The sequence below is a fragment of the Ammodytes marinus genome, assembly GCF_949987685.1.
Source record: "Ammodytes marinus genome assembly, chromosome: 14".
Classification (NCBI taxonomy): domain Eukaryota; kingdom Metazoa; phylum Chordata; class Actinopteri; order Uranoscopiformes; family Ammodytidae; genus Ammodytes; species Ammodytes marinus.
In genome coordinates, this window is record NC_137218.1 from 19,480,681 (window position 1) to 19,604,164 (window position 123,484).

At 40.0% G+C, this 123,484-nt stretch overlaps 6 protein-coding genes across 7 annotated transcripts; 2 read left to right on the plus strand and 4 right to left on the minus strand.

Moving 5' to 3' along the window:
* The first annotated feature begins 2,342 nt into the window (after window positions 1–2,342).
* tbc1d8b (TBC1 domain family member 8B) lies at window positions 2,343–20,510 on the plus strand. Of its 2 annotated transcripts, XM_080040364.1 has the most exons (21): window positions 2,343–2,550; window positions 4,689–4,799; window positions 4,964–5,082; window positions 5,569–5,794; window positions 6,036–6,276; window positions 7,383–7,590; window positions 7,721–7,888; window positions 8,012–8,173; window positions 8,380–8,530; window positions 8,746–8,960; window positions 9,454–9,571; window positions 12,535–12,820; window positions 12,921–13,050; window positions 13,137–13,235; window positions 13,318–13,386; window positions 13,468–13,708; window positions 13,800–13,865; window positions 16,295–16,387; window positions 16,539–16,586; window positions 16,674–16,771; window positions 17,136–20,510. In XM_080040364.1, the coding sequence occupies exons 1-21, from the start codon at window positions 2,424–2,426 to the stop codon at window positions 17,616–17,618; spliced, it is 3,459 nt and encodes a 1,152-aa protein (XP_079896490.1). In that variant the 5' UTR covers window positions 2,343–2,423; the 3' UTR covers window positions 17,619–20,510. The 2 variants fall into 2 exon arrangements, with proteins under 2 accessions (XP_079896490.1, XP_079896491.1); XM_080040365.1 differs by lacking the exon at window positions 16,295–16,387.
* A 7,864-nt stretch (window positions 20,511–28,374) lies between these two features.
* On the minus strand, window positions 28,375–29,352 carry LOC307260337 (gap junction alpha-3 protein-like; the record flags this gene model as incomplete). Its single annotated transcript, XM_080040550.1, has 1 exon — window positions 28,375–29,352. One exon carries the CDS (start codon window positions 29,350–29,352, stop codon window positions 28,375–28,377), a length of 978 nt encoding a protein of 325 aa, XP_079896676.1.
* A 5,479-nt stretch (window positions 29,353–34,831) lies between these two features.
* LOC307260862 (gap junction alpha-3 protein-like) lies at window positions 34,832–35,884 on the minus strand (the record flags this gene model as incomplete). Its single annotated transcript, XM_080041216.1, has 1 exon — window positions 34,832–35,884. The coding sequence occupies one exon, from the start codon at window positions 35,882–35,884 to the stop codon at window positions 34,832–34,834; it is 1,053 nt and encodes a 350-aa protein (XP_079897342.1).
* Window positions 35,885–40,368: 4,484 nt separating this feature from the next.
* On the minus strand, window positions 40,369–43,090 carry LOC307261031 (gap junction beta-1 protein-like; the record flags this gene model as incomplete). Its single annotated transcript, XM_080041468.1, has 2 exons — window positions 43,060–43,090; window positions 40,369–41,096 (listed from the first exon to the last, which is right to left on the minus strand). The coding sequence occupies exons 1-2, from the start codon at window positions 43,085–43,087 to the stop codon at window positions 40,369–40,371; spliced, it is 756 nt and encodes a 251-aa protein (XP_079897594.1). The 5' UTR covers window positions 43,088–43,090.
* Window positions 43,091–48,362: 5,272 nt separating this feature from the next.
* Window positions 48,363–69,045, plus strand: ophn1 (oligophrenin 1). The gene is made up of 24 exons (XM_080041032.1): window positions 48,363–49,012; window positions 50,171–50,266; window positions 50,820–50,881; window positions 51,654–51,725; window positions 52,542–52,643; window positions 52,749–52,859; window positions 53,379–53,483; window positions 53,593–53,722; window positions 53,839–53,939; window positions 54,702–54,793; window positions 56,000–56,078; window positions 58,064–58,097; window positions 58,285–58,347; window positions 58,835–58,909; window positions 59,558–59,642; window positions 59,898–59,956; window positions 60,805–60,910; window positions 61,027–61,186; window positions 63,096–63,243; window positions 64,596–64,904; window positions 65,542–65,686; window positions 66,244–66,294; window positions 67,755–67,803; window positions 67,943–69,045. Exons 1-24 carry the CDS (start codon window positions 48,859–48,861, stop codon window positions 67,946–67,948), a joined length of 2,394 nt encoding a protein of 797 aa, XP_079897158.1. The 5' UTR covers window positions 48,363–48,858; the 3' UTR covers window positions 67,949–69,045.
* Window positions 69,046–79,378: 10,333 nt separating this feature from the next.
* On the minus strand, window positions 79,379–103,496 carry ar (androgen receptor; the record flags this gene model as incomplete). The annotated part of the gene is made up of 8 exons (XM_080041469.1): window positions 79,379–79,552; window positions 80,018–80,169; window positions 80,300–80,430; window positions 83,555–83,699; window positions 86,972–87,250; window positions 96,207–96,323; window positions 96,533–96,684; window positions 102,421–103,496. The coding sequence occupies 8 exons, from the start codon at window positions 103,494–103,496 to the stop codon at window positions 79,379–79,381; spliced, it is 2,226 nt and encodes a 741-aa protein (XP_079897595.1).
* Between the last annotated feature and the right edge of the window lie 19,988 nt (window positions 103,497–123,484).

The window sequence follows — 123,484 nt, forward strand, 5'->3', positions numbered from 1 at the left end:
ATTGCTTGCCAGACCCGAGATGGAAACCTAGAGGAGTTCTTTCGACACGAGAACCAACCATGTCCACCAGCGCTTTCTGATGGGGGAGGTCTCCGACTGGGAGTGAAGAGTGATCTGCTTCCATGCCTGGAACAAGTTCACAGTGCATACTCTGACAGTCCAAAGGTTACCTGCACCATTGTAGATGGGGCAGCCATCATCCAGATGCTGAAACCAAGTTCAGTAAAAACCTTCAATGACTATGCCCATGTGATCTTCATTCCATATCTGACCAGAAAGTTTGAAACTGTGTCCAGGCTTGATCTGGTGTGGGACCGCTACTTGTCTGACTCTCTGAAAGCTGCTACGAGAGCAAAGCGTGGCACTGAAATTCAGAGACGTGTGGTAGGTGATGCAGCCATTCCCAGGAACTGGCAAAACTTTCTTAGAGTTGACAGCAACAAGACTGAGTTGTTTGCCTTTCTCTCGGAGGCTCTGCTCAGATGGTTTGTGCAGGAGGATAAACAGCTTGTCATCACAAGTGACATGGAAGTCCTTAGCAAGCCACCTCTCCCAGATAGGACATCGATTGCTCCTTGCACGCATGAGGAAGTGGATAGTCGCATGTTATTGCACGTAGCCCATGCAGCAAGAAACGGCCACCACAAAATTATGATTCAAACAGTTGATACTGATGTTGTGGTGCTGGCTGTGGCAGTGGCTCAGACTCTACAACCAGAGGATGAGCTTTGGTTGGCTTTTGGTACTGGTAAGAATTTTCAATATTTGGCAGCCCATGAAATTGCAGCAGGGCTCGGGCCCGAGAAAGCATGTGCACTACCAGTGTTCCATGCATTGACGGGTTGTGACACTGTGTCAAGCTTTGTTGGCCATGGGAAAAAGACTGCATGGGCTGTATGGTCTGTGCTTCCAGAACTTACACATGCCCTGTTGAAAGTGTCTTCAGCCCCAGATGACATACCACAGGAGGTAATGGCCACAATTGAGAGGTTTGTTATCTTAGTCTATGACCGAACCAGCACATGTACAGAAATCAATACGGCAAGGAGGAAGTTATTTGCAAAGAGGCACAATGTGCAAACAATCCCCCCTACCAAGGCTGCCCTAGAAGAGCATGTTAAGAGAGCTGTATACCAAGGAGGGCACGTGTGGGGTACAGTCCTGGTGTCAACACCAGAACTACCTTCACCGTGCGAATGGGGCTGGTCAAAGTCACCTGAGGGGGACTATGAACCCTTCTGGACATGCCTACCAGAAGCAGGCCAATCAAGTTATGAACTTGTCTCATGCAAATGCAAGAAGGGTTGTGTTGGGCAGTGTAAGTGCAAAAAATCCCACTTACAGTGCACAGCCCTTTGTGTCTGTGAAGGCGAGTGTGACTAGTCTTCCCTGTGATAGACCCTAGGTTTCCCTTGCTCAACATGAGTATTTTGAGATAGAAAGAAGATTCTTAGAAATTCCAAAGTTCCCAATTCAAATTCTGCATCAAGATAAATGTATAATTAAACATAGAGATCATCCATATCTAACTAGTTGGCGGCCATTTTGAATTTTCAATGAAAATGTTCCACTATCCAAAAGACATTTACCAAGTAGTATGAATGGTAAATAAGTCTGAAATATCATATTAAATCCATCATTCATAAGAAAACAGTTGTTGCTGGCGGACATTTTGAAAAATGGCTGCCATGGGCGCCATGTTGAAAATTCATGATGGCTCCACATCCAAATCTTTTGAGAATGCCTTTGGCTATAAGTGTACCAAATTTCATGCTTTTATCACAAAATGCACAATTCCTTTATATTTTGGAACTAACCTCTTGTACTATATATCTTTCAGGTTATTTAATTCAACAGCAGCAATAAAGACACTCTACCATTCAAACAATGATAGGAAGGCAAGATAATTAGGCTACAAAACCAAGAATGCAGGCACAAAAGTAAATATAGAATAAATACTGTCACAAGTTCACTGAAATAATAGGCTACATTAGATTAATTTTTTGATTAAATGAAACCACCACACTAACATTTAAATGTGAAGAGGAATTAAATGAATAAAATGACAATAAAGTTAGGTATCTGCATCTCTAAGTATACCAATAAAAATCTTATTAAAAAATAAAACGCTCCTTTATTAAAAATGAGCAAATATAGTATAAATAAAACTGAATAATATACATTTATTTTTTCTATTTCATTCATGAAATATCTGGTCGCAGAGGATAAATCTCCTGGGACCGCCTTCTTGTCAGAAACTACAATCCCAGAATGCCTTGCAACGTTGGCAGCATTTCTTGTCGACGTGGGAAGGGAGGGATTCGGACACAAACAAATGTCCACGGGTTTGATGTCGGGCTACGTTACTGATAACCGTGACATGTCAGGCGGGTTATGATAGATAAGTCCGTGACATTTGAAACATGTGGCTCAAACCCGACGAGATTCTGCTGAAAAACGCGTTTAAATTATGGGTCACCGAGAAGGATAATGAGTATTTCGTACTGCAAAGGAGACGAGGGTACGGAGAAGGTGGAGGCGGTTTGACAGGTAACGCTAGCGGATTTTATTATTGCCTCCTTGCATGTGTTGGAGAGCTGCTGCTGCTGCTGTGGCGGCCAAACCTCATTTAAACAAACAGGTTAATAACGGGTTAATTCGCTATACATTTGCATAGCTAACGTGCTGTCTGCCAAGTAGGGCGGGTACTGCTGTACAGCATACCCGTCCACAGGAAAATATCCTCATAGCAACAGGTATGAGTGTCAAAGGGCCATGAGACAGTTTAGCTACAAACAGCTGGTTTTCTGTTGACACGCCTGTCCCAGAAGGGAAGTCTTTTTGAGTGAAGCCTAGGCTACTGTTTGTTTTAGTGATTGTTACATAAAACAAGTGACAAGGAGGATAGGGGCAATACTGTGCAGTACACCTAACCACAGTAGACAAGGCTTATTTTGTCTACTGTGGTTAGGTTTCAGGATGTAGCCTACATCAGCTTGACAACTTTAAACTCCAGTCACATCTGACAAAAGCACACATTATTATTCATATATTTTGGGCTAGTTGCCCCAGGGCAGGGCAGGCAGTGCGGTCAGTTTGGTAACGTTTGCAGCACTTTCTCCCTGAAGCCAGCAACATAAGAGAAAAAACCCTTGAATTTATTATGGCACTGCAATGTTAGGGACTGCTGCCTGCTCGTGGACATGGACAACAAATGTGTCAGCTACTTTGTGGTGACATTGATGATCAGTTGATTTGTCACACTGTAATTTAAGTGATATGTCACAGCTTGGCTAAAAATTAAATGTACATTTTTAGCATAGAGAGAAATCCCTTGACAGTTGGTTTTACAGACTAAAAGTTGCAGTGATTGATTGTATGCATTTTTATAAGTCTGCCATTGCAAAGTTTACCAATTTGCAAAGATTTAAAGCTGAGAATTTTGCACTTTTCCTTTTTTTGCGTTAAAATTACTTAGGATTGATAGGTTGAAGGAACCTCAATTTTGAATTGATCCAAATTTTTTATTATTATTGAATTGTTTTCATTAGTTGTATTACCTCTTTTTTGTTACTCAAATAATGCCTTGGGGACAATAACTTCCAGTTTAAGAAATGATGACTGCATGTATTTAGCTGAACTGTTAGGTCTTTTTTTCTTTTTTAGCTCTTCTTTCTATAAATGAACAATGTGTGAACTCTAAAAAATAGCAGCTTTAAATCATGCAACACCAAGTGCACCCTCAGGTCGTCCATTCCAACTGAACCCCTGGGGAGATTCTGATCTGGGCACAACTTGTTGTATTAACCAATGTCAGAGAGATCGCAGTATTAAAGCAATGTCCGTAATCTGCCAATTATTGCGGCCTACAGTTTCGAACCCCCAAGCCACGGCGTGACATCTGTATGGTAATTAATGGATAATTTATGATTATCAGTGGTGTTCTTGCTGAAGACAAAAGGGCTGATGTCCTAATTGGATGCTTTAATGATAGTGGAGTACTGGAGGTTAAATTGTACCTGCTTGTGCCTATAGCATGCTGCACTTGAAGCCCTCTCCAGCAACTGAGCCTCTTGTGTCTAGTCTCTTTTTATTGAGTCCATCCTCTATTGAGCGATGTTGCTCTCCACTGATGAGAACATAAATTATGTCAACTGTGCTTGATCCTTTTGAATCCTTTTATTATTTGGCAGCTCCAAGCCTCCTACATATGGAGAGCTGATCCAGGTTCAGCAGGCAGGCCAGTATAATGCTGATGCATTGCTTGAGTGTGGTTTCACAGCCACCTTGTTAATTATTCATGGAGGGCATGTCAGAGAGAAGTTGTAAAGGTAACCGATTTCTGCTAAATTTAGTTGTGCGGCTCTGACACAGTCCATAGGGATCTTTCCATTTTCTACAATGTCAGGATGAGTATACTGTGAAGGCACAGTGTGCAATCGAGGTGTGGATAAAAAAGAAACAGTACTGATATACTGTTTAATACGTTTTTGTTGTTGTTATATAATCTGATGCTGTTAAACACAGATAAACATAGTGTTCAGGCATTTTAAGGAAATGTTTTTATTTTTATCCTTGTGTATAGGTATTATATTTGTTTTCCCGATTTGAAAGACATCACATCGCTGAAGGTCATGTGTGATAGTATTGTTCAAATAATCAGTATATGCCAATATTGTATGTTACAGGTCTCCTTGTGGGAACTCTGGATACCGTGTTAGACTCCACATCCAAAGTTGCTCCCTTTCGAATTCTGCACCACACACCAGACTCACAAGTGTATTGGTCAATAGCATGTGGTATGTTACATTTCAATTGTGCTGTTGAACGATTTCATTTTAAACACAGATCACAAGCAACATGTCTTTTATTCATTGTGATTGATTGCATGTGCGCTGTTAATGTGCTAAAGTCCAGAAAAACTATATTTTGTAATGTGCTTTCACTGTTGATGTTGGGTCAGGTGTCACCAAGGAGGAGATTGTCCAGCACTGGGAATGGCTGCAGCAGAACATCATGAGGACGCTCTCTGTGTTTGACTCCAGTGAAGACATCACCAGCTTTGTACAGGGCAAGATCAGAGTAAGAAATGACGGGAACATCCCACACAGCTGCTGTGTACACATGATAATCTCTCAGCAGCCGGGCTGTAATTGTAATGCTATCAAATACTGAATGTTATAACGGCCTCATTATCATTGTTGTTAAACGTTACACTCTTGACGATCAGTAAATGCAACCTGATTACATGTAGTCATTTTTTTAGGCGACCTAACAAATTAGTAAATGTGGCTTTGTGACCAAGGGCAACACCTTTCAGATCACACACACACACACACACACACACACACACACACACACACACACACACACACACACACACACACACACACACACACACACACACACACACACACACACACACACACACACACACACACACACACACACACACACACACACACACACACACACACACACACACACACAGTCATTTTGTGCAGCTTTAAGGAATATGATTGTTGTCTCACTGTATCCTGCAGTAACCTTCTATGTGTAATGTGTTAGGGTCTTATCGCAGAGGAAGGGAAGACGTCCATGGTGCTGGAGGAAGATCCTGAGAAGTTCCGAGAAGCACATTTGAGGTTTGAGAAGTGGTTTGAGCTCCCGCCGCAGGAAAAGCTGGTCACATATTACTCATGCAGCTATTGGAGGGGCAAAGTGCCCTGCCAGGGCTGGCTCTACCTCAGCACAAACTTCCTGTGCTTCTATTCATACCTGCTGGGATCTGAGGGTAAGCCAACCCTGTGGTGCCATGTATTAACATGAGCTGCCATTTGCCTTGTGTTGATTGGCAGTAACGACCGCTGTGGCAGCTCCTAACAGCCTTTGTAAAGGGCTTTTATGACCGAAAGGAACATGCTTTGAACAATTCAGTAGGAAATAGTTCTTGATATTGAAAGCCATTTAAAATAATAATAATTGTACAATAATGATTACCCCATTCATTTTAATCTCTTGTGATGACTCTGCAGTCAAACTGGTCATCTCCTGGGATGAGATCTGGAGGCTGGAGAAAACCTCCAACGTGATTCTGACAGAGAGCATCCACGTCTTGGCTCACGGGGAAGATCACTACTTCTCAATGCTGATGCACCTCAACGAAACATTTGTTATCATGGAACAGCTGGCCGACTACTCCATCAAGCGCCTTTTCGATAAAGAGGCCTTTCAAAGAGAGCCAGCGCTCTCAGACCCCCTGCAAATTACCAAAAGGTACTACTGTCTGTCTGCCACACTACAGAGCTTTACATGATCCTGTCAGTGTCTATTTTGCATGACGAAACCAGTCCCGGGTATTTTAAATCACCCGATAATCCAGTGCTGGCCAAGTGAGTCTACAGCTGCTATAAATAATTATTTATTTTGTTGCTTGGAATTTTTCCTCATTCTAGCTTTGGGTCTAATGGCAGAATGTAAGATATTGTGTATGGACTGTGAAGCCCACTGAGGCAAGATGGCTTTTTTGTGATATTGGGCTATAGGAGAGAACGGGGTAATCTGAGCCACTTTTTACATTTGCTCCCCTCTAAGCGAGCTAAAATGATTTATCACTCAAATTGACAAATTTCCCATTAATTCAGGATGTTTCCTAGAAATGGGCATTAGCAGAATTTTTTAACTCTGAACAAAATCAAATACAACATATTATAATTCAAAAGGTTTTAATAAGATTCAAATGAAAGATAGAACCAGTTAGATTAGAACACAGTCTGGGGGTCAGAACACAGGACCCTTAGAGCCAGCTAGTGTCTGGGGGTCAAAGCATAGGAAAATCAGAACCAGCGAGAACAGCCTGGGACTCAGAACACAGGAGAAGACCCAACTGGATTATAACATCAGCCTGTCATACTCGTCTTCCTGGTGTATTTCCTTGGCATGATGGCTTTTCTACAATGTGTATGACATTAAAATAAAACATATGTCATGTAATATTACATTAAAATATGTTTAAGACTAAACTTAACTTGTGCCTCATGGTGGGGGAAAGTGAGACAGTGGCTCACTTTCCCCCACAGCATTTGGCTCACTTTCCCCCACCACCACAATTTGAGAAAAAACTACCTCTCTTAGCATTTCAGGCACCATGAGGTCCTCTCTTTCAGGGCCATGGGGAAATGAGAGGGGCTTGAAAACATATATCTCACATGACCACAAATGTTTTCCGTTGCCTAGATACAGGGGGTGGCTCACATTACCCGATGCCTCAGATTCCCCCGTTCTCCCCTATATAAAAAAAACTGATTTGAATTGATTTTCAGAAAACTTCAATGTGATGTTCTGCTTATGACATTACTTGCTGCTTTACTTTCCCCCCACAGAGGCCTCGAAGCTCATGCAAAGAGCGATCAGTTCCGGTCGTTTTTTAGACTTCCGACAGAGGAAAACCTGTTAGAGGTGCACGAGTGCTTCCTCTGGGTGCCCTTCAGCCATTTTAATACACTTGGCAAGATCTGCCTGTCTGAGAACTACCTGTGTTTTGCCAGCCAGGATGGAACCCAGTGCCATGTCATCATTCCAATGCGAGAGGTAAAGTGAGACAAAGGCCGTGTGAAAGCGCTGCCAAATACACGCTGTCTGAAATGGCATCCTGCACACTGATGAATAGCAGAATACTTCAAAAGCCACTCTCTTGTCTGCCAACGTTGTCTTCCTCCAGGTTGTTAATGTCGAGAAGCCAGACTCCAGCAACAGGGCTTTGATTGTGTGCGTGCGAGGCAAGACGGCGCTGCGTTTTTCCGAGGTGCGGGACTACCAGCGGCTTGCCAACACAATCCGTAGCAGGTGCGGGATTAGTGCCAGTCCTCAGCACTCTGCTTCAACAGAGGTAAGGCATTTTATTTTTATTTTTAAAATTTGCGGTGTTGTTCTCTTTATTTTGCAGTTGGCTTGGATTGTGTTGCTTGCAATGGTTTTACGTGAGTGAAAAATAATCTGATTTATCACTAAGGTCATACGAGGCGAGTGCCAGTCGCTCATCAATCACTTCGAGGACAACCCAGAGGACGTGACGCTGATGGTGGGACAGAGAGACAGCAGCAAGGCCGTGAGCACAGAGGCTCTCATGACAGTTTTCCACCCCCAAGATGTTGAGAACCTTGACCCCAAAATGGTAATTATTTAGTTAAAATGAATCCTAACCACATTCACTTACACAATCTGACTGAAGAATGCTGATTTCACCTTTGGGGTGTGGGGCAAATGTCTACTTAATCCAAGGGTGGTCATATATAAAAAAAAATAAACACATACAGTATATCGCACACAACCATTTTTATGCTATAACATTTCAGTTTGTGCTATCTGTGTGTTTGACAGCTTAAGGAAAAGATGAAGGAACAGTCTTGGAACATCCATTTCTCTGAATACGGACGTGGCACCAGCATGTTCTTCAACAGGAAGACGCGGGACTTGATTGTCCGTGGTGTTCCCGAGGCCTTGAGAGGGGAGCTGTGGATGCTTTTTTCGGGTGTGTCATATACAGCAAACATTACCCTCACCATATTTTTGGTTTAGTAGGTGGTTTGTAGTGTCAGTGATTTATCAACTAATCCTTTCACGATTTGAAAGTGTTAATAACGCGAGTGCGCACTCAATGTAAATAATTGAGTGAAGCCTGATTGGTATGAGATCTTTGCTGCATCTGTTTTTGACTTAACAGACTCTGGTTTTCTGCTTGTGTAGGAGCTGTGAACGATATGGCCACTCACCCCGGCTATTACACAGAGCTGGTTGAGCAGTCCCTGGGCACGAGCACTTTGGCTACGGATGAGATCGAGAGAGACTTGCACCGCTCACTGCCAGAGCACCCGGCCTTTCAGAGTGACACAGGAATCTCAGCCCTGCGCAGAGTCCTCACTGCCTATGCGTACAGGAACCCCAAGATTGGCTACTGTCAGGTACTTTGATTACGTTTTAGATTTGATTATAAAAGGGCAGCAAAGCCCCTATTGACACTGATAACAGACACTCAAAAGCTTTCAGAGGAGTTAAGTGAAATGCATTAGCCAAGTACGGTTTGTTATCACAGGAAAAGATAGGATGAATATAAGAAACAGGGACACAAAATTAGAACAATCAGCCAATCTGCCGTCTTCACTTCTGGTGAGAATTTATGTGAGAATGTGTTTGTTTTTGCTGTTTTAGAAACGTCAAACCCTTCACCTTTTTTAAACAATCTTTTCCTCTACTGTGTGTGTTCATTTCATGACACTGTGGAGTGCAGAATCTCTGAAAAGCTGAGGGGAGTTTTTAGAAAGAGGCTCTTGAAAAAACCCACCTCGTTGACTCAAAGACCTTCATACGGGCCTCCCCCTTTTGCAGTTGACCTTATTCTTCCAACTGAAATAGTCTGTTTTGTTCAAGTGTGTACCCTTTGTATCTCCTCTTCAGGCCATGAACATTCTCACGTCAGTCCTCTTGCTCTATGCCAAAGAAGAGGAGGCTTTCTGGCTCTTAGTGGCCGTCTGTGAGAGGATGTTGCCCGATTACTTTAACCGCCGGATAATTGGTGAGAAAGGGGGTGGGGCAAAATGGTACCATTATCACACTGACTACATTTACATGCACTACATATTCCGATTAAGGTCTATACTCCGGTTAAGACATTATTCCAAATAAGGTGATGACATGTTCAGCAGCTACAGGGATATTCCTGTTTACATGTCAATCAGCATATTCTGAATACTCTGTCTATAGAATTCTGTGGTACAAGCGTCATGATGTCTGATGGAAAATGAACATTCTTTGTGTCATTGTCGTTATCTTGAATAGTTTTGTCAGCCAAAAATGACACCGCTTCTTTTAAGTGGCCTTGTTGCTTGTTTACACACTGTAGTTTAACAGCCATAAACAAGTGCATGGGTCGCAAACTGCGGCAAATGCTGAAAAATGCAGCAAAAACTCTGGTCGGAATATGTACTGTACTCCGATTAAGGTGTATACATGCCACAATAATGTGATTACGATAGGAATACTCCACATGTCTTAATCTTATTATGGCTTACTCTGAATATGACCTTATTCTGATTAAGGTTAGCAGAAACTGCTGTGTACATGGCTGTGTCTTAGTCGGTATATGATTGATTTAATTTTATTCCAGACACAGAGAAAAACGGTCCATAATACAATACAAAAACAGTAAAAAGACAAACAACAATAAAAAAGACTAAAAAAGACTCCAGCTGTCAGTTCCACACTACACAAAGAGTGTTCAGATATTAGCATATAGGCTAAAGCGCCAATGGTTCCATAATGTGGAAGTGAACCTAACCGCACTCATTGTAGGGTTCACTAGAGTTGTGATTATGCCGTTACATGACCCCGATAGTCTACACATACATCTGTACATATGATTCCTGAGCACAGCAGGACAGGTGGGCACATTAACACTGACAAACATTTGGCTTGCACTGCTCCAACGTGGCATATGAAGCAGCAGCCTCATGCCATCATTATATGCTACATTGAGTTTCTGCATACTGCTTTTCTTATAGCGTCGCCACAAGTGGGCAGTATACATTGGGGTGCAAAAAGCTTTAAAAAGAGTGGTCTTCACAGACGATGAACACATACTAAACTTGCGCTTCAACATATTAGCTTGTGCATACATCATACAGTACTGTCTGCGGATGTCCCTGTCGTCAGACAGGTCAGCAGTTATAAAGTGCCCTAAGTATTTGACCTCCTCACATACTTTAAGGACAGCACCGGACAGAAGAAAATCAGGAACCAACAGTTTATTGTCCTCCCTGCTTCTAGCGATCATGATATTGCTCTTTTTGGAGTTGTACTTAATATCAAAGTCTGCACCATATTGGGAGCAGACCCTTAGCAGCTGTTGGAGGCCAGCACTGTATGGACAAAGAATCACCAGATCATCTGCGTACATCAGGTGGTTGATAATGGTGTCCCCGATCAAACAGCCTGTTCCACAGTTATTTAGCAGCTTTGAAAGATCATCCAAATAAATATTAAAAAGAAAGGGAGATAAAATGCTTCCCTGCCTAACTCCGTTACTTACATTGAATGGGGCAGACATAGAGTTACCCCATTTCACATACATAGACTGATGAGCATACCAAAAAGCCAAGATTCTAACTAAATATTTGGGAACCCCTCGGTTGTGCAGTTTGAGGAATAGCTTCTCATGATTCACACGATCAAAGGCTTTTGAAGCATCAATAAAACACATAAAAATTGTGGAATTTTGCCTGTTATACACATCAAGTACCCCATTTAAGGCAAAAATACACATATCTGTGCCATGTTTAGGTTTAAAGCCGAACTGGTTGTCAGAGGTCAATAGAAAATGTTCCAACCTATTCAGTATAATCCTCTCCAAGACCTTGGATAAAACACTGGCCAGAGCTATAGGCCGGTAGTTATCCGAGCTGTTAATTTTTCCAGCTTTGTCTTTAATGATGGGCACTAATGTGACAGATAAAATAGAATCAGGTAGAATACCATGGGTTAAGAACCCAGTGAAACAAATAGCAATTAGGGGGCATAGTTTTCTACTTGCATGTTTTAAGTGCTCCGCAGATATCTTATCCATACCACAAGCCTTATTATCTTTTAGCATCATAATAGCATCATATATCTCTTGAGGGAAAACCATCACGTCTTCATTGCTATCAATGCTACTCGCTGTGAAAGAGTTACTTTTAACACAGTTGAGGAGATCATAAAAATGTTTCTGCCACAACTGAGTAATTTTCTCTGAGCCGCTGACACCATCAATATTGGTTGGTAACGATGTTTTACAATTATTACTTCTTTTGATTTCTTTCCAGAAATCAACAGGACTATTGTATTGCAGTTTATTTGCAAGAGAGTCAGACCTCATTGTATTTTCATTCCTCTTAATGAAACGTAGTGCATATTTAAATTTTGCATTTGCATGCTTCTTATATTCAAATAAGGGACCATGTTTATGTCTGCCTGACTCAACCCATGCTTTGAAGGCCCTTCTTGCCTCAGCATGAATCTCTTCCACATAGTCATTCCAGCCTGGCTTGACTTTGTACAGTCTGTGGGTCTTATACAGGGGCCTGCTTGACGCAAGGAGAGCCTTCACAATATTATCATACATGGAGCACAGCTCAATACCATGTTGAGGGTTCTTACAATTAATATCATGGCATGCAATGGAATATTTTGGTAATTCAATGTTGCTCAGCAAGATGTCAGTCCGAAAATAGTACTCCTTAAGATCATCCTCAGACAGGTTAGACCAATCTATTTTACCCTCACATACATTGTTATCTACAGACACAAGAGTAGGTATATTGCCTAGATTTACAGATAGAGAAATATATGAATATATGAACGTAACCGGGTTAACATAAGAGTATAGCTGTGCATGCAAATGTAGTCATTGTTTCTGCTGGTAATTTGGGGGAATCAAAATCTGGACGATTTTAGCAATGATGTTGCTTTCTGAGTCTGACATCTTATGGCTCTTTTCTTCAGGCGCTTTGGTAGACCAGGCGGTGTTCGAGGACCTGATCCGAGAGAACCTCCCCCAGCTGGTGGAGCACATGACGGACCTGAGTTTCTTCTCGTCCGTGTCCCTGTCCTGGTTCCTCACTCTCTTCATCAGCGTCCTGCCCATAGAGAGCGCTGTCAACGTGGTGGATTGTTTTTTCTACGACGGCATAAAGGCAATTCTGCAGCTGGGCCTGTCGGTGCTGGATTACAACATGGAGGCTCTGATCAGTTGCCACGACGATGCCGAGGCCGTGACCATCCTCAACAAGTCTGTGTGAACACAAACAAAGCAGCACTGGTGTATTTTGAAACATTACTACTGGAAATAATAAATTGATGTCTGCCTTTCTCTGATGGTGTTATTTCAGATTCTTTGACAGTGTAACAAACAAAGACAGTCCGTTGCCTTCGACAGTGCAGCAAGCGTCCGTGGGCAGTATCGATAGAGCGTCCCACTTGAATGTGGATATCAGCGAACTGATCAAAGAGGCCTACGAGGTACTGGGAGTTTTCTCCCTCTGTCAGTTTTATTCAGTGATGTTGTTGTGTTGTGGTTGATTTTAACGAATCGCGCTTCCTTTTAGAAATACGGACATATCCGTTCAGAGGAAGTGACAAGTTCACGGAAAAGGAACAAACTGTATGTGATCCAGACGCTGGAAGATACAACCAAACAAAATGTTGTAAGTGGCTATTGAGTTCACAGTAGTTGGTGTTATTCTTCTTACTGTGGTATTAACGATGCGGTTTCAAATCTATTTTCAGATTCGGGTGGTTTCCCAAGAAGTCCGATTCAGCGGCCCACAGCTTGATGAACTTTACAACTTGTTCAAAGTGAGTCAAATACATTATCCAGCGTCTTCATTGTCCTCCTACGAAAATAAAATTAAAGTATATTTGTTTCCTGTTTTTCAGAGGCAGCATTTCCTCAGCTGCTACTGGCTGATGAAGAGTCCCGCTCTGCTCCATCACGACCCCAGCCTGGCCTATCTGGAGCAGTACCAGCTGGGCTTCCAACAGTTCAGCGTGCTCTTCTCCCTGCTGGAGCCCTGGGCTTTCTGCACCAACAAGGGCACCCTCTCCCTCTGGATATTCCGCCTGATAGACGAGAACCAGGACGGCCTCATCAACTTTAAAGAGTTCTGCTCTGCCCTCGGTAGGTTCAACTCCTGCTCTATTCCAATACAATGGAGATGTTAACCTTGGCGTCAACTGCTGCTGTAATTTTAAAATGGCTTCTCCCGCAGATACTCTGTACAGTGGATCTTTCACAAATAAGCTGAAATTCCTCTTCAAGCTGCACCTGCCACCAGGTGAGTGATGAACACTGGATTTAGCCGAAATCAGAAAAAAGTCTACATTTCTTTTAAATGATTAACAACTCTCACTCTAACCCCTAACCCATTGTGTTGTCGCCGTCACATCTGTCTGTCTCTCTTAAACTACAAAATAGATTATTGTAAGTGTTTCCTCAAGCTCAACCTCTGACCCATTTCTCTCACAACTTATCTACAGTGATGATAAATTCCAGGTTTAAAGTTCAAGTGAAGCCAATGTTTGCAATGCAAATGTCTTCAGACGGGATTGTTTATGCTTTCCAAGTTCTACCTACTGCCTTCAAGTGATAGCAATAACTCTCCGGCAACAGACATACTGAAGCAGTCTAATGATAAACATAAGGTCAGAAGGATTTATATCAGTCTTTTGGTTACACAGCTCTGAAATGTATGAGTTATCATTTCAATAATCCAGTCCATAACTCTGCATTTGTTAAGGGAGCACATTGCCTGGGGGAAGAAACTGTCCATGACTATGTGGCTGTTTTCTGCCTGATGTGGCAGCGGGAGCTTGAAAGCAGGGTTAAGAATAGTCCATGTTGGGTGAAAGGACTTTGCCATGGCAACGACGGGTGTGAGGAGCTATAAGGGCATTTTTCAGTGGGCTAAGATGAGATGAAAACCTGCTCAAATAACAACTGACAGCTAAGCAGCAGCAGGGTACTGACTCACTGTTTGTGATGCGCCAGGCCAGTGATCACCAAGAAGCAAAGCTCCTTTTTATGTCTCGTATGGAGAGGGCATATTGCTTCAGCACCAAGGACAGGTCGCATTCTGAAAGGCACAGCTCATTTCCATTGCTATAATTACTGAACCATCACAGACCTCACCTGTTACATCACTCTACATGTCTGAGTGCAGGAGGGCGTGAGAGGTCCAGACACTGTCTGATAAGTGGGATATGTCATGTGTGTCAGCAATTCTGGAGAATGCTTGTTCTCAAGGAGATATGCACTGATTTTGACAAACTGATTTTGAAGTGGACATTTTTTGGTTGCCTCATGTGTATGAGACACATAGGTCTTTTGGACCAAATCAACCCATTTGATGTCATAAGACGAACAACTACACATACAGTGTTTTGTATATTCTCATTTTGACATCTTAATGCAATGTGGGTCTTTGCCCTTCAGCAAAGTCTGCAGAGGTGTGGACTAGCAGAAAGTGTGCTGAGAGGGCAATAAAACCTTATTGATGTCAACTCAAGCACTTGGTGATTTCTCAGTGGGACGGCCCAGAGCACTCGTAGACTGGGCAGGAGACCACATCAAAGTCTGACATTGGATATGGGCCAAACGCTCCATTGATCAGGCAAATTAAATCATGTGCTATATGGAGGCAAGAGTCGTCAGGTTTTTCATTCCTAAACACACAGCTGCATTCACTTATCTGCTTCACTTGGAGACCAGGGAGTACACGGTGACATCATCTGTGTCGTGATTGGTTGTAGGGCACAACAAAATAACTTGTTGTACCATTAATTAACTTACAGCTTCCCTAAAAGCTGCAATATTCCGCATAACCCAAAGTATGAATATGACATTTTGGATGCTTTCACAGCAGATCATTAGTAGAAGGAGACATGGTTGGCAAAAGGGAAAGGTCAGAGCTTGACAGAGATCCTCTGGAATGTGTCTAATGTTCAATAAATCTGCCAAGTAGATTTGAGATAATTGGGGAAAGGGCACCATAGTCATTAAGGTTCATTCTGTTTGATATCCTAAATTTAGGCGACAGATGTAATTGCAAAGACACAACGAACAGCCAGCCGACATGGCAATCCTATGGCTGAGCCTCTAATGCAGCACAACGCTATTAGGCAAATATAATGGCACTGCTGGCTCGTGAGGGTAATTGTTTATTCCAGCAGTGCAAACTGACATGCATGCATGCACACATACACAAAGTCATTGGTGGGGGTTGTGGCGTCAAAGTATAGCACGCCTCATATATACACTGTAAAGTATAAAATAGTACACACAGAGGTATTTTACATGTATTTATTTTCAAAACAATCGATGGCACAGAAGGATGCTGGAGTTGATTTAGCTTTTTTTGTTAAATGTTTCCTTATTCATATTTAATAATACCAATGAGTTACCAGTTTATTAAGTCCCTAATGCAAACAAATGACTAGAAACACATTTAAATATAATCCTGTCCAATACCACCACCACTAACTACTGTAATCTTCAACTTCACATTGTAAACTTCACAAAGATACAATCTACTGCAGGATTGTGAGATGGGATTGCATTGGCCGCAATTTTTAATAAACTGATGATAACTCTGTGTAAATGGACATCTGTGTTTCCTTTTTAATCAAATTTCATCTACATTGCTTATGTGGATCCTGTGTCTCTTCATCTTTTCCACTCCGTGCACTCATAGTCCGTATCTTTTAGCTTTCACAGGTAGTCCTTTGCACTTAAAGGAACAAAGAATCCAGCACTTTATTCCAGTGACTGAAGACTCTTCTCACTTGAGTAGACTCACTGGTTAGCCTCTTTACTCTTTCCTTTTCCTTAAGAACTCAGATGACACTTTTATCCTTTCTGTCATAATTCTGTCCTGATTTTCTTGAATGCATTGATTGTTCTCGAGGCACCTCTCCATACAGTTGGTTCACCTCCTGCTTTTATATTTCAGCGTTTGATCTCCCTGAAGATGGTGTGATAAGGAAAAGTCCTGAAAGAGGTAGTATTTCACCCGAATGTATCAAACAGAAAACCTCTGTTGTAATGGCAAAACATTGGTTAATGTCTTTTTGTGTGTAATTGACAGGTAGAGGAAAAGTGGACCTGCAGGCCTACCTGAAACAATGGCAAAATGAAATACTTAAGAAAGAGGAAACCATCAAGGACCTACCCAGAATTAATCAGGTAATTCAATCTATGTTGCCTTATTAAAGATGGTGTCAGCGATACTGGAGAATGCTAGTTATCAAAATCAGTGAATATTTCCTCACGATCCGCTACCTGTCCGTACTTTGTGTGCAGAGAAAAAAAAACTGTGTTAATACACAGCCTAGGCTCTGAAAGCTGGTATGTAAACAAAGAGCATGTAAACAAAGGGGGCCCACCGTAGCTCGCAACATACTAGTTTACAGAGCCTAGGCTGTGTATCGACACTTGATTTTCTATAAACACACACACACACACACACAGTACGGATTTTCTTCCTGGAATGTAAAAAATAAATGTCTAATGTGAAATATAACAAAGTGCTTTTTATGTTCTATTGCAGAGTCAATTCATCCAGTTCTCCAAGACCCTGTACAACATATTTCACGGCGATCCAGAGGAGGAGTCTCTGTACCAAGCGGTGGCCCACGTGACCAGCCTTCTCCTGAGGATGGAAGAGGTCGGTCGGAGGCTGCAGGAGCCTAGCAGCCCGCCCGAGTCCTCAAAGCTCGCAAACAACAACACTGTTGCTGCTGCTTCTGCTGTTGCTGCTGTTGTTAGTGTTGTTGTTTCTGCTGAGGATGAGGAGTCTCCCACCACTGAAGAAGCCTCCACCACCCCGGAGAGCACCGACACATCAGGCTCCCACAGCAGCCAGGAGGCGGGGCCCGACCTCTCCGAGATAGACTGGTCCTTTTCCTTCGAGCAGGTCCTGGCTTCCCTGCTAAACGAGCCGCTCATAGTCAGATTCTTTGAAAGGCCTGTCGATGTCCAGGCTAAACTGCGACACTGTAAAGTGGCCCAGCTGAAGCTCAAAGGAAAATAAGTGAAAAGGATGCATAAGTGAATTGAATACTTTGATTCTGATTCAAACCCAGAAGTCACCATGAATTTCCTTCTTCGCCACCTGGATAGGGAAGTGGTTTTTATTTTTTGGAAAGATCATAAGATATTCTGTTCAAATGGAGGAGACATCAGATTTTAAAACGTGGGGAGCTATTTGAGTTCGTGTATGTTTTGGGCTCAGAAGTTTAGGCAGATGATGATCAGTGACCATGGCACAACATCTTTAAGACACCATAAGCACTGTTGTAACTAACAGTCAAGCAACCAATACCTTGAGTGCATTTTCATGTTAAGCCTCGTCGTTGGCCTACTTGCAGGCTGTCAATCCTCAAATCCCGATTATGCATTTTCAATTTCAGTAATGAAGTTAATTCTGTCATGTAGCCTCAGATTATTTGCATTTTTAAGTTTAGTTAAAAAATATTTTGTATTGTATTGTAGGAGGAACATTCACTACCGTTTCCTGTATTCAGAGTTTGTCCTTCTCTCTGTGAATTCACACTGAGTCTATGATGTCATAGCTCCATAACAAAACGACTTGGACAGGGTGAGTCTGCAGGAACATTATCCTTCTGGATATTTTGATATATTCTTCTCTGTCAGATTACTATAGCCTGTGCTTTCGTGAAACAAAGTGTAAATGCTGATGTGTCCCGTGACTTCAGTGTCTCCTGTTATTGGGCAACATTAGTGTGATTCTGTAAACGTCAGCTTATTGTGACCTTTTTAGTTGATACAGACACATAATCAACTTTAGTGTAGCGATTAAGGACAAGTTGTCCCTCAAAGTCATATGTTGATTTCAGAGATAATTCGACTGAGGTAATTGTGGTATTATACATTTTGCACTAATAAACAAGAGAGGATGCCGCACTGGCAAAGCACACATCTAGTATAGTTCCTCCAACAGCAGCACACGCAGAATATATTATAGCATGACTTCAAGAACGTCCTACTAGAAGGTATGGTCTTTAAAGTTAAATTAGTTCGAAATCCACAGTGCTGCTGTAAGTAAATCTCATGTGTCCGCTTCTGAAAATAACCTGTGTGTGATCTTAACAGTCCGATTTGGTTGATGTGCTTTCTCTCGTCCGTCCCACTGTATATGTAGGATGTTGTGCTCTCGTGTTAAGTGCAGCATTTTTTTTTTACATAGAGGTGTGTTCAATAGTCATTTATGATTATTGTATTTATGAGGCTTGTATTGAAAATGTAAGATATGAGCTAGTGGACTGTTGTGGACACAACTAAACCTTTTGAAGGACATTTTTGTTTTATCAAATCTCAGGGTGCAATTTGTGTACAATAAAAGGAAGAAAAGGGATATTTTTTCGACCCTGGACATACACTATATAGTATAAGAGTGAAGTACATAGCTTACAAAATGTCTGTAACATTAGAATATAGAGCATGCGTAGCATAGTTACAGGATTTGCCATATTATGCTAGCCTTCATGAACAGCCACTATTACTGCTCGCTACAGAAAGCCAGGTTTGACTGGCACTTGTTCATGCCTTTTCTTTTGCATCCATGCATTTATTTTCTCTTCTCATCTTTGCTTTTGCTTCTATCTGAAGTGGATCATTTGCACAGTTTTTTGAGATTCACAAGTTGTAGATGTGCCTGTATCTCGGCCAGATCTCAGCGGTTTCAGATTTTAAAAGGTCTTAACCGCTTCAGCTGTGGCCTGTCATCTATAGGGGCCAAATATACACATTTATAGAGCTTTATCTCAGCGTGTGCAGGGAAACTGTCTTTTGTCTTTTAAAAGCTCCTAATGTGCAAGTGAAATTCTGTTTTTATTTTTTATTTTTATTATTTTGCTAGGAATGTTTTGTTGTTATTATCCTAATTAAGTACTTTTTTTCACTTTTAGGACCAAACTGAAATGTATTTCAACGTGTAATTTATTGGGTTAGATTGTTGAAAGGAATTGTACATTCCCATTGGAAGTAAGCATTATGCAAAAATCTTTACTAATTGAAACTGAAAAGACAAATCTATCACTGTTAACATGACTAATGTAAAAAGAAAACTGAAATACATTCATCTTTGATATTGTAAATCCAAAGGTAGATGGGCGACTTCAGTTCAGTAACTAAAGCCGCAATGAATGTGCTGAGTATCAAGCTGATCATATTTCATCCTTTCATAACGGCAACATCTGAGGTCTGACTATTTCAATATGACTGGCTCATGTTGCATTTGTAACCTCTCCCAACTTTAAACATTATTACAAAATGCAAATTACAACTTCTCATTAAAGCATATTATGGTATTTTTTTATTTATGAGAGGTCCTGGGTCAGTTAACTGAATTTTGTTTACAATACCTTGAAAAATTATAGAAAAATTACAAATTTGCTTTAAAGAATTAATTTGTTGGTATTTTTTCAAAGAAATATAGAGCATTGGTAAAGACTAAAAAAACTATTGCTTTAGGCATAGCTTTTGGAAAATGACATCTAAGATAATATAAGATATTACGATTTTTTTAAGTTGTTGCACAAAATAGCTTGTGGTTTCCTCGTGGTGAGGAAATATATTTCAAAGAGAGGACTCTGTAGGAACAGAAGAAGGAAAAATCAGACGGTTGGAACGCTATCCATGCTGGCACCTGCTTGTCAGTTTTGCCATTAAGCATCAGAGAGTATTTACAGCAGGAATGGGTAATGCTCCTGCATAAGTATATGGTTAAGTCATAATGTGTACAAATGTATTCTAGAGCTTTTATGGTCTTTTAAGCACAGCATTTCTGTTTACCTGCTTGATTATAATTCATTTTTTATGTCCATGCAAAGGTATCAGAATAAAGAGTGAGCATTCTGACGAATAAGGTTCGAGTCATTCTGAGTTTCACCTGAAGCACCTTAAAGCAACACACACCAAGAGTACCTGTATGGGTTATCTGTCAGTAAGTCATGTTGATATGTCTTAATCGATTGGAACAGCTTATCAAATAGGGACATTTCTGAAGGATTGTTTTGTACAATAAATATAGTCTGAATGGATAGACAAACTGTCATTGTAACATTTCTTGGTTGACAAAGTCAAAAATTAATTCAAAAATATGTCACAACTAAGAAGAAAGATGGGTCTTTCTACAAGGAGGGGACTACTAGCCATTTCCTACTTTGTCCATAGTTGAAGTGTGTAGAATATATTTGTTTGTGTATGGATACAAATATAATTTAAGCATTAAATATGTTGAACAGTTTCTATCCATTTACAGAAATTTACCTTTAATACGAAATCAGACACTTCCATATTCATGCTGTAATATTATGTTCAGCACTACGTAATCCGAGAATGGCTGTGCTTGATCTCAAGATAAAATGTAATATTTTAAGTAATAAGAGGAATCAATCTTTTAGTTTTTTTCATTATCATATCAGAAAAATTGTTTTGTTTTCTCCAGACCCCAAAATAATTAACCAATTATGATGGAATTAAAAACTAACTGCAAGCAGGGCCTTTCTCATGAATGTTAAAACTGCAATTACTGATTTAATTTGGTGGTGCGACAGAAAAAAGTTTAACACACCGTTGCTGAATCCTTCCCTTATAAACTGATGACAGATTGGTCTAAACGAAACTGGAAAAGTTGGCCAGTCAGCTTAAAATCACTACAAAGAGCATAGGGAGAGCTGCAGATTCAAGGGATGATTAGCTGTTGGCTCATCATAATAATTGTAGTAATCCTCACATTGTCAATTGATACAGTTGTGTTTTTTAAAGGTGAACAAAGTAGCTATGACTCAAATAAATGTTTATTATATCTGTCATAGTTGTTGTAAGAGAGGCTCCAGACTTCACCAACAGGTCTGGAAATTCCTGTGTCCCCTCTCAACAGCTGACAATACAGATCTAAGCTGCATCCCAATCCAGAGACTGCGTCCTTCCTACGCGGTCTATGAAGGCTATAGCCTGTGAAGGCCGATTCGATGGCCGATCGAGCGTTATTAAACGAGACGGTCTCCGCAGGTCTCCGTTTACGAGCATTTCCGGTGTTGTGCCGAATTCCCACTCCCCCGCAGGATCCCACTCCCCTCCGAGGCGATTCTTAGGCTTTGAGGAAACTGTTAGTAGGCTATTTAATTCATGGTTCATCAAAATACAAGTTATGTTGTGCTGCACTTGAGAGCCTATACGATTTGTATGTCGTGCTACTCGTAAAGTCCGAATGATTGTCTCACGAAAATAGACGTACTTTGGAGCTGCACTTGAAAAACGATGTTGATGTCGATGTTGTGCTACACTGTCCTATTATCGAAATGAGGGTAATATGTGAATTGGCTCCTCATGCCCTGTAGAGTGTGCCATAAAAAGCTTTTGATACTAGTTGCATGAATGTAAAAGTTAGAAGGGGAGTAGGATTTTGGCAACACTGTTTTTCATACCTGCCGAAATCCCCCCCCCCCCAAACTACATGTAGCAATACGTAGGGGAGTGGGATCCTGCGGGGGAGTGGGAATTCGGCACAACACCTGTTTGCGTGAAGACTCGCCGCTCCTGTGCTGCCTAGCAACCATGATTGCTGCCAACGGAAACAGCCTTGTCAACGGAGGAAAAAAGAAAAAGAAGTTGCCTACCAGACGAAAAGAAAAAAAAGTACAAGAAAAAAAGAAAGGAAGATAAAAGTTAAGAAGATGGAGCAACACGTTGCTGTTTTGTTATTTTTTATTTAATTTTATGCCATCTCTGAAAAAAACGCAATGAATCTTGGGATATGTTGGGCCACGAAGGATCCATCTGTTGCAGCCTTCAAAACCGTAAAACGAAGGCTGCATTTCTTGGCCGCATATGAAGGAGCCTTGCTAATGGAACAAGCCTTTGCGCGCCGCTATGACGCAATCGGTCTTCAAATGCAGCCTTAGGCTGCAACCCCTGGATTGAGATTCAGTGCTAGAGTCCTTGGCATGTGTAGGGGAGACTGGGGTAAGTAGGCACACTTTTTACTCTAGTGAGAATTGCTCATCACCTAAACATATTTCAATAGTCATTCCTACATTAAACTGAAGCTTAAGGTGTTGGCTTGAAATGTGAACCCCTCACCTTTTCTAACTTATTGTAATAAAGAAGAAATTTACCATCAAAGACACTCTAACTGTGTGTCTTTGACTGTGTGTCTAATTGTGACAATCAACCCCATAAAGGGGTTGGTTGTCACACACTAAGGAGTTGTTTGTCACAATAAAAAGAAGGCAAGAAAGCAGAACTAAATTTGAAAGTTTAATTTCATTGTCAAGTTGAAAAATAGGCCTACATAACTTTATGCATCTTAACACAAAATGAGCAAGGAATAAACAAAAAGGAAATCCATATTAAAACCAACCTACTGTATGTAACACCATAAAGAACAAAACAAATAGGTCTAACAATAATAGCCTACTCAACTGGGATACACACATTCACTATCTGAGTTACAGTGATGATGGCAAATGTAGGGTCTGCTCACTAACTAAGCAGAGATTGTGTGCCCACTGGTTGCACATACAACACTTCTCCCATACCTCCCCTGAATGGGTGCTGGAGAACGTTTCCATACAAACCAAACACAAACTACCCTCTTCATCTGATGAAGATTCCTCCTCCTGTCTCTTTCTCTTCTGTTTCTTCTTCCCCAGCTGGGGTGGAGTGCACTGGGGTGCAGTAGCCTTGGCAACTGGTCTAGTTTGGGATGCACTGGGACGTTTTGATTTTGTTGCCGTTTTTCTCTTTTGCATGCTAGCGGCCTTTCCTGCTCTATTCTCTCCTTCTCTGGGGTGTCAGTGAGGATACAGCTTGACATTTTCATTTGTTATTGGGTTCCTTTCCTGGCTGCACCCTTTGGATAAATAATGTGACAACCAACCCCCCAAAACATGTGACGACCAACCCCAACTGGAATTTCTTGCTAGCATCAAGGCCAACAACCATCTGACAACTAATTAGCTTGCTAAAAACAATCTAAACTATAGCTTACCCTTCACACTTTTTTAGGGTAACAAGTGTTTTGTTATAAACCCATTGTGTAAAAGCCTAGAAGAAAAATACTGAGGCGCTAAATATTTTCAATTTGACATGAAAAACACTAACAGTCCTCTCACCTCAAATTCAGCAGTCTGACTCCAAGGAAGACTATGTAGGTGACCTCTGATCCCAGTTGTGGATATTTACATACCAAAATTTAACAGACAGCACCTTCTGGTTCCGAGATATAACGATTGTGACAACCTACCTGTGTGACATATTACCCCGTTCTCCCCTACTGTCCAGATCTTAGCCTACAATAACCTTAAAGTTGCATACCTCGCACAGTACCCAAAATCTACAGTAGAGTACTCTGCATGGGGATAAAAAGACTAAACTGAACTTCCTCACTCTCTGGTGTTTTACACCACATGTGGGAGCAAGAAGAAATCAACTTTTCAACTAACAGAAATGCATGGTCAAAAGGGAAGAGCCTTTATATGGAACAAAGAGGATTATGGTGCTAAGCACAAGTCTGGTTTGTTATTGTATAGAGGTCCCTCCTCTCCATTAGTGGGTCATATTTTGACCTAAAAACCGGGTTTCATGTTGGGCACTTTACAGTCTTACCATTCACTGACTGGTGTCAAAAGCAACATCAAAAATAGTCTCTTTAAAGGAATGACAAAAACGTGGTCCCATAGGTGTGGGCCCACAATATATCATCACTTACGATGAAACGTGTCTGTCTGATTTACGAGCATGCAGCAAGACTCGGCGACGGATGGTCTTCGCGTATCACTCACACTATTCTGGCTCTGGAGATTTAGTTGCATATGGTTGTAACCCAAAGTTCATAACCTTCACCCCTGTCACCTGTTCAGTTTTCAGCCTTGTCCCGTCATCAGAGATATGGCTGCTGTGAAAATGTAAAGTTTAAAAAAAAATCTTGGTTCATAATATTAATGGAAGCCAATGGAGACATACTATATCATTTCACAGATAAACTGTTCTACCTGACCAGACTACCACTATTTTGCACCAGTGTTGTCCAACTTACATGTGACTACCCTCGGTTAACTCTATATGGAATCAAAAAGGTGTGTAACTTCAAAATGATGCTGGCGATTTTAAATGTAGAACTAGCTTCATAACTCACAGCCAACATGTGTTTGCAGTATTTGACTGAATGGATCTATTGTGGTTGTTAATCCTTCCTGCGGGACAGAGAACAGACAGACAAATATGTCGCATTGTTTAAGGCATGTCTGAACCCCTTCAGGCGGTGTTTGCCTATTTTAAGACAACATAATTCCAGATCTTGGTGCTGCTTTATGATTTGATTCAAAGCAGGCTCAGTCTCCATTTGGGTTAAAAATTTTCGCAGCACCTTGTCATTGTTGCAACTTACAGGGGAGAAGAAAAGTTTTGGTCCCCTACCCCCCATTTCACCCACATTTCTTTCAAGTGTGCATGAAGGCTATTTATAGCAGAAGCTAGGAAGTCCTTGAAGCATGGCACACACCAGTGTATGATGGTATGTGCTTTGGAAGTGGGTCCATCAACAGCCCTCTCAGTCTGTGTGTGTTTGCTACAGCTGGTGGAAACCAAACTGTTAAGATGACCCTCTGGGCGAAATAATTAAAAAATATATTTAAATATAAACTACTACTAAGAAAAACAGTAGTGCACTGTGCATTCATACCGAAGGGAACTTATCCCTTTATAAATACTTATATATAAAACTTAAAGCTATAATGCATAACTTTATCAAATAAATGAATGCCGATTATATTCAAGCCATTGCCAAAAGAGTTTACACATCGTTGATTTAGGCTATCCGCTCCACAAGACTCTCTGTCAGTTAAGAATCCATTCAAACGTTTTGATGGTGTTGTAATTTTTTAGATCACGTGATTAGTCCAGCGGATAGTAACATTTGTGCACTTTGTGATAAAAGCATGACACTTTGCATGTAGCTAGAATATGGCAATACCAATAATTTTAGCTATAGTGCCAAGCTGGATTCAACTCCTATGGTCTGTGATGGTCATTTTCCAAAATGCGAATGCAAACCAAATTTCATACTTTCACCTAAAAACCTTCATATCTCTGGGTCTGTTGATCATAGAAACTTATTTTTGGTGTCTAGTTGTGGGTTGTCCAGGTTATAGATTCAAATAAATACTGTTTAGAGACCCTTTCAATCATATTTACATTGTTTCATGAAGACGACTTTGGCTTAAGGTGGCGTGAATATGCAAATGTATTTTGATCATGATATTGAAATTTCTCATATGATTCTTGATAAACATATAGTGTTATCACACATATTGAGATAACAAGTAATTATAAGTAATAATAAATAATAAATTAAGTGATTTATAAGAACAAAGATGCACACTTTTACCTAAAAACCTACACATATCCAGATATGTTGGTCATACATACCTATTTTTGGTGTCTAGTTGTAGGTTTTCAAAGTTATAGTTAAAATAATAATAATTAATACTATTAAGTGATTTATAAGAACAAAGATTAAGGATGACTAACATTATTGAAATATGGCTACAATCTACTTTCTTGTACCATTCTTCCAAGTTTGGTACAGTAACCTGGAGAATCATTTTTGCCATCGAAAAATTCCAGCTGTCTTCCATCACTATCTATTAAAGGGAACTAAATCTGATATAGACCACTGACACTGAGATTTAGTAAAAGACGAGTATGAGGTTGAACAATGTTGATGCCATGTTCTAATATGGATAGCAATTGTTGATATATAATAAAGCTTTATTGCAGACACCATGCAGGTCCAAATAATACATAATACAGTATACATAGTAAATGTGATGTGCTAAAGCCAGGGTCTGCTAAGATATTTCATGATTATGCCCAAGACATATGCATTCCATAGAGATGCAGTTGGCCAAAGCACAGAGGGTGGGGTATGGGACACAAAGACCCAATTTTCTAAAACAAAAAACCAAGGATAAGTTGTGCATCGTAGAGTAGAACCACAAATTACAGTGACAAAAAACGGTGAGTTGATGACAACAAAACTTAAATGTTTGGTTTCTCTTATCCAACAGAAAACATAGAATTGCATGTTTAAAACATGAATATTGGCAGAATAGGGGAGAACGGGGTAATTTGTCACATGGGTTGGATGTCACAATCGTTATATCTCGGAACCAGAAGGTGCTGTCTGTGAAATTTTGGTATGTAAATATCCAGAATTGGGATCAGAGGTCACTTACATAGTCTTCCTTGGAGTTAGACCGCTGAATTTGAGGTGAGACGACTGTTTGTGTTTTTCATGTCAAATTCAAAATATTTAGCTCCCCAGTATTTTTCTTCCAGGCTTTTACACAATGGGTTTATAACAAAACACTTGTTACCCATACAAAGTGTGAAGGGTAAACTATAGTTTAGATTGTGGTTAGCAAGCTAATTAGTTGTCAGATGGTTGTTGGCCTTGATGCTAGCAAGAAATTCAAGTTGGGGTTGGTCGTCACATTTTTTGGGGGGTTGGTTGTCACATGTTATCTCAAGGCTGGAGCCAGAAAAGGAACTCAATAATGAAAGAAATTGTCAAGCTGCATCCTCACTGACACCCCAGAGAAGGAAAGAATAGAGCAGGAAAAGGCAGCTAACATGCAAAGGAAAAAAGGGCAACAAAATCAAAACAACCCAGTGCATCCCAAACTGGACCAGCTGCCAAGGCTACAGTAAGTTATGTAGGCCTATTTGTCAACTTGACAATGCAATTAAACTTTCAAATTTAGTTCTACTTGCTTGCCTTCTTTTTAAGATTATTCCCATTAAGATAACATTGTGACAAACAACCCCATAGTGTTTGACAACCGACCCCTTGATGGGGTTGGTTGTCACAATGTGTAAGGGTGTCTTTGATGATTAATTTCTTCTTTATTACAATAAGATAGAAAAAGTGAGGGGTACACATTTCAAGCCAACACCTTAAGCTTCAATTTAATGTAGGAATGACTATTGAAAGATGTTTAGGTGATAAGCAATTCTCACTAGAGTAAAAAGTGTGCCTACTTACCCCGTTCTCCCCTACTCCCTTTCCGCGCATCAGTTAAAGCAAATACAGTCACAAATATGTTAGTAAAATAACTCCAATACCTAAATAATCATGTTGACATTTATTGTTCATTTTGATTGATGAAATCAAATGTTCAGCAAGTCTCCTGAAAATATCACAGCATTTAACAACTCAAAAACAGTTAAGATATGCATTGTGCGTACCACATATTTACAACAAACAGTAACATGGCGATAAAACAACACATTTATTGCATTTTAGTTGACATCTCTTTCACACATTTCACAGCTTCAGTTTAAGTAAATTGCTTGTAAACAAAATAATTCTCAAGTTATCTGCGTCCCTATCACTGACCGATTATGGGAGTACATTCATGTCAAAACTATCAAGTGAGTGCAGAACAAATTTAAGACTCAAGTCTTTATTTCAGATGTGTGGACACAGACAATCTTTTGAGTAGAAACAAGGAACTATGAGTGCTTTTAAAGATTTAATGCCACAAGAACAGTTAACTGACTTGCAAACTGATCACAGCTATGTTTTGAGTTCACTTCATAGTTTTTTCTCTAATAATCTTCCAAATTTATATTTGCGGGCTGATGTATGTTGTACCTGATACTTGGTTAAAAGCACAGATGGTCCCTAGATCTTCAGGTCATCCATCCTGCTCTTGTTATTGCTGTGCTTGCTGGACTGACTGTTTCGGCGCAGATTTTCAACAAGCTACCCAGACGGCACTGGAGATTTTCCTTTCCTCCGCCTCATATCCCTCTTCTTGACCTTTTCTCTCCACAGCCAAATTATCTCTGTTCTGCTTGTAAACAGCTTTGTTGTTGTAAGGGCTGTAAGCAGAGTTCGACTCTTCCATCTTGTACTTTGAGTCAGCAGTGAAAGGTTCCGGCGATGTGGGATGACCGGCAAAGTAGCTATAGTTGGGGACGTAGGGCATTGCCGCCTCAGGCAGGGCCATGGCAGCCTTTGATCGTCTGTAACGCAGACCCTGATGGCACTTTTTGAAGCCCAGATGGTATATTTCCACCAGGTTGAGCAGCAGGGAGAAGCAAGCCACAGCCAGCATGAAGATGATGAAGATGGTCTTCTCAGTGGGACGGGAGATGTAGCAGTTCACCACGTTAGGGCAAGGCCAGCGGTCGCAGGTGTACATCGCCTTGAGCTCAAAGCCATACAGGAAGTACTGCGCCACGATAAAGCCAACTTCAAACAGGGTTTTGAAAATTATGTTGAAGACATAGGTCCGCAGCAGGGCTCCTTTCAGACGAACGTGGCCCTGGCTGTCTTTGACTGGGTCCTTCTTGCCATTTTTGCCATGTGAATGCTTCTCATCATGGATGGCATGGTCCTTCTCTTTCTGCGTCTCCTTCTCCTCCATGCGGACCAGATGGAGGATGTGGCCCAGATAGATGAGGGTTGGCGTGGAGACAAAGATGATCTGCATCACCCAGAAGCGCATGTGAGAGATGGGGAAGGTCTTGTCATAACAGACGTTCTGACAACCGGGCTGCTTGGTGTCACAAGTGAAGCTGGACAGCTCGTCGCCCCACACCTTTTCGGTGGCGGTTCCCAGCACCAGGATGCGGAAGATCAACAGCACTGTCAGCCAGACCTTGCCCGCAACGGTGGAGTGTTCCTGGGTGCTCTCCAGCAGCTTCCCCAACAAATCCCAGTCCCCCATGATGGCTCACAGACGTGCACTCAGTTTCATTGACAAAGAAAAACAGGAAAGATGCCTGTAAGGAGAGAGGAAAATGTGTGTAAAGTTACAAGCTTCATTAGAGACAGGTGGTTTTTTTCAGCCATTGATGAAATAAACAGTAATGCAAAAGGCAGTCCTATAACATTATTCAGTGGTATTACTATTAACTGTCCTTTTCTTGTATTGTAATATGTTGAGTAATCATTGTTTTCATTCATCTTTATCAAAATTAAATCAAAATTTATGTTGTGCAATTTACTCATTACATTCCTTCCATGCACATCATTAAAGAAATATTAAAACATGTTTTTTCGTTTTTTCCCCCAATGTGAAGACACAACACCATCAAATACTACAGTACTTCAGAAAACCCAGGATGAGACTTACCAGTAGAACATGGATCGATCATGAATTTACTGTTTGAATTCTAAGTGACTGTGTTCTATCCAGTGCAAAGGGGACAGGACACTGATGACTGTAAGAGAAACCCCCTGAAGCAGGCTGGGGAGACGCTTACGTGCGTACAGATCTTGTGACACACTACCCAACATTGCTCCCAGAGTCCAAAATTAGGTTTCTAGGTTAGATTTCAGGGCGTATAAGTCACAACATAGCAAAAATGAATTTTTTAAAATAGTTGGAGCCTAATTGATGCATTTTAGGCATATATTTGAAATACATGAAGATTGCCATGCAGGAATAAAAAGCGTAAGCCATTCAAATAATTGTCTTAGGTTCTTCTTTATTAAGAAAGACATACCTGATCATGTTCACCTCCTACAGTATAGTCCCTCGGTGACTGAGCCTCTTCAGTTCACAGAGAGGCCATGTTCTTGTGAACTTCCAAGGAGACTGCAGAGCCAAGATACACTTATCTTGACTGGAGGCTCTATGATCCCGCCTGCTGCCAACCCACTCCAACCTGATCAATGCCCACTGTTCGATTGGCCTTCACGACTGTCTGGTCTCCTTGAAAACCATCCAGGTTGAAGAAAAATTACAGAACCTCTCTTTTAAGAGGGGTTTCTGTTCAGCTGAATGGCAGCTCAAGGGTCCAGTGAGAATGCAGGTTAGCCTTACACGTGAGCAGGCTCTAAATATAAGTCACAGTGAAGGGAGTGCCTTTGTTGTCACTCTCATGGTGATCTGACCCCAGGAGCACCAGACAGTGTGCAGCCTTCTCTCGGTGCCGCAGAGAGAATTTCTGCTTGTTAAGTGATTGATAAACTTTGTGCACAATATTTAAAGTTGCAGAGGAAGATATATAGATGGGATCTTATGTCCTTGGAAAGTTCTTTATACAATGTGTCAACTCAAAGCTTTACTCAGTTGGTGATGTTGTAAATGGAGCTGCTGCGATGCAAAACAAAATTCAGACTTTCTCTGAAAATAAAGTTGTATCATATCGTATCATATTGTATCATGATACACTATTGTATAATATTGTGTTTCCACCTTCTGCTACTTTATACTTTGACACCACTTCATTTCAGAGAAAAATATTATATTCATTTGAAAGCTGTTATTTTTCTGAAGACATGATGAGTTGTAAAATATAATTACAGATAACACTAGTGTAAACATTAAAACGATGTACACTTTGAAATTAGAAGAGGTTTGGCTCCTTGCTTAAGGAGACCTCAGTAGTGCCAGGCAGCTACCTATCCACCCTCCAAGTGACTGGGCCCTTGCTGGACCTTAACTGGCCACCCTCCAGTCACCAAGACGAACCTTCCACACTGCTCTCAGTCTGTGCATGTGTGCATGTTTGCTGCAGCTGGGGGAAACCAAACTGCTAAGATGACCCTCTGTGCAAAATAAATAAATAATAAATAATATATTTATATTTAAACTACTTACGAAAAGCAGGTGTGCATGTATACAAAAGGGAACTGATCCCTTTATAAATACTTATACAGTATATAAAACTTTAAGCTATACCCAAGTGAAAAAAGAACACTTAAAGGCCTACTTCACCAGTGGGAATATGAAGGTGAATTGAACTCTGACTTTTTTCCTTTTTCTTTTTTTGGAGGTTAAAATGTATGAATAATTAGGGGCGCGGTCTCTTGAGTGACAGCTACCCGCCCGTTGGCCCTCAGTTCGCCTTGGAGGTATACGTCACCTAGATGGGCATATCTCTCTGCCCCCGATGTCACATCAATGCCCTTTTTCGGTAAGAGGAAATGAGGCGGAGTGAAAATCTGACAAGATGGCAACGCGCATAAGACAGGAAGATTGGATGCAGTTGGAATAACTGAGGTCAGCCCGGATGCTACATCCATTTTATATACTATCTATGACTTAAGTTTTGTTAAATTGAAACAACTTAAGTTGCACTTAAGTTATACTTAAGCAGTGCTTCGACATAATTTAATAAAATAAATAAATCCTAAAAGAGCAATTGTGTAGCTGAAATGCATAATATAAAATTATAAAACAAATTGTTTAATATGCTCTATCTGATTGCAAAGAGAGGGTTTGTATCAGGAGATGTGAATCATGTAGAAAAATATGTACTTTTCTTAATTTAAAAAAGTGAATCTTCAGTGGGTAAAACATTCATTGGTGAGTTACCCTTATAAAATGGTTACATTTAGGAATTTATATGATAAATGCACTCTTATGAAACTAGCTATAAATGCTTTTTATCAATTTAAATCTTTAACTTCTTGAGATACTTTGTGATAAAATCCTAATACTTAAAGATCTCCTATTATACTACTTTTCTGGTCTTAATTTCTTGTGAAAAACTGCCAAAGAGCAACCTGACACGAATCACATCACAAAAAACCATGTAGATTTTCGGGATACTCTTCCTCTCACCCTAGTGCGCACTGCAGTCTCTCTCAACACTCAGCTTTGTGCTTCTCCGCTCCGTCCCCCCCCCCTCCTGCAAACCCCACTCCGTTGTGATTGGTTACCTTCCTTCCGGAACACTTTCAGTGGCGCGAGGCAGGCTTGAGCAGGAAGATGGCAGCATTACCGTAAATGGAAACATCCGCCTGTGTGACGAAAATAATGTCCGTGTGACGAAAAGAATGTCCGGAAATTCTGAACCGCTTTGAACACGTGATTTCTCGACCGGCTGCCCTAGTGTTTAGTGCTCTGCACAGACACCCCAGACGGTCAGCAGGGAATACGTCTTAATGCATGTACGTAATTATTCGATACGCTAGTATGGTTAAACATGACTATAAATCATTATAACAACGTTTATAGGTCATAAAAGTCAAAAAGAATAATAGGTCCACTTTAAGGTAACTTTAACACAAAATACACTCAAACATAACACACTTTTTAGAACTATTCTTGAGCACATTAAGAAATACTCTCAAACATAGCACACTTTTTAGAACTATACTTAAAGCTGGGGTATATGATTTAGGAGAAAATAGCAGTGGGGATAGAGATTCGAATCCAAATACCTCAACCGCTCCACTTGTGTTCTCTCTGGTCCCTCCCTGACACGCTCTACACCAACAACGTCGGTGCCAAAGTGAATGGACAGTCCCAACAGCCAATAAGAACGGAGAATCGGAGCCTTGCTCTGATTGGTCAAAGTGTACATGAGCGGTACACTTTGACCAATCAGAGCGAGGCTCCGATTGGGTTGGGACTGTCCATTCACTTTGGCACCTCAGCGATCAGAGTTCAGAATGTTTATTGCAGTTGGAATGAAACTGTTTTTGAACCGGGTTGTTCTGGAGGAACAGTAAATACACTAATAAAAATCATACTTTATCTGTACTTTAGAGTAGTGCATTGAAGCACATATGAAGCACAACATAATATACTTAAAGTAAACTTTAAGAAAAGTACATAAGGGTATTGATATACTTGGACAAACTTTTAACGTACTTCGTAAATATACTTTTAACATAAAAAATACACAATTTTTTCACATGGGTAATACATAACTATTTCATAAAAATGAATGTCTGTTACATTCAAGCCATTGCCAAACGAGTTTACACATCGTTGATTTAGCCTATCAGCTCCACAAGACTCTCTGTATTGCTAAGTATGGCAGCGTTTAGCAGGAGCTCCAAAAACAAAAACAAAGAAGCACCCAAGAAATGTTTCAGTTGTTGGTTCTCCTGCAAAGAAAACACCTGGATGTACAGCAGATGGAATAAAATCTATGGGCCATCACCGAAGGCTTTGCTCAAGTACAGTATATGTGCCAACAGTGTGGTTGTAATTCCTCTGAATTCCTCATGGGGGCAACAAGAGTTACACAATATAGCTTTAAGACCATTATTCTAGGGAATAATATTCCTTGATATTGGGTATCTTCCAATACTGAATCACATCTCATACTTACTTAACTATTTATTTACTTCAGCTTGAAAGTTTAACTTGGAGAATGAAACGATCTAAAAGAGAGAAGATGTGTCCCTTTGTTGGAGATATTGGAACCACAGTAACACTTGCATCCCTACGCGTTTGTGTAGATGTATCACAGAGGGGAGGTTTTTGCCACACAGATGACCTTTGGCTGTGAACATGCACTGGCTTTTGAAAAGTAACCATCAACAGACTAACTTAACTTAACTTAAACATAAAAAACATGCAACCTGAATGTGTTGTACACTGAAATCAAGGTGTCACACATGTTAAATTTAGTTTTGGTGACTGAATGCTGTGATAAACATCAGCCATCTTAAATGAGGTTTATGTGAATAGTAACATAGTCTCGGGCTGGCAAATTAATAATATTTTTTTCTATGGCTGCAGCTTTTATTTACATCACACTATCATACATTTATCTCCAGCATTGTGTATGCTGTAATAAAATTGCATAGCTCTCTGCTTTAAAACATGAATATTGACAAAATACTCCCTTTCTGAAAATCTGTCAAAGCAAATACAGTCACACATATGTAAGTATAATATCTCCAATAACCAAATAATCATGTTGAAATGTATTGTTCATTTTGATTGATAAAATCAAATGTTCAGCAAGTTTCCTGAAAATAGCACAGCATTTAACAACTCAAAAACAGTGTAGATATGCATTGTGCGTAGTCACATATTTACAATAAACAGTAATATGGCGATAAAACAACACATTTATTGCATTAGAGTTGACCTTTTTCACACATTTCACAGCTTCAGTTTAAGTAAATTGCTTGTAAACAAAATATTTTTCAAATTATCTGCATCCTATCACTGACTGATTATGGAAGTTCATTCATGTCAAAACTATGAAGTCAGTGCAGAACAAATTTGAGCCGCATGTCTATATTTCAGGTGTGTAGACACAGATCTTTTGAGTACAATCAAGGAATTGTGAGTGCTTTTAAAGATTTTATACCACAAGAGGAGTTGACTGACTTGCAAACTCATCACAGCTAGAATCTGTTTTGTGTTCACTCCATAGTTTTTTCTCTAATAGTCTTCTGTATTCATATTTGCGTTGTTCCTGATACTTGGTTAAAAGCACAGATGGTCCCTAGATCTTCAGGTCATCCATCCTGCTCTTGTTATTGCTGTGCTTGCTGGACTGACTGTTTCGGCGCAGATTTTCAACAGGCAACTCAGAGGCGGCGCTGGAGATTTTCCTTTCCTCCGCCTCTTCTCCCTCTGCTTGACCTTTTCTCTCCACAGCCAAATTATCTCTGTTCTGCTTGTAAACAGCTTTGCTGTTGCAAGGGCTGTAAGCAGAGGTCGACTCTTCCATATTGTACTTTGAGTCAGCAGTGAAAGGTTCGGGCGATGTGGGATGACCGGCAAAGTAGCAATAGTTGGGGACGTAGGGCATTGCCGCCTCAGGCAGGGCCATGGCAGCCTTTGATCGTCTGTAACGCAGACCCTGTTGGCACTTTCTGAAGCCCAGATGGTATATTTCCACCAGGTTGAGCAGCAGGGAGAAGCAAGCCACAGCCAGCATGAAGATGATGAAGATGGTCTTCTCAGTGGGACGGGAGATGTAGCAGTTCACCACGTTAGGGCAAGGCCAGCGGTCGCAGGTGTACATCGCCTTGAGCTCAAAGCCATACAGGAAGTACTGCGCCACGATAAAGCCAACTTCAAACATGGTTTTGAAAATGATGTTGAAGACATAGGTCCGCAGCAGGGCTCCCTTCAGACGAACGTGGCCCTGGTTGTCTTTGACTGGGCCCTTTTTGCCCTTTTTGCCATGTGAATGCTTCTCATTCTGGATGGCATGGTCCTTCTCTTTCTGCGTCTCCTTCTCCTCCATGCGGACCAGATGGAGGATGTGGCCCAGATAGATGAGGGTTGGCGTGGAGACAAAGATGATCTGCATCACCCAGAAGCGGATGTGAGAGATGGGGAAGGTCTTGTCATAACAGACGTTCTGACAACCGGGCTGCTTGGTGTCACACGTGAAGCCGGACAGCTCGTCGCCCCACACCTTCTCTGCGGCGGTTCCCAGCACCAGGATGCGGAAGATGAACAGCACTGTCAGCCAGACCTTGCCCACAACGGTGGAGTGTTCCTGGGCGCTCTCCAGAAGCTTCCCCAACAAATTCCAGTCCCCCATGATGGCTCACAGACGTGCACTCAGTTTCATTGACAAAAAAAAAAGAAATTTGCCTGTAAGGACAGAGAAAATGTGTAAAGGAACAATCTTCATTAGAGAGTGCCATAGATAAAATAAACAGTAATGTGACAGGCAGTCAGGCTTTTCCTATAACTTTGTCGAGTGGTTAAAATTGTGGTTGTGAAAAGGTTTTCTTTCCTTTTATTGTATCGTAAAACGTTGTGGAATCGTTTGTGTCATTCATCTTAATCAAAATTAAATCAAAAGTAATGTCCTGCAATTTACTCAGTACATTCCTTGCATGCACATGATTAAAACAAATTAAAACGGTATTTATTTTTGTAAAGGGACATAGTGTGAAGACACGGCACCATCAAATACTACAGTACTTCAGAAAACCCAGGATGAAACGTACCAGTAGAACATAGATTGATCATACATTTACTGTGTCTGTGACTGTGTCCTATCCAGTGCAAAGGGGACAGGACACTGATGACTGTGTGAGAGAAAGCCCTGAAGCTGGCTAGGGAGACTCTTACGTGCTCACAGATCTTGTGACACACTACCCAACAGTGCTGCAAGAGTCCAAAATTTGTTTTCTAGGTTAGACTTTAGGGCGTACATGTCACAACATAGCCAAAATGAACTTTAAATATAGTGGGAGCCTACTTGATTCATACATAAAGATTGCCATGCAGGAATCAAAGGAGCCCATGAATACTTTTCACACAACAGCGGCAGTTGAAATACTTAACAAAAGACACTGTAGATCGCCAAACAAATAATTATCTTGGGGTTTTCTTCATTAAGAATGACATACCTGATAATGTTCATCTCCTACAGTAGATCCACTCTCCCTCGGTGACTGAGCCTCTTCAGTTCATAGAGAGGCCATGTTCTCGTGAACCACCGAGGAGACTGCAGAGCCAAGATAAACTTCTCTCAGATAGTTTTCACAAGAGGCTCTATGATCCCGCCTGCTGCCAACCCACTCCAACCTGATCAATGCCCACTGGTCTCTTTGTAAAACAATCCGGTTTGAAGAAAATGACAAACCTCTATTCTAAGAGGGGTTTATGTTCAGCTGAATGGCAGCTCAAGGGTCCAGTGAGAATGCAAGATAGCCTTACACGTGAGCAGGCTCTAAATATAAGTCACAGTGAAGGGAGTGCCTTTGTTGTCACTCTAATGGTGATCTGACCCGAGGAGCACCAGACAGTGTGCAGCCTTCTCTCGGTGCCGCAGAGAGAATTTCAAAATTCAGACTTTCGCTGAAAATAAAGTTGTATCATATCGTATCATATTGTATCATGATACAATATTGTATCGTGTTGTATCATCAGTGGTGTATTCTACGTGATACGCAGGTATACGCAGTATGCCCACTAAGAAAGCTCCAGCATTACCGTATGCCCAGTAAGAAATGCGAAATGCCACGTAACAATTTCGATAGTGACAGAACTCAACTGTCATACTTTCATTCGTAAATTCAACCTGTGTGTTGTGTCCCTGTGGAAGTCGTAACGGACTTATAATAGATAAGCGGGACCAGGCATTACCCCACGGCCCGTTTCATTGCGGACTGTTGAGCAAAAGAAAGGGCGATGTCCAACCCGAAAATACTGGCAGCGCGACGCAACATTCAGCTCAGTAGTCCCCTCGGGAGACGCGCACGGTGCTGTCGGAGCACACCAAAAGCGCGCAGGGACTTATTTTCTCCCAGTGAGGAAAAACTAATATTCTCAGTTTGCATAACCCGTTTGAAATTCATATTAACTTTTGTGAGCACTTAAAGATCGGATCATAAGTGCAGTTTATGTCATGGAAGAGATACGGTCGGGAGAGGGTCGGGATCTAGAACAGACTTACTGATTTTTGTGTTTTTCTATTGTATAGTCACCAGAAGGCGGGAAACAATGTATTATAATATAACAAAAATCTGGGGGAGACCCCCATACCCCCCAATTTAATTCGGGAATAGAAATCCTAAATTCTGTGTTTCTAAAGGCAGGCTAAGGTGTAAAATGTGTTTGCCTTTGCTGCACCTAAAAATTGTAAACTAACCACGGTATAAGCCATATGTTAAATGTGTAAATGCTATGCTGCATATTCAAGAAGAGGCTAGGAGGGAATCATCACAGTGTACCCACTACAAAAAACTAGACTACACCACTGTGTATCATATATTGTATCGTATTGTATCATGATGCAATATTGTAGCGCATCCTGTTTCGACTTACACTTTAAAATAAGAAGAAGTTTGGCTTCTTGCTTATGGACACCTCAGCAGTGGCAGCTACCACTCCACTCTCCAAGTGACTGGTCCCTTGCTAGACCTGAACTGGCCACCCTCCAGTCACCAAGCCGAATCCTGTCAAACTATCAAATTAAAAATAATTTGAGAACGTGCACTGCTCTACTTATTATTTTAGCTGAGACTTTAGATATTTGACGTCCGTAAGAATATTTAGAGATATCACACAGTGATCACTGTGTGACTGAACCACATGTATTTCTCAGGAGTGGCAATTGATCAGAAAGAGACAATGTACAAAATCTCTTGTGTGCATTTTTTGCATAGGAGATGAAAATGTGATAGGAGATCATATCTTGAATTTTACTTATCTCTGGGCTGTAATTTATTGTATGGTTTAACATAATAAAACACTCTGAAAAGAACAATTGTATATAATGAGTACTTTAACTTGTGTAATTGTAATTATAGTATGTATTTTACCAAACGTATGCTTCTGCACTTAAACTTTAAGTACATATTTCCATGCAGGTCTTATGTAGATAATATATTTCCACTGTTGCCACACAATCTGGTAGCAGTTGACAACTTTTGATTTCAAAGGTTAATCTCCGCCACATGTCATTATAAAAACATGAATACTGATTAATGTCAAAGCGCAGCGGTGTTGAAGCTTACTTTTCTAACAGTTGAGTAACTGACACATTGGAAAAGATCATTATGAGCCTCTTACTGGTGAAACTTTTCCAATCCCTTAAACAAAACGTGTGGTCAGAACTAAAATGCCCCACAAATAATATGAACTTTGCTCGCACACCGTCACCGCTAACACTGATCACAGATTGAGGGAATTGGCTTTTGGTACAGTAGCTTACTGCCTTTATGCTTCTTGCCTACTCTCTATAGATGGTGTGTCTGTGTCTACAAGTTCCATAAAAAGAGAAGTGCCCTCATGCACGGCCAAGGCCTGTCCAGCTGTCTGTGGGGTCAACCATTGTCACCTACACACTGACCCCTTACAAGGCCAGGCTATTGATAAACCAAAACCTGTGCACTCTGGCCTTCAGAAGGACAACTTAATCAGCACGAGACGATTCCTCACAGGTGGTATCACGGCTCTGGGGATTTGACGTCTAAAGTTGGTGACGCCGCAATTAAAGGTTGGGATGTGATGTTTCATTCACATTTCTTTGTGTTTTGCTCTGTCGACGACTAGCAGGAGGGGCACCAAGTGACTACATTTCCATTTCCTTTTGTGGGTAACTGCTGCTCTCTGGTGATTTAAGGTATTACATGAACTTTAAGTCACAAAAACTGGTCATATATACAAATAATAAGCTCAAGGGTCCACTGTGTGCCACTGCCAACATAACATTGGAGTGATTTTGGACCACTTGAGAAGAATCAGACATTCCTTTCTCTTTGAATTTCTAAATGTAAAATGTGCGCGTGGTAAAAAAAAAAGAATAATTGACACAATTACACAAACTCTGGTTGATTTTATTCTGCTGCGCACTGACAATATATAAACATCCAGCTTCAAAATGAATGAATTTACAACACACCAGTAGTGAAAGTTCAGGAAAAAAAGGTTGCTATTCAAGTTTTTTTTGTTGCTGTTGCAAGTTATTGTCTGAAGACGACATTTTAACAACAAAGTCAAGACAAACACTGTATCATTTAACATTTATGAAACGCAACATGACATTAGTTTCACCAACCTCTCCCTAATAACAGCTGAAGACGAGCCATAAATACCTTGTTTCATTAGATTCAGTTCATGCTGATTTAGGCAAAGCATGTCGTTTATGATCATATTTGACCTTACTAATAGAATATTACCAAATTAAATTCCCCAAATAATACTACTACATCAGTAACAGTGACATTTCATAATTTCATTTCAAGATAAGATATTTGACTAAACATTTAGCTATTATATTATGTCAGTACATATATACAGTCTTTTGGTTCATGGCAGAAAGTGTTAATACAGTAGAGTTGTATGCGGTTGGAGAACGTTGTCTATTGTATTGTGGTGTGAAACCACACAGGCACCAAAATGTTTTGTCACTGAGATTATAACCCACTGTGTCAATCCTCACCATGTCACACTGTGATGTACAGTATATTATATTTGCACCTTACTCAAAAGTTAGATTAATGGCTGTTACCTGGATCTTTCCATTCCATTTTTGCAGATGTGAAATCTATGTGTTTCTTGTAAGTACTAGTAGAGCTTTCGGATCCAAGCCCCCATAGCCGAGTTTCCAGCATTGTTCAATTTGTTACCACAGGCCTTACCCACCAGGAAGAACACCTCTGCAATGTTGAGCAGGATGCAAACCCCGGACACCGCGAGCATGAACACAGTAAAGACCGTCTTCTCTGTGGGCCTCGACACAAAGCAGTCCACCGTGTTGGGACAGGGGTACGAGTCACACTTGACCAGCCGGATCATCTTGTAGCCAGGGTAGATCATATAAAACAGGAACATGAAGGTGACCTCGAAGATGAGACGGAACACCAGGCTGATGACGTACGTCCACCAGAGAGCCCCTGTGATTTTCATCTTCTGGGTCTTGATCTGCTCCAGGTCTTTGGGGTTGCTCCGCCCTGAGAGTTTGTAGAGCCTCTTGTCGACATGGCGACGGTGGGCCACGTGCATGGCTACCAGCAGGGCAGGAGTGGAGACCAGGATGAGCTGCAGGGCCCATAGGCGGATGTGGGATATGGGGAAGAAGTGGTCGTAGCAGACACTGTTGCAACCCGGCTGCTGCGTGTTGCAGGTGAAGCCGGACTTCTCGTCGCCCCACACGCTCTCCGCTGCCACCACCAGAACCAGGATACGGAAAATGAACAGGACAGAGAGCCAGATGCGGCCGATGCCCGTGGAGTGTCTGTTCACGCCGCTGATGACAGCATAAAAGGATGCCCAGTTCATCTTTGATTCTGGGTCTGATGGAGCAAAAAATAAAAAAAAACACATCAGAGGTATTGTGCTGAAAATTCTCTTTTCTTTTTACTTTTTTGTGTAAAGGTCAGCTATCATCCAAAATGCACTTTTCATGGTTTTTCAACATTAGTATGGTTCCACGATATGCCTAGACTCCCAAAGTATGAGAAAAAACAACCCTTTTTTTTCTTCACTTTTAACTTTCTGAAAATCTGCGTTCAAACACCCCTTTTAGAATTCTTCCCCATATGATGTCACAAGGGGAGAAGCCACCCCCTTTATTACTAACCTAAGCACTACTTCCACCAGTGATAAGCCACAACCCCAGATAACCGGCAGTTAGATTCAGGGCCAATCAGAGAAGAATGGGCTTTTTGGAAGGCGGGGTTTAACGAGACTGAAACAGACCGTTTCAGAGAGGGGCCATAAAGAGGAGATTCGGCAATGGCACTTTGAGATATATAAATTGTAGGCACTACTTTCACCTACCTACTTTTATTCTTACTTTAATTGATATTCTAGGTATGCTTTAAGGGATAGTTCAGTATCTTTGAAGTGGGGTTATATGGGGTAATTAGGCCTAAGCAGGTGTGTTACCTTATGGAGATGGCGATCAGTGCAGTCACTATAAGGAGATTGGGGAGATGTCGCTGTATCAGAAGTCAGCATTGTACTGTTGCAGAGGGGGCCAGACGAAAAAAAAAATTCTCCACATATATAAATGTTTACTTCAAACCTAAATATCCGTTCAATTGTACACAAAACTGAGATTTTTTTCCACATCTTTAGTTTGCTCCAAGAGAGCCGTTTATTTTTGTGTCATGCCAATCAGCTTCTCGACTCAGATCTACTGCGGATTAGGCAGCAGATTAGATGAGACACAAGAACAAACAAAAATAAACAGCTGCCTGCCGGCAAATTAAAGCTCTGGAACAAATCTCAGTTTATTATACAATTGAACGGATATTCAGGTTATAAGTTTGCATTTATATATGTGGAGAATTTTTATTTTCCTCTGGCCCCCTGTGTTACAGTACAATGCTGAATTCTGCTACAGCGACATCTCCCTTAAACTCCTTAAAATGACTTTGCTGACCCCCAGCTCCATAAGGTAATTAACGTACTATGCCTAAGGACCCCATACAACCACACTTCATAAATACTGAACTATCCCTTTAAAGCCGGGCTTTTAGTCAGTGCAGTTTTTAAATTGTTAAGAAAGAATGCATTGGACAGAGAGAAAAAATTATCAGCTATTATTCTCTCAATAAAATAGTCTTAGTTGAAAAAGGAGGTTGCGCTTCAACAATGGAGAGTGTCAGTTGAGTGCTAAACCTCAAATCCAATCCAATATGCATGTTGCAAAAAGTCAAGAAAAGGTAGCACATCTCAAGTTCAGGTTAAGGGGGCAACATACTTTCATTTTACTTGTTTAATTAGACTCACATCATAATAAATCAACACTGACACATTTCAGCATAAAGCCTCCTTCAGAGCGTTAAAATTAAATTAAAATAAAATTATCTTTTAAGGCAGTCTTAGAGGAAACATATGGGAATGGGAATTCCAGCTCCTCAAATTTTGAGGATTTGCTGCTTTGGTCACTACAGCCTCACACTAGAGGTGGTTGTAGGTTTAATTCCCGACCCCCTGCTGTCTATTTAGCCCAGTAATAACCAGAGGCTGAAGGATAAAAAAAAAATTAAATATTGATTAAATGTTACAAATGTCCCATTTATAGGTGTCCCTGCAGCTAAGAAGTTAGAATACTCAAAGGTGAACCATGGATACTTCAACAAAAGATTTATCGCACCTTCAATTTACGATTTCACACCAAAATACTAACTAATAGGTTTGTCCAAAATGCTTGATCTCCTCTCTTCTGATCATTATTATTGGTTTTCCAGTGTCCACCGACATGCTTGAGGTTCCAGTCTAGCATATTGTAATTATCAGAGTTGTTACCAGGCTCAGCAGGAGGTGTAAGAGGCATAGGAGGCAGTGTAGAGGACAAAGTTGACCCGCTGGTGTGGCATGGATGTGAATCCAGAGACGAAAGAAGCCTCTCTGCCTCCCTCTGCAGTTGGCAGGCCACTTAAAAGTGCAACACTGAAGTCTGGCACCAATGTGTCATGTGACATGCATTCACCACGTAGTCGTGGTGTAGCATGCAAAGTGGGAATCTGCGCCCAAGGGGTCTCTAATGCTCTCTAAGAAAATAATCTGTCCAAAAGTGTAATTTCAGAAACTAAATTTATGATGGTTAGAAATTCTGAATTTGTCAGCCTACTAAGACTCTAATACTTTGTGACAAGCATGGTAACTATAGATGCACAAGACGGTGTATGCAAGATGTCTGCCATTCTGTTTGATTATCGTCACAAGAAAGTCCAATTTTTTGGAATGAAGTATATAGAACACATTTTTTTTAAACTCTTGAGTTTTATCTGTAACTGTAGCTGTTCATTAAAGTCTTCATTATGATTGTCCAACTCTAAAGACTCAAGATAAGACAAGTAACAGTGAATACTAAACCACCGTTAAGCACACAGTGAACAGGCTGTCCATTTTTCTTAGTAAAATGATAATGATCTGCTAACAGAATTACAAATGAAGCAGACTTACCTTCAGCTGTATTTTGGATTAAAGCACATCCAGCAACATTTACGTTAACATTAGCAGCTTTTTTTGTTATCCCGTTCAATCTGTGACTGTGAACAAGAGTATCAGAGCACCATGACTTTGCATTGCTAATGATTTCTCACACTAGCCACTGCCCTGCACTGGAGAGGTCATATGCTTCTCGGCGCCATATTTGCATACAATAGCCCCATTTACAGAGGCCAAACAAACAGCTTCAGAATTCAGATCAAAGGTTTTCATTTCTGCCCAGCTGAGGAATCTGTGTGGGGACAGCGGTCTGTCCTTTTTTGCCCTTATTGTGCTGTGTTCTGCAGAGGAAGTGGAGGGTGTTTTTGACGCAATACAGCGTAAAACTTGAAGGTCTACAACAAAGAATGACCCATAACATCTGAAGATAAGAAGACAAGAGTTTATTATCATAATAATCGGTCTATCATCTGGTTTTCCTTCTCAGCCTTTATGTCCACATTGTTGCTGCCCGCCTAACATACAAACACTGATTCACTGATCTGTTCACTCTAAGGAACCAAGTACAGTTTGACGTATTTCTTTGGGATTAAAGGCCTGTATTTTCCCTAATAATTGTTCCGTTCCCTTGCATCATTTTTTTTTTGCATTTACAGTCGGTCCAGTTTTTATACACAGTAACTTGTAGGGAAACACTATATTGTGACACTCTACATGATGCATTTATTGCTCCCTTCAAAAAGCAATGTTCTGACAGTTTGAAGCCACTGAGTGCAGGAGCTCTACCCAGCTGTGGTGGTTGAACCTGTGTATATGGTTTTTGCCTATGTTTTTAAAACATAGGCTATGACCGATGTGTTACCAACACACCACAGGATGCAGTAGATTAAATATATAATGCTACAAGAACCATGTTAATTTGTTTCACAAACAACCCCTGCATGTAGTAAGTGTTACACCCATTATCTGGCACATACATAATCAATAACTGAGGCATATTAATGATCACAGTTACAACAACAGCCAAAGCTATGTCATCTCATGGCTATAGTCATAATCACAGCTACAGCAATTTAGTTACTCCACCTTTTTTCTTTCTTTATTTTATCAGAAAGTGTCTTTGTGATCAAGATCTCTATTACCAGAAGGACCTCGGGATTTGTTTAAACATCACAACAATAGTATAGCAGGATTAGCATACATCTCCATAATTCAGTGTTCAAAACTTGACAAATATGTTTTGTTAATATTAAAGACAAAACAAGCTAAGGTATCTTAAACGCATAAAATATATTTTTTTAAACCCTTAGTTTATAATGTTCCAATGTATCTATTGGATATCCATTATGATTATGGGTCTGAGTAGGAAATTCAAAGCTTCATGCTGTTGTTACATGTTGTCTTTTTGGAGGCGAGAACAAGCTTTACATTAATGAAGTGGGTCTGGTGGTGATCACAGCCAACTGTAACATGAAGTAGGCTGCAGCATAAAGGATGGTATTGTGAGCATTACAAAATGTAAAATTAAATGTTGATTTTGAAACTAACTATTATTTATGTATACATTAAATAGAAGGGGGCCCAATATTAATTTTTGTGGGAAACCTATATCATCCATTTTTTAAGATATTGCCAACAACAGTCTGTACTTACCAGAACGAATATGAATTGATCAACAGTATGAAATGACTAGGAGAGATTCACAAAGATTGCAGCATAAATATACATGTGTGATTCAAATGAACACATATGAGGGAGGGAAGTTGGAATGCTTTGAACTTGAATACAGATCAGGGACTAATAAGGTAAATATGTTGTTTAGTATGGGAGGTGTTGTCATGCTTTGCTTTCCTACATGCGCTGCCTGATCACACTTCCATGATTTCATACTCGTGGATGTGAATAATGTCTTGGTCATGCCATACCGTCATTGTCTAAAATAGTATTCCAGCCTCCTGTTTTATCACAATATTGAAAATATGAGCATGAATATCACGGTTTGACTCTTAACTCCCTTCTCTCAATTCACCCTGTGCGATAGACAGGGCCGCCTTTATGCACGGGCTTACCCATGCCCCAGGGCCTACGAAGATCAGGGGCCTCTCAATATAGGCCCCTGATCTAAGAAGGCCCCGAACATTGTCATTTAAAACAATAAATTATTGACTGGCTCATGATAGGCCCCTAATCTTCGTAGGGGGGGCTAACGGAGATCAGGGGCCCATCATGAACCAGCAAAGAAAAAGGGAAAAAAAAATCACATTATTTTTGGCCTATGAAGATCAAGGGGCCTATCATTCACCAGTACATTTTTGTTATTTTTGTTTAATTAACATTGTTCGGGGCAACGCAGATCAAGAGCCTGTATTGAGTTGAGCCAATAAAAACAAAACAAAGAGTTCAAAGAGAGAAGTAGCTTTAGGATAAGGGATTTTTTTTTTAATGGAATGCTGACTGACTGACTGGACTGGATTTTTTTAAACCTGACTGACTGGACTGGATTTTTTTAAACCTGTATATTTTTGTTTCTGCTTTTTGGTATTTCTGTGTCTCCAAATGATTCCAGAAAATAGCTCACATAGGACACAGTTGATTTAGCCTTAGTTTTCTTCTCAAAGTGCACCAGATTGATGCATTTTACTTTAAAAGGTTCACATTTTTCTGTAACCAACCATGTGTGTCTGGTTATTAAAAGTCATTAGACCAGGAAGGGGTTATGTTACCTTAAGTGATTTTGTATTTCATCAATAGAGATATTGTGGTGTAGACAAACATGGCTTTAACGCATCTGTATTGTAAGACCGCCGCCCGGGGGGGCCTACGAAACCTCTCAGCCCCGGGGCCTAGTGGCAGGTAAAGGCAGCCCTGGCGATAGAAATATGTTAATATTCCAGGGACTCATCTACATCGGATCCGCATAATGTAAAATGTTGTTAGAGTCATGTCAAGGTTGGGATTTCTTGAATAAAATGAATGGAAATCAATGCAATGTTCTCCAAAGTGTTCGTATGTGTGTATGAATATAATGTTTTCATCTATGGTACCCTGGAAACCAGCATGTGCATTGTTTGATGCTTTCTGACTCTGATCAACACTTCAGTCAGATGCAGTTGCACACATTGTGAAGGCAGAGGCGCTAATAAGGTGCTCTATACTACACGGCCTGTATTGTTGATTTTGTTTGCTACTGCTGGCTGTCAGAAAGGGCTTACTAAGACATGTAATGATGTAAAGAAATATTCCCATGGGATGCCAAGATGATTTATTATCTTTCATATCCTGTTCCGTAACATTTAGAAAATTCCTGACATTGCTTTTATAAAGGTAGGCCCGAAAGATATGTTTTAACCATATAGGCTGTGTTTGCAGTTGAAGATTTTGATCCTCACACCCTGTGCAAATTTTAGCGAGCTAAGATATAAATGTAAATATTATGTGTGAATACCGTAGGAATGTACACTAACTACCCAAATTGGTGGATTCAAACAAAATATTGAAAACGGGTGTGAGTGTGTGTGTGTGTGTGTGTGTGTGTGTGTGTGTGTGTGTGTGTGTGTGTGTGTGTGTGTGTGTGTGTGTGTGTGTGTGTGTGTGAGAAGGCTAACCCCTGCTTCGGTTGAGCCTAAAGGACGACATCTGGAGGTGATCAACAGTTATTGCAACATCTTGATAATGCTTCCCCCACTGTGAATCACTCTGCAGCTATATTCAGTACTGTGAAAGACATTAGACAACAACAGCAATTTGTTCAGTGATCCAACTCTACATTCCTAAATTGCCACACCTCAAAAGAGGCCTCTAAGGAGAGAAACACCGCAGATGTCTAGTGATTACAAGTGGTTCATGACATACAGTATGTCATCAGGCAATAATGTAATATGTAATCAAGTATATTTTAAGATGGACATATTAAGATATTCCTAAAGTGGTCCTCAACTGAGTCAAGTGACATATATTTACATTGATGTTTCAATACTCTATAGTTTAAATATCTTACATCATTACTGTATTTGTGTGGTGTTGGGGAAACTTCTGTGTTTGTGTTAGCTGCTGACTCCGCCTATTCAACTATTCAATGTATCATGGCATTTAATCTGTAATGAAGGAACACACCTTGTCACATGCAGGTGTTACCTGTCTTGACTCACTTTTGAATGATCACATTGCATTCATGGTTTGTTCAAGAGGCCACACGTAATGTGTCTACATAGGTGTGTCTGTGAATTAAGTCAGTAATCTATCTATCTATCTATCTATCTATCTATCTATCTATCTATCTATCTATCTATCTATCTATCTATCTATCTATCTATCTATCTATCTATCTATCTATCTATCTATCTATCTATCTATCTATCTATCTATCTATCTATCTATCTATCTATCTATCTATCTATCTATCTATCTATCTATCTATCTATCTATCTATCTATCTATCTATCTATCTATCTATCTATCTATCTATCTATCTATCTATCTAGGCCCATTGTTGTGTGCAGAATCCAGACTGCTCAGATTTCTGACAGCTCCTGAAAGCAGCATCGTGCAGCCGCCCCTTTAAGAATCTTCTGGGTGTGGAAAAGGGGGAAGTTTTTAGCGAGTCCACTGCCGCCTGGTCACATCCCATTCAGCTTTGTAGTGCGCTCTTTATAGGCGATGTGGAACTTTAGGATGTGCTAACACCTGTTCCAGAAAACATACATATTTACCATTATGTATCGAGTAGTTTAATAGCACGCAGAATGAAAAAGTGATTTGAAGCCAGGGAAGAGGACACAGGGAGGATTAATGCAAGTGTGAAATATTTCGGATTCGGATGCGTCCAAAGGGAATCTAGCCGCTCTCCTCTTATCACGACACTGCAACAAGGAAAAAGTGCCAAAGAGGAGCAGGATACAAATACAAAACAGTGTAAACCGCGCGTCAGACAAGGAATACAGGGAAGCGAACCTGAACTACGCCTCCTCCACTGTTTGGTCACCCGCTTGCTGCCGCAGGCTCCCACGGACACCATGGTCTGAGCGAACAGATGAGCCCCATACAACTGAGCAGCAATGAGCAGCAGCGTGCCACAGACGAGCGTAGGCTGCGCGGCGGCTCACTAAAACAAACTCGTCGTTTTCTTTTGTCTCCAACCAACCAGTCGTCCAGAAAATGGGGCACCCTCCGCTGGAGTTCAGCGAATGCTATCTGGACAGCCCGGAGTTCAGGGAGACTCTCAAGTGTTATGAACTAGAGCTGGACAGGACCAGCAAATTTCTCAAAGAGTTGATAAAAGATGGCAACAGTGTGATCACTGCGATCAAGGGTAAGCGTGCGTAAAATGCGATCAAATTGTTGATTTCGTGCACATTGCGTGTACATATGGAGGCGGTTGTATGAGGCTGGAGAGGGGATCAGCATCAGTGAATGGGCCCTCTTTTTGAGGTCCTAATGCAGGGTCAGTGTGGGTGGCTGGGGGAGGAGCTAATGCTCCATTCTCTTGGGAGAACTCCAAAAAGCCTGCTTTGAAAGGCCATTGATCTGATGCAGATGTGCAGGATGAGCAGCTCTCCAAACTAGCACAACATCTGCCTTCTCATTCATCCACGTGCTGTCTGTCCCCAGTGGGCCAGAGCCAGTGACAGCACCCAGCGGATGATGTGTGTATGTGGGTCAGTGTGTTATAGTCACCATTCTGCTGTCCAAATAATCAGCAAGTGACAAGTTTTCACCTCGCCAACACAAACTGTCATTGTAGGTGCTGTGGTGCTGCACTGTGCTGCACTGTAGTAGGACCTCTACTGTATTCAAACTTCAGATAATAGCCTGAGGTCACGAGTGCTTGCGGCTGCTGGGCTGCCTACACAGCACCAAGAGATATTCATGACAGTCCCATTTTTATGCTGAGGCCTAATGATCAACAGGGCTCACTGCTCATGCACTGGAGAACTCCCTTTTCCAAACTCTGACCTCCAGCTGTGATTGTTGAGAAATGTGCCTGTTCTGCTTTGCACTTTGTTGACCAGTAAAAACAAAAGCCTACACAAATGCAATTAAATCAAAAAAAAAAATTAAACTGTGAAAACTCAATGTATTAACAGATGAAACGATCAGAAGATTGCAGAGATATTTCAGTATGACTCGAATAAGGTACAGAAGACATGTTAGCCAAGCTCTTCAGGCAAAATGCCCCACTGTATTGATTTAACAGACTCGTTTTTGTTTGGATAATATAAGCCAGACATAGCAAGGGGTATTATATTACAGCATACTGCCTGCTGTTATGCTGCTGAGCCCTGCTGCCAAAGGCTTTTAGACTTTCCTACCAGAGGAAAAAAGAAAAACCGCACGTTTATAGTAATCCTGGACTGCACTTTGAAAATTCACAATGTAAATGGCAACAGTGAATTACATATTGCGGTCAATCGTATAATTGTTGTTGCCAAACTCTAAAGGACTGAATCTGTGTGTGTGTTTTTTAAAGGCTATTCTTTGGCGGTGCAAAAGTTTTCCCAGACTCTCAGCATGTTCCAGTTCGACAGCATTGGTGACTCGCTGACAGATGATGAGATTAACATTGGTAAGATAATACAGACGTGATTCTTAACACACTTCATACTTTACAGTGACTGTCAAAGTTAAGATGCTTTTTGAGAACTTGCAGAACATTTTATCCCTTAGTCCAACAGGCCTCTCTGTTCACTTTTACTGTTTTTTATTTTTATTTATTTTTTTACACCAGAAGACCTTCATCAGAATAGCTCAAGAAGCAATAACAATTCCTTCTTGAGCTCAGTGGAGAGGAACTTATGTTTTGGCAGCTACTTTGGTCATTCCTGAAATCTTGAATGTGAGGAATCAGGAAACAAAAACTTTTGGACGAAACAAAAACTTCAGCCATATAACTTAATGACGCATGTGAATGTAAAAAAAAACAAAAAAAAAAAACAGCTGTAAATGTCATCATCATGAAGTCTATGCTAATGCATGTGTGTAGAATCTTTGGAGCAAGTATGTTGTGTGTTTTTCTTTTCTTTTTTTCAACGTCCCTTTGTCAAACAGACAAGATATCAATTGTTTTAACTGACAGCTTTATTCCGGGTCATCATCTTTTTGTCTTTTTTCATCCACAGCTCAGTCGTTCCAGGAGTTCGCCGGACTCCTGCAGGAAGTAGAGCACGACAGGATGATGCTGGTGGGTTATCCATTTCCTCCACGCTAACCCTGCATCCTATCCGACCCCACGCTAGATATTAGACACCGCATTAACGCATCCGGTGCTAAAGATTAGCCGGCTCACAGGGAAACCTTTGGCACATGCTGACCCTGGAGTGCTAGCCAAACTAGCCTTCTGTTTGTTATGGCGCAAACTACACACCTTTTGTGTTGTTTAGCACTCAGTCCATCTGGCTCTGCTAATTATCACAAGACATGTCCGCACACCTAGAGACTGCTCGTGTGTGTAATTATGTGCCCTATTGTTTTGGGCATGATGTTGATTATTTTTCTCTCAGTTCCCCTTTTGGTTTTCTGGTTCCCCTTCTGTGTTTTGATACTTCTTTTTTTTACTGTTTTATCACTCCTGTGGCTGTTATTTGGCACACCTTATTATACTGCAAATGATACTGAAAATCTTCTTCCCTAGTGTTTATTTTCATAATTTCTAACTTTATTACACAGACATTTTCCCATGTCTTTCCTCTTTTACCCTTCCAGACTCAGAAACAATTTAGCCTTCTTTACCTCATTCTTTTGCACTTGCCTCACACTTAGAGCCAAGGCATTCTGAGTAGTATTTCCTGTTAGCCTGGTTATTATGGATGACAGATCTAATTGTGAATCTGCTGGTCTACTTACAAAAACACTGAGTTTAAGAGTTTGTCCCACATATGGCGATACAGAGCATATGTATGTGTGTGTCTCTGTGTTGTGGTAGTAACGACTGCTCCCTGTTTGTGCCTATCCAGGTTCAGAATTCCTCCGATCTGCTCATCAAGCCGTTGGAGAAGTTCAGAAAGGAACAGATAGGACTAACAAAAGTGAGTGTTTTTACCCATTCCTCTGCACAATTTATTGGGTTCATAGTTCCAACTGTTGCTATACATGGAGAGTCAACTCATTGTGCGACATATAATACTTTCCTGGGCAACTTACACACGCAAGACAGGATGTTACAAGTTGCTTCCTCCCAAATGTGTGAAACAATAATCTATAAGTGTCTTCTTCCTCTTAGACGTAGTATTGAATAAGACATGTAGTTGGAAGGAAAGCGGTTTTGTTGTTGAGAGCAGCTCATGTTTGTCTTAAGTGCTCCTTCTCAAACATTCCATTGTGCTTTTAAAGTCACCAGGAAACTCTGTGGGATATCACCTTGAATATTTATGACATTTTGTTTCCCCCCTCCATCAGTGGATCTGTTAACAAACTTCTTCTTCCTGCTATGTGTTAATACTTATTTAATCCACTCACAATTGACATATAATTTAAGCAGACTCTAGATTAATTACTAAATTAATTCATATTTAGAACGTATTTAGTACTTTTTTTGAATTACATATTATCAAACAGGGTTTATGTATTGTTCTATTTACCGCAGTGCATATTCTCTACTTTGACCATTTTTTCTACACAATAATGTTTGGTTAGTGTTAATGTTAGTTTGGTTTCCTCAACTCACTTCCCTCAAAAGTAGTTGAGCTACTCTCCAATTTCTCCAAATACCCCCTGGCAATCACAGGATTCATAGAGCTAAACCATAATTTGAAGGATTTGAGGACTGGATACCTGAACGTTTCTTTAATTTGTCTTCCTGTGCCACATATGATCTTTCATTTCTAACAATTGTCCCATTGCAGGAAAAGAAAAAGAAGTTTGAGAAGGAGAGTGAGAAATATTACTCCCAGGTAGACAAACACCTGAATATGTCCGCCAAGAAGAAGGAGAGTCAACTTCAAGAGGTACAAGAGCACAACAGGAATTCATCAGTCGGTTGTGAAATTTACAACAAAGAGGCCATTGTTTGATGTTTGCTTTTTATTTCCTTTTTAAAATTGAAACTATAGGCAGATGAAAGCCTAGACAAAGAGCGAGTGAACTTCTATGAATCGTCGGTGGAGTATGTGTACCAGGTCCATCAGGTGCAGGACCGCAAGAAGTTTGACGTGGTGGAGCCGGTGAGTGCTGCTTCCTCTCTGCTGACACACATACATTTAAAGGTGGAGTCAGTGATTCTGGAGAATGCATGTTGTTACATTTTCTTGTTGTCCAAAAATCTGTAAATTTTTCCTTACGATCCGCTACCTGTCCGGAATGTGTACGCGCTGGGGAAAATCCAGTGTTAATGCACAGCTTAGGCTCTGTAAACGTGCAGATTCTACGGTGGGCCCCCTTTGTTTACATACCAATTTACCCATTTAGGCTGTGTATCAACACCAGATTTTTTGTCAGTGAACACACAGTACAGATCGTGAGGAGATATTCACTGAATTTGAAAAAAAGTGAATTTGTCAACAAGCATTCTCCAGAATTGCTGACTCCACCTTTTAACAAGAGGTGGAGGAAAAACACTGTGGTTTGGGAGGAAGACTTTAGATGAAAAAAAATCCCACTCATCCTTTATGTGGGCAGTTCTTCTGTTTAAGGCTCTTGTTCACAGCAGTCTTAAGTGTGTGATTCATGCTTTGGTTGGACAGGTACTGGCGTTCCTCCACAGCATTTTAACGCTCAACAACCTGACGGTGGAGATGACTCAGGACTTCATGCCTTACAAGCAAGAGCTGCAGCTCAGCTTGCAGAACGTGAGTGTGGAGTCACTGGAAGCCAATGGTGCCCTTAGTGAGATTTAATATGCCTTTTAATTGGATCATAATCATACGGTTCTAAAGTGCTGCCTGGGTTTTCGTGCAGACAAGAAACCACTACGAGAGCACTCGCGATGAGATGCAGGAGCTGATGATGAGAATGAAACAACCAACCCAGATCGGCAGGATGCACAGTTTTACGCCCATGGAGGGCTATCTGTACTGTCAGGAGAAGTGTAAGTGGACGGACTACATGTTTAAACACAAGCTTGACACTCATACAAATACTTGCTTGAATCCCCTCTGACAATTCCTGACCTGTTGTTTTTTTTGTTTTGTATTCTCCAAACAGGGGCTTTGGGCGTGTCATGGGTAAAATATTATTGCAAATATCACAAGGAGGGGAGACAGCTATTCATGGTGCCTTGTGAACAGAAGACTACAACCAAACAGGTGCTTAATTGAACGTAAATGTATTATTATTATGACATATCAGCCACACAAACTTGTATGCCATCGTTAGGGATGGTAGAATATAAGATTTTATTTAGACGCTTGCTACAAAATTCAACATTTTGATCGTGGTGATTTTCTTTGGTATGGGGGGGGGGGGGGGTCATTTTGAATCAGAATAATAATGATTAGATTCTTGAATTGCCTCAAGGGGGTGCTGCATCATTCAGTTTAGTCCAAATCCTAAAGCTTCACCATGGCTGAAGGCTCAGCTTGTTGAATGTACCCCCCCCCCCCCAACTAAAAAAGTTAATATTTTATTTTAAAGATTGTCTCTCTTTGTTTCTCACCAAAAAGGATGTTTGCTCAAAAACAATGTGTCCTATCTGTGATGCATACAAATATGTATGTCCTTACAAAATGTAATGTAAATTCTAAGTATGTTTTAATTAGTGTATGATCGCTACGGGGTAGAGATGGAGTGTTGCGATATAGAACTTTTACCCCAAGATGCCGCCAAAACACACACCGTTATTACACACTGTAGCTTCAAAGACATTTTAAGAGTTTTGAGAATATTTTTATGATAATCGTAATAACATTGTGAATCACAATTATTTGGCCAGGATGATGGTGACATAAAATATTGACCCTTGCTTACCTGTAGCACATCTACACAGTATCTATAGCCAGTTTACATCCTCTGACTGTTTGCTCTACTGTCATTGTCTCCATCACAACTTTCTCCCACTGTTCCCGCAGGGCCCCACTGCGCTGACGTTGAAATCCTGCATCCGCCGGAAGACAGAGTCCATAGACAAGCGCTTTTGCTTTGACGTGGAAACCAGCGAGAGGTTAGCGCGAAAAAAACCAAAACAAATGTTGAGAAGCCGTGAGATGAGGCAACGTCGTAAATGCCTTGTGGGATAAACAGGTTCGGGCGGTGGAGGGGTGAACAGGTGGTTCCCAAGGACAGAGTGTGAGGGTTTAATGGACCGTAGCCCAAACAATCCCTGAGCTACAAACAGATGGCAGACTGATTTCAGGGGAAGGAACACAACAAGCTCATATTTGTACAAGCGGGCCATTCAGTACAACATGCATTTTAATGGAGACTTGAGCCATAGGCTGCCTGCTGCTATGTCATATTCAGGTTTCCTGGGAAAAAATAATCTGTGGAAATACTGGGGAGTGTAGACAGGAGGTTTTTTAAAAACTGGGTTGAATTATGCATAAAGTACTTGAAGGTGTCTCCGAATGCTGAGCAACTAGTGTGTGAGCCGAACAACAACCACACATTGAGGAGTTGGCTGCTTGTTAAACTGAAGGTGGCAGTGCTGTCTAGCATAGCAGATGATCTGGTTGGTTCAAGCTGTTTTTAAGGCAAGCCATCTGCCCGCCTGAGCGTCCTTGAAAAGCTGCATGTGCTTGTTCCTGACCCTGAATTTTGACCTTCCTAGAAAGCGTAAAATGAACTGTGAATACTCGTACAAGGCCAACATAGTTCCCTAAATATCCCAGTAACATTTGTGTGCTGGAATAGTGTCTCTCATAGGGGAGACAGCCTCAATCTGATATAGATATTTAACTCTTTAAAGTTTTTTGTTGTTGTAGAATTTCATAGTTAATTGATGTGTAGTCTGCAAAAGGAGCTATAAACTTGGAGCACAGTTGTCTGAGTTAACAATTGATTCAGTGGCCCACAAGCTGCAAAACTTGGCGCCAGATTTTTGTTGCTTCTGCGATAGACCGGTTGCAACAGTGGAATTTGCATCATCTCCTCACGCTCGTCTAATTCGTCTCCATTTAAATCTCTCATCTTTAACTTTATCAGTTGCTTCAAAGACCCTTAAAAGTTATTCCCCTGGCGGTGTTCCTGTTATTTTGTCCATCCCGTTTTGCTTGAAAATGTTGTGACGCATTACAATTTTTTTTTTTTTAACAACAAGCTTGAATGTTCACAACGGTCGTATACTGTTGCACTGTATTCTGTGACTGAGAAAAAATGTATTACAACCTTTGCCCCTTTAAATGGCATTTTTCTTAAACTGTTCCCATAGAAACACGCCTGTCACTTTCCAGGCTCTGTCGGAGGGAGAGAGGAAGTTGTGGATGGAGGCCATGGATGGAAAAGAGCCTGTGAGTTTATTTAAAACAAATCTCATCTCTTTCTGTGATTCTTCCTCTCCTCGGTATAATTTTTGTGAAGACTGAGTGAGTGCTTCTGTATTATGAAGCTTGTTATGCATCCTATGCCACCAGTGTCACATTGTTAAGTGCTTACGTGTTCATGGAAAGCTCCCTGTGAAAACTGTCAATTAATGTCTGATCTGCTCAACTTTGCAGCTCCAATAGTCCAATAGTCAGCACTTTCGAGGCGATGGAAAACCAAAATGCCTAACTCGCCAAATAATTCGGGCGTTTTTAATTCCTCCTTTGGTAAAAGCTTTGACCAATATTTTGCTTTCAGTTACCTTTTCTGAAGTAATTCTGCAGCATAGGTATCGGAGGGTGAGTGGCAGATACTTTGTGAATTGCGGACTAAACAGAAAAAAACCACCGCTGACAAGAGGATGTGAAAATAACAAAAGGCACACTTTTCAGTGCCTCCTTCCTGTGCGGCTTCCCTAATGACCTCTATATATCATGACCGTTTCTCAAGAGCTTCTCGGACCACTTTGCCACCAATATTCTCAAGCAAAGTTCCACTGCAGAGATCTGTGGACAGGCCTGCAGAGTGTATAAGCTTTTAGTCAGGATCAACTCTGTCTTAATATAAGCCTATACAGACCTCACAATGCAGTATATCTGTGCATACTGTTATGTGATTTAACTGAGGGATGTTTGTGTTCATATGATATATTTGAAAAACGGGTTTGTTGTCACCAGACCTTTGCTTGGAAAATGTAATGTACTGTGTTAATCTGATACTTTAGTAAGTACCATTTCCGAATCATCATACACTTATTCACTTGGAGTAGACAAGTAGATTAATTGTTATTCCAGCTTTGGCCACAATATCAGAGTTTTTGTTCCAACATAAACTTCACAAGAATCTCTAAAAGCAAAACCAGGCTGACGCCTCTACAGGCGGCCAACTGGTCCATTACAGTCAGTCCATAAGTCTTTCGGCAAATTTGTCTCCAAACCAAGAAGCGGTTCACATGCATGCACTTGTGTTCCAATATCACAGTGTTATTCTACACTTATACTTACAGATCTCTTCAAGGTCCCCTTGTGTGCATTTCTTGGTGCAAAACTTTAATAAGTTAAAACTATTTTACATTAAAGGGTAGGGAAAAAGTAGACCATGCTTGCATATAATCCTCTCCAAACTCTCCCAAGCTACAGCACATACTTGCTATATTTGTTTGAGACACTGAAATAAAAACAATCTTAAAAATATTGTTGTTCTGAAAGAGTTAGCATGTGATGTAATAACAACTTTTAGTTCAGTCAATATTTGTGAGATTCTAACTAATTTTGTTCCAAAATTAAGCAACCAACAAAAAAGTGGACGAGATATGACAGTGATATGTCACATTCGAAAGAACCCCTGACAACAAACACTCGCCGTGCTATAGAGTCCTTGAACAAGACTCTACCGTACTGTCTCCAGCTGCTCTGTAGCTGGCCCTGACCCTCATATGATAGAAGGGAGGAAAACAGAGTGAATAATAATAAGTAGAAAAAAAAACTATAATCCGCTATTTTGCGGAAATAATTGGACAAAGCCTTCAGGTGTGTGAGTTGCTTGTTACTTCGCCCCTAGTCATTTTTTCATTTGTTTGGTTGAGTTTGTTTTGGGAATTGTTGCTGTTTTCCACCAGTCTACAAGACTACCTCATACTTTTTTCTCAGATTCCATTATCATTATTTTCATGTAACTTAAATCTGATCAGATAGTCCTGTAGATCACCCAGGAAGCTGGCACTGTATCCAGGAAGGTGTCTTCAGTAGAGGAGCTTTTTGTGCAACTGCCATCAATGTGTTCTTTGCCTATCATTTTCAGTTTCAAGAAAGATGTGTTAATTCTTTGTGCTGAAATAGCCAAGGCCAGACATAGGTTTTATTCTTTATCGTATATTTCATTAATTTCCTTTCACACATTTTTTTCATTTCAGATCTATCATTCCCCAATTCACAAGCAAGCAGAGAGTAAGTCAGTCATCATTACCCCTCAAACTCTTCCGTTGTGATGTTGTTGTTATGAAATGTAGATGGACACACTGGAACTTTGATGTCTCCTTTTACATCTCAAGTTGAAGGCATCTGTATTCACCTTTTAACAATCACAAGTCTTATCTTTGCTGTTAATCTGCCTTTTTTCTTTTCACCCCCACAGTGGAACTCAATGAAATTGGATTCAAGTTTGTGCGAAAGTGCATCAACTACATTGAAACCAGAGGTAATGGCTAATCCCATCTGCCCTCTAGTTTTATTGGTTGCCCTGAGGTAGTTGAGTCATTGTTTACATGTTGATGCCACGCCTGCAGGCTTCTCTCAGTGAAGGAAACACTTCCTTACAATACTATTAAATAATGGTCTATTTCAGGTTATGCAGAACTTCAATCCTCACATCTAAGATCTTTAGCCCACACTTCCTAAAAAACTAAAAAAGGACTATTCTGACTATTTCTTGAGCAAAACCCCTTTTCTAGATGCATGCTAAAGCTTTGAAGCAGAATATCTCAACACTTTCCCAGATCTTAGTGTATAATATATAACATATCCAGTCCACGAACATGTACATAGTCTCATGATCCAGGCGTGTAGTGCTGTTCAGTTTCAAACTAACTGGTTAAATGAAGTGTTAACACAATCAGGAAAGAAAATCTGTATAGTGGCTTTGGCAAATTTTTCTTTACTTTTACCTCCCACTCTTCTCTTTCCAGGAGTCTCACAAGAAGGAGTGTACCGAACAGTTGGCAGCAACATCCAAGTGCAGAAGCTTATAAATACCTTCTTTGGTAAGGCAATTGGGCTATACTTAAAATGTACAACATAACAAGTTCTGCAACCTTTTTTTGTAAGGCTTGTGTGTACAAAGGACGAGGAAATAGCAAAAACAGGAAAAAAGGGAGCGCTAAGTGGACTAACGTTCATTGTGTTGACACAAACATGACTCCATGTGAATGTTAATGTTACACTGTATTTGTCAAATGTGCAAATAGATAGATAACTACTTAATAAATAGACAAATGTTACTAACAATTTAATCATTTTAAATTGTCAAATGTTTGCTAACAATTGAGCCGTGATGATATGTCAATATTATAACAGCTCATTTCTGCTGCCTCCATGTGTGACAGTGAGCCACCGTTCACTTAAACTGAAGCAGCTAAATGGAATTCAGCCATAGTTCACACTATTATTTTCACCTGTGCGTTTCCTACTGCCACACGTATAGATGTTTTATAAAGGTCAAATTTTTACAAACATTTTGTTGTTGTTGTTGTAATACATAGATTCCTGGCTAGCACATGTCACAGGTAGCCAGTTATTTAGTTGATTAATCGCTAATATGAGGAGTTTTTCAGTGTTGTTCACATGGATACATCAACATAATGACATGACATATTTTTTCTGCTTATTTGTTTTGATTTTCTCTTTCATAGACCCCATAAACCCAGGAGATGTGGATCTCCAGAGCAGCGACGAGGACGTTAAAACTATCACAAGTGCACTGAAGTTTTATCTGAGGTATGTTTGTGTGCGAGCAAAAACTTGTGAGTGTGAGTCACAAAAAAAGAATGCATGGAAAATACTGTATACTTACAGAGTTAAAGATGCTGCTTGATTGTCTTTCATGTGTAGAACAGGATCTTCCTCTTGAGTGTGTTCTAGTGTAATTGTGTAACAAGGGAGTGCTGCTTCGTGTTTTTTCTTGTGTTTGAGTTGTACTGCACTGCGGCCTTGCATTTCTTTTTTTTTATGTCTGTCTGTATTTATCTGCAGGAGCTTGTCTGAACCTCTGATGACCTACAATCTACACAGGGACCTAATGTGTGCTGCAAGTAAGATGTGTTTTTGTATATGATTCTGCACTAACATTAGGGAGTTGTTTGTTTATGTTTTGTTGACCCCCTTTAAAAAAAACAAAAATAAAACACACAGCTCTCAGATCTCCCATATCTTTCCATAGTAGAACCTTTGTTTTAAGAATCTCCTTGAAAACAAAAGGTTCGGGTGACACACCTCCCTTGATATGAGCTTATGCCTTAAACGTGTCCTCACCTGTTGGCAAGCAATATGGAAAAATTAACTATCCCTTGCATGCATGTGGATTCATGTCATCTTTAAGACTACATACTTTATTTTTGGGGGAGGTGAGAAGAAATATGATGCAGGTTCAGCACTTTAACATGCATCACAAGGCCAGTTTGGAACACAGTGAAAGAAATCGGAGACTCCCGTTTAGTTTGTATCTGTCACACAACAACATTGTAAAACGGAGAAGAAAATGTGTTTTAATAGCATCAGCCTCATTCGGTCCGGATGTTAAAGAAAGACAACCGGTTCTTATTTTACGGCCTGAGGTTATTTTATTAGTCTCATGCAACTGACGTTTACAAGCAGCACCCTACTCAATATCCTGTTGACATTTTATGTTAATTTATTTTACATTCAAGCGTATCAGTCACATTTTGGGAATATTTTCAGAGCATCAGAATCCCCAAATCATACCGTCATTATGTATATATCATTATTATAGTTTGTACAAAACATGTTATTTACCAACATTAACTACAGTAGGGATTTATTCCAAGGTGGTGTCTTCAATAGGTCTACTGATCAACGTTAAATAATTCATATAACTTGTTAAATTCCTCCATTTGGTAACTGTGTTGTCCTTGTTTCACAGAGTCAGATAATTTGGACGTTCGGCTGAGTGAAATCCATTCACTCACCTACAAACTGCCAGAGAAGAATCGTGAGATGCTGGAGATGCTTATAAAACACTTAGTCAAGTGAGTGCTACTATACTCATTTTGTGATCCCGCAGGACCTTCAGCTCTTTCTTAAATGAGCAGTGTTGATGTGTCACTGACTGCCCTCTTTTCTTCAACCTACTGTTTGTTGACAGCGTGTGCAGTCACAGTGAGGAGAACCGTATGACGCCCTCTAACATGGCTGTTGTCTTTGGACCCACGCTGATGAGAGCAAAGGAGGAGACTGTGGCGGCCATGTTGGACATCAAGTTCCAAAATATTGTTGTTGAGATTCTGATCGAGTCGTACAAAAAGGTAAGTTTTCAAAAAAACACAACCCTTGTCCAATCTGAGACAAAATTATTGACAGCATTTGGTACCACTTAAAGGTGGATGTCAGCAAATCTGGAGAACGCCAACTTTTAGGAGTAGTAATTTTGGAAATTTGTTTAGAGTTAGATGAGAAGACCGACACCACTCTGTCCTGTGTCTTCTTAACATGAAGCTACCACCAGCACAAGGCTTTCTTAGCTTAGCAAAGGAAATGTATAGCTACTGCCATCGGTGTTTGAGTGTGTGTATAAAATGTGTAAAATATGTAAAGCGCTTTGGAAGCGTATTGTGAAGCGCCTTGTGACCCTGGTCTGTGAAGGGCGCTCTATAAACAAAGCTTACTTACTTACTTACTTAATTACTTACAAAATCTACATATGAACAATCTTGAATCTCACTATCATGTTTTCGTCTTGATTGTTTAATACTTAAAGCTTGTCTTTTGGCCAGGACCAGTTGCCCGGTAACCATCAGACCCCAGAAGGAAGCTAATGGACCCGGCCAATAAATGGTCCGCTACATAACCCCCAATAAAATGTCAAACTGATGCTTTTATATGTTTCAAACAAACAAGCTATGATAGTATCATTGGACAGAGACAGGCCAGCTGTTTCCAGCATTTAAGCTAATCAGTCGTTAGATCTAGCTTCATACTTTGCGTACAAATGTGTGCGCATGTGTGGTTAATTTTCTCATCGAATCTCAGCAAGACAGGAAACAATTGTGTATCCCAAAATATTGAACTTTTAAGTTAATGTCTCTTAAAGCAGCTACGAGTAACATTTAAATATCTTTAAACAGCCTCATGTTTCCTCTGATAGTCATAAATTACCTTTAACAGCAAACGAGACCATCAGTGCAAATAAATACTTTTTTATATAATTTTTATTACTGCTTTTGGTCTGGTCGCACACCCAGTCCGATTTTCGGTTTGCGCATGCAGGCTCTATGGTCACATATCCGTATTGGTCGCAGATTTCAGTGTAGCGCTGCAACGCGATTTGAAAAGCCTATCCCTCCAGGTGAGGGAAGGGGAGTGGGAGCCTTGTTTGAGACAGTTATTTGTCGTCATAATGACTGCTAACGGGGCTGAACCATCAAAGAAAAAAAAGAAAATGCAATGAAGAAAAGCGAAAAGGGAGAGTGATAGACGGGCGGGAGGAGTCGAGGGCGTTGCCAAGCAACGCGTACACAATTTCACGGGAGTGAACAAGACTGCAGTGTTTACTCCTAAATGAATGAGTGGTAGGCTACTAAAACAAAGTTTACTTTGCTACACCATCATCAGATGACATTATTCATCTGAAATAGTCATTATTTACAACAACATAAACACATTACCTCATTGTGATCCATACTAACTGCCGTCTCTCGCTTTCTGTGAGGACACGTAATCTTTCCGCTCCGTGAGAGTAGTTAAGTGACACTGCATTAACTCATTGCAATCAGGTGTGTGTGGCACTGACTGGTATTAGTTGATGCAGTGTCACTAACCACTCTCACGGAGCCGAAAAGTGTCCGTGCCCTCACGGCTTTCAACACACGGACATGCACTATATTGCGTCCTAATCAATTGAGACTGGCACGACCGGCACGCGCTAGAAAACAGCTTTACGACAGCTGGCGTCCAAAGGGACCGCCAACGGACAAAGTTACTCGTAGTGGCTTTAATGTGAGGCATTTGTTTTCCACAGTAGTCACTAAAGTCACTGGTGTTTCCATTACTATTTTGTGTTTCCATTTAGAAAGATCCCTGTCTCCCTCCCTTTTTCCTCCTCTTTCTCAAGTATAGAATTTAATCATTCTTTCTTCTTTACAGTTACAGGCCGAATGAAGCTTTAAATAGTAGTGTTCCTGTAGCCTAACTTTTATTCTTTTTGTGTGACCCCAGATTTTCAGCGTTGTGCCAGGGGACAGCACCGCCCCACCGGTCCCTCCTCCGCGGATCACCCCGAGAAAGCGTCAGCCCATCACAATCTCCAAGCGGCCACCTCGTGTCTTCCAAGCTATTAGTCACGACCACTTTCAACACGCAGAGAGTAATTATCAGCCTCCCTTGGCCTTAATTGTCATCGTCATTCTCATCATTATCCCTCCTTCCTAACTACACCACATGTACCAGCAGATTCTTTTTAAAGCTGTTTTAAATATATTCCCAGAAAGATTTGCAGGAGTGTGTGTTTCTTTGTGTGTGTGTGTGTGTGTGTGTCAGTCAAATACCGTTCCAAACAGCTATTCCATATTCCTAAACATGAAATCATTCATTCGTATGTATGTTTTTCTTTGTCTTTGTTTATACTTTATTGTTTAATCCATTGCTTCAAGTACAAATGAACTTATCCACTCTACATTTTCTTTATATCACTTAATTATTTTCCCCTAACTGCCTTTACTAACTCTTGCAATTTCCTGTCTCTTTAAACAACTTGTTTAGTGGGTGTGTCTCCATCCTCTCAAACACAGCTTATCCTCCCTGCGTTGTTAACTGTTCTTAACTTAACTGCTTGCCAAATAATCAATGCTCTATGATTCATCAAATCTTTCAAATAAGCTTTGAGTTCATTAATAAAATAGTTTTTGCATGGTATCATTTAAACCAGTAAAGTGCTTTGCCAGGGAAGTATATTACCAGTGTAAGTTTAACTTACATTGTACTGGTATTACATTGTACTGGTATTGTTTTTTCCTGTACTTTGCATTGTTATATTTTGTCTTACCCATTGAAGATAATTGTATTTTATTTATTAGAGGAAAACATTGCATTTGACTGAGGCCTTAACTTACCGTTGCTGTACTCGTATAGCAAGAAGCACATGACACTCCTAAAGGTCACCTATCATGCAAAATGCACTTTTACCAGTTTTTTCAACATAAATATGGGTCTTAGCCCGGTGTGACTAGAGACTCCCAAAATATGAGAAAAAACAACCCACTCTCTTTTTCTCCACTTTCACCTTTCTGAAAACCTGTCTTCAAAAAACCCATTCAGAAGTCTATCCCCATATGACTTCATATGGGGGAGAAGCCACGTCCCCTCATTACCAAACTAACTAAGCACCATGTCCACCTGTGATTAACACACCCTCAGATAACCCTAGTTTCAGACTGGCAGTTAGATTCAGGGCTTATCAGAGCAGACTGGGCTTTTTGAAAGGCGGGGCTTAAGAGACAAGCGCTTAAAGGGAGCGTTTCAGACAGAGACTGAAAAGAGGAAATTTAGCAATGGCACTGTGGGAAATATAAACTTTTTTTTGGACACTACACCATGAAAACAGTTTCTGAACCTGAAAATGAGCATAATGTGACCTTTAACCCAATGCCGTAGCTGTTGAATTTACTCCCGAGTAGTCAGTGCCTGGCATTAACCCCGGCATTGTTTTCTCTGTAACAGACGGCCAGAACGACAGCTCTGCTCAGGACGGGGACGTCTCATCGAGCCCCATTCCCCTGCTACGGACAAAGCCTGTAAGCTTCGCTCCACTCGTCCCAAGAGAACCTCCTCCCAGACATGTGTTAATGCCCCGACCGTCGTTCCGTCAGGACAGACCCATGGACTCTGACACTGGCAAGGTAGACGATGCCAAACAAAGGCCGGAATCATCTTCGGCTGCGAATGGGGAGTCTGGAGTCTATGTGAGCAGAGTGCCGTCATTCCAGAGAGGAAGACCACCTCCTAAAGCCATGCTCCCCAACAGAGAAGGTACGATGAACCACCTTATGTAGCTGGAACCTACTTAGTTATGATGATGAAAGGTGTTGGTCAGATATGAGGGGACATGAATTGTCCGGGAGGCCAGCTATTGAAAACGTAATATGCTCATGTTCCCTTTTTTCAAAGCATGCAGCTACAGCCAGTCACTCAAAAACATTCTTCTGCATTAAACATGTTATTTATTGCTGTTGTTTTGGTGTTTTGAAATGGGTTGCAACTGCTGTGTCCATGCTTTTAGTTTGCTTGCGGCCATCTGTAATTGGTTTTCCAACATTTAATTTATTCTGAAATGAATAATGACCTACTTTAAGTGTATTTCGGGCAAACAGTGTTCCTAAGAATTTAGTTATCAATGGAACATCAAATTAGTGTTATGTTAGCACATCTGCTGAATGATAAAGTGAGCACTGTTAAGAGCTTAGTTGAAGACATAAAGTCTCTGATGATTTGTAGGTTATCTAATTCAGTTATTTCCTCGAGAAAGAATATATTTAAGTAGGTTATAATTCTTGGCTTGTCACTGTTTGGACCTTTATATTATTATAACAGAAGATACATAATGTAGTAAATGTCAAGACATGTCTCTAACGTCTTCACCTTTCCATATTTTTCTTGGTTATTTCAGGCGATGCTGATGGTCTCACCAGAATGAGGTCCACAGAGAAACCTACCATTTGTCGCCCCCCAGTCAGGCCTCCTGAGCCCCCCTCCAGATTCCCCCCTCAACAAAAGCCATCGAGTGCAGCCGAGAGCACGTCGGCAATATCCTAGTAAGTACATCTCGGGGATACAGGTTACTGTTATCATGACAGGATCATCAGGTCCAATAAATATTCGACTATGGAGAAATATATTTATCTCGCTGCATAATGTAATAAGTGAACCAAAATGTAATAAATTGTTACAATATGGGCAAAATGTTATGACGTTATGGGCTCAGCATTTTGTTACATTATCGACCAGTTATTACATTCTGGGTTAGATTACATTTTTCTAATTACATTGCGGGCCGTTACATTCTGTGCTCTTACAAGCCAGTAAGCCTTAGGGCATTAGTAGCTACGATGAGTGGTAGAAAACCAAAACAAAGCAAAAAGCGGAGTAGATATTCAACTCACATTTATGTCAAAAACATTCTGTTGCTTTCTGTCCGCTGAAGGTGTAAATAGACAACTGTGGGAGCCTTATGAGCAGAGTGAATTTTAAAATAAGCACACTACGTGCTGACAGTTGGATCTCAAAGGATTAAATGAAGAATCTCAAACATCAGATTAATAATGTGTTCATCTACAGTACAAACGTGTCTGCCTTTGTTCTTTTTCTGCAGTGTTGCCTCTAAAACAAAGTTTTTTGAGAACGCTTCCAGGAAAGTTGGCAGGTATGTAAAAGCCCTTTTTTTTGTCTGAGCTCCAGCACTGTGCTACTAATCAGATATGCGTGTTTTTACAGCAAAGCAGAGGAAAGTTAATTAAACCGCGACAGAAGGTGAACCATGCAAATGAATATTATTTGAATTAGCACCAAAACAATACTGTTTAACTTTTAAGTCAGTAACTCATTAAAGTTATTAGAGAGAGTTACACCTGAACATAATTAAGATGGTAAGTGCTGAGTGGGTTGTTTGTCAGCACACAGTCACCCAGGGGATGCGAGTCTGTCTGTTTGTCTGTCTGGTCTTGTCTGCCTGTCTGTCTCAATGTTAGACTTCACAGTGGTAATGATGTTATTGTGGAGTTGGGACAAGCACACATCTGCTCTTTTATTTGCTCGCGTGATCCAAGTACAGGTTCTCGCTGGCTGCAGGCCACAGGCTGTGAGAAAGGCTGTAAATGAAGAATGCCTCAGTGGAAAGACTTTGTGGCAGTTTCATCAAAGAGATATCCTTCTCTATTGTAACCTCTATCCATGTTGATAGGTGGAAATAGTGTACATCATTTATCCAAGAGGGTGGGTGTGAGACATATAAAGCTTTCTGTTGGCTTTTTGACATGTTGAAATATATTTATATATATATATATAGGGCTGTCAAATTAACGCGTTAATTTCGATTAATTAATCACAGAAAAATTAACGCGATTAAAAAAATTAACGCAGATTAATCGCACTTCTATAATGCTGGCTGAGGGGAGGAGAGAGAGAGAGAGAGAAGAGAGAGAGGAGATAGAGAGAGAGAGAGAGAGAGAGAAGGAGAGAGAGAGAGAGAGAGAGAGATGAGAGAGAGAGAGAGAGAGAGAGAGAGAGAGAGGAGAGAGAGAGAGAGAGAGAGAGAGAGAGAGAGAGAGAGAGAGAGAGAGAGAGAGAGAGAGAGAGAGAAAGAGAGAGAGAGAGAGAGAGAGAGAGAGAGAGAGAGAGAGAGAGAGAGAGAGAGAGAGAGACTGTAGTAGGCTATACAGCTGTTTACAAACAGGTATAAAAGTGTCATATAAGTATGCGATTAATTTAGATTAATTAATCACAGAGCCTGTAATTAATTAGATTAATTTTTTTAATCGCTTGACAGCCCTAATTTATACATATTGTGACTTTAGTGATAGTCATCTCACAGCTGGGAAGTTCGACATTCTGAGCAGCTATCTGTCAGCAACACAGTTTTATATAACATCATATAATACAAATATTGTTTAGATATAATTTAGCTGTAAGCCCTTCTTTTCTACTTACAGTACATCAGATCGTAGTGCTTCATGAACCAGGCATTCATTGCACAATCTGTCCCCGTTGCAGTTGGGCATCCCTAAAAAAAAATCTACATATTTTAGTCTGACCACCAATTATTGACGTTTTAGGCCGAAACCATAAATTGATTTTTAATTCACTTGTTTTTCTCTCCTAATATAGTCCACCAGCCTCTCCGTCACCATCAGCTGGGACACACGTAAGAAAAGAGGTGAGATTCACTGTCATTTTCCAATTTATTCACTAGTTTAAATCTGTCGCAGAGTGTACCGGCAAAATAACTGAGAAAAACAGCATAGTTTACTCCGTTTTCTCGGGTCTCAGTTATTTTGTTTCTTTTGTTTCCTCAGAATTAAATTTCAGGAGACTGAGGTGACGCCATGTGACGTGCTAGAGGGCACACATGAAGCTGGAGGGACATACTGCAAATGAACACTGTCCAAGTCCATCTTATCGGATATAGACTGAAGAAATTGCTCTCCATGGAACTGCATGGATGTTTTTTTTCATATAATAAACTACGGTGTTCTAAGGCAGCACTGTAGCAAATTGACTTTTGAATGAGCTCCCAATCGTTTTGAAACAGTGTTCCCACAGACCTTTGTTTCCTACTGATTGAAAAAGTTGTCAAGTAATCCTACAATATATAGTCATTTTATAGTGTTAAAATGTTTGAATGACCGTTTCAAATGGAGGGAACTAACTAACTGGTTATAACAGCTTACTTTGACGTCTTCTCGACACCCTCTACCCTCTTAACGCTTGTTTTAAAAATTGTAAAACATTTTCGAAACAAGATTATTTAATTAAAATATACTTAATCAGTTTAATCAGTATTCATTTGAAAATGTTGAAATATTAGTAATAATATTAACTTCTAGATTTGATTAAATTAATTGGATAAAGCATATTCATTTTGAGCTACATTCATGGAGTCAAAAGCTATTTTAGTTTGTCTATTCAAAAAGGAATATTTAAATCAATAATGTCATCTTGTACTGTATACTGTATGTGTCATTCAAATATACGTCACTTTTTAAGAGGCATTACAAAAAAAAGTATTGTGCTATGTTTAAATTGCCAGTCTGAATTCCAGTCAAGGTAGTTTAAATTTCCATAAGGAATATAATGCTAGTGTTAGTTTAATAGGAAATGATTAAAAACATATTCACTAGTTATATTCCCTCATCTATGACCTCGTTGTAATTTGCTTCTTATCTAATGTAGGTAGGTCAGGTCGTATAGGAGGGTTCTCAATGATTATCAGAGTTTCAATAAAAACACATTGTTACAATATGTGAAAATAACACTCCAGAGTTTTGTTTTTATTTTTTCATTCTTAAAAGTTGTTATTTTAATTTTACACTTTTTATTTTGATAAGCCAACTTGAAAATTCTGTTCTTTTTCTGGTTGGATTTGTTTTCATAAAAGGAAAATAAACATGAATAGTTTGTCAAACGGCTCATGAGTATTTTTTTGTATAGTACCTTTGTTTTATTGTTTATTGTAATAATTATTTTTATTGTAAAAGTCTGTTTTTTATTTTTTGTTGTCAGAAAATATATTTTTACAATCTTTGCCATTACTTTCTAGACAAAGCGGCATGCTAACAGCTCTATGAAGCTATTAACCGTCACAGCAGTTATTTGAGATATGTTCATTCAAAGACACTAATGTCAACCTGCTGACATCGCTAGAGGAAAAGTCAGGGGATCACCAAAGTCAGATAGCTTTCTGCTGTGGGGGACCCGACTGTCTATACATACTTGCATGGCAATTCATCAAACTGAGCAGCAAAATAATTGGACAACAGCAGGAATAACTCATCAGCATTTACAACAACCTTGGATATCACACACTCTACACAGCCAGTATTGCCTCTTACCGCCAGGCTACAGATACAGAGCCCCTACAGTGAGAACAAACAGAGCCCTGTCAAGCTTTGTACCGGCCTCCATAGACTTTTAATGGTTAAAACCCTTTTTGAACTGTCTCCTCTCTTTTTTTTTTCTTTTTACTATTTTTTAACTTATTTATTACTCCTCCACTATGGAGGTAGCCTACTATTTATTCACTAGGCTTAGCAAAGATTGTTTTTATCTGCCATATGTCGAGTGCGGGCTGATGCTGTGTGTGTGTGTGCGCGTGTGTGTTTGTATGTTGTATGTTGGGTATGGACACACCCTGCTGCTCCTCCACATATGAAGTTCCTAACGGAAGAATAAAGTTCTTTGAATTGAATTGATGAATCCATCCAATACCCGTCGAAATATTTCAGTCTGGACCAAAGTGGTGGTCATGCCGACGTACTGCTAATAATGCCAATGACAACTCCAGCTTCTTCCTTACAGTACGTATCCTTTACTTACAGGACCCTCTGTGTCTTCTCCCAGTCCATTGTCTGTGGTTTTTGCATATGTAACAAAGATAGATCATAGATCCATCTGACTACTACCATGATTTTTTTTAAAAACCTCAACCAAGATCATAATTTGTCATGTGTTGCCACGAGGGTTGGCCACTGTTTATATAAATCCAATGAAATTAACAGGAAATGCATCTGAAGAGGGAAGTACATTTTTTTAAATGAAATACAATGAAAAGGAGGAACACAATGGTCTCCAGCATAACACATTCAGTGGTTTTGTGTTGAAATACCCTTCTGTTTTAAAAACTTTTTGGACATTGTATTTATCCTGCCGTCTACTCCTCCCACCACATTCCAATCTCTACTCCCAGTTGGAGCACTCACCTTCTCTGCTCTGCACTTTCCTTTCCACATTTAGATCAACAAAAACTCAAAGCTTGATTTTACTCTACCGGCCTCAGCAGTTGACTTGTTGCTTGGTTGTCTCGCATCACGGACTGCTGGAAATTGCCTTGTTGACCTCAGATGACCTTGAGCTCCAGTAAATTAAGATGCATCACATTTTTATTTATTCTAGCCTGAATGTCCCTTGATTTCTTTTTGTCCCATTATTTTTTCTCATTTTAATGCTCTTATCACACCCATTCTAATATAGGGGAAGGTGGGGTGATTTGTGCAACTTTTTACTCAAAGTGATTTTAAAGTGAGGCCTTGACAGTTATGTCTCCAACTCAAATATGTACATATATTTCAGGATGTTGTGCATCCCTGGCAATAAAAACTTTGGATCTGGAATAAACTGTTTAAGAAATATAGCTTTCGGAAAAAAAGTTGTCTTGTCGCACAAATCACCCCACGTGCGTCATTGTGTCACAATGACAAAGTCACCATCATCATCTTTCTGGCCATCTGAACTCTCATCAGTGGTGTCGTTAAGTGGAATTGAGATGTCACTCTCTCCTGAGCTACTGTAGACTATCACTTTCTTTTGGTGACCAGCGTATACAGCCATGCCACTGGCACAACTCTCAGAAATGTACTTTGCACTAGTTGCTCCGTGCTTGTGGAACCAACTGCCACCTGACAAATGTGATTCCCCCTACATTTCTGCCTTTAAATCAAGGCTCAAAACCCATATGTACACCCTGGTGTTTCCTCCCCATTAACCTCTGCACTACTTACTTACCTCTGCACTACTATCTGTGTTTATGTGGATGTATGGGCTTTACGTCTTTTATTTTGGTTATTGTTATTTTACCTTCATTGTTTACCTACTGAATGCACTATGTACAGCACTTTGGACAGTGCAAACTGTCATAAATGTGCTTTTATAAATACATTTTACTTACTTACTTACTTATAACTCACCCAGGCCCTTGCGCACAAATCACCCCATCCCCAGAATTTTGGATAATAGGCATGATGCAGCAATTTAGGGTTGACATTGTGCTAACTATATAGACTCAAAGTGTAGCATACCAAAGCACTAAAACATGTGTCAAATGTTTTCAAACGTGTCTATAATTGTTCAGACACAATAATCAAAAAACCTTGATCATGGAAATTTTACTTTGAAAGGCAAAACACAGTTTTTTGAGCTTAAATGTGCTTATATCTTATTCCTTGTGTCTCCCTTCTTTACAGGATGAGTCAAATGGATGGCTCTTCTTAAATATGTGGTCACATTTCCAATTTCTTCCACGGTTTTCTAGAAACAAGGGGTTTTGCAACTTCCAAAATGCACAAATCACCCCACCTTCCCCTATGATATTTTAGAAGAAATACACTGAATTACAATGGTGTAATTCTGTGTATTTCTTCTAAAATATCATAATTTGCAATTCAGTGCAAATAACAATAATTAATGTGAAATTACACTTTAGGACATGTTCCGTTTGAATTGACAGTAACTTAACTGTGAGCCATAGGCTATGTATATTTTGTGGTGTTTCAGTGTTTCATACAACAGCATGTGAAGCCATGAAGACGAGCGTTAATCACGCGATAAAAAAATTGACGCCGTTAAAATGGGTTTGCGTTAAAGCCGTTAATAACGCGTTAAACTGACAGCACTAGTTACTATTATTTGAATGTTGTTACATACATATTCTCCATGTTTAATTATCTCGCTCAATGCAGCTTTCATGCAGTGCATGCAAGCTAGAATCCAAACAACTAAAGTGAAGTAAATTTTCGGGCTCTGTGTGTGGCTCAATTTGAGTTGTTATCTGGCATATTTACATTCTAAGAAGACATAACCTGTATTTGGAGTTCAAAGGATAACATCCCATCTCCACCACTTCATGTACAATAACTTGCTCAAATGCTTTAACTTTCGAACATTCTTATCACATCTTGAGTCCAATTTATTTTAATAGCTTTTTATAAGATGATGCAGGGTTACACCTTTTGAAAAATACACATATTGAAAAAACACACATTTCGCAAAAGGTATAAATCAAACAAGAGATGACTTCATAAAGTGAAGTGTTTGGACACCAAAACAGACATAAAACCGGTCAATATATACAGTACAGTTACTGTAGCATGTACAAATAACAAGGTTGATATGCAGTACATTGGGCACATACCAGCTATTCTCAAGAAATGTGATACAAACACTGTAGCCTACTGTGATTCAATCATATAAGTAGTAAAAATGTACACGGGGCATTCATATGGCTCATTGATGTGCGTGATTCATGGGCACTGTAATGCCTTAACGTGAAATACATAATGACGCTCAAACAACATTTAAAAACAATATGCATCATTATTCAGAGCCAGCATTTATTTAAAGAGTAACGGAATGTTACATGTAACAATAGTCTTACAATATAGTGCATTCAGGAAATGTACAAAGGCTTGAAAATTAGCAATTTCTGAACTTTTGAATTTGATCAGAGGTTAAGCATTAAAGTACATGCTTACTTAAAACACTGATACTCTGTATTATTGTACGGTTGTTGCACATGCGAAATATGTACAATGATAATAATAATATCTGGGTTCTTGTCATGTCTTATTTAGACTTCAGTGTAGGTTCAATTTAACACTAAACTTCTGTTGGGGTCTAGTCTCATTGATCACCGGCACTTGTCCAGAGCTAATGGATTTCCAATTCCTCCCCAAAAGTTTTTCACAAAGCAAATATTCTATAAATGACAAGGTGGCGACATGGAGATGGTCATTTCTGCAGATAAGTAAAATACTCATCACTGAATAATTTACAAAAAACGTGAAACTGTATCATAGTCAACTTTCCACTGTACACTGTACAACAAAATGGCATCATGCCTTCTGTCAGATGTTCCCATGCATTGAACAATGATGACACTCAGTGGCGGACTGTTTGAAGGGCAGACCGCTGACAGCCAGATACGGAAAAATTTAAGGAAGTTTTCCTTCATGTTGAGGTGATAGCTCACTATCATCGTCTCTCTTGTATTAAATTACCTACACTTGAATTAGGACCGGATCTTGAACGCTCAAAAAATGTATATACATTTTAAACGGATTATGCAAACTGAAAATAGGGGAGAGTGGCCTAAGTTCTGCCACTTTTTACTCAACGTGACTTTAAAGTGAGGCCTTGACAGTAAAGTCTCCAACTCAAATATGTACATATATTTCAGGGTGTTGTGCATCCCTGGCAATAAAAACTTTGGATCTGGAATAAACTGTTGAAGAAATATAGCTTTCGGAAAAAAAGTTGTCTTGTGGCACAACTTGCCCCCGGTGTGGTGTAAGTTGTGCCATTGGAGAAAATACCATGGGGTAAATTGTGCCATTGATATATATCTCATAAACTGTAATGCAAGACAAATCCATTAGACAATCACTTATTTAAGGTTTATTTAAAGTAAATAAAGTAAATATTTTACAAAGATTGAAGGACAATTTTCTTAAACAAGGCCTAGCAGATCTAATGGTTTTACCTGCAAAGCTCACAATGACAAAGTCACCATCATCATCTTTCTGGCCATCTGAACTCTCATCAGTGGTGTCGTTAAGTGGAATGGAGATGTCAGTCTCTTCTGAGCTACTGTAGACAATCACTTTCTTTTGGTGACCAGCGTATACAGCCATGCCAATGGCACAACTCTCAGAAATGTACTTTGCACTAGCTGCTCCGCCCTTGTAGAACCAACTGCCACCTGGCATATGCGATTCCCCCTCCATTTCTGCCTTTAAATCAAGGCTCAAAACCCATCTGTACACCCTGTTTTTTCCTCCCCATTAACTATCTTACCTCTGCACTACTATCTTTGTTTATATGTGGATGTATGGGCTTTATGTCTTTTATTTTGGTTATTGTTATTTTACCTTAATTTTTTACCTACTGAATGCACTTTGGACAGTGCAAACTGTTATAAATGTGCTTTTATAAATACATTTTACTTACTTACTTACTTACTTACTTACTTACTTACTTACTTACTTACTTACTTACTTACTTACTTACTTACTTACTTACTTACTTACTTACTTACTTACTTATAACTCACCCCAGGCCCTCTGGCACATATCACCCCATCCCCAGAATTTTGGATAATAAGCATGATGCAGCAGTTTAGGGCTGACATCGTGCTAACTATATAGACACAAAGCATACTAAAGCACTAAAACATGTGTCAAATGTTTTCAAACGTGTCTGTAATTGTTCAGACACAGTAATCAAAAAACCTTGATCATGGAAATTTTACTTTGAAAGGCAAAAAACAGTTTTTTTTAGCTTAAATGTGCTTATATGTTATTCAATGTTTCTCCCTTCTTTACAGGATGAGTTAAATGGATAGCTCTTCTTAAATATATGGTCACATTTCCAATTTCTTCTATGGTTTTCTAGAAACAAGGGGTGGCACAACTTCCCCACCAGCACAACTTAGGCCACTCTCCCCTATTACATTTTTCTAACTTGGCACTAATTGCACTTTTCCACTATGGGTACGGACATACTCTTAATCGCTTTTTGCTTCGTTATCCAGTGGAGATTTAAGTACCACTTGATGTAGCGTTTTGTCATAGCGACGCCAGATGAAAGCAACGCCTCTTTCGCATTCCCCGTTCGTCAGCTACCAAAGAGAGGAAAGTCTGCACCTCATTAGCTAACCACAACATGTTTTTTCGGTTTGCCATATTCTTGCTCCAGAGGGCACATCATCATCATTTAGGCCTATTGTATGGAGGGGCAACCTAGGGCACTCAATAATTTTTGTTCACGTGTAAAGGGCAGCCAATAAGGCACTTTCTCTCGTTTACACCAATATAGAGGGCACTTTAGCAACACTTTTTCAACCATGGGCGCACCATACGGGCAGAAGGGCACTAGAAGGGCAACAGACGGGCAGAAGGGCACTAGAAGGGCACTAGAAGGACACCAGACGGGCAGAAGGGCACCAGATGGGCAGAAGGGCACTAGAAGGGCAGAAGGACACCAGACAGGCAGAAGGGCACTAGAAGGGCACCAGACGGGCAGAAGGGCACCAGAAAGGCACCAGACGGGCAGACGGGCACTAGAAGGGCAGAAGGGCACCAGATGGGCAGAATGGTACTAGAAGGGCACTAGAAGGACACCAGACATGCCGAAGGGCACTAGAAGGACACCAGATGGGCAGAAGGGCACGAGAAGGGCACCAGACGGGCAGAAGGGCACTATAAAGTCACTCATTAAGGCACTTCATCAAATTTTCTTGTTCTAGAGGGCACATCATCATAATTTATTGTATGAAGGGGCACCCTGGAAGGCACCAAATACATTTTTGCACGTGAAAAGGGCAGTCAATAAGGCATTTCCTCTCGTTTTTCACCACTCTTGAGGGCACTTTAGCGCGCTTTTTTCAACCATTGAGGCCCCCCCCCCTGAGTCCGCCACTGATGACACTATCCGTCAGTATACAACAAACGACGAGTGCTTGTAATACATGGATGTCCATGCATGTTAAAGCTAAAAATCACATACAGTTGCAAAATGCAAACAGTTACGATGCATGCACCCACAGGCGTGTAAAAGGATATGTGGATTTGTTTAAAAGTGTTGAATTTACAGAGTTAAAAAGTTATTGAACGATACAGAATACAGCACAGAAGTTTTGTTTGTGTCGGATAGTGATACACATGTTGATCTCGGTCTGATTGACACTATGCATCATGTAGGCCGAGTGGTATGTTCAATGTGCATTATGTCTAAATAAACAACAAAAACTGATAATCGTATTCAAGTCAACAAATTATTACTTTTCAACGGCTTTACTCATGTGTCTGTGATCGGTTATCCTCAGGGCATTCCGCAGATTGTTTCTTGTTTTTTTCTTCTCTGAGATTTGGCAGGGATCGTCAAGGACTTTTAGAATCTACATCTGAGGCCCTTTCAGTTTTGATCTGGCAGTTAGTTTCTATGTGTAGTTTCTACCGCCCTAACCTATGAATTCTGGCACTCTTGAGTCCAGTTCTCAGTAAGCGTTTGCCTGTATTTGGTGCCATGCTTTCTTCCTTGTGTCCCTACAAGTCTCCCAGACCCTGCTCCTGCAACCCTGCCACTCACGCTGTCTACACCCTGCTGTCATGGTTGGTAGCTCTGCACCTAGACTTTTATCGCTGTCTCTTTTGCTTCAAGCTTGTCATTTTGTCACAAGACGTTGCTTTGCCTTTGCATGCTTGATAGTAAATGCAGTGACTGCTCTGGAGATGCCTGCATTGTGCTGCATTACCTTAGTCCAACATGTAGAAATCACCATGTGCGAATGATAAAGCACTGTGAAGCTAACAAGAATGTAGATAGATTTTAAGTTTAAGTTGAACATTATTTAACTTGGGTTGTTTCTGACACGACTGTCACTAAGCTGAAAGGTTACATCATGCCATACTTTACAAGAACTGAAAAGCAATGATATCTTATGTATTTCAGAAGACAAATAATAATTGTCAGGTGAAATATTCTTTCTTTATGCCTGAAATATATACCCTGCATTCCAAATCGCATACTCTTTTTTTATGATACTACATACTGAAACTGTCCAGGAAAAGTATGTATTTTGCATAAAGTATGAATACAATTGGGACATTGATGGTTGTTCCCTCCTGGCGGCTCTGTTGATGTGATGTAACTTCCTTTGCGCAGAACAGCCATGGGTCAGAACAGCCAATAAAGCATGCTGGCTTGCACACTGCACAATATGACCGGATGTAATAGAACATCTTGGATTTTTTTTGCATACTTCTCATTTGAAAATATGTATTGGGACATCCTTCATCTTTTTCTGGCATACTAGATAGCATGGAAGTATGAGCAATGGAACGCAGGGACAGTGTGAGGTTTTGTTTGTGTGGTTTCTATCAGACAGAACACTTGCCCTACCACTTGACATGACCTGTCATCTTGTCCCCTGCTCTTCCCAAAGACAAACTACAACTTGACAGTGAATTTATCCTTTATCATTTTTATATTTAGGTGAATACCGTCAGAACCAGTTATGTTGAGTGTCGACTAAATCAGCAACTCAAAGAAGCAGTCAGGAGGGAATTCTCTGTGACCCTAGTTGTTGAGAGGCATGAGATCACTTAAGTTGTGGTAATAATTCATTATTAGCCTAGTTGGATTTCCTTTAAATTAGCTGGCACTTGATTCCATTTGTATTTTCACTATTTAGTTCCTCATTAAGACATCATGTACACACACTAGACGTTAGCCTTAATTACCCACCTGCAGTTATAAAACTCATCAACATTCACACTGCAGGCAGGTTCATTGTTCACAAAGTATAATGTAACACATTAAGTGTGTGCTATGCAGTTGGAACACACTGATTGTCACAGCAATTGTATGCAGAAAAGTGACATGGATTGATGTCATGCTAGGATTTTGAACACATGACAATAAAGCTTAAGCAAAAGTTATAAATAAACTTAAAATTCTTGAGACTTGTTTAAACAAATCTGAGGTTTACATTTCTAATTTTAAGGCACTTGAGCATTTAGATGCCTTTGGAACTGTATTTAACCACTCTCAATTTCATGTAGGAACTTAGTTAGATGCACCTTAGAAGGCAGCTTTAAAAAAAAAATGTTTTTGTAAATTGGGCTGACTCTTGTTTTTTATCAAGTGTCAAGTGTATGTATAATGAGAAACTTACGGAGCCCCTCTGGTGACATCCGAAAAAAAAAACTGTTTGCCCGACTTAGTGATCTGTTTGCATGACTTAATAATCTGTGGCCACAGTTTAATAATTCGTGGGAACGAGATACTTATTTTGTGGCCACGGTTTAATAATTCGTGGGAACGAGATACTTATGTTGTGGCCACGAATTAACAATTATAAAAGGAGTGCGTGCTGGGTTGTCTATTGTTGCAGCAGGAGTTAGACGCATGTCGGCTATGGACAAGATAGAAGAGATATCGTTCTATTTTAACCTCGGAATGATTTACAATGATAGCCTATTTAATGCCATTTTATTTCATGACAAAATAAAATGCTGATCTAACATAAAACCGCGCTGAAAAAGGCATGAAATGAGGCAGCCAGTAAGTAGGCTTCCTCTGCCTCACTGAAGGGGGCGTATGCGTGAGCCAACAGGGTTTACAGGATAGCCTACTTCTGTTACCTTCACAACCTGTAGCCTACCTAGTTGAGCTGGCTTTATTTATCCATTATTCCGTTTGGCTATTTTTCGTATTTATTTGTGTAGGGTAATGAAAGGCAGATGTTGCAACTGAAATTTGAATTAGCCTTAAAATACGATCAGCTGGTTCAGTAGACAGCGGTCACTTCGGCCGCGGCGCAATGACTGAATACAGATCGTCAACACCTAGGAAGAATAAAAACATTTATTTGGAGAGATATGCCCGAAGTTACTACTTTGCGCACTCGTTGATGACCAACGAGTGCGCATGCATCCGGTGCAGGCGGAAGTACACACACTACAACGATAGACAACACAGCACACACTCCTTTTATAATTGTTAATTCGTGGCCACAACATAAGTATCTCGTTCCCACGAATTATTAAACTGTGGCCACAAATTAATTATCTCGTTCCCACAATTTAATAAATTGTGGCCACAGATTATTAAGTCATGCAAACAGATCACTAAATCGAGCAAACAGATTTTTTTTTTCTTCACAGATGTCACCAGAGGGGCTCCGTAGAAACTTGATCTTTTTAACCCTATTACTTTAAGGTTGCTGTAATCATGATTTGCAGACTTACTGTATATATTTAAATTAGTATCTCTGCTCTTGCACAGCTTCTGGTAAAAACTTTAACAGTTCTGCACAAACTATATCAATTATGACTAAAATTAAAGAATTATTAGAGTAATGATTCCAGGACTGGGCTGAGAGCTATTAGATTGAGGCCGTAGGGAAAAAGTACCTTTGTTTAAGTTCATGGAGGCAGCAAAGATGAGTCACTTTTTGATTAAAAAAAATCTTTCTTCTCATGAAACAAGATTGGTTTGGCCAGGCCTGCCAGGATCCTTGGTACATGTACAGAGATTATTTCTCCTATCATCTCTGGAAAGCTGACCTTCGTGGGGAGCGACTGAGCTTGGACGAAGAGGTCAAACGTAAACTGATGGAGCTTCTTCACCGTCTGAAACAGAATAAAAAAACACACAGAGAGATCAATTGATTGTCATGTCAAACAAGCAATGTTCTGACATGACTTGATCATGATCTTTACTAATCTCCACTAAAACAGATGGTGTTATTAATGTTTACCCTGAAGTAGTTATTTGTTATTTGTTGTAGTTAGATTAGGAGATATCAGCTTCTGCATGAATGCAAAAAAAATTCCGTGAGATATGAAAAAAAGAGCAGCATCCACTTTGATTTAATTGCATGCATTGCCAAGAAACATTTTAAGCAAATTAGTAGAATTTCAACTCTTGCTTAAGAGTGTTTTCTCTGCATGCACACACGTCTTTATCTTTCAGAAACTTTCAGAAAATAAAAAATCAACCAAAGCCACACATTTCCTTGTGTTGAGGGAGCGATAACATGTGTTCATGTGTATGTCAGGAAAACTGCCAGAAGCAGTGTGTAGGCTTTATCTCACCGTCTGGAGAGAGTCTAGGAGTCGGGTGAGTTGGTAGAACCTCTGAGGACAATTGGTCGCCATTCGATAGTTGATGAGGCGATCCAGTTCGTTGATGTAGGTGAGACGCAACTCGTCAAAGTACTTCTGACTCTTCAGACCCTCGACGGGAACTGGTAAAAACAGAAAAAAAACAGTGTTGACGACATGCTCAGCAGATACATTTCTGATTTTGCTCAACTGTATGTCTAATTAAAGAAGTTCCTTTCATTTTGATAGGAAAGTGCGCCGGACATTACTTACGAATGCTGAAGAGGAGCAAGGCCTTCATGCAGAGGAACTCTTCCTGACTGATCTGGAGCAGCAGGAACTCCTGTGAAAGATGCCTCATCCGTATGCAGTGCTCATACATGGAGGAAACGTGCATCCGATTTCTGCAGATGTTAAAAGGTCAGGAGTACAAATGTGAAATGATGGAGTTGTTGAAATTGAAAAGGGGCAAAGGACAAATTGCCTTACACCTTGGACATTTATTCTGTGATGAAAACCTGCTGAATAGGAAAGAAAGTCAGAGGTTAGATCTATATATATTAGTGATGTAATGGGGGCAGTGAATTACCTCTATAACAACGCAGATTTTTGCCGCGCGAACTTTGACATCTTGTGCAAGATGTTTAAAAACTATTTCGAACTACAATCTCGTCCTTGAAAATTGGCTGTAAAGTTCAGTAAAATGTTTAAGTCATTTATATGTTAATATTTCAAGAGGTGATTGGATATTTCATGTTCATCATGCCTGGACAATTTTCAGTTATTTCAACAAGCATGGGAGGAGAAGAAAGAGAGAAAGCTTGCTATATCTTCCCATTTGAAACAATTCTGCCTTCAGTAGGAGTCAGAAAAACAGACCATTTGTAACATATTGGTAGGATATGAAGATAAAGGTAAATGAAGCAAATTAATTAGATTAAGACTTTAGATGTTAACAATTGCAGACCACAGAATAGAGCTGAAATCGAAAGAAAGAAAGAAAGAAAGAAAGAAAGAAAGAAAGAACGAAAGAAAGAAAGAAAGAAAGAAAGAAAGAAAGAAAGAAAGAAAGAAAGAAAGAAAGAAAGAAAGAAAGAAAGAAAGAAAGAAAGAAAGAAAGAAAGAAAGAAAGAAAGAAAGAAAGAAAGAAAGAGATATGCAATAGAGTTAAATAGGGCTGAATATTCTCCATCTGTCTGGAAATGGATGTACATTTGAATAGTTGTGCTTGTAAATGTGTAATACACACAGTGTATAATCCAATTGTTTCAGAGCTTTTGGATGAGTTCAAAGACACAAAATGAAGAATCTTTGCAAGGATGATGGATATGGTCTGTCACAAAGGGATCGGAGCTTCAGCACACTAGGCTGCTTCACATGCTTATGAGTAAAACTTCTGCTTGAAGTTAGCTTTACATGTGAGAAGTATATGCCTGATATGAATGTGTTGGGGCCATTTAAATGTGAAGTATGTAAGTACAACTGCCCTTCTTATTCAACAATAAAATGCAACTACTTTTAAATCAATCCTATTTCAGATTCCTATTACGATGACTGTGCCGAGACAATGAGCACATCAGTCCATTAACACTTTCAAATACTGTAGCTTAAATGATCCACTTTTCTAACTTGTACGGCAACCACTTGCACTTATTAAGTCCTCAACATTTGAAGCAATGATCCACCACACCAAAATAAAAAAAGTGACCTATATCATGATGCTATCAAACTTTTTCTTCTGTAGTTTTAAAGATGTGGATATTGGCTCTTGTAATGGTAATGGAAATATTTGGTGAAACACATTTTTCCTGTACTTATAACCAGAATCTTTCAACTTTAACCTGTTGGGGAGATCTCAATGTTTCTGCCTGTTCTAAGCCCAGAGCTTACACTCAGGCATTCTGTCAGCTGTAAAAGAAACCAAACCTGCTGTTACATCGCTGAACTGGTTGTGGAAAGAATTGTAAGTTAAGCAAAGTTTGGATTCATAGCAGTGCACAAGCAGTTTTTTCTGATCTGTCAATCCTAGTACATTTTTAGAATTACATAAAAATCAAACCAGTGCAACATTAAGCAAACACAAACAACTGTCATTTGCTTCAATTCAATATGATCAATACAAGGAGATATCGATTTTAGGGTTTTCTTTCATTGCTTTTAATATGCTCTTTTCATACTTTAGAGACATGTCTTATCTATAAGAAAAATATTGCAGTTATCATTGTGAATGGAAACTGAAATGAAGAGAAATCAAAATCGTTTAAGCGGCACATCAAGTTCAGTTTACTCCCCATAGATTATACAGCCTGTAAAAACTGTTGTATTATGTCCATAATGGGGGGGGGGGGGCTTTCTAAAGTCTGGCAGATTAACTGATGATGTCAAGGGGTTTATCTCAGTGTCAGCTTGGACACAGCAGTTTGAAAGACATTACCATTCAATAGGCATGAGGGTTTAACAGAAGACATTGTACAGTACTGGGGTTAAAAGTCAGGATATCTCAGCCTTAGCTACTTTGATTTTGACTATACCTTTTTTAGTCTGTCTTTTGTAAGTATGTCAACTTTATGGAAACTGGAACTGCCCTTTAAAGGTCACATATTCTAATAATCTTCAGGTTCAATTCTGTAATTTGGGTTTCTACAAGAAACTGTTTTCATGGTGTAGTTTCCAAAAAAACCTTTATATTTCTGCCAGTGCCATTGTTAAATCTTTTTTATTAGCCTCTATCTCTCTGAAACGGTCTGTTTTAAAGCTGGTCTGTTTTAGCCACGCCTTTCAAAAAGCCCATGCTGCTCTGATGGGCCCTGAATCTAACTGCTTGATCGAATCTAACTGCCAGTTGGATTTATGTGTTGCGGGGAGTGTACTTATCGCGGATGGCGGTATTGCTACGTTAAGGTTGGTAATTGTGGGCCTGGCTTATCCCCTTATGACATCATTAGGGGAGAGAAATCTGACTCACACACACTCATTTCTAATATTTTCAAATAAATAACCAATGATTTAAAGATCAACCTTCATTTACTATGGCCACAAATGTATAGCAGCAAACTTTTGATGAAATATATAAGAACCACAATAATCCACGCCAACACTCAGACAGATCTCACCACAGTTGTTGTCGTCTATCATGAGTTATATTCAGATCTGAATTATCTTCACTAACCAGTGCCGTGAGTGTTTGAATGCAGGAAAAGAAAGTTCCCCGCTTTAATCTCACAATAACAAAAGAAGTCCTAGGGAAAATTGGATGAACATGGTCCTGAAAAGCCTGCAGCTATTTCTACTTCACATTTATGAAATTTCAAAGATGTCTTCGTGTGCCCATGCATAGGCAAGCAAATGAGAGAAGGATTTAGGCAGAGAAAGAGATGAAGGCAGAGAGAAACTGGTACCATTACCAGCTGACTCACTGGGGTTGATCTCTATATGTAAAGAGAAGCACAGCACATTGGGCACCACCCGATTCAATCTTTTTTTTTTAACATTGGTTCAATTTGAAAAAAAAATCAGAGCCGTACATACTCATTGAACACAAGATCCGGAGCGAAGTAAAGCATCCTGCTGTTGGCGTTTTTATAGGACCTCCATCCCAGGGCAAACACCATCACCCCCATCCACGAATGTTGAATGACAGTCATTTGGTCATCCACATGGAGATTCCTAAAACCTAAAGACAAAGAGTCAGCAGCATAAACTATCATACCATATGGCATATTTTGTAAAAGAAGCACAAATTATTTTAAATGTTTGCAGTATCAGGAAATTCATATTCACCCTTTCATGCATAGTGGTCACAACAGTGGACAGCCTTTTAAAAGCTGTTTTCTTTAACATGCGTGGATTTCGATGATGATGTTTGATGATGTTTTTTCAAATGTATTTATCTTATTAACACATTTGTTAATTTTTTCGTGCATAAAAAGGAAAGAACGCAGACCTAGTTTGTTGTAATTCATGCATGAATGGGTGAAATGATACTCCACCCTATATCTTTGTGTTATTAAAAAAAGCATTATACATAAACTCAGAGAATTGTGGCCTTTTTGGAAATTGTTTAATTAATTGATACGCCTCCCGTTGTTTCTCACTGAGTTCTTTGTCATTTCAGATGATTACTTTAAACAACTTGATCGATTGGAGGGCCACTACTTTTTAACCTGTATATGATACATCTTGTGGTGTCAACAGGTTCCATAGCTATGCTGATAATAAACAGCTTTGTGTGACTGACACAGAACAAATTGATGCTCTCTGTTTCAGATTGTATTGCCTGAATGTCACAAAGCTTTACACAGCAGAAACCGGTTGGAAAGCCAGGATAGGGGTCCAGGCACACTTGCCTACTGAACCTTGGAACTATAGACATTTCAGGGTTAAGCCAAAACTGGGATAATGGAGGCAAATATAAGTATATAAAAGAAGATATCAAATGATTAATTTAATTTGAATTGCAGCCATTCTACATCTCTGTCTAAACGTTTAAATTGTTTAGTCTCTTTATCAGATTGTTTTGTATTTAACGTATTTGCATTGTATATTTTGTATGTATTGTTGTTTTTACATCGACATCATTGTAAATGAGTGTCACCCCTCAATGATCTCTCGAGGATAAATAAAGGTAAATTGTAAATTGTGACTTGGAGCATACAGAACAACCTGGAGCTCAACACTCTTGAGACAGCGGAGATGGATGTAGATTTCATGAAGTTCATGAACTCTGCAACGTTATCCTCTGATTACACACACAAACAACAATTTGAATTGGCTTAAATACAGACAGAGAAAAGAAAGTCAAAGCCTTATGACTCTTTGTTGAAGGACAGGTGTGTTCCTCCAAAACACCACTTAGGTTACAATGCAGGAGTTACAAAGGCCAACAAAGGGCCATAAATCAACATTTTGGCATGCAACCAGACATGCCAATGCATGCATGCACACATGCACACACACGCACTCACACACACCCACACACACAGTTGCTGCGACGTACACACCCTGTGACAGATACCCTGACTAGCTTGTCAGGCTTGTAGGTTGGTTGCACACATTAGAGCATCCTCATGCACAATCATAAGGATCCAATCCATTGTCATCAAAATTAATTTAAGATGACCTGCTGCCATGATCAGCAAAATACAACGATTCCAACTTTTTACAGCTCAGCTGAGGAATTTTCTAGAACTAGAGAACAACTGAATATTTTCTTTCAATATACTGTTTCTGGTTAAGTTTTTCCCTTGTTTATCAGCAAAATCACACTTCAGGTTCAACACATTATGTCCCAGGTTTGATAGCTCAGATGGTATTAACTATGTGTTATCGTATCTTATTCCACACTGTATTTGAATTTGCTATAGTCAGTATTATTTTTCATAAAATTTTAGTATGTATTCATAGCCACACATCCATATAGAACTATCACTGCAACTCTGCGGTTCGCTTCAGCTCTACAGAGCATTCAAGCGCTTCAGCTCATCGGTTCGGGTTAACTGGTTTACAGCTTGAATCACTGTCTCTGTTTTCATCAATCCTTTTTTTCTGACAGCAGAAAGAGACACTCATACACCCACTGTACACTACCAGCATCAAACAGCAGACAGACAGTTTGCAACTAGCTGGTGAACACAGCGAATGATGGGGATACAGCTGCCAAAAATAAGTGGGACTATTGAGCTAACATTTATCGGATACAAACACAACTTCAAATGGTACACTTTACAAAAAGGTACACAACATTGTAGTACCTACTGCATAGATAGTTTTTTTTGTTACCTACTACTACATAGGTATTTTTTTATTTTGTGCTATACTACATGTTTCTTGTGCTACCAACCACATAAGATTTTGTTGTGCTTTTGTGTGATACCTACTACACAGGTTTTTTTTTATTTTGTGCTACCTACTACATAAGTATTATTTTTGTGCTACCTACTACATATGTTTTTTTTGTGTTACCTAACGCATAGTTTATTTTTGTGCTACCAACTACACAAGTATTTTTTTTGTGCTACCTACATACATGTTTTTTGTGCTACCTACTACATTATTATTATTTTTTTGTTACCTACCACATAAGTTTTTTTGTGCTAGCTACTACATAAGTTTTTTCTGTTGTTGTGCTACTTAGCCTACTATTTTTTTCGTATACAAGTTTAACCGTTTAATGTAGGGGAATGTGTCAATTATTCATTTTTGCCGATGCCGACAGAGTGTGCAGTGGAGAGAGAGACGGGCAGAGAGATAGAGAGAGAGAGGCACAGAGATCTTTATTTAATTTAAATTGTATTTCATTTGATTCTGCTTTTTGACTTCTAAGTGATCATCTGACTTTAGACTGAGTCCCACTGTCCCGACGTGAAACAACTGAGCGGGTCAGCTGTTTGACACAGAAAAAACTTATTTGGTAGGAAACACACAAAAATGAATTATGTTGAAGGTAGCACAAAAAAAACGTATGTAGTAGGTAACACATATAGTATATGTAGTAGGTACTACAATTTTGTGTACCTTTTTGTAAAATGTTACCGAATGCTTGTGTTGCTCTTGAATAGGGATGATTTTTGTGTTTACAGCTTGTTTATGCTTCCCCCATGAGGCCCAAAAAACACTTATAATGCAGTTTTCACAATGTAGTATTTGTTCTCTTTTATTACTGATGCCGAGTATGGCCGTGCTTGCAATTATTCTTTATTGCGGATATCTTGTGGTAAAGCCCCAATTACAGCCCGTTATCTTATGAACATGAGAGAAAACAAACTTTTGGGATAACAGGTTGATTATTGTGTTATCTCGAGATAAGGGTAATAGGAACATTTTGCTTTCTCAAGACAATAACGTGACAATTAACTTGTAATCACAAGAACAGCATTAAATTATAAATGCAAACACGCTTCCAAATTTCTATAACTTACAATAAAAAAAAAGAATGTTGTGTCCTACCTGGCAATCCTTTGGCCCACTTGACCACTTTGACCAGTTGTCTCTCTCCCAGCTCGTTGAGGCTGGTGAGCAGGGTGGCTGCTGAGTCCGGTTGGCCATAGTCATGTCCTGCATTTACCACCTCGGGCTCAATGGACTCCAGGATGCTGAGGAAGACCAGTTGAGAGTTGAAGTTGAGGCCTGATTTGGGAGAGACATTGGGCATAACCTCTAAGGAATCCTGAGCAGGATGATCCTCTTCGGGATTTTTCTGTTGTCCGATCTTCTTCAGTTTACGTGCTACAAACAAAAGCAAGAAATTCAGAATTAGTTCATTTAATAAAAGCTAACAAATAAGCTTATGAAAACTGACGAATTAATGATATTTTGTCAGGTACAAAGCCAATCTTCCATCTACTATCCAAAATACATGCATTTGATTTGCAAGTGATAATACTGAGATGTTTAATCCTCTCATTTCAGGTTTGAGACATCTGATGGATTTTGACTGTGATTTCTCCTTGTTTGAAAGACCTGTGATTGGATCCATGATGGATTTTCTACCTTTGATTTTAAGACATTTCACTGCGCAGCTGGACACCAATACAGCTAAATGTGGTCTGCAGAATGAACAGATACTTGTACAAATACTGAATTTAACAGCACTGAACCTTTAACTTAGAATCAATCAATTACATCCTCTCAGGTCAACAACAAAATCCTAACATACACTATGCACACTTTTGGGAATTTGATTTTCAATTTAATTCTACTTTCTAAACCATCTGTTATCAAATATCTCATACAGCTGCTGTGGGTTTTACGTAATGTTTTAAAGGAATTATCCATTTTATCCAACAGTACTGTGACTGATCTTGTAATAGGTTTGAAGATATTGAATTATTTTCCATTTGAAGGGAAACTCTGAACAGATGAGTCTTCATCTGTTGGAAAGACCCGAGGTCACCATGTGTGAGAGCTAGCAGATGATGTGGGTTAATAATGTATTTTATCCGCCTTATGTTATTGCATTTTCTTCTCCCAAGAAGATTGTGGATTGAAGGGGCACCCTTAGATCAGTTGGTAGGGCGTCCCCCCCATGGGCCTTGCCCAGCAGCGGACCCGGGTTCGATTCCAGCCCGCTGTCGCTCTCTGCATGTCTCTCCCCTCTCTGCCCCATTTCAACTCTGTCTCTGCACTATCAATAAAGCATAAAAATGCCAAAAAAATATAAAAAAAAAAAAAAAAAAAGAAGAAGATTGTGGATTGAGTGTTAATATATAGATATACTTTAACGTCACAATACATCATATATATTTGAATAACATTTCTGTTTTCTTTGGCACGGCAAAATGTAAAGAGACAAAAAAAAACACATAGAACAAATGTATGTTGGAAAAAAGAACCCTTCAGTGCAATGATAAAGCTGCAATTTATGTTCCCCCAACTGCACTTACAAACTAAATTGGATCCAGGTATTTTGCTGTAGTAGACTACCATGTACAGTAAGTAGCAATACAATCAGATTGAAATAATTATATTATGATACACAGCTGCCAAAAACATTTAGTTCTTTAACAATCAGGTTTAGGACCAATTGCTTTTCCTAGAACACGTAAGATGCAAAAAGTTAAGCTTCAGCTCAGCCTCTAATTTCAGAATGACAGCTGTGCTGGAGAGTGAGTGACAGACAGATACAAATTATAACTATGTGCTGAATGCACTGAAGAACCATACATTTCTGTTGGTCAGTTATGTTTAAATCCATTAAAGTCTGCAAAGATAAATGTGATCATATGTAATCTCCTTCATTTAACAATTAATGATTTAACTTATGTACTGTAACTTACTTAATGTACTGTACATTTTCATGCAATTGCCCAGAGCAGTTTCTGAATGTCTCATTAAAGCTCCAGCCTGGCTTACATTAATTGGATAAATATTAAATTGCCCTAGACACGACTTAAATCCCTCCAAAAATAGCAGGGTTAAAGCAAAATGCAAATGATATAAGACGGATAATTTGAAAGTGTCACACTTCCTAGTCGGATCCAATAACAAACATTTCAAATAAAAATGGTTGATTAAAAGTTCCTCCAGGGGGATTCTTCTGTTTGACACAGGCAGGCATCTGATCTCTGCAGAGTGCAGTGTAAATACGTTGGCTTGAGCTAACCTTAAGATCCTCATGCTTGAGTTGAAGCCAACATAAACAGGAGGTACACATCCATGACGATGATGTCTAGCACGTCCTTTGTTACACTCAAAGCTACAGTCAAGGAAGCAATTAATCAGTCAAGATATTCGTCAATTGTCCGTATAAAGAGTTGGCATACGTTGGCTGAACCACACACTGAGCTGTCATTCACACAGATTGTTTCCTGCTGAAACTGAACTCCCGTGTATAAGCTGCAGTCTTATCCATTACTAAACCAATTTGAGTCAAATCAGATTGCACATGGTAAATTTATTGGACATTGGGACTCCATGTACTCACATTTTTTGGTTAACTGCCTTCTGTCATTATCCGTCTCATCCTCATTATAATCACTTTTGCAACTATCTTTTTGGGTTGCACGATGTGCGAGCCTGATTGCACAAAGAAACCACAACACGGGTAGTTTAACACCTTTTTCCTCCTCTTGAAATGCATTTTTATTATGTGTGCCTTCTCACAGATCCCACTTTACCCTCACTTTGGTGTCCAGGTTGTAGATGTCATTACGCCATCAGATCACAAATGTAAGTTGTGCTTTCGGGAGGGTACGAGGGAGGAACTGCGAGAGTTCTTTCACAAACAAAAAGAGAAGTCAGGAGAGAATCTTCACATTTTACCTGTATTTTAACCTACTAGTCCTGACCCAGATAAACAATTAAATGTAAAGTTTTATAATAAGAAATAAGTTCATTAGGAAATAAATGACCTTACTTCAGTGGGTAGAGCTGTAAATTAGAGCTTTGTATAAAGTTTGTCATAATGGGCCGATATCATAATAATAGAAGTAAAAAAAAAATATCTTCCCATTACTAAGATGCCTTTTGGGAGTTTCCTTTTGATAATGATGAGTTAGGGTGGAACAACCATTGACATCAATTGAACTAAAAACCTAATGGGTTGAATTTGTTAATCACCAAACAAGATATCTCGATGTTAGTACCTCTGTTATGTCATATAGCATTACCCCATTATTATCTTGTTGTGAGCCCAGATATATAGAGTTCAGAATAGAGTCCCTACTCACTACTACAAATACAAACATTAATATGTTCCTTTGTCCATATCACTGCTCAATCAGCACAGGAAGGCAAATAAGTGACTTTTTATACCCATATTAAATATGGCCACTCTTGCAGGGCTAATTGTTGTTGTTTATGTTTAAGTGTTGTTTCATGTCCTGTATAATTGTTGGGAGCTTGCACTGCAAGAAAAATGTCCATGCAAACAGACAATAAAGTATTATCTTATCTCTCTTACTCCTTTAAGACATTTAGAGCAGATACAAGGGCCTAGCCGCTTTTCTTTGAGAACGGCCATTAGGGTGAAGATCTCAGGACACATGAGGAACACCCTCAAGGAAAAAATATGTTTGAGCTGCCTTGTCGAAACAGCTTAAAGTTATGCACTAATACACAATCTGTAAAACGCAAAGTAAGCTTAGGCGTTCAAAAAAACAGGTTAGTTCAAATATCACCATCCACTGGGCTGTGGCTGCAATGTTGACAGATTTCATAATTTAATGATGAAATGAATTTACGTAACAGCACTGCCTTTGTGTAAATTATTAAGTTCAACTCCCTGTCTGTGAGTGAAATGGGAGCAGAAGCAGTTGCTTTTTTGTAAACTTTGGTTAAGAGACACAACTTTTGCTCTAAGCTTCATGAAAAAAGTGTCCAGATCCAAGAAATTCAGGGTCCTAAACTAGAAAGGTTTTAGTATGATAGACAATATGATCAAATCAAGGAAGTGTGTTTGTATATCAACACAAGAAGCCTATACTGTAAGTGCAGCACTGAGCTTTCCTCAGGTTGGCGCAAAAGGAGACTGCTATCATGGTTTGGCAACAATAACCTTTCCCTGCTTCTATTTCGCAATGCAATTAACATTCCAGTTGTAATATGTAATTCAAATAATAAAAAAATGAAACATTCAAGCAATCCATTATAATCATGATTTTCAATCTCCAACAGATACCTAACTCGATAATGCAAAATTCAGAGATTTTATTGCTTCTCTAAGGACCTTCCAAACTACAAGAAGGAAAACAAAAAACAGGTCTAAATGACATGATGTAAAAGTACAAAGTTTACGAGGGAACTGATTTTACCTTCCAATACCTTTGCAACTTTTCAAAAACCAAATAGCCAATCTCAAAATATCCTTTCCAAACAATATTTTTATGACTTGACCTTAAAGGATTTGGACAGAAAAAAACCCTAATTTAAGACACCAATGTAATATTATGTCTCCAATTATAATAATCCTAAATGTATCCGGGTCTGCCACGGGGCCCGGCCGGGCACAGTCCGAAGAAGCTACGTGGCATCAACTCCCTCTAAAACTGATGGGCCCACCACTCGTCAGAGGAACCGCTGGGGTCGGGTGCGCTGCCTAATGGGTGGCAGTGAAGGGCGGGGACCACGACGGACCAGACCCGGGCGGCAGAGGCTGGCTTTGGGGACGTGGAACGTCACCTCGCTGTGGGGGAAGGAGCCGGAACTGGTGCGGGAGGTGGAGCGCTACCAATTAGATCTGGTGGGGCTTACCTCCACGCACAGTCTTGGCTCTGGAACCGTACTTCTGGACAGGGGTTGGACTCTATTCTTCTCTGGAGTTGCCCAAGGTGTGAGGCGCCGGGCCGGTGTGGGGATACCCACGAGCCCCCGGCTGGGCGCTACTACGTTGGGGTTTACCCCGGTGGACGAGAGGGTCACCTCCCTATGCCTCCGGGTTGTGGGGGAGAAGACTCTGACTGTTGTCTGTGCGTATGCACCGAACAGCAGTTCGGAGTATTCGGCCTTCTTGGAGACCCTGAACGGAGTCCTGCATGGGGCTCCGGTAGGGGACTCCATAGTTCTGCTGGGAGACTTTAACGCGCATGTGGGCAATGATGGAGACACCTGGAGAGGCGTGATTGGGAGGAACGGCCTCCCCGATCTGAACCCGAGTGGTCGTTTGTTGTTAGACTTCTGTGCTGGTCATGGTTTGTCTATAACGAACACCATGTTCGAACATAGGGATGCTCATAAGTGTACATGGTACCAGAACACCCTAGGCCGAAGGTCGATGATCGATTTTGTGATCGTATCATCTGATCTGAGGCCGCATGTTTTGGACACTCGGGTGAAGAGAGGGGCGGAGCTGTCAACTGATCACCATCTGGTTGTGAGTTGGGTCAAAGGGTGGGGGAAGACTCTGGACAGACCTGGTAAGCCCAAACGGGTAGTGCGGGTGAACTGGGAACGTCTGGCGGAGGCCCCTGTTCAAGAGATCTTTAATTTGCACCTCCGGCAGAGCTTTTCTAGCATCCCTGTGGAGTGGTCGATGTTCAAAACTTCAGAGGCAAAGCAGCGGGTGTGGGAGAAGTTCGGAGAAACCACGGAGAAGGACTTTCGGTCGGCACCAAAGTGTTTCTGGAAGACCGTCCGGCACCTCAGGAGGGGGAAGCGGGGAACCATCCAAGCTGTGTACAGTAAGGATGGGACGCTGTTGACCTCAACTGAGGAGGTGGTCGGTCGGTGGAAGGAGCACTTTGAGGAACTCCTGAATTCGACTGACATGCCCTCTATGTTGGAGGCAGAGCTGGGGGCTGATGGGGGATCATCGTCAATTTCCCCGGTAGTCAAACAACTCCACAGTGGCAAAGCCCCGGGGGTTGATGAGATCCATCCAGAAATGCTGAAAGCAATGGGTGTGGAGGGGCTGTCTTGGATGACACGCCTCTTCAACATTGCGTGGAAGTCGGTTACAGTGCCGAAGGAGTGGCAGACCGGGGTGGTGGTTCCTATTTTCAAAAAGGGGGACCAGAGAGTGTGTGCCAACTACCGGGGTATCACACTTCTCAGCCTCCCCGGCAAAGTCTACTCCAAGGTGCTGGAAAGGAGGGTTCGGCCGATAGTCAAACCTCAGATTGAAGAGGAACAATGCGGATTCCGTCCTGGCCGTGGAACAACGGACCAGCTCTTCACTCTCGCAAGGATCCTAGAGGGAGCTTGGGAGTTTGCTCATCCAGTCTACATGTGTTTTGTAGATCTGGAGAAGGCTTATGACCGGGTTCCCCGGGAGATACTGTGGGGGGTGCTGCGGGAGTATGGAGTGAGGGGGTCCCTTCTCAGAGCCATCCAATCTCTGTACGCTCAAAGCGAGAGCTGTGTACGGGTTCTCGGTAGTAAGTCGGACCCGTTTCCGGTGGAGGTTGGCCTCCGCCAGGGCTGCGCTTTATCACCAATCCTGTTTGTGATATTCATGGACAGGATATCAAGGCGTAGTCGTGGTGGGGAGGGGTTGCAGTTTGGTGGGCTGAGGATCTCATCTCTGCTGTTTGCGGATGATGTGGTTCTGATGGCATCATCGGCCTGTGACCTTCAGCTCTCATTGGATCGGTTTGCAGCCGAGTGTGAAGCGGTTGGGATGAGGATCAGCACCTCTAAATCTGAGGCCATGGTGCTCAGCAGGAAACCGATGGATTGTCTACAACAGGTAGGGAATGAGTCCTTACCACAAGTGAAGGAGTTACCTCGGGGTCTTGTTTGCAAGTGAGGGAACAATGGAACGTGAGATTGGCCGGAGAATCGGAGCAGCAGGGGCGGTTTTGCATACGCTTTACCGCACTGTTGTGACGAAAAGAGAGCTGAGTCGTAAGGCAACGCTTTCGATCTAGCGGTCGATCTTTGTTCCTACCCTCACCTATGGTCATGAAGGCTGGGTAATGACCGAAAGAACGAGATCGCGGGTACAAGCGGCCGAAATGGGCTTTCTCAGGAGGGTGGCTGGCGTCTCCCTTAGAGATAGGGTGAGAAGCTCAGTCATTCGTGAGGAACTCGGGGCAGAGCCACTACTCCTTTGCGTTGAAAGGAGCCAGTTGAGGTGGTTCGGGCATCTGGTAAGGATGCCCCCAGGGCGCCTCCCTAGGGAGGTGTTCCAGGAGCGTCCAGCTGGAAGGAGGCCTCGGGGAAGACCCAGGACTAGGTGGAGAGATTATATCTCCACACTGGCCTGGGAACGCCTCGGGATCCCCCAGTCAGAGCTGGTTGATGTGGCCCGGGAAAGGGAAGTTTGGGGTTCCCTGCTCAAGCTGCGGTTGAAGAAGATGATGATGATGATAAATGTATCTGTGAAATGCAACAAATCAATTACATGTCTAGGAGAAGAACAGAAGTGAAAGGGGGCTCTTTGACCCACTGTTAGAAAAGGTGTGCCTTTTTACCTACAATCGCAGCATTAAACCACATTTTCCCTCCATGGGTTTGTCTGTGACTGGTGGCAAAATTGCCAGCATGTCTGCTGCTTTAATTCACATGTCTCATGTCAGCTTTGTGCTTCGAGTACAACTTTCGCCTTCAGCAGAATGAGAAGATTGAAGAGAGTGAAAATTGAACACAGGACTACAATTACTCCACTATATGTCAATCTTTACAGCCTAATATGACGAGCATGTCTGGGTGACAGTAAGGAGAAGTGAATGGAATAGGTATAAATTGCATGGCAGCTCAGTCAGGGGCTTGATTATCAGTAACATCCCCTATTAAGACTTCTTCAAATTTTTTAATCCTGGTAAAGGTTTTTTTTACTGGGAGTTTTTTCTCAGCCGAGCTAAGGGTGTAAGGGCAGGGTGTCATATTGTATTATATTGTATGGAATGTAAAGCCCACTGAGGCAAATGTTTATTTGTGATTTTGGGCTATACAAATAAAACTGATTTGATTTGATTTTGATTTGATCTATTGTGATGATGCTGCAATTGAAGAGAGCCAGCTAAGATGCAGTGAAGAGAGAATAAAGTACTTTCACTCTTGGGACTTCACTTTATCTGTACTATGCTTTGTTCATATACCGTGTACAGTGTTTATTATTTATTTAGTCGATATACTGCACAGATGCAGGGGTGGATTACTGCACGGGCACACCGGGCACAGGCCCAGGTGCCCAAGGGCTCAGGGGGGCCCTTAGCCAGAGATACTGATAGTAACTTTTCATGTTGCATAGTCAAAGAGCTCAGTCACCGATGTCAATAACAGGGTCCAAAAAGGAATAGCCTAAATATAAGTATACTCATTACAATTTAACAAGATAGAAATCATCATGGACCCCTCAACTAGTAGGGGAGAAATACAAAAGCAAGTTAAAAACAACAGCATTAGTAGCTCTGTCAAAGGGGCTTCATGAGCGGCCTTGAAGGCCCCCTCACATATACACAAATAAGCTTTCTATGTGTGAATTATAAATTGTTCATAAAAAGTAGCTATTTTTTTAAAGATATTTTTTGGCATTTTTCATGCTTTATTGATAGTTTGAAGAGACAGAGGTGAAATGGGGCAGAGAGGGGAGTGACATGCAGAGAACGACCGCGGGAAGGAATCGAACCCGGGTCTGCTGCTGGGCAGGGGGGGAACCCCTACCAAGTGAGCTAAGGGCGCCCCCGCTATCCACCCTTTATCTGTTGAAATGGGTCCCTCCATCATATAACATGGGTCTGCAGACCAATCTACTGTACTGTTTTTACAGTTGCAGAGAAAAGAGTGCTGCCTGTTTAAGAAAAATCTGATAAATAATGTTTCTTCTGCATCTCAGGAGTTGATATAGCCTCTAAAACTTCCTCTCAAAGTGCATCAGATTGATGCATTTTACTTTAAAAAGGTAAAAAAAATCTGGGGGGGCATACCCCCGGACCCCCCAACAAGGTACAGGGTCCCTCCAACAGTATCCCAAAATCCTGTGGGAGACACTGACTTCCTTAATATGTTTTTGCCATTAATTGTATGTATCTGTGTGGAAAATTCAGTGTACCTGGCTGGATAGGGACGAGTGGGGGGGCCCTTTAAGAATGTGTGCCCAGGGGCCCATTATCTCATAATCCGTCTATGCACAGATGTATCTATTTCCAATGCATATTCATACTGCAAACACCCTATTTCTGCAGTAAAATAACAACAAGTATTAGTAAAATAGTTATATTGGCCATATGTAGGGATATGAAAAAAGTGCCGCAATTAAAAAAAAAAAGTAGAGCAAATCTTACAGTACATTAATCCAACCTACCACCGAGAGTCATTCCAGCTTCAAAACACCTCCTTAGCCGACAGGACGGGCAATTCTTTCTTCTTAGCTTATCGATAGTGCAGTCATTTTTGCTTGCGCACAGGTATTTCTGTTTGCCTGCATAAAAAGGGACAACAGAGGTAACTTTTAGGTACGCAAATTGTGGAATTGTGAAAAATATGAATGGGTGTGAATACAACATTCTAATTGTAAGACCAAGGGGACTGGTTTAGCTGTTGAATACTGGCATCAAAGTGGTGGAGAAAATATCTCAAGCAGGTTTTAAATTGCAGGAGATCAAGTTTTTAAGCTGTATTAAGGTTTACCTTCTGCTGCTCTTTTGAAGAAAACCTTGCAGCTGCCACAGGTGAGTGCACCGTAATGGCAGCCGGAAGCCTCGTCTGAACAGATCAGGCACATCCTCTGCGGTGGGAAGAAGAACTCCAAGGGGAACATGTGCTCTCTGCCAGACTGTAACCTGCAGACCAACATACAATACAGGATTTATAGTGAACATGAAGCCATACAGGATTCTCCTGTATGGTAAAAAAAACTTTATTGACTGATAGTTAGTCGCTTCAGTCTTATATCTTTGACATCATTATCATTCCGTTATTTTAATTAGATTAGATTTGTTGGTGTTCCCCAGCCTGGATGTATCAACTGGTTTCCCTGGCACGCTATCTTATTATTCATAGTTTTGGTATTTCACATGTTTTCAACATTTTGTATTCTGTGCGTGACTTTATGAACTTGTAATAGCTCATTTTGGACTAACCTTGAACTGGTGCCAAGGACAAGAAGTGGGCGATTTAAGGAGGGTAGAGTGTGTGATGACTGAGCGTGGTGTGGGAACGATTTGAGCAGCAACAGTGCGTCAGGGCGGGGGGTAAAGGCCCCCCCCCCATGGGCGCCCATCTTCAGCCTTGAACGCGGAGAGATTGGGAAAAGGCTCAGACATAATGTTGCCTCGGTGACGTGCGAGTGAGATATCAAGGTTCGGTGTAAGAAGAGACGCGGATTAAATTTAGCCGAGGAAGCTCCACTGTGTCCTGAGTCTAGGACTTCAGATAAGGAGAGAAACTGAAATTGAAATGAATTATCTAGTCTATGAATGTGTGATATACAACAAACCGTGTGAGAGAAGTGTGAGATCAGGGTTGTTCGTACAATGCGATTGTATTTTGAATAGTTGAGGTGATGAATTAGTGAGAGATATTGTGGTCTGGGTTCCATCAACGATAAATGTGAAAAATCAGTTTGGGTCAAATTGTCAGGGCACAAATTAATAAAGAAGCTTGCTAATAATCCCAATTTATACAATTGATTGTTTAAATGGCTTCCTGCAGCAGTTTATCACTATGTTTGAATACAGTATGATGGGTCAATTGTCTATGCATAAAGCTCACAGTATTGTCAGACATGTCAAGACTGCATTGGTAGAAAAACGTTTGGTAAACAGCGTTTGAAAAAAAATTTAATGTATTGAGTAAATCCCTCTTGGACAAAGCCTTTTTAGTAGCATCAAAAGGAAACAGTGTTATCTTTCAATTTTCAAAAATACAATGCAAGGATTATTCATTGTTTTGTCAGGGATTAAGCAACTGTACCATTCAACTTAAATCCAGTCATCAGGGTCCAACATTCTGCTTTGTGAAGTTGTGTTACAAATAAATGATATGCACTTAACTTGTGCTGATTAAAAAAAATAATAATCATGAATTAATAAATCAGGTGGTCTCATCAAAATCAGGATCCCTAGTCAAACAGACGACAGAGTAGTAATTAAAGTTGCTTGGCAGCCTTTGTGTGTACCAGTCCTGTGACCTGGAGTTTCTGGATTTAGGATCTGCAGGGATGAAAGATCCCACTGTAATTTAAGATTTTGAGCTTTAGAGAAGGTATTAACAGAGTCATAAAGTGTCATTTGTTTTATGTTACTTTTATTGCATTTCTTAAAAACTAATTAATTCTTCTCTTTCAGTGTTTGGGGAAGATACAGTTATTCATTATTACTGTTACTCTTTGTGTGGTTGAAGTTTTTCTTCTTTTCTTTCCAAACTGTTGACAGCACAACAGTGTCTTGAATACAGATCAATCTGACGATGATGAGATTTGAATAGAATCGTAAATAACACTTTTATACATTGTATAAAGTCATGATCATTTTCACGTTTATTCACACCTTGCATACATGTATCTGTTTTCACAGGAATTATTACAAAAGACAAGATGCAATTCTATGTCTCCAGTATTTTCATGTTTTTGTACTGTAAATGTCAGTAAAGTCTATGAACATTGCTGATTGATTGATGCAACAGTCTATTTAGTTTATACACCAATTATGTCTTACATGCTTAGCAGTTGGGGTGAATTAGCCATATCTTTCTATAATCATTGAATGATTGATTCTCTTCCTTGAGATAAATACCCAATTTCTTACACAGAGTTGCTTCAGCTTGCTTGATATCAGTTTTAATCACTTTGCATCATTTTGCTCAACTTCTTAGCGTTCATGAACATTTTGATGTTGTGTAGTAGGAATGTGAGCCTGGAAACTGTTGATACAGTACGCCACATATACGCTTCAGCCAAATAGTAACAAACATCCGTTTTCACTCATCTGTGAGGCAATGGCATGCAGTCCCTCCATGTTTAGAGGAGATATGTTTCGCTCCCTCTCCACTCTGGATATTGAGAGGAATACACGTGCCAATTCTTACTTTGCCTTTTGCGAAAAGAGAAGGAAAATAGGTCGGTTGTTGAAGTTAAATTCATCCCCTCTCTCTATTTCATTTATAAAGTTTAACTACGACACACGACACAGTCAATCAAATCAAAAACTCTTAGGTTAAAGGTGCTGTAAGCGGAATGGTTCTTTTAGCTAACTTCCTGTCAGTTACTGCAGTTAGCAGTCCCCTCGCTCGTCCCTACGTCACCACATTAATGCACTGCGGTCTTCAAACAGCGAGTTATCTAGCACCATCTCAGATCAGTAATTGTGATAAAACATGATAAAAACCATCAAAACAGACATTGGGAAGGATTTTCACCTGCTCCACCATTGTAGGCGCATAAACATTCACCCATCTGTCCTCTGGCGTGCACTGGCAGTGAGACCATGAGTGAGACGGGTGTCGGTTTGTAGCGTTCTCTCTTGTGATTGGATATTAATTTCGGGATCCGACGAAAAGTTTATTTGCCGATTACATGCAGAGCAGCTGACTGAGAGATCGGCTTTATGAAACGTGCACATTATGTAAGTGATCACTGTATGAATAAAGGGCGATTTAACATTTATATTAACATAAATAAACCGCTTATACTTCACCTTTAAACAATAATGGGAAATGACATCGCTTAGTCATCCTGGTGTCTTACTGGTGTGAAAACGGTAAAGAAAGCCTTTTTATTTATAAAGAACATACAATAAATACCAACTAATCATAACAATTTTTAGAACTAATTAAAAACATTTAAATGTTTTTTTTTTAATGTTCTGACTTTTGGCATAATAGTTATAACATGGCGGTATTGCTGGGTCTGCCGTGGTCAAAGAATTGAGTCGAAACAGCGATGCGCACATATCAACCATGCCATCCACCCTCAGCCAGGTGTGCCAGTCCACTGCCACGCTCCGAGGTTTTTATCCCTGACCGCATCCTGCTGACCTAGAAGTCTAAGCCGCATGTAAACCCCCATGAACCAGGTTTGAGCTTCTGTCTGGGGACCTCTGTCAGATCAGCACTCTCTAGGCCTTTCACACAGCCGCAAAATCTCTGTCTCTCACGTCGCCTAAGGGGTCGCTTTAAATACTCAAAGGAAAATGAAAGATAAAATACCGAAAACAAAAAAAAGCAGCATGTTCCTTTTGCTATTATGTCTTGAGCTGATGAAAATAAAATCACAGCTGTCTGTCAGGGTTAGACAATGCTTCAATAACCCCCTGTGTGTTTCTCTGCAGTAATGGGAGGAAGGGCCGCTCCTTGTTTGGCAGTTTGCAGCTGGGTTTTTTCGTTGGCCTCCACATTGAAGAGCACCATTGCATTGTGCCTCAACTATAATCCTGGCTTAGATGTTTTCTGGTTTAGTAATTGACTGTACACACGCAGTAGTGAAGGCTCTTAGTGTAACTGAGCTCTAGTAGCTGCAGACTTCTGTGTCAATCTTTACAATCATTCACCAGCCCGGTGAACTCACAGATAGTCGGCACGGCAGCATCAAAGCTCCACTGTCTGGTGTATAAAGGGTACACTGTGCACAGCGGGGTAATAGTGCCAAAATAAATCAAGATAAATTATGGTGAAACTGTTCTTAACCCTGGGTACTTCACCGTTTAATTCAAAACACACATGGAGCTATTAACTGTTAAACCATTTAGAGGTTTACCTTTTTCTAGGTACGGCCTAAGAGGCAATGCCTTGAAGTTTTATTTCTACTTTTTTTTAAGTTAACTCAATAATGTACTGCGTCTTGTTTTCTCCATTGGAAGAGCTCATCCTAGAGGGCCCTTAATCATGTTTTATCTACTAGAAAGACATCCAAAAACGCACTTTTGCTGTGTGCTCTAAGAGTCCACCAGTGTGAATGTCAGTCAATACGTACACCGTGTCCTTTGTATTCCTGGGAGTTATACTTATATTTGGTGTAAACTAAATGTAACAAGTCATATTTAAGAACCTTGCACTATAAGAGCTAGACATATTAGTTAAATAATCAACTGAAGTATAAACTTTCTAAAGAAATAGGCTATAAACAGACGCCTCCCCTTAAAAAAAGTCAGACATTACTTTGTTGTAATTCCCTTCTGTGTGTACTCTGTGCAGCAACATTTGACATGACGAGATGGATCCAAAAGACTCAGTGATAATAGTATATTTCAAGGAAGACTACGTTCATGCTCACAAGCAACACATCCAGTAATGCGTCCTCTTTCACTGAATGCATTCAGGAACAGTTGTAAACCTAAAAAGGATGGGAATCACACTTTCTACCTGTCTGTTAACATACATGTTATGAGCAGCTGCCAATATCAAAACTTTAAAAACTACCCTTTGTTTTTGTCGGATGAAGGAGGTCAAACAAGAAAGAAATGCACACTAAGAACGAAATGTGTTCTTGAACAAAATATTTATCTTAGAAATATTACTACTTTTCTTAGAGATAGAGATACTTTTACATTATATATATATGTGTGTTTGTGTATAAATAAATATAAATATATACTGTATATATATATATATATATATTGACAGGGTCGATATTTATAATGTATGTTTTAATAACAGCTGATAAGGAAACAAATTAAAATTCATTATTCATTCATTATTCATTAGGACCTTCACTTTAAATCTCAGTCAGTAATATTTTGAATAGATAATCATGAAATCAGCTCGGGGTTGAACGCTCATCTGAAATGTCAAATATTTAAACGGACGATTACATAATGAAATATGTTTTAATTTTTTTTTCTTTTTTTTTTAACCTTTATTTAACCAGGCAAAATTGCTTGAGGTCAAATAACCTCTTTTCCGAGCAAGGCCTGGCCAAAATGGCAGCAGCTAGAATGAATAAAATACAAGACCAGAAGAAAGCACAGACATGAGAAAACAGAGACGAAAGCACAGACATGAGAACATAAGAAGAAAGCACAGACATGAGAAAAATACATACATTTAGGTGGGTGAAAAAGAAGAAAAAATGCAAAGAAAATCCCAGGTTTGACGAGCTAAAGTGCAGTACATTTATTGAAAGTAGCTTGATAATGTCTTAAAATACATTGCAGTCGAAAAAGTGTTTATTTGAACCTGTTTAGTTTGACATTTGGTTTCTAATTTAAATAAGGGGTGAAGAATAAATGGGTCCATTATCATTGAAAAAACAAAACCTGTATGCTTTTTTTTTTAAACCAGGACAGATAGTTAAAAAGTAAATACATTTATTCATGTGATGGGAGTTTGGGTTAAATGATGATGTGTTGCTTTTGTTTCTAGTGCATCCAGCAGATTGTTGATCTGAACTTTGACTGGGCTCAGATCGAGGTCACACTGTGGTCCAATCCGAGACATTTGTGGCATTAAATTAGGGGCCAGGTGTAATTTTGTTTAGGTCAAACTCACCCTTTTTGCTCCCTAAACAATATTTTCGTTTTTTTTAATCACATGATACAAGACACATTTTATAATTATGATAATAATAAATAGTATTATATTACCTAGTGTCATTGTAGGGGACATCCAGCCATTCGCCGACCTCATTCTTAAAGAAGTTGGAGTTGGGATACGGCGGCCTCAGCATCCCTCCAGGGTACCACTGTTCAGGACGCACGACGCTCCTCTCATATGGATTGCATATGGCCGCTGTGCTGTTTGCATTTACGCACTGTCTCGAACCCCAAGCCTGACAGTTGTACTTGTCATTAAAGGTGTAATTACTTGCCCACGGCGCCCCGGCACATTCACCGTCCTCAGATTTGATCTTGACGCTGTATTGTCCAGGCTGATAACCACCACCGAACTTGTTCTCCGTGGCTCCCCCAAAGTCTCTCCCTTCATCGGGGGAGTTGTAGAGCCGACACGGCCCCTCTGGAGCCCGCTGGCCGGAGTCTGCCAAGTTGCCTGGCACGGATCGGGCATATGGACACGAGGCAGCGCGCGCTGTGTCCAGATGATGTATCTCTTCTGAAGTTATGTCATCGGCAGCCTTGCACAGTGTGAAGTTTTGCTCATCCACAGTAGATGTCCGAGTGCTGGTGGTGAGGTGATGGAGTCGCGCAGTAGTCTCTGAACTTTTGAACATTTCCACCAGTTGCTTGTAGCCATGCAGGCGCCGCTCCTCTCGGTCAGTGCACTTGTACTCGCTGGCAGCATCCTGGGCTCCGGGACAGTTCATGGGTACGGCTCCAAACAAATACTCTCCACGCATTTGGTCATTTGCAGCGCACTGGGGGTGAGAAGCGTCCATGTCGCTCGTGTCATTGGACTCCATGGCCAGTCCCATGGACACGGATACAGCTTTGCAGAGCTCCCGGGCTGTTTCTGAGATTGTGGCGCAGGCAGAGAAAGATAGGCTGTCGCCCACACCACGGCAGTGAGCGTTTAACAACTCCTCCTGAGGAGCAGCAGCTGTTTGACAACAGTGTTTTTCCATGTCACAGGCGAGCGGGTTCATGGGTCCGGAACCGTCAACAGCATTTGGTCCTGCCTCGTCCAAATCTTTCAGGCTGTTGGCACCGTTTCCTATGGGCTTTTTGGTGAAACAGACCCGACTCACTTCTGTTTGTTGCGCCATGCCAGGAGCGCTCTCTGCGCCACCAGAATGTATTTTCTGCCCCCCTGGCCACATTTTGTTACAAGATAACTGACCGTTCGTTTGGCTCATTTCCCAAATAGTGTTTACTCGGTCAGGAGACTGGAACTTTGAACGTCAACAGTTCTCCACAGGCCCCAGTAGATTGTTATGCTCTACCCAACTCTCACGTGGTGGAAAGCGTTTGGGTATAAAGGTCCTGGGAGAGCTGTTGGAGTCACTAACTCCTCCTAGACCGTCATCTTCAGAATCAGAGGCGTTCGGTTTGATAAGGAGCGAATTCAGGAGAGGACTTTTGTACCCTCCAAACATCGGCACTTCCCCCTCTGCAATAGAAATCAGGGCGTTGAATGATTCGTTTGTCAAAGTTGACATTTTTAGATGCTCTGAGCAGCTAAAGAGTTCAGGTTTATTATTAACGTGCCACTGTTCAAAACCAAGCCTGTCAACATGGTGCCTCTTGTCTCCAGTTGTTTTTTATAACACTCTGAGTGTTTTTTATGGACATTTATTGCATGCTCAAATTACGTTACATAGGCCTATTATCGATTGGGAAACCATTGTCAAAAATAATAATTCCAGGTGGAGGTTTTCCAACAGTGCGCCGAAGTTTGGTCAGTTAGCTTAATTAATATGTTGTAGGCTACCGCATACTATTAATGTGGGCCTGTCATCACTAATATAGTCATAAACTGCCAATCTAAAGTATGCCAATTAAAACTAATTGGCCAATTATCTTTTTTTTTTTTAATTGAAATTCAAACTCAATTGTTTAAAAAAAAAGTGTGCTATTGCTGATGTGGACTACAACACATAAGTGACATCCAGTTCTGGTTCACAGAGCCATCCGTCAGCAGTCAAATATGTTTTACAGTTTGCAAAGATATGGCCTACATTTACACCCTACGGATCTTTGTACTCTAATGTGAGGAGTATTTCTCAAAATAAGTCCCCTTTCACTCATTAAGCCCTTTCACTCATTAAGGTGTTCTGCTTCGTCTTACTTCACTTGGATGCTTGACAGTGACAATGATGGATGTGCAGAGTTTGTTCTCACATTCATCAGCTAAAGGGCAGGATTTTGTTACATCACAATTAGTTTGGAAGCCAATTTGGTCAAACATGACACAACAATATGAAAGTGCAATGTGGAAACTTGAAGCCTCCTCTGTTCTGAGAATAGAACAGTGCAATTATTTCATGTCCATATAAGAAGAATTAAGTGTATTTTTTTTCACTTACTAAGAATTTACTGTCACTGTATTGACATAATGAAATTATGTTGGTGGCAATCAGTGCAGCAGCGGTAAAAACAAGATAAAAAGAAAAAGATAAAAGTATTAAAACAAAAAGTACAAACAACACACAATAATAATAATTCAACTTTTTGCGTAAAACATATCAGAAACAATGTATCATTCAAAGTATTTTTTCAAATCCCTAAATCCTTTAACATAACATAGCCTTTGTTTTGAAATATTTCTACATAAAATTCTACATAAAGCTTAATTAAATTAAATGAATGTATTAGACAGAGATGCATTTGAGGGTTAAACATCATTTCTGCACAATATCACACGAGGCAGCTGCTTCTTCCATCTCGTCTTTGCAGGTAAGTTGCATAAGACACTGCACCCTGGAATCACAAATAACAGACATATTGTGCATCCTTTTTTAATCTTCACATTTCTCCAAAATTCAACCTAGAAATTTTAATTAATATTCTGTGGTATGTACAGAGTTTGTGATGGACAGGGATTGCATCTTGAAAACCGGAAAACCGATAACAAAACAGGCTTCTTAACCTTGACGGCATGAGTTGACTCCCCTTGTGTTTCTGCTTGTGCAATGTAGGAGGGTTTTTCGCGGTCTGCAGCTCTTGGCAGCCACAGCCGTGAGTCCAATTTAACTATGAAACAAGTGAGCATTTGGGTAAGAAGCACACAAAGGACTGTTGGCTGCTCTGCTGTTGGCTCTGTGCATCAGGACCAGCCGCTTGCTTCAAATGACAATCACCTCACATAATTCATGATGTGTAAAGCTTTAACATTTAAGTAAGTCCTTTAGAAGGCTCAAACATAAAGCTCATAGTATTTCTATATAGAGAACTATAAAAGAATGATTACAACAAAAAGTTCTCCTTGTTACATTTCTTATACTCATATGGTTAACCCTATCTGAGAATGTTGTTCTGTTCTCCCTCTAATTGCCTTGCTAAACAGTGCTTTTGTTATCTTACAAATTGATGCAATTACGTAAGTGTCAATTTTGAAATAAGTTTATTTATTTTCTAAACAAAGTGTTCATGTTTTTTCTTCAAATATTTTTTTAGTGTACGTGTGAAACAGAATGTCTAGATGCACATATGAATACTTCTGAAGTGAAAACTGTGCCATGTACTTAAGTGTGGGACAGGTGGCGGTCTGACCTTACAGTGGCAGATATGTGATTCAGACTGAACTACCATTGCTTGTGATCGCTTTGAAAGCTGCAAACTGTTGTTGATGTACAGCGTCACTCAGGCTTGAACTGTCACAGTCCACATGAACTCTACTGTTAATGCAGCCCCTGTAATTGATAGTACATGGACAGTACATTTGGGCCATGTGGATTCAGCAACCACAATTGGAATGTGGTCCATGGGCACTGTCAAGTCAAAGTCAAGTCAAAGGCGCTTTATTGTCAATTTCTACAATATGTACCAGATATACAGAGGAATCGAAATTTCGTGTCTCTCTGACCCACGGTTCAATAAGTACAAAATAGTAAAATTAGATCAAATGAAATAAGTAATATACACAATGAATAAATAGTAAATAGTGCAAAAGATAAGGCAAAACAGAAAAAGTAAATAAAAATGTAAATGTGCAATATGAGGAACATATATTTCCCCGAACCGGTTTAGCTTGGCTTCGACTGGGCCACGCAAGGTTATCTGCAGCAGATCGCTCAGGTGTTCATCCAAGTTTCTCTACTCCACAGCTTCATTGTACTTTGGCCACTTGATCCCGATCCTTCGACCTGGACTCTTCAGGCTTCTGGATGTCTGACTTGACTCCACTCTTGAGTTGCTTGGGGGTGCTACCTTAGGGCTCAACCAAATCCCTTTCTTCCTCCTCCCTCCTTTAATCCAGCCCTGCCTCTGACCTGGCCTTGGATCCCATTTGTCTGATCTGCCCTTTCCTGAGCAGTGCAAGGTTGCTTACGGCTCACACCACCACACTTCATCCATGTGGATACGTATCCCCCTACATGTTGTTGTTTTCTCCCATCCACCTCCGCACCTCCGAAGAATCTTCATCCCGTTGGCCGCTATTCCTGTGTTCGTTACCGTTTGATCCGGCCTGGTCACTGCTCTATTAACTTCACTTTTAAATGGCATGTTAGAGGTGATGTGGCTCAAAGGTGCTGTAAGCGGAATGGTTCTTTTAGCTAACTTCCTGTCAGTTACTGCAGTTAGCAGTCCCCTCGCTCGTCCCTACGTCACCACATTAATGCACTGCGGTCTTCAAGCAGCAAGTTATCTAGCATCATCTCAGATCCATAAGTGTGATAAAACATGATAAAAACCATCAAAACAGAAATTGGGAAGGATTTTTTCCTGCTACGCCATTGAAGGCGCATACACATTCACCCATCTGTTGCTCTGGCGTGCACCGGCAGTGAGACCATGGAGTATATTATATATGAGTGAGACGAGTGTCGGTTTTGTAGCGTTCTCTCTTCTGATTGGATTAAAATTTCAGGATACTCCAATAAGTTTATTTGACGATTACATGCAAAGCAGCTGACTGAGAGATCGGCTTTACGAAACGCGCACATTATGCAAGTGATCACTGTATGAATAAAGAGCGATTTTACACTTATATTAAAGCTCACATATTATGCACTTTGCTGTCAATTTTATATGGTCTAAGTAGTCCCTAATACTTATTTTTTTAAATGTTTGCTGAAAAACCTGTTCAGATCATTTATTGTAGCAAGCCCATATACCCTCATGTTCCTCTGGTCTCCGGATGACCTATATTGGTGTCTGCAGCCTGCGATCTGGCTGGCCCCTCCCACCTCTCTGCCGGGCCCTCCCACCGTCTCTGCCGTGCTCTCGTGATACTAGAGAGACACTGCGTGACTGCGAACACGTGTTTACCCGGAGCGAAGCCATACTTTGAACAGTTTGACATGACCTGACATGATTAAAACCAGTGAAAACAGTAGCTTCAAAGTTTGATTTCTACAGGAATAACTTCCCACCCTTTGTGGTGTTAAAAACGAGGCATTATTAAACTGCAATGGGAAAGCTAAGTTAGTGTAATAGAAGCAAATGTTGGATGCTACATCCGAAGCTACATGTGTGCTAACGGCTAAAAATAACACTCAGACGATTTGAAACCAGTGAAAACAGTAGCCTCACAGTTTGATTTCTACAGGAATAACTTCCCACCCTTTGTGGTGTTAAAAACGAGGCATTATTAAACTGCAACGGGAAAGCTAAGTTAGTGTAATAGAAGCAAACGGTGGGTGCTACTCCCGAAGCTACATGCTACACTAGGTAAATAACAGGCAAACAACCATTGAGGAGATTCTTTTTAGTTTCACAGATAGAATTACTACACAAGTAGTTCCCTAAGCTTTGTCTCGTTATAAACGCGGCATTATTAAGACTGCTGTGATTAAGATAAATTAGTGGATTATGAGCAGAATACTTCTGTGTTGGTTTATGCAACACTCAGCATGGTTTGCTGCACTACGGGCATCTTGTCGCTTAGTGGGGAAAACAACATGGCTGTCGCTCGGAAAATTTTCCAGAGGATCTCGGGGCCGTGGATCAATAAAAAATGGGGGGGGGGGGGGGGGGGGAGAGTTATCATAGACTACTGCACGATGGAAGTTTCTGGTTACTAATGTGGGGGGGAAGCATGGACATATAAAGAAAATATGTGGATGTGGCTGTGCCGACTGACGTTATAGTCGGCGAGAATTCTGACTGGAGTATATTGGGGGGGAGGGGTGGGGGTTTCAGAAAGGGGGAGAGTGAGAAAGGAGAGATTGTTATTTTTTAAATATTTTGGCAGTGTAATAGGAAAATTAGGCAATCGTGATACGTTAATAGTAGCATTAGGTTTTATTTCAAATCATACAGCAAGGATCTCCGCGGAGAGGCCACTAATGCAACCACATGTAAGTATGTTGCAAGAGTGAGCCCCGTTTCGTTGAAGAGACGGATACTTAAGCACATTGGTTCTCGACAGAAAGACAGACTAATTGTACATAACTTAACCATAGGAGGAGTTTGAGCATAGGACAATAGAAGAACAGACAGAGTAATTGTGCATAAGTTAACCATGGGCGTGGCTGTCCGAGTGGTCGTTGGGCAATCTACATCTCAGATTCAGTCACAAACAACCTGCAATATATCCAATTACACTTATAAGTCTATATAAAACAATGGTTAAGTAAGCATTCCAATATCTGAGTCCAGATATATATCATATGCAAAATCTGCTACCACAGCAGTCTCTAGGCACACCGTGGACCCATGGATATGTTAGAACACATTTAAAAAGTGCATTTAGCATAATATGTGACCTTTAACATAAATAAACCACTTACTTCACCTTTAAACACTTAAAAATCATATCCCTACAAGTTCATTGTATAGAGATTTTGCACAATAATGCTTCAAGCATTGTTTCAAGTCATATAGCATATAAATAATTTCTTTATGGTAATGTTTCATAAAAATACATAATGTACAAACTAGGGCTGTCAAATTAACGCGTTAATTTCGATTAATTAATAACAGAAAATTTAACGCGATTGAAAAAATTAACGCAGATTAATCGCACTTCTATAATGCCCGTTGACACTGTGCAAAAGTGCTGCGCAGCGGCACCTGTAGCCAATTGCTTACACGGCCCGCACGGATAGAAGGGAGAAAAGTAAAGAGAGAAGCAGGGGAAAGGAGGCGAGGGCTCTATGGACGGTTTATGGGATGCTTTGGGCAAATAAGCATGAAGGTAGGAAGACATCTTACTTTATTTAGTGGGTGCAACAATGTAGGTTCAAAACAGTATCTCTCAATCTTCCTCCGTGTGTCTCAATTTTGTTTGCTAGCTGTCTCGTCTCCGCATAAACGGACACCCGCCCTGTGTGTGTGTGTGTCAATATTTTTGCCTATGAGTACGACGATGGTGAACGAATCGGCTCAGTTGTGGGAGATGGAAAGTCGTCATTTAGTCTGCTTGTTTTTTTGAGAAAATTCGGCGCTAGTTCCTAATTTCATTTCATGCAGAAAAACCTGACTGAGGGGAGGAGACAGAAGTTACGAGAGACGGAGAGCGAGAGAGAGAGAGAAACAAACTGTAGTAGGATATACAGCTGTTTATAAACAGGCATAAAAGTCTCATAAAAGTATGCGATTAATTTAGATTATTTAATCACAGAGCCTGTAATTAATTAGATTAATTTTTTTAATCGCTTGACAGCCCTAGTACAAACCATTACAACAACCGCCGATCTGTGACTAAGTGCATATGTTCATGTAGTCAGTTCAAAGACAACATTTGTAAAATAAGATATATAAATGTGTCCTACATTGCCACAGTGGCGACATGTTTGGAAATTCGGGATATTCTCTGGTCCTGCTTTGTCGTTTGATCTGTGAATTTGGTTTGACACTGATCATGATAGTGGACTTGAGACTGGTTTTTCCATGTAAGGTTGAGCACTGATCTTAACTTCTCTTAAAGGTGGCCTTCGCAGGGTTGAATTTCTCTGACCATTTTACCCATTGCCAGCTGGGGTAAGATGACTCGGTGTGGGAGGCAGCCGTCTGTCATTCTGTCATTCAGTCACTGTGCTTGGGGCTGATTCTGCAAGAGCAGGGCCTAAGTGCTTGTGCTGTTCCTATCTTAAAATATGCTGGCATTTGTCCTGCAGCTCCCCCATGAAACGTCAAGGCTTCTCATTGCCAGTGGAACCCTTCAAATGACTTGCAACACCACACCTCTATGTCTGGTAGCAACGCATTTCAGTGGGGTAACCTTTAAACAGAAAAAGCCTTTCTGGCCATGGAAGAGCCTCTTAAAAAATATTGTACAATGTGCTCATAATTTACATATTTTGCATTTTCAGACTGACAGGAAGGGGGGTGGGTGATTAATAATGGAAGAACAGAATAACAGGACACACATGAAAAGTTACAGTGCATTTTCGGTGCAGTAATAAATAGCTTTGAATTTCAATGAAGGGAATACAAGTGTCAATTAAAGGCACATTTTACCGCAATCCATTTCATTACTTCAATGAAAAACACTAGGATAGTTCAGCATGCGTTCGTTCAGATGAAGAAGCAGTAATATGTTACATGTCAAGCCTCCTTACCTTCTCATATTTCTTGATGCTGTTTGTTCTTAACTATCAAATAAATCCACAAAGTGTTACCCTGAACTTTTGGCAGTGAACATTCATTCACAATGAATAAACAAACCAACATGAAAACATTAACTCTATTACCTAAGCCAACTGAAAGCAGATACTCATGAGACAGTAAGTCGACTTGTTATGGTCAAATAGTCTTGATTAAGAGGTTTCATTAATAATATGAGAAAACATCCAGTTTGTTTTAAAGATTAAATTATCAGTAAAGTGACCTGGTGCCACTTAGTGTTACAGCATCAACAACCCTCACCCATGTGACCAAGCCTTGGCTTGTTACCAAATAGCACATGTAGGTCAAGGATCACTCCTTTTGATCCACATTTACCTTGATGTTGTCTGGGACAACAATCTCTGAAGTGGAACCTGTGCTATAACTGGTGTGAGGCCCAGAACAGCCAATTGAGGCAGGAGGGCAAGAACTGAGGTCCTATCCTCTGGAAACCAATGAAAGGGGTGAAACTGAGAAATAACAAAATAATGTTCCCAAGAAGAGACAAATTGGCACTTGGAATAATGTTCTTACTAACTTTCTAAATGCCTGGACCTCCTGTGTGTGCATGCATGGTCAGTTTATGGAGTTAAATGTTTACACCTGCCGACAATGGCCCTAGTGGTTCTTACAGGAACATTCATGAGAAGAGAAATCTGTCAGTAACCAGTGCAACTGCAATTTTGCTCAACAATGTAGTTGATCATGTCGACCAATCATGAGATGTTTCTTGCATGACAGCTTGTTAACAAAATATTTGTTTACTTGCATTCAGAGATGGGTAATGCTTTTTCAAAGCGTGGAAGTATTAACCTACTAACTCGCTCGGTAGAAAAACTGATTAGCGCTTTTTCTTAGTGTGTTCTTAACTTTTGTCCAAGCTGTGAAGTTCTACATTATTGCACTTACATTTTTATTGATTGTTAGGATGTCTCCTCTGTAGTCTCTCTGAAGTTTATTTAGGTGTATTCCCATGTCTGGTCTAAATTCCTTGTGAATAGCTGTATTTAAAATCTAATAAAAATTTGGAAATGTTACATACAGTACTTACTTACAGTGAGCGTGTGCATGACAGTAAATCACAATTGATGATGAAAGGTTTGTGTTTATTAATATCCTACAAGCAGTGACTGAAAATGATATGTGCCTCTTACGATCATTTCTCCCACACTTAGCAAGTTATCTCCCATGATGGCTTGGAGCTCAGACTGGGAACCCTCATTCTATTTGTTTGTGACCTTGAATTTTCACAGATTCCCCAGTTTTTCAGGAGAAGAAGGTCTAATGTGTCAGCCTTGGCGTTTTGCCTCTTAAAGAACCTTGCTTTTTCTTCTCTGCTCTCCCACACATTCCCACCTTTATCTCCACCCCATTCCAGCTTGAAAGTTTTGGTAAAATAAGGGCTTACTTGAATCAGAAAAAGTTATAGTGACAGTAAGTTGCTATTGTTATTCTTGCAAAATGCATGCGCTGAGAAAGTGTAAAAAGCATTTTGTTTTTCTTTAATACAGTGTACACACAAAGGGAACATCTTAATATCTCTACATTGGAATACTGTCATTGTTTTTACCTTGAAGCTCAAGTCACTTTGATTGAGCACAGCATGTGAAATCTATCAGCTGTTTTTTTCCAAATAGTTTTTCTTGGTAAAGTTCCATTTTAAGAGGCTTATAAAAGGGCTACTATAGGGCAAAAAAGCAGGTGTTTAATGTTTCAGTCGGTGTTCTTATCAGGGACCCTTTTTTTGTCAAGCCGTCATTCATGTCCTTCGTAAATGCTTGCTCCGGCTGGAACTAAATTCAGTCCTTCAAGAGGGTCGACATTAAAAGGGAATGACCAACAAGAAGTGGGGCTCTGTTTAAACTTATCATTTCAAACTTGTCTATAACACCTAAGACTCAAGGCTAACCTGCTCAGTTCCAAATCTCAAGTGCACAATATGCAACTGTCTGGATCAAACGAATGGAAGCTTTTTTAGAAGCTCACTATGTGTGAATTTTTTTAGTTGACGGTCCAACAGATGATTCTTCCTTTCTCTGGTAACTTCCTAGGGTGAAGTTGTGTGGGTTCATCATTCCCTCTTGGTGAGCCTCAGACCATTTCCTTTTTTAAGCAAATCTTGCCATACTTTTTTCCCCAGATTGTTTCCTTTGCCATATATTAAATCATTGTACTGTGTTTGCTGTAAATGTGGTTCTTCTCGGTACAATCTATTTTTAAACTTATCACATTCCCACATTATCACAATAAACATAGGGACATGTTTGCAATTGTAATGATCTTTTCTGACCTTCTGTAATGACCTGGTATCTAGTAACCCCAATGTCCGATTACTGTCTGGGACTGATAATTAATTTGAGGTTGCGCTTCTTGAATCTGGTGCTGAGTTTGTTTATTTAGATAATTTTTTAAATTAAAGAAACTATGTTGTCACAGTTTCATAAGGACTACATAATTGGAAAAAATTTGAAGCAGAATGTATCTTGTAAGGGATCATTGTAAAATCTACCAGTTGCGGGATACCTCAAGGAAGCTATCTTGGACTACTAGTAATTGCTTTGTTTCACAAATTACATAGCCTATACAAAAAGTCTACTACTGAATAGCTTGGAAGTTAATTGAACAGAGACTTGCAGTCAGTTGTGTGGACAAATAAGAATGTAAGTGTGACCTTTGTAATACTGCTTCTGCTGCTATTTGAATGAACCTCAGGAGGACAGGTTGGATGGAGCACTGGACTGGTTTTATTTCTTTTTTCCACAGCGTAACAACATTTTACTTCTAACAGTGATCGTATAGTGGTAACATTTGGTTTGAAAAACATACTTGTAAATAAAATATAAAAACATGAAATATCCTAATGATCTGTATAGTGAGTAACAGTCAATAAATAAATGCTATTATTTGTATTGACAGCATTCAAAATTAGCTTAACTTACATAACCTTAGTCTAACATCAAAACAGAGCATTCACATTTATGAGCATCACTCAGTTTTGCGATCACAAGTCCAAAATAAAGCCAAAACTGCCATCTCATGGCAATAAACATAGCAGCCATGCCCAAAACACATATTGAAAAATCCAGTTTTAAAGAGCACTCACATATTAATTACACATAAAACAGTACAAATAAACATACCTGCAACATGGGACAGTAAACACAACCAGTGTGCAATTAATGGAAAAGCCTTGCATTTTGTTCTCGCTCGCACTACGAAAGAGGAGCTTGGCATTAGCATATACAGGTCACGTACACCTCATGCTGAAAGTGACTAGCTAAAATATTCCTCACATGTTGGCTGCTAGCCCAAAGACTCTTCAAACACTATGGTAACAATTCGTCACAAAACAACGAAACTACTGGTTTTACAAATGCCTCGTTAGTCAAGCATGTTATACAACAAATGCTGATAGTTTACACATCATATGAACCATAGTTTTCATTCATTACTGAATTTATGTCCGAGCGAACAGAACGGCAAATTACCCACAGCGTAACAACATTTTACTCAAGAGCGCAAAACAAAGTGCCCAGCATTAAGTGAGAAACCAACTTCCGCTGTGGACTTTCACAATAAAATACACAAAAAACCTTTTGTTGCAGTCCCAAGTTTGACAGGAATTTAACATTGAAATAAAGTTATTATTTTCACAGACTGTTACATAAGGGCAGCAACAAATTCAACTTGTGGGTAGAATAACTGACTTTATGATAATGAATATGAATAAAGTAGGAAATGGTGCATCAGGTGGAATATAGGGTAAAAGTGGTCATGTCAGGAATCTTCAGTTTGGTCTTGTGTCTCCCTCCCACTGCCAGAAGAAAGCACCTCTGTGTAATTTGTTATCACAGAACACATGTTGGTGGCATTCATATAATTATCTTGGCTCACTGTAACACACAGATTCAAAGTGCTCACTGCTTACTTACTTGAAGTGTGAGTGTACTTTGTGTATACAGTATCGGCCCTGTGTTAATTGAGGAATAAAACAACCTAACTCAACTTGAAGTAGGTATATTTCTGGAACTAAGTGGCTGGAAATATAAAACAACTTACACTAAGTTAAAAAGTGTTTTCTGATATGATATAAATCACACTGAAATGGTAAATCCAAGTAATGATGGTTAATTTGGTTTCACTTAGATGTCCCTTGGTGACATCCAAGGTCCTGACAAATACTATGCAACGTACCTAAGTGTGTTTAGGTGAGCGTAGGTGGTTGGTGTTATAGTGTTTGAGAAGGGAATGTGTATGTATGGTTTGTTATGATAATGAAAACCTTTCAGGGGATTACATTTTTTTTTATCTGAACAATGTATTTCTTTAACAACCTTTTCTTTTCTTTTTAGAGCGTAAATCTAATCAGGTCAGTCTGACATTGTATGGAATATACTCTGTTGTAAATAGAGATGTGATTCATAGCTGAGTATTCACAATAACTGTTTTCATGTATCTTTCAAATCTATATATTTCTTCTACTGCAGTGGTTTTCAAACTGTGGGGCAACAGTTGTGGCAGGGGGGGCGCGGATGAATATGTGAAAAAAAAAAATATATATATAGGGGAGAACGGGGTAATCTGAGCCACTTTTTACATTTGCTCTCCTCTAAGCGAGCTAAAATGATTTATCACTCAAATTTACACATATCCCATTAATTCAGGATGTTTCCTAGAAATGGGCATTAGCAGAATTTTTTCAAGACAAAGGGCAGTGAAAATATGATTGTTTTAAAAAAAGTTGTCATGTGGGGTAAACTGTAGGGCTGCAACTAACAATTATTTTGATAATCGATTAATCTGTCGATTATTTTCTCGATTAATCGATTAGTGTTTTGGTCTGTAAAGTGTCAGAAAATGGTGAAAAATGTTGATCAGTTTTCTTAAGCCCATGTTGACGTCCTCAAATGTATTATGTCCAAAACGCACAGATATTTCAGTTTCCTGTCATAAAAGGATTAAAGAAACCAGAAAATATTCACATTTGAGAAGCTGAAATGATTAATCGATTATCAAAATAGTTGGCGATTATTTTCATAATCGATTAATAATCGATTCTTCGATTAATCGTTGCAGCTCTAGTAAACTGAGACAGACCAGAAAAATCAAGGGGGTAAACTGATCCACTTACTTTTTCCACTCTGAAACTACCATAACAGCACATATTGTAACAGTTAGAATCCTGAAAGCTAGCCACACATTCCAGAACTAATGCCGGACTATAGTAAAAGAATGACGGGGTTTGGTCAATTAAGCAAAGAAAATTTTCTAAACACTTGAAAGTAACAAAATCAAATTCAACATATTATAATTCAAAAGGTTTTAATAAGTTCAAATGAAAGATAGAACCAGATAGACTAGAACACAGTCTGGGGGTTAGAACACAGGACCCTTAGAGCCAGCTTGTGTCTTGGGGTCAAAGCATAGGAAAATCAGAACCAGCGAGAACAGCCTGGGACAGGAGAAGACCCAACTGGATTATAACATCAGCCTGTCATACTCTACAACTAGGCCTACTCTACATTCCAGCCCTGAAGGTTACAGGGAAAGATGAGAAGGTGCTCTTTCCGTGTGGTGGCCCCAGGTCGTCTTCCTGGTGTATTTACTTGGCATGATGTCTTTTCATGACTACCTCTCTTAGCAGTTCAGGCTAATCTTTGGCTAATATCATCACATGGTTTTTATAGTTCATCAACACGTATGATAAAAGTGTTTCTACGTGAATACATTTGCTTTGGCACAACAGTTGATTAAGTTGACAGCAAGAAAATTTACTTTTACATGCAAAATACCTGTTTTGGTGAAAAAAACATGCTTACCACAGCACCATGAGGTCCTCTCTTTCAGGGCCATGGGGAAATGAGAGGGGCTTGAAAACATATATCTCACATGACCACAAATGTTTCCGTTGCCTAGATACAGGGGGTGGCTCACATTACCCGATGCCTCAGATTCCCCCGTTCTCCCCTATATATATATATATTTTTTTAGTTTGTGTTTTTGTTATTAACATCATATTACACAAATGTAAGTTATCATACAAAAAAAGGAATACAATGTTTTGGTCTAGATAGTTAATCATCTGGGAGGTAATCCGAGGTTAACTGATCACGTCACGTTCACGTCCATGCACAGTGTGTATGTAAAACATTTTTTTAAATGGGGCTGCTCTCAGTTTCCCATGCACTGTGTATAGTCTACAGCCTTTTTCAGCCTCGTCTGTGGAAATAAAGATAGCTGGACAAGAGTTCTTCTGCTTCGTTCCTCTCACTGCATTTAAATGCATTCACTATATTACAGAGAAATATGTCTCGTTAAAGAAAAAGAGCTCCAAGCCCAACCCAGAGGACCCTGCATATTCTATTTTAAATTAATATTTTTACTTTCTTCAATAGCTTCTAATTCATCCGACCCAGTGTCTCCAAATTATTTGTTCACACAAAATTTCTCATATTTAGCCTCCTAATGTTCCTCTCAAAGTGCGCCAGATTCATGCATTTCACTTTAAAAAGGTAAAAAAAAGTCTCACTGGGAATGACATTTAACGAAAGTCAATAATTTGGACAAGTCTGTCTGCCTATCTTTCTAACTCCACTGCACACTCAGCATCAACCTTTATTTAAACAGGCACAATGTCTTACTTAAGCAATGGCCTGGTAACTACTATCCACGCTTAAAGGAAGCAGGATTAAACCACTAGATTAAGATGTTCAAATGTATTTTGAAAAAGCAAAACAAAAACATACTTAGATAAAGATGTTCAAATGTTTAACAAAATGTGTTTAAAAACGCACAAAGATGTTTAGAATATTTCAAAAATATGTTTCAAATGTGTAAAATAGGAACAGAGTTGTTTAAAATGTGTAAAATAATTAAAAGATCTTTCAAAACAAAAATGGATTTAGAAAAAAAATGTATGGTGGGGGGGCTCCGCTGAAATGTGTTCTCTGAGGGGGGGCTCACTCTCTCACACTTTGAAAACCCCTGTTCTACTGTATTGCTAGAGTTGTTGTAAATCGCTTTAAATGGTATTCATTTATATCAACAGTGAAGTGCCAACTCTGCAGTAGTCACTGATTGCACTTCATGTTCCCAAGCTCAGCACCTGTGTGGCAGTCAAAACACTGAAAATAATCAAGAAGTTTATTTATTGTTATTCCTATCAACCATTGTCTAATTATCAACAAATACATTTTTGTATAGTCAATACTTCTTCTTTCTTGAAACTTGTTTTCCTTTATCCAGATGCTCTTCACCGCATAAAAGAATTCCTTCACAGCAGACAATACAAAGTGACTTTCTATCTACAAACAACATGACAGATTCACAGTCACAATCATCTTTTAGTACCTGCACGAGTTGTCAGTAATGTAATGTCTATGTCTGTTATATGACACAACACTTTTCTTGTACAACTGTACATAGAATGGCGAAAAATAAAAGATAAAGGAAGATAGATATGTTGTTCACTGTTTATTGCTGTATGCGATTAAAAATTTGAAAGTGCTCAAGTTTACCTAAACATGTTTACTTTTTTACTATTGGTTTAAATAATGCCAAATGATCAGGTCCTGCCTGGCAAAACAATGGAGACTGTACAAAAACATGGACATCTTTGACTTCATCCATAGATTTTTGAAGGGATACATTCATACGTTTGCCTGATAAAGCAAAGACATTCTTTAACACACCTCTCATAAGCTTTAACATCTGTTAAACAAGTTATTTTTTTTGCGTAGGCCTATGGCCTAAAGCAATATCATTGCAATACGTTCAATCTTCTAGGCAAGAATGATGTTCAATGTGGACCTAATTTGTCTTATAAGTAAAATTATTTCGGATTTCATTCACTTCCTTTTTGTAAGAGAAAACTATATCTTTGAGTGGTTGAGCCATTAAAGGTACAGTGTTCTTGTTCTGGCTTAGTGAATGCATAATATGTTACAACATATAATTTTAAATCTATGATCAAGCCCTAAAGGTTTGTTATGACAGTAGCAGCAGGGAAAAAAAATCTCTCTGACAGGCAACTTCATTCTAAGTCTTTCAATTTCACAGACATTTAAACACATTCGCCAAACTTTGCTCACATTGTCTCATGACCTTATGTACAACCTTGGTACTCAGTCAATATGCAAAGGTCATCTGAACAAATCAATCATAATTCCTTGCTGGATCATGCTGAAGTTAATGATTTACATATAATAACTATTTCTTTCTTCTGATAAATGCAGTTTTTTCCTGTTTTTACTGCTGCAACTGACCAGGGGCCATATTCACAAAACATTTTAAGGCCAAGAGTAGGTCCTAACGTGCTGATTTAGGAGTAACTCTTAAAAATAAGGGGCGTTTCACTCCTAATTTTAGGACTCCTAACTTTTTACGATAAGTGTAATTCACAAAGCATTTTAGCACTAAAACTAGCTCCTAAATCTATGAAAAGCTAAGAGTCCTCGAGAGGACTCCTAAATCACTAAGAGTAAATCACAGACAACCATTTGATGGTGTTTTGGAGAGATTTAATGCTAGTGAGCTTTATAAAAGGTACCTTTAATAGCTGTAAGGGTTTAATGATCTTAGTAAAGCTATATTTAGAAAGTATAGACACATTTATATATATTATATTTATGTAAAAAAATATTTATTAAGTTCCTTTTCCTGCAGTTGCTTTGGGTTTATGATGCACTGAAAGTTACTGTTGGTGTCACGTTTGGATTTAATTTCCTACTAGAATATGTGGCGCTTCGCAGCATCTCCTCCGTTCCACAGGTCCGCTACTGTATAGTTGCACGTCTCGCCTTTTTCCTTCCGCATGCACTTTACGATTTCGCCGACTGTTGTTTCTAAATTGTGAATTTCCTGGTTTGTCGCTGTCTGACTATTGCTGCATGGTCACCGTTGAGAGAAATACAGTGAGAGTGCATGGCGTGCAGCTGTTCAATGAGGATATTTTTTCCAATTCAAATCATTGTAAAATTTCAAATGAATAGACCTCTGTGGCGCTATTGTAGGCTAATTGTGAACGAAGGTGTGGGAAACCCTGTAGTATCTTGGTTTCATGTTAAATCAGTGTCACTTGTCAATAATTGTATATAAAAACTCTTTACTTTAATACAGCGACACAATATGGATATCTCCCACAGTGTTTCTATCATAAATTCACTCTTAGGGACTCATTCCCTCTCAGCTAATCACTGTGGGCATAGAAGGTATGAACATGACGTCATCCATAGCAACAGGGTCAACCACGCCCTCTAGTCTTAGTTTAGGAGTCCCTCCCATTCCTTAGTAAAAGTTGGTCTTATCAGCTTTGTGAATAGGTTTTAAGAAATTACTCCTTACTAAGAACTTTTAGTGCTCCTTAGGAGTACTCTTAGCGCTAAGATAAAATGTTTTGTGAATACGGCCCCAGAACATTATTATTCAGTATTACATTTAAAATAAACACAAATTTGACTAATTTCAATAAATTAATATTTGCTGTAGCATTTGTGTAACTCTTCTCGTCATTGGTACAACTCTCTCTGTTGTCTTATTTACAGGCTACCTTTCAGACAGAAATCATCCACTCAAATGAAAACTTCTTCCCCAATCAAGTATCACGACATAAGAACCTAATAATGATGTTAAGCCAGCAACAGAAAAAGTAATTATGTTAGTTCAGTGATGTTTTTATTTGAATGGCTTTTTCAGTAACAGGCAGGTACCTAGTAATCTCCCTTCAAACCTTTTTCTAGCTCAATTAACAATCTCTTCCAAAAGGATGCTTGGCTCCTTCAAGCAAAAGTTATAGTGACATTGAAGGTGCAACATCCACAATGAACGAGGTTACACTGCACCCCTGAGTAGGAAAAGACAGTGCTTAGGTAGTTTTCTCTTCTGCAACATCAACCTATATGGCAAATTATTTATGTTTCATCCAGCTCTGTCTGAAATCTACAGTTGAAAAAAAATAAGGAAATGTATCTCATCCGCACATTACGCTAATGTAGTTTATTTCGACTCAGTATGTGGAATGCACTGTCCAAGTTCTGTAAATAATCTCTAGTGGTCTAGACTTTATGATTGCTAACAGGCAATATTCCACAAAAGGGAAACAAGGTCACTTGCTAAATACGAAGTGCCAAATAAAGTGAACAAATAGTGAATGAAATAAAATAAAAACTGTTTTATTTATATAGTCCAATATCACAAACAGCCATTTGCCTCAGTGGGCTTCAAATTCTGTACACAATATGATACCCTGTGCCCGTAGACCCTTCGCTCAACTGAGGAAAAACCTTTAACTGGAAAATATTGAGAAACCTCAGGGAGAGTGACAGAGGAAGGGATCCCTCTCCAAGGACCCTCAGACATAAAATAGATGTCACATGTACAGAACAGACCAATAGATGAAAAGTAGAGTAGTACAATCATTCTCAACATGTTTACATTCAGATACTAAACTATGAATAGTGTGGATGCAGGAGGATTTCAGATGCTTCCAGGCCCAGTGAAGGACCAGTAAAAAGTGGTGACAAACTAAGCAGCATAGAACTTAGCCATGACATTCGTATTCCTACAAAGAGCCACTCATTCCGAACCCTACATCACACTGTTTTCCCACCTGCTTATGTACACTATATGGACTAGGGGTCAACCTTTAAAGGTGGGGTCAGCGATTCTGGAGAACGCGTGTTGTCAAAATCACTTTTTGTCAACATCAGTCAATATCTCCTCACAATCTGCAACCTGCACGTACTGTGTGTGCTGTGCACTGGGAAAAAAATCAAGTGTTAAAACACAGCCTACGCTCTGTAAACTGGTAAATGTAAACAAAAGGGTATGTAAACAAAGGGCCCAGCGTAGCCAGCAACATAACCGTTTAATTAATAATAATTAATTATAATTAAAAGACGCTCAAATCACATATCACACACATATTTTTTTATTGATTTTATGCAGCAAGGGGTGGAACAAAATGCAGATTGAACTGGCAGACTGGTGCAGAAAAAGGATTTATTGTGATAATGAGCTAACACGGGTGGGAGTACACAACAGATTGCAGGTAGGGGGGCTCACCAGTAGAGCTCTTCCCCCTCTCTCTCCCCACATCAACTCTGTGCTTAAAGGTGACAATATACTTTAAAAAACAGGTTGCAGGTACGTGACAGCGTCTCATGAGAACAAACGTGAGGTAAACTGAGCTGGCACTGCAACAAAGGGTCAGGGACTGTCTTTGTGGTGAGTGAACAGGCTGATGAACAAACAGAAGCTAAGGTGAGGGTAGTGTGAGCAGGTAAACAAACAGAAGCTAAGGTCAGGGTAGTGTGAACGGGTCAGCAGGTGGATGAGAAAGTCTTGTGGAAAGGTATGGACGGCTCAAGGATGGCAGATCTGGGGAGTCGGAAGAAATTACATTGCGTGGGAGAAGAAAGTGGCGTGGACATGAGCAGGAATACTCTCCCAAGGTGACTACTGGATGTCAGGTTAGAAGGTCACCTTGTGCGGTGCTTCTGGTGATCTGATTGCTGCTGTTTCGTTTATAAATGAGTTTAAAGGAGGAGGAGTGGTGTTATGCAGAATTTTGTAAACCAGGCAGATGTTTTTATATTTGATTACATCTTCCCAGCTCAGCAGTTTACGATTATTTAATATAGTACAATGATGTGAACTGTTAGGCTTCTGGTCCAAAACTTTGAGTGTTTTCTTGTAAAGAGTTGCTAATGGCTTCAATTACAAACTGTTAGTTTGTCCCCAGTTTGTCATACAGTATGTTAGATGTGACATAATCATGGCATCCATGTATAGTTTGGCACCATTAAAAGTTAGTGCATTTCTAATATATTTAAAATTGGCTAGGCTAAACTTGACCATGTTGCACACTTTCTTAATGTGTGCTTTAAAAGAAAGAGTAGAATCAATGATAATGCCCAAATAGTTCATTTGTGAGCGAGGCTCCGATTCTCTGTTCTTATTGGCTGTTGGGACTGTGCATTCACTTTGGCACAATGTTGTTGGTGTGTAGAGCGTGTCAGGGAGGGACCATAGGGGAGGGACCAAAGAGAGCAAGTGGAGCGGTTGAGGTATTTGGATTCGAATCTCTATCCCAACTGCCATTTTCTCCCCAAATCCTCCACCCCAGCTTTAAGTTGGAGGCAGGAACGGTTTATTCCAGTGCAGCTGTCAAGATCCTGCATTGAGATTATTTTTCTTTCTTAATTTGCCCACCAGCTAGACTGCATTTCAAGGCTGCTTCATCAATATGCTTTTCACCAGTGAGTGACATACACTCAACAAAAATATAAACGCAACACTTTTGTTTTTGCTCCCATTTTTCATGAGATGGACTTAAAGATCTAAAATTCATTCCAGATACACAATATTACCATTTCTCTCAAACATTGTTCACAAATCTGTCTAAATGTGTGATAGTGAGCACTTCTGCTTTGCTGAGATAATCCATCCCACCTCACAGGTGTGCCACATCAAGATGCTGATCTGACATCATGATTAGTGCACAGGTGTGCCTTAGACTGTCCACAATAAAAGGCCACCCTGA

Coding starts and splice junctions, on each gene's coding strand:
- tbc1d8b (XM_080040364.1), top strand. CDS start 2,424: ATGTGGCTCAAACCCGACGAGATTCTGCTGAAAAACGCGTTTAAATTA. Junction 7,591..7,720: donor TCATCATTCCAATGCGAGAG/GTAAAGTGAGAC, acceptor GTCTTCCTCCAG/GTTGTTAATGTCGAGAAGCC. Junction 12,821..12,920: donor GCCGTGACCATCCTCAACAA/GTCTGTGTGAAC, acceptor GTGTTATTTCAG/ATTCTTTGACAGTGTAACAA.
- ophn1 (XM_080041032.1), top strand. CDS start 48,859: ATGGGGCACCCTCCGCTGGAGTTCAGCGAATGCTATCTGGACAGCCCG. Junction 53,940..54,701: donor AGAAGACTACAACCAAACAG/GTGCTTAATTGA, acceptor CTGTTCCCGCAG/GGCCCCACTGCGCTGACGTT. Junction 58,098..58,284: donor AATTCACAAGCAAGCAGAGA/GTAAGTCAGTCA, acceptor TCACCCCCACAG/TGGAACTCAATGAAATTGGA.